Source organism: Hevea brasiliensis, chromosome 4 (genome assembly GCF_030052815.1).
Source record: "Hevea brasiliensis isolate MT/VB/25A 57/8 chromosome 4, ASM3005281v1, whole genome shotgun sequence".
Classification (NCBI taxonomy): Eukaryota; Viridiplantae; Streptophyta; class Magnoliopsida; order Malpighiales; family Euphorbiaceae; genus Hevea; species Hevea brasiliensis.
In genome coordinates, this window is record NC_079496.1 from 31569287 (window position 1) to 31713465 (window position 144179).

Here is a 144179-nt window from a genome sequence, read left to right on the forward strand (position 1 = left end):
GTAATCTTGCAAACGCCAAATTGCGAGATGATAATAAGCACACTTGCGACCATCTGCATCAATTAAAACTATATAATATCTAAATGGTCCACATGGTAGATGTATAGGGCCACATATATTACCCTGAATATGTTCTAAAAATGTAAGAGTTTCACCAACAAGTGTTGGGTGCAGTAGTAAGGCCCATTGTACTGCTATTGAGGGGGGGGGGGGGGCAGTATTATTAGGAGGGGTAGCCATGAACCTTGAATGGATTAATCTTCTATATTCATAAAATGAATATAAAAGATACCCTAATATACCTAAAAAAATGCAGGAGATTTATTTCCAACTTTAGTTGGTGATGGCCTAACAATTAATTTATCTTGAGAACACGTAGCACACGAGAATTCATTAAATTGGAGAACCTTCTGGGTTTTCAATGAATGACCATTCTCAATAATTTTCACATTATAATTGATCTAGGATGGCCTAACCAATCATTGCCAAACAATAAAATCACTTTGAGTAGTAAACTTCAAGTTTACTATAGCGTGCACTTCAATCATAACAATTTTTCTATAATACAATCCAGAAGACGAGAAGAGTAATTTCTCTATTAAAGATTTTTGTGTAGTATAATCTAGAGGACAAGGAGAGTATTTTCTCTAACAAACATTTCTTCTTGAAAGAATGGCAGTAATGTAGATATACTCTACATTTGCTTCATTCATTGTCTAAATATGATATCCATTAAGCCGAATATCTTTAAAAATTAATAAATTTGTTTGAGACTTAGGAGAGAATAAGACATCATTTATTGTAAATTTTATCCCTCTGGGTAATAATATATTAGCTCTTCCAGAGCCTTCAAGCAATTTTGTACTGCTAGGTATTATATTGATATTGTCTACGAGACATATATCTTTATCATTGATCTCATAATCAAATTAGAAAATATTTTCTTCATGAACAAAAGAAAAAAAAAAACTCTTAAAACAAAATATATGGAAACAAATTAATATAAAAATAACATTATATAGAAAATTCCAAAACCATAGTGAAAGCATGTAAGATAAAACAATAAAAGCTAAGAATTATTTATTCTTAAATATTTCCATCATTAACCATATGGTCAATATTTTTTTCAAGGAAAAAATCAACATCTAAATGTGCTGTATTAACTTGGTCATGTTCTAAACCATTATACATAAGTTTTGTTTTTATATTTTTCTATGCCTCTCAATGATGCTTGATAAAGCTTAACAAGATGCTTTAGCGTACTAGAAGTACATGACCATTAGCATAATGTTCATTTTTCATATTTTTCTTTTCTGATCACTATTCTGCCACTTTTGTTGGTAAGATATAATATTATGGTTAGAATGGTGATTATTATGACCACCACGATTATAGAAAATATGTCAATTTCTACTATATCTATATCCACAACCACATCCACAAGATTTGTAAATGTTATCGCATTCACTTCAGTGAATGGAGCATAACCAGCTTGCAGAGCCCTATTTTTTTGACCTTGTAGGCATACGCATTGAGGCCATAAGGAACCTGATGATGAAAAAATTGCATAAATATGAAATATATTTAGAGGTATTAAAAATGAATAATCATATGTATGACATATTTCTTGGACAAAATAATTTAAAAGAGTAAAAAATATTTAATAAATTTAAATTAAATTTATTTTTTGTTTAATTAAAAAATCTAATTAGACCTAATTGGGCTCTCTAAAGCCAATAAGATCCAGTAGGAAATTTTAATTAAGTAAATAAAATTCACAATTCTTTTTTATTTTTAAAGGAAAATAAAAATTCAATAGGAAGTTTTCTCTTTAAGACTCCTTAAATCTACTTATTTAGGGATTACATAAACGTCCTATATAATTTTTTGATCTAAACTCTATCAATACCTCTCAAAAAAAGGAAAAAAAATAGAGGGAGGTGGGGAGAGAAAAAAAAAAAAAAAAAACTCTCACTCTATCTCTCCAATTCAGTAAGCTTTTCTCATCTCCCTCTTACTTTCTGCTTCTTACTTTCTTCCTTTTTATTCAAGATACCTTCAAGATCTCTTTAAAGTATGTGTTTTAAATTATGAATATTCAAAAATATGTCATACATTTATTCTTTCATGTTTAAGTGTCTTTAGATGGTCTCATATGTTCATAACTTTCATGCATATGTGATAAATTTGAGAGTGATAACAACTCTGCATATGTTCTTATTTATGTTACTTCATTTTTAAATAATTTTTGTGTACTTCTATTTCTATAAAAATTGTATAAAAATTATATTTGTAATCTTCATGAAATTCTGATAATTTTAGCATCAAGAATCTTGAAAAAAGGCTGTTAAATTGAGTAAGTTATGACTATCCAAAATTAGGGTGTCTGCAGATCATGATTTGCAGTGTAACCAATTTTCAAGGCTCATATCTCTCTCAATTCTTCATCTTTTCCCATTGGCTTCAAGGAAAAAAATCTTTTTTAATTTGAAAGATATCACAATTTTAAAAAAGTAGTGTAAATCTATTACTGTTAAAAGTTTCAATTTTTGTAAATTATTTGGTAATGATTTTGATGTGGCTATTAATTTTATAATTTAATATGATGTTTGATCTTACTCCTAAAATTCTTTTGTAATTTTTATACCTGTTTAGATATTTTTAGAAATTCAAATATAGAGACACAGTGAATCTACTACATCTGGAAATTTCATTTTATTTATTTTTTTTCATGTTCAAGTTTTAAATTGTATCTTGATTTAATTTTAATGATATATATGATTTGATATGATGTTATGAAGTTTTAGAATTAGGTTAGATGGACCCATGGCCATTGTATAGTTTTGACCCATTAAAAGCCCTTAGACAGCATTTCCTAGACATATGCAATTTACACAATGTTAATAGAATTGAGTCCACTAGTAAGTACTATATTCCCATAATACTACAATGATACTAAGGATTTATGCCATAAAGGCATAGATAGACGGAAGTTACCACCCAGGTAATAACTAAGATATATTCATTTTTTCTTCTGAGGGACATCTGATGGAGGCATCTATTTCCAAAGGGACTTGATTGATGCACACAATTTTCTGATAGGTCGTGGATGGCAACTTACTCCTTGCAAAGGTTTCACAACCATCATCACCATAGCCCAATGTATAGGTTTGGGATAGTGGGTACGTAAGGGGAAGGTGTTAGACACCTCTTACACCTGGTCTAACCTCGTTAATTCGAGTGCTAGTCATCTACTAATGTTTCTCTCAGAAATAAATTTTGAGGCATAATTAAAGGCCTAATGAAGTTTAATTGACATTGGAAATGTCAAAGAAAAATTAATGAATTAGTATAAATAAAAAATAAAAAATTAAGAAACCGATAAATTCGAAATTAAATCGGTGTTACCGAAAAATTTGAAATATAAGCCGAAGAGGGGCATTTTGGTCAATTGACACTTAGAGTTGACTTTTGACCTAAATGTCCATGAAAAATAAGTGGTATTAAATTTCAATAATGCCATAAAAATTTGAAATCATATGTGTGGAGTAATTAAGAGAAATTAAGAGTAAAATGTGGAATAATTAAAAAGTTGCTTATTTAATTACTTAAGCTTAAGTTATTGGAGCACTATGGACTATATAAGCCACATGAGGACCAAAAAATCTGCACTAAAAGTTCATCTTCTTCCCATTTTCACCTTGCCGAATTCATTTCCTTCCCTAAAAACCACCAAGGCCGCACCTTGCATGGAAGCTCCACTCCTAATGATTAAGCCATAATTTCTTCAAGTGTTCTTCATTAAAGTTGCTTTACACATCATGGGCAACACATAGGCAGCAAAAATAAGAAGTTTGGGTGAGGTTTTATAAAGCTCAAACTAAGGTTAGTGCTTATTTTTCCTCCCTTGCTTAATTAAACTTTGAGTTAATGTTATGATGAGTTTAATTGTGGAGAAATTAAAAGAATTGAATGAGTATTTGTGGGGATTCAAATTTGGTAGCCAAGGAAGTCCATGGGAAGTTCGTTAATTCTACTTGTAATTGATGGTCAGACATGTAGATTTCAGTAAATAAATGAATTAGAGCTTATGGGCATGTGTATGTTTGAAATGATAATTGAATTAGGGGTTTGAATAAGTGTTAGAGACTTTCGACAATTGAGCTTAAATATGGCAGCCTTGAAGTACTTAAGGGATTGGTAATTCATGAATTTTATTACTGAATTATGGTATAGATAGATTAGTGGGAGGGTATTGTAAGTTGTTAGTTGAAATTTCAAGTATTAACTAATTGTTTACAAGTATATATTGTTGACCTTGACTTTGTGAATTAGAGTTCTGTATTGATTATTGAGGACTTGAGTAAACTACTAGGAATTGACCAATTTAAGAGTTGATGAATGAAATTAGAAGTGTTATGTATGCAATTGTAGTTTGGGAGAAGGAGGAATGACAATTTGAAGTATAAATTTTCTGTGTAGGTTATGTTGTGTTGAAAATAGTAGGTAAATTAAGCCATAAATGAAAATGAGTGACCCTAATTGGTAGGAGGCCAATTGGAGGTAAAACTAGACATAAAATGTGACAACTTTCATACAGAAACCTTGCTTAAATTCTGTCCAGAAAGTGACTCAAAAAGTAACCTAATCCGGAATTGGTAACTTATAACCCAGAATTTTTGACCATATGACCAGTAGTCAATCAAATGACCATAACTCACTCAAAATAGGCCCAAGTGACCTGAATTTTATACCGATGGAAAGCTTAGACATAGGGCTACAACTTTGGTGAAGATCACAGAATCCAAAAATGTCATTTACTAAGTCAAATTGCTTGCACAAATTGAGGTATCAAAACTGTCCAGAACCATTGCAACCCAGAATTTGACCATATGAGCATTAGTCACTCATTTGGCCACAACTCACTGTAAACAAGTCCAAATGACCTAAAATTTATATCAATGGAAAGATTAGACATAGAGCTATAACTCTTATGAAGACACCAAAGCCCAGAAATGAACAAACCCAAGTCAATTTGCTTGCCCAAGTAGGGTACTAAATCTACTAGAATTGAGTTTGACCTTAAAATGACCTAACTTTGTATTAAAAATGCAATCTATCCAGCTTTAGTAAATTGACCATATTTTGGTCTATACAACTCAGAATGACATGAAATCAATGGCAAAAATTCAATAAGACATAGACCTATAAAATTGTTTATTTGACCAGAATCTAAAAACCAAGGGAAATAGGACATCTAGCTAGATCAATCTAGCATACTAAAACTGAAAATTTTACATTATCATGCAATAAGTCTTAGAAATAAAATTGGCAATAAATGCCAACTTGTGAGAATTATAAAATGTACTATATTAGCAACATATTGAAATGCAAATTGTGACATGTTGATACTAGAATCAACCTATCCATGACACATAAAAAGGTCAACATTTTTGTTGACCAGTGAAAGACATAATGACCTATAAACCCTAAAAATAAAGAATTAAATATTTGAGCTTGTAAATGCCATAGTATTGCCTAGTTAACTAATTTGGATAGGTTGGCATGTCAATAGGGTACTGACAGCTGTACTGTAAATGGCTTCACGCCACACTGTGTTTTATGGCTTATTATGCCACACTGTGATTTTAATAGCCTATGGCTATATGGATTTTAATAGCCTATGGCTATACGGATTATGTTATTATACTCAACTTATTGTTTGATTTATAATATGGCTTCTTAGCCACACTATTTGCACGCCAGGAGGTACTTTGTGACCGATGGTGTGACGGCCTGAGGTACTAGATACCCAGTGCTATTTTAACCATTTATCTAGTCTGGTAAGTTGTATAGGCTACATGGGCAGTCAATTAAAACATTATTTAATTCAGGCAGTTAAGTTAAGTTAAGTATAATGAAATTTCAGTGCAATTAAATAAGTATTGAATGAAAGGAGTAAAAGAGATTAGTAATAGAAACATAACAAAAATACAATTTGCAAAACCATGGAGACTTAAAATACAATATAGTTAGAATAATTTGTATACAGGGTATTATTACTGAAATGTTATAAACTTAGCACTTCCAAAGAGGAACAAACTAATATATAAGATACTTGATACTAAAAATACCATACCAAATTAAATTGATTCTTGAGTATCCGAATTATGATTTATTTCTTTCTTTATTTGTATATATTATTTCATTATTGTATTATTGCACCACTAAGCAGAAATGCTTAGCGTGATGGAATTGTTTCCTCGCGTAGGTACTGAAGGTAAAACTAGTAGACAGTTGACTGAGATTTTTGGAGTCCAGATCTACAGAAGTGTCAGAAGAGTTCAAGGTTATCACCTCCTCAACAATGCATGTAAATAGGGCTCATATTAAGCATATAATGTATTTTGTATATTTTAATTATTTCTTATGTTGTAATTCAAATTAAGAAATTATATTGAATAAGTCTGTGATTTAATTAAACTGTATAACATGTAGACTGTGATTTTATGCAATTAGTTGCAAATTATGTACATTGATGAAATTGAGTATTTTGATATAAGAGCTGAGTGTGATTATGAATGAGACTGTGATTATGATTATTGAGACCATATGGTATTTACCACATTAATCAGACTTTAATAAATAAAGTTAGTGCCTAAACCATTTTTGAACAAATATATCAAAAAGCTGAAATGAAATAAGATAAGATCAGGTGCTCCAGCACTCCGTGTGACACGCCTTGCTCGGCTACACTATAAACGGGTGAGGGGTGTTATAACGCCTGCAAGTAATTCAAATAAGGGTTATTGTTTACAAATAATTTTCATGCGCAAGTATTTCCTATCGATGGGGTTACTAAATTAAATTAAGTGAAATTTATCGAATGATTAAAATTAATTTATTATTAACAATTTAATTTACATACAAGTTCAATTTACAAACAACCTTAAGTTTTTATATAACTAATTAATTATTTATTTACCAAGTTACCCTAAAGATAATTAAACTAAATAAATTATATATATGTATAATTGATTTTAATAAACACATAAAGGTTTAAGCAATTACATCCTAAAAATATTTGTTTCTAACATGCTAATTTATTTTTATTCTTTACTAGATATTTAATTATATTTAATTTACATGCCAAAGTTAGTTTTTTATACAAACAAGATTTAATTTTAATTTACCTAATATTTATTTAATTAAATTTCATGCACAAGTGGGTTAAAGATACAAATAAAATTGATTTTATTATTAACTAAGTAAATCCTACTATTACTACATATTATATACAAAATTGTTATTTTAAGAATTAATCATTGCAGTTGCCATTTAGGCAAGATACCCTTAAAGAAGAGCCTTCTCTTTTAGTATGGTAAGTTAATCCATGTCTCACTCGTTAAGCTCCACTAAAATCCATTCAAATATTGCTCTTTTTGGTACTTACCTTAGGACTACTTACCAATTTATTTTTTTGAAATAAAATAAATATTACAACTAAAAATTTAATCACTTACAATATGGGCTTTTAATGGATCAAAACTACAAAATGACTATAGGTCCATCTAACCTAATTATGGCACAAAAAAAAAAAAAACCATATCACATCATATACATCATTACATTAGATCAAGATACAATTTAAAACTTGAACACAAAAAAAATATAAACATAAGGAAATTTCTAGATTTGGCAGAATCACTGTGTCTTTGTATTTGAGTTTCTAAAAATATCTAAACAAGTATAAAAATTACTGAAATTTACAAGAGCAAGATCAAACATCATATTAAATTATAAAATTAAAATCCAAGTCAAAATCATTACCAAATAATTTACAAAAATCGAAACTTTTGATAGTGATAGATTTATACTACGTTTTTGAAACTACAATATCTCTCAAACTACAAAATATTTTTTCATGAAACTAATGGGAAAAGTTAGACCAGATCTTGAATTTTTTTTTAGATGCAAGAATTACAGAAAAAAAAATGAGGAATTAAGGGAGATATGAGCCTTGAAAGTCAGCTGCATTGCAAATCGTGATCTGAAAATGCCCTAATTTTGGATAGCTATACCTTTCTCAATTTAATAGCTTTTTTTTAGGCTAAAATTATCAAAATTTCATGAAGATTTCAAATATAATTTTTATCAAATTTTTACAGAAACAAAAGTACATGAAGATTAATTAAAAATTAAAGTAATGGAAATAAGAATATGTGCAAAGATGTTAACACCCTCAAATTTATCACATATACATGAATGTTATGAATATATAAGACTATCTAGAGGCACATAAATATGAAAGAATAGATATGTGGCATATTTATTGAATATTCATAATTTAGAATGCATACTTTAAAGAAATTTTAAAGGTTTGTTAAAGAAAAAGAAAGAAAGTAAGAAGAAGAAAGAAAGAGTAAGATGGGGAAAGCTTATCGAACTGGAGAGGTTGAGTGAGTGCTTTTTCTTGTATTGTGTTGTTCTCTCCTCCCCTCCCTCTCTTTCCTTTTCTATTCTTCTTTTCTGTTAGGTATTTATTGAGTTTAGGTCAAAACACTATATCGGAAGTTTATGTAATGCCTAAATAGGAATATTTAAGAAGTCTTAAAAAAGAAACTTATTATTTGATTTTTATTTTCCTTTAAAAATAAATAAATAAAAAAAGGAATTCTGAGCTTTTATTTATTTAATCAAAATATCCTATAGGCTCTTATTGGCCTTAGAGAGCCCAATTAAGTCCAATTAAGTTTTTTTTTAATAAAACAAAATCTCAAAATTAAATTTACAAAAAAAATTAATTTAAATTTAATTAAACATATTTTACTTGTCAAAATTATTTTCTCTAAGAAACATGTCATACAAATGATCATCCATTTTTAATGTCTATAAATATATCTCACAGTTATACAATTTTTCATCATTGAGCTCCTCACAGCCTTAATGCACATGCTCACAAGGTCACAAAAATACAGAACTACAGTTTGCCCCCGACTTTGGCGAGATTTGAAATCAATGTGAAGACATTATTCAAATTTCATCAAAGTGACAACACAATTTTTTGGAAATCATTTAAAAGCAAGTAAAATATTAGCTATGAGAATCAAGTATGTCTTGCTCTGTCGACATACTCCACCTAAGTCGTGTTCAATACCTTGAGTTATGAGACTAGCTACAGTCTCACAATAGTGAAAATCAAGTGTATCTTACTCTATTGATACTTTTTGTGTCATTAGACTAGCTACAATCCCACAACAGTAACAACTGTGTGATTTGAAATTTCGAGTGTATCTTACTGTGTCGACACCCACTGTGTCATAGGACTAGCTACGGTCTTACAATAGTGATAATTGTGTGATCTTAACTTTTGAGTGTATCTTGCTCTATTGATATGCTCTGTGTCATGAAACTAGCTACAGTCCTACAATAGTGGCAAGTGTGTGATTTGAGATTTTATGGATTTGTATTTAGGACAGCAGCCCTAAACTGTCTACATATCCCTCTTGTTATCCTTGAAAAAGAATCAGACCCACATGTAGTTCAACACTTGAAAACTGTGGTGATGCATGATTTTCTATGCCTTACATACCTACAAGTGACATGTTGATGTGTGTACTTCTATGCCTTACACAATTATATCGTGCGCCCTAAACAAAGTCTAAGGACTAGCCAAAAACTAATCTGTGACTTGGAATTTTTTAGATTCTTATTTAGGACTACAGTCCTAAACTGCCTATGTATCCCCCTCGTTATCCTTGAAGAGGAATCAAACCATACATAGTTCAACACTTGAAAACTATGGTGATGCATGATCTCCTATGCCTTACACACCTACAAGTGACATATTGATGCGTGTTCTTCTATGCCTTACACAGCTATGTCATGCGCCCTAAATAAAGTCTAAGGACTTACCAAAAACTAATCTGTGATTTGGAATTTTGTGGATTTGTATTTAGGACCACAATCCTAAACTGGTTGCATATCGTCCTCGTTATCCTTGAAAAAGAATCAAACCCACACATAGTTTGACACCTTAAAACTGTGGTGATGCTTGATCTTCTACGTCTTATACACCTACAGGTGACATGTTGATTTGTGTTTTTCTATGCCTTACACAACTATATCGTGCACCCTAAACAAAGTCTAAAGACTTACTAAAAAAAAAAAAACAACTGATATGTGATTCGAAAATTGAGATGACTAGATCCCAAAACTGCTTATGATCTATATGCTTTCTATCCTTCATGTATGCGTGCTTATTTCCACTAGGGAATATCTTTGAAAACTTTAACAGGAATGAATATCACTAAGGAATTTTCTAAAAATTTCAAAACTTTCATGGTGGTATTGTGGAAAACTCACTAGGGATGTAAGAATCTTTCAAAACATTTCAAAAAATGCACACCAAGAGACCATCTTTAGGTCAAAATACAATTTCTCTCTGATTTTTTTTTTTAGGTCCCTTTTCCTTCTTACTATGACTTATCATTCTAAGACCATGTTTAAATCCATGCCTTGCCTTAATTCATTCTACTTCTTCTCTTCTGTGTGTTTTATTCTTTGTGCCTTAATTTTTACCTAAAATGCCCTTTTGCATTTTCATCTCAGCAGGCTTACTCTAACTTTTGCCTAAGCTACCCTTTCCAATTTAGAGAGCTTTGCTTTTTCCTAAATCGCCTTTTTAGGTTTTCGATTTGGCTCTCTTTTTTTTCTCTTTTTTTTTCTTTTTCTCTTCTTCTTCTTCTTCTTTTTTCTTTTTAACTCAAACTACTTTCAAATAAAACATAATTGATTATTCTATCATGATAAGAAAACTCACAATGACTTGAAACATGCAATCCTATTACTTAGTTATTTGATTTATCCTTCTAGACACTAGCATTTGCGATCATAACTAAATAAAATCCATTTATTGTCATGCAATAAAAACTTTCTTTATTAATTCGGGTACACCATTACCCTTTTTACATTTAGTTTTACTACATTTCTAATCTTTTAAAGCCAGAAAATTTCAAAGCCAGAAATAAAATTATAACCTGCTGAATGGTTGTTTTGGGTTTTCCATCCAAATCTTCTCTCACTCTTTTTGCCTAGACTGCCCTTTCATATTTTCAGCTTAGTTTTTATTTTTCTTTTCTTCTCTTTTTTTTATTTTTTATTTCTTTTTCTTATTTTTTTTGACCTTAACTTCTGCCTAGACTGCCCTTTGTGATTTTTCAGCCTTGCGGGCCTATCTCACTCAAAGTACCTTTTGAGCTTATCAAGGTTTACCTATTCTTGAAACTCATTTCTATCTAGGTTTGATATTCTCACAGCACTTCCTGCAAGATCTTCTTGACAATATATGAGCCATCCCAATTTGGCTTGAATTTTCCTCTTGGATCAACATGAATGGGCCGGGGCCTATTTCAAAACCATATCACTTTCTTTTATCTGTTTTGGCCTAACCTTTTTGTTAAAGGCTTGGGCTATCTCACTTTGATAATGACTGCATGTGATATAAGGCCCTTATTCTTTTCTCATCAATTAAGGCCAATTTCTCATGTCTTTTCTAAGCCCACACATTTTTTGGGACCTTGGCTTCAAGCATCACTATTAAGGATTCAGCTTCTAACTTAATGGGTAGCATTGCTTCAGTTTCATATACTAAAGAGAATGGGGTTGCCCTTGTGGATGTTGTTGTAGTAGTGTAATCACCCTAAAGAGCATAATGGAGTCTTTTGGGCCAATTCTTATATGTTTCAAACATTTTTTCTCAAAATAATCTTCACATTCTTATTGGATACTTCAACTGCTCCATTACTCTAAAGCCTATATGATGAAGACATATGATGCTTGATTTTGAACTCTTTAATTAACTCCTAAAAATCACCCTTAAACTAAGTGCCATTATCTGAGACTATCTCGTGAGGCACTCCAAATTGGCAGATCAAATTCTTCCATACAAACTTGCTTATCTTCTTAGCGCCCATTACATTGAAGGGTTCAGCCTCAATCCATTTAGTGAAGTGGTCGATCGCCACAATTATAAATCTATGGCCATTAGAAGCTATGAGAGAAATCTTCCCAATAATGTCTATGCCTTAAACCGAAAACAGCCATGGCGAGGTCAAACTGTAGAGCTCGCTTATTGGTAAATGGTTAAAGTTTACATGGATCTAACATTCATGGCATTTCTTGATAAAACTAGCATAGTTAATTTCCATGGTAGACTAGTAGTAACCCAACCGTAGAATTTTTCTAGCCAAACCTTTCCATTCATGTAGGAACCACATATTCCCGCATGTACTTCTTTTATTATTTGCTCAGCCTATTTTTCTATCACACACCAAAGTAAGAGTCCTTCAAAGAACCTTTTATAGAATCGACCCCCAGCCAAAGTAAACTAAGTGGCTAATCCATGAATTATTACTCTATCTCTTCTATTGGCTGATTGCGGGTATTCTCTCACTTCCAAATACCTCCTTATTGAAGGAACGGAAGCGTGAAAAACACAAGATTATACCATTGAATTCAAAAATTTTCACCTAGGGTCACAAGCACCATGCAAGATTTATTTTTATCTATTTGATTTCAATGATAAACAACATATTAAAACTCTTTTAATATGTTTTTGGATCTGTATTTGCCATTTAAGATTTTAAAATTAATCAGATTAATTTTAGAACCCTAGATTAAATCAAGAACGATTACACTAACCTCTTGATGTGCTGCAGCGTGTCTGCGCCTTTGAAATTCGTCTTCAGGACACCAGATGTTGTCCCTCTAGCTTGTCCACACCAAGAACACCCATGGCAGCCCTTGAACAGCTTCTAAAGCCTTTTCTATTAATTAGAAATTCAAGTTCTGCCTTTTAAGAGATTAGAGATGCAAACAGGACACTAGAAACAATTTCTAGTGTTCTTAATTCAAGAGATTGATGGCTAATCTCTTTGAATTGATGAGAGATGAAGAGAAATAGCTGGAGAGGCTCAAAGTGGCGTGACATATGAGAGGAGAGGCTGCTGGTTGTGTTTTCTTTTCATAACCCCACTTAAATAGCTAGGTTAACACATTAAACCCTAGCCACATGTCACCTTTTGATTAGCTCTAGGTTTAAGTGACCCAATCATATTGTGCCAAGTGTCAAACCTATATTTAATCTTGATTTTAATCATCTTACATGATTAAAAATATTTGGCAAGCTTATGTGTTATGCCATGTGTCACCATCTCATGGTGCCACGTGTCACACCGCAAAATGACCAAAATGCCCTCGTGTCTTAATTTAGAGTTCTTAACCCAAAATAATTATTTTCTTCTTCTAATTAATTTATATCAAATATAAATTAATTAATTAATCTCTATTAATTAATTTCTCATCAATTAAATTCATATTTAAACACTTTAAATATAAATTTAATTTATACTACACATCCAATAATCTAGATTTGGTTTCAAGTCATGCTAGGGACTTTGCAATTTTATTGCAAACCAAATCTATTTAATTAATCAATTAAACTCTTTAATTAATTAATTAAATCATATTTAAATAGGTGATAACTTGTGTATGTGTGTGACTTACTAGGCTCATCACTAATTGGCAATGAGACATGATATCAACTCTTAATATCATCGAACTCTTTCTTACCATAAATGATTTCTCTAAATCATTTTATGAACCTCATAGACCATGGTTAACACCTAGCATAGCATGCCATGGCCACCCAATTAGTAATAAGATTTACCTTAAATGAACCTATAATCATATGTTACCATGCACTAGAATCTCTCATTACAAAATCCCAACTCAAGCCGAGTCATGGTTTATGTCAAACTCCATTTGCTATGAATATTATGTTCTCTTTTAATTCCAGTTCTTGATTAAAAGATTTTTCTCATCGAAACTCTTTTACGAATAAATCTATCTGTCTGGCCAGAAACTTGAAACATCAAGAACAATTAAATGAACATAGGATTTTATCTCTATTTACTTAGAGGAACAGATTCCATCTTGATCAACACCTACCTCCATATATAACTAGTAGGAGCCAACACATGCCCATATACCCATACACAGTACAAGTTTGAAATCAGTATCTAACTCAAACTACCTATATACAAGATAATCATGCTATCTCAGTCTAAAGATTATATGCATCGATATGATTTATGACAAAACATTGACAAGAGTAAACTCCATGTGCTTGTCATAAGTGTCACTGGTTCGGCCTACTTATCATTTATAAGTGCCTATCATGTTTGTTATATGGCATGAGACTCACCATTCCATCTTATTTATATCTCATATAAATAACTTGGGAACAAACATGAATACAATCTTTCTGGATAAGTCATGTCCTTATTATGAAGTATCCTCGATTGTGAACCTATTTATGATACTTTGTGCTAGAAATATTGTCACTCATATTCTTAACAACTTAAGAATAATATTTCTAACAAAATATCAATGGACCTTTTCTATTACACATAAATATATTATGTAAACGGAAAAGTGGAAATGCCTTTTATTATTAAAAATATGTACAAGATACATACTAAATGATATGCTCTAGGGCATACTACTAACAATCTCCCACTAGCACTAGAGCCATTCATTACAATACCTTAGACCCATCTTCTCAAGATGTCAGTCTAACTGAGCTTGTGACAAAGGCTTAGTGAATGAATCAGCTGGATTTTCAGCTGATGCTATTTTCTGCATGGCTATATTGCCTTGCCCAACTATATCTCTGATAATGTGGTAGTGCCTTTCTATGTGTTTGGATTTTGGGTGAGACCTTAGTTCCTTAGCCTATATGACTGCTCCATTGTTGTCACAGTGTAATGGAACTGCTGACTCAATGGAAGGAACTACTGTAAGTTCTGTCACGAACTTCTTCATCCAAACAGCTTCTTTTGCAGCATCTGATGCAGCAATATACTCAGCCTCAGTAGTGGAATCTGCAGTCGTGCTCTGTTTGGAACTCTTCCAACTGACTGCACCTCCATTACAAATGAACACATATCCAGAGGTAGACTTTCTATCATCGATTTCTGATTGGAAATCAGAATTAGTACAACCATCCAATTGCAAGTCTCCACCTCCATAAATCAAGAATAAATCCTTAGTTCTTCTCAAGTACTTAAGGATATTCTTGACAGCTATCCAGTGTTCCAAACCTGGATTGATACCGCTAGTCAAACTAATAAAGATATGCGATATCCGCCTAGTACACAACATTGCATACATTAAACTTCCAATAGTCAAGCATATGGAATCCTCGCCATCTTATCTCTTTCTTGTGAGTCTTTGGAGACATCTCTTTAGAAAGGTGGATACCATGTCTCACTGGTAACAATCCTCTCTTTGAATCAAGCATGTTAAACCTCTTTAACACCTTTTCCAAGTATAGACTTTGGGATAAACCAATTATTCTTTTCGCTCTATCTCTATAGATGCGAATCCCAAGAATATAGGTTGCCTCCCCTAAGTCTTTCATGGAGAATGTATTTGACAACCATACCTTTATAGTCGTTAACATACCTGTGTCATTACCCATCAACAGTATGTCATCCACGTATAAGACAAGGAAAGTGATAGCACTGTCACTAACCTTCTTATATACACATGGCTCATTCTCATTTTTGATAAAACCAAAGGATTTAATGGCTTCATCAAAACGGATGTTCCAACTCCTCGAAGCTTGTTTCAACCCATAAATGGATCGCTTTAGCTTGCATACTTTGGAACCATCTTGGGATTCAAATCCCCTAGGTTGTTCCATGAAAATGTTTTCTTCAATGTATCCATTGAGAAAAGTCGCTTTGACATCCATCCGCCAAATCTCATAATCATAGTATGCACTATTGCTAATAAAATCCTAATTGATTTAAGCATGGCAACAAAGTAGAAAGTCTCCTCATAGTCTATTCCTTGCCTTTGGCGAAACCCTTTCGCTACTAGCCTTGCCTTATAGGTCTCTACCTTTCCATCAGAACCAATTTTCTTCTTGAAAACCCATTTGTTCCCTATAGGTACAATACCTTCAGGTGGGTCAACAAGATCCCAAACTTGATTCTTATACATGGAATCAATCTCGGATTTCATAGCATCAATCCATTTTGAAGAGTCTATATCTGATATAGCTTCTTCATAGGTAAGTGGATCATCTCCATGATCTACTTCTTCATGAGTAGACAACTCTTGTTCTTCTTCATGAAGAAAACCATATCTCACCGTGGGTGAGATACCCTCGGTTGTTCTACGAGGAACAAATTGTAGATGTTTCATCAATGGGTATAGGTTGACTAGATGGATCTATATCCATCTGATCTGTTGGTTGGTCAGAATTCTCCAATTCTAACTCTATTTGCCTTCCTTTGCCTCCTTCTTGAACAAACTGTTGTTCAAGAAATGTGGCATCTCTACTTATCACAACCTTTTGTGAAGTAGGCAAATAAAAATAATATCCAAAACTATCTTTTGGATATCCAACAAATCGACCTCTTCTCGATCCTGGTCTCCAATTTATCAGTGTTCAGCTTTTTGATATAAGCTGGACAACCCCAAATCTTAACATGCTTAAGACTTGGTTTTCTTCCATGCCATATCTCATAAGGTGTGGAAGAAACTGATTTTGATGGAATCCTATTCAGAATATATAAAGCTGATTCTAATGCAAATCCCCAAAAAGAGATTGGCATATCAGTATAGCTTATCATACTACGTACCATATCCAATAGGGTACGATTTCTCCTTTCAGATACACCATTCAGCTGTGGCGTTCCTGGAGGAGTCAGCTGAGAAACAATGCCATGCTCTCTCAAGTATTCATCAAATTCAGTACTCAAATATTCACCTCCACGATCTGATCAAAGAGCTTTAATACTTTTTCCTGTTTGATTTTCTACTTCAGATTTAAATTCCTTAAACTTTTCAAAGGATTCATGTTTGTATTTCATCAAATACAAATACCCAAACCTTGATTTATCATCAGTAAAGGTAATAAAATAATGAAAGCCCCCTCTAGCCATTTCTTTAAATGGACCACATACATCACTATGTATTAGCTCCAAAATATTTTCAGCTCTTAGCCCTTGTCCAACAAAGGGTGATCTAGTCATTTTGCCCTGAAGGCAAGATTCACAAGTTGGAGTAGGCTCAGAGCCCAATGAGGATAGAATCCCCATTTTCTCCAATTTTGCAATCCTATCTTCTGCAACATGACATAACCTTAAGTGCCAAATATATTTTGAACTTGAGTTGGTTTTCACCATGGCATTGCTTTCATTTAGATTGCTACACTCTGGCCAGTGGAAACACTTTCATCGGCAATGGAAACACTTTCTGGCGGTGGAAACACTTTCCTTTGCCTCCATCGACTTTAGTCTTACTTTTCTGCTTAGCTATTTTCTTGGAAGGACCAGAATCGAGGTTTCTTTTTCTTATTGCCTTTCTTCTTGTTGGACTTTCCACAGAAGAAGATGCAACCAAAGCTACCTCTTTTCTTTATTGCCTGGCATATTCTTTTGGGCAATAACCAGATATTGAGTAATTCAGCTAAGGTGCATTCTGTTTAGTCATATGGAAATTTGTCACAAAATTCCCAAAAGACTCGTGAAGGGATCAAGGATCAAATCCGTTTGTAGTTGGAAATCCATGTTGAAGTCAAGATGTTCCAACCGCTCAATCACCAATCATCTTGTGGACATGATCCCCAACATTCTGTCCCTCGGACATCCTCATACTAATAACTATTTAGATATCTCATACCTAGCATTCTGCTGTACTCACCATACAACTCTTGTAGGTGAAGGAGGATCTCACTAGCACTCTGCATGTTCTCATGTTGCTTCAGAACTCATTACTCATGGAAGCAAGCATGTAACACTTAGCTCTCATATCATGCTCCTTCCACTTGTCCAAAGTATCATGTTCCTCTTGTGTGGCCTCTGGAGGTAAGGGACCAGAACATTTGAATATAGAACATATCCTATATGTTCAAGGTTCAGACAAGTTTCAAATTTCTTAGCCAATCGCATGATTAGGTCCTGTCAACTGTTGTGATCAAGTATGCTTGCAAGGATATTGGATGGTGGTGGTTGTTTTGTGCTCATTTTTATCGTAAAATTAATCGCAGAAAATAACCAGATTAATTAGTAAATGTATCATGTACTTAACCAAAATGATTATGGTCTTTTAATCAAATTGGTCCTCCCACTAACTTAGCGAATCCTACACTTCCAAAGTAGAAAACGGAAATCCTAGTTGGATGGATTTCTAGTGGGTGATTGAATTCTTATAATTCTATTGATCATCCTCGTACATCCATTATTGGAATTACAATAAACTATAAGTGAGCAACTCCTTGCCCATCACATCTCATGTGAGGTTCAATCCTTTACTAGCCCCTAATGCTCAAAATCTCGTGTACATCCAATATTGACTTATCTTGCATTAGTTAAGTTGATCCCATTGAACCGAATTATGCAAATAATTTTAATGTCCTCAGGTACATCCAATATTGGCCACCAAACCATTTACATATTTACAACATCTCATGCTTAACAATTATTCTTAAGAAAATCTCTTAAATTAATTGCATCTCATGCAACTATTTAAAATTTCTTAAAATAATTGCCCCAATGGAGGGCTTATGTTATAATTACTTTAATTATAGCATTTCCAACTTAATCATTTGTTTGGAAGATTTTATAGCCATCCTAATTACTATTAAGGTCTCACTTTGCACATTATCCATTTAGCATGCATATATCATATAATTGCATACATTCCCATACATCTCATGCATTCATGGATAAGCAGTAAATATGGTATGATCATGGACTTTCTAAGGGATTCAATTCTGAGCCACCAAGAATTGAATCAGGGCATTCCTAGGTGCATTTCATTCATTCATTTTACAAGAGTTGCTGAAGGAGTACATAATCAACACTTGATATTGAATTCCTCCCACGGGTCCCACCAATGCTCTTGACCTCCTTGATATTCTTGCAATCCTATATTACAAAGTAATCCTTGGCATACCAAGACGAATTTACAAGAACTTAAATAAATGAAATTACAACCCAAAAATTATTACAAACTTAATAATACATGCCCAAAATAAATTAAAATAAATTAATTAATTTACAATCCCAAAGAAACATAAAAGAAATAAATCCAATCATATTGGTCTTTTATAGTCCATGATCATCCATCATGCATATCACTATTTAACAATTAAATAAAACATACATACTTAAATTAAATTGAATATCTCATATTCAACTTAAAAATCCAGATTTGAATATGATTCAAATAAATTTAAAAATTCATATTTGAATCTCATTCAAACAAATTTAAAAATTCAGATTTGAATCACATTCAAACAACTTCAAAAATTCAGATTTGAATCACATTCAAACATTTTTTAAAAAATCAGATTTGAATCACATTCAAATATTTTTTAAAAAATCAGATCTGAATTTTATTGAATCAATTTTAAAAAATCAGATTTAAATATGATTCAAACAACTTTAAAAATTCAGATTTGAATCACATTCAAACAACTTTTAAAATTCAGATTTGAATCACATTCAAAAAATTTTTAAAATTCTGATTTGAATCATAATTTAATTGTGTGATTAAAACAACTAATTAAACACTTTAATTAGTCAAAGAATAGGCCTTAGATCATACAACAATTGCAGAATTAAAAGCCAATCCTTGAATCACCCATGGAACCATTGTTGCCGCCACCAATGGTGGCTTCACCATGTGTGACGCCACATCTCATGATCCAACCAGCAATGAATCTCTTGATCTCATGATCAAACACACAATTAAATTATATAATCAACAATCTAAATGGCAAATATAGTGGCTCTGATACCAATTGAAGGAACGGAAGCGTGAAAAACACAAGATTATACCATTGAATTCAAAAATTTTCACCTAGGGTCACAAGCACCATGCAAGATTTATTTTTATCTATTTGATTACAATGATAAACAACATATTAAAACTCTTTTAATATGTTTTTGGATCTGTATTTGCCATTTAAGATTTTAAAATTAATCAGATTAATTTTAGAACCCTAGATTAAATCAAGAACGATTACACTAACCTCTTGATGTGCTTTGCAGCGTATGCGCCTTTGAAATCGTCTTGAGGACACGGATGTTGTCCCTCTAGCTTGTCCACACCAAGAACACCCATGGCAGCCCTTGAACAGCTTCTAAAGCCTTTTCTATTAATTAGAAATTCAAGTTCTGCCTTTTAAGAGATTAGAGATGCAAACAGGACACTAGAAACAATTTCTAGTGTTCTTAATTCAAGAGATTGATGGCTAATCTCTTTGAATTGATGAGAGATGAAGAGAAATAGCTGGAGGGGCTCAAAGTGGCGTGACATATGAGAGGAGAGGCTGCTGGTTGTGTTTTCTTTTCATAACCCCACTTAAATAGCTAGGTTAACACATTAAACCCTAGCCACATGTCACCTTTTGATTAGCTCTAGGTTTAAGTGACCCAATCATATTGTGCCAAGTGTCAAACCTATATTTAATCTTGATTTTAATCATCTTACATGATTAAAAATATTTGGCAAGCTTATGTGTTATGCCATGTGTCACCATCTCATGGTGCCACGTGTCACACTGCAAAATGACCAAAATGCCCCTGTGTCTTAATTTTGAGTTCTTAACCCAAAATAATTATTTTCTTCTTCTAATTAATTTATATCAAATATAAATTAATTAATTAATCTCTATTAATTAATTTCTCATCAATTAAATTCATATTTAAACACTTTAAATATAAATTTAATTTATACTACACATCCAATAATCTAGATTTGGTTTCAAGTCATGCTAGGGACTTTGCAATTTTATTGCAAACCAAATCTATTTAATTAATCAATTAAACTCTTTAATTAATTAATTAAATCATATTTAAATAGGTGATAACTTGTGTATGTGTGTGACTTACTAGGCTCATCACTAATTGGCAATGAGACATGATATCAACTCTTAATATCTTCAGAACTCTTTCTTACCATAAATGATTTCTCTAAATCATTTTATGAACCTCATAGACCATGGTTAACACCTAGCATAGCATGCCATGGCCACCCAATTAGTAATAAGATTTACCTTAAATGAACCTATAATCATATGTTACCATGCACTAGAATCTCTCTGTTACAAAATCCCAACTCAAGCCGAGTCATGGTTTATGTCAAACTCCATTTGCTATGAATATTATGTTCTCTTTTAATTCCAGTTCTTGATTAAAAGATTTTTCTCATCGAAACTCTTTTACGAATAAATCTATCTGTCTGGCAGAACTTGAAACATCAAGAACAATTAAATGAACATAGGATTTTATCTCTATTTACTTAGAGGAACAGATTCCATCTTGATCAACACCTACCTCCATATATAACTAGTAGGAGCCAACACATGCCCATATACCCATACATAGTACAAGTATGAAAGCAGTATCAAACTCAAACTAACTATATACAAGTGATCTGTGATATATCTTGTCTATAGATTATCTGAACTGATATGTTTTATGACAATACATTGACAAGAGTAAACTCCATGTGCTTGTCATAAGCGTCACTGGTTCGGCCTACTTATCATTTATAAGTGCCTATCATGTTTGTTATATGGCATGAGACTCACCATTCCATCTTATTTATATCTCATATAAATAACTTGGGAACAAACATGAATACAATCTTTCTGGATAAGTCATGTCCTTATTATGAAGTATCCTCGATTGTGAACCTATTTATGATACTTTGTGCTAGAAATATTGTCACTCATATTCTTAACAACTTAAGAATAATATTTCTAACAAAATATCAATGGACCTTTTCTATTACACATAAATATATTATGTAAACGGAAAAGTGGAAATGCCTTTTATTATTAAAAATATGTACAAGATACATACTAAATGATATGCTCTAGGGCATACTACTAACACTTATGTCTAGATATCATTTTTCTTCATCCTTTAGGTCCACATGTGCTACTACTAACCTTTATAGCATAAAATTCTACTCCTCATTAGGATAACTGACTGAGTTAACTTTTGATCACCTTTTTCCTATAGGGATGCCAATGTGGCTTGGGAATTAGTTATCTGATTCTAAGCTCGAGGCATGTGTTTAGTGGTCACTTTATTAAAAATTAGCTAATAGTTTATTTACATACTCCAAGCATGGCTTCAATTTTTCCTCCTTCAGTTCCCATTTAGCTTTAATATAAGGGACCACTGGCATCGAATCTCCAATTACTTATACTTTCTTAGCCTTAACAATTGTCAATGCTTCTAGGCCACAGATGGTGGCCTCATATTTGGATCTATAGCGATCTTGTGTTGTACTATATTCTAGTCAATCCCAGGCATATCCTTATATGACCAGGTAAACACTTCTTGGTACTTTATTAATAAAGTTACAAATCGATTTCTTTCTTTTTGAGTTAGATCTTTGACTAACTTTATTTCTTTAGAGTTTTCTAGTGTACCCAAATTAATAGAGATTAATTTTAATGCATTAATAGAAATAGCTTTTAAATGGTTATGAATGCTTTGTATATGGCCAGTAGAATAAACATCAAACAAGTAAGCAAAAGAACTAGTGGTGTTATTGATTTTTGCTTTAAAATCAGCATCAAGTACATAAAAAATTTAAACATTAGCATTATTGTCATTATAAAAGACAGACTCAAACTTAGGAATATAGCTCTAGCTGCTTGGCTTCCATGTAGTCTTTAGATTAGTGGTGTCAATTTTCTATTGTAGCTCTTTCACATGTTGTACCTCCTAATCATTTATCTAGGTAATTACAGGCTTTGGCTATTTTTCCTCTTCAGTTAGCTCATAGCCCAAACCATACCTCGTGATCTGCACTTTGATTTTAGGAAAAGTCACTGGGCTATCTACATATTTTCCCAGGCCCATGCTAAGAAAAAACTTCATTTCTTTCTTCATAGTATCTACTTTTGGATTCATCCAATTTTCATAGATCCCAGTAACCTGAAAACTAGACATTGGTGGAGCTGAACCATCTACTTACAATACAACTGCCTCCTTATTAAAATCGGTCCAAACATCCAAAGGACCCTCATCATTGCTAGAATCATCACATATGTCAATAACCATTATAGATTGAGGTTTTTGGGGCTTCTGGATAGGTTGGATAAGGTCAACAATTTGGTGAGGGTTATGTGAGGTGGTGGAAATCATATAAAGTCCTATTAAAGGTGGAAAATTATGGTTAAGCATAGGGCTAGAGCGAGTGTTTGGTCAACTTTTTCGAGTCGATTATCTTTTTGGCATTAATTAAATCTTAAATCTCATACTTAAGTCGAAAGCATCGGTCAGTGTCATGACTGTGGATTTGGTGGAATTAGCAATATTGGTTGATATCATAGCTAGGTGAGAGTGGATTTGGTGGTGCTTTGGGTGCTAGGAGCTACAAGAGGTCTCGAGCTTTGAGATAAGGGTTGGTTAAATTGAGTAAATCTCCTTGGGATGCAAGATGCAGTTTGAACCTCAATAACCTTATTTTCTGCTCCTGCTCAAACATCTTGGCATTCAAGGTTTCAGCAAGCATTTTTTTAAATATGGCCATAGTGTCTTCCATCATAACTAGTGTAGGTGAAATCCTTACTAGTCTCTTCTCTTCTCTAACCTAAGTGACCTGATCGAAAGTCTCTTTGGTATGTTTTGAGGCCATGTTTGCTCAAAAAACAGGTTTTAAGGGTTAAACTAAATATGCCATGTATATGAATGTAATGCATGAATGGACCATTTTTTTTTCCCTTTACCTATTTTTGAAAATACAAAACCAAAAATGAAGTACATAAACCGAACCAAAACCAAAATCAAAACCATAATCTGAACCAAAATAAAAAAAAATTGAAACCTTTACTTTAATTAAATCTTTGCCCCCTTATTCCTCCAACTCTCATGCATAGGGTAGGTAAAAATCTATCCTAGGCTTTGGTACACTAGACACACCAATAAGGGGTGGTCCAGGATGATCCTCCCCTGACAAACAATGGGTTTATATCCTTAATGTTTAACCATAAGTAGATATCCTTTTACCTAACATGGGTTTTGAAATGGACCTAGGCCTACACACGCATTGGGTTTATGCATAGGCCTAGGTTCATTTGAACTACCACTAAGACTTATAGTTTGAACAGTAAGGCTATAAATATAACACAACAAATTTATAGGGTACCTAAGGCTGAAATCTAGGGCCCATGGGCTTTATTGGGTAGGAGAAATATCACCTACGCGAGAGCTTGTCCATTAAGCACAATGGCTAGAGCTGTGGCTTTTCATATACCCTAAAAGTACGGGCATAGGGTGCTAGCATTCACCAATTTGCCATAAATTGAGTGGAACTATGCCTCCTTAGTTAGTACTAGTGGGGCTAAAAGGGTAAGCGTGATTCATGTGATAGTATAGTGCAATATAAAGAAGTTTAATAAAAGAATAATATTATACTAGTAAAAACACATTTGAGTGACTATCTATTATCCCCAGTGGCATTGCCAAACTAAGGGTGTGAGGCAAAATATCATCTACTAAGATCGTATAAAGTGCACCAGGTAATGCCTAGGAAAGATTGTGGAGTCACATCGGTCTTACTTAAATACCATCTCTTTAGACAGTATTTTCTAGGCATGTAATTCATATAATCTTAATAGAATTGAGTCCACTGGTAAGTACCATCTTCCTATAATACTAGAGATGGCAAAATCTCCTGACCCTATGGGGACCACCCTACCCTGTCATGATCATGCCGGGTTTTTCAACATTTGACCAGATTTCACATCGATTTTGGGGTATCTAAAAAAAGATGGTGTAGGGTCGGTATTTAAGCACCCCACCCTGAACCTGATCCGAATATATATATATATAGGGATTCTTATTTTTCAATGGAGCAGGGATGGGTAACGATTTTATTACCTCGGTGGGGTATGGGGCTAGGTTGGGTACACATTTATTAGTAATGGGCTGAGCACGGGGATGGCATAAACTACCCCTGATCTGCCTTATTGCCATTCCTGCATAACACTATCATAGCAGTAAGAGTTTTGCCACAAAGGCATAGATAGATGGGAGTTGCCACCTAGGTAATAAGTACGATATATTCATTATTTCTTCCAAGGGACATCTGATTAAGGTATCAATTTTTGAAGAGACAACCAAATGGACTTGATTGATGCACTCAATTTTCTAATAGGGTCATGGATGGCTACTTACTCCTTGCAAAGGTTCCACAATCATCATCACCATAGCCCAATGTCTAGGTTTAAAACACTACACGTAAGGGAAAGGTGTTAGGCACCCCTTATGCGTGGTCTAACCTCTTCGATTAGAGTGCCAGTCCTCTACTAATGTTTTTAAAAATTTTATTTATTATTCTTTTATTAAACTTCTTACCTAAAAATGTAATTTCTAAACCTACACATGCAAGTAATTCAAACAAGGGTTATTGTTTGTAAATAATTTTCATGCACAAGTATTTCCTATCTATGGGATTGCTAAATTAAATTAAGTGAAATTTATAGAATGATTAAAATAAATTTATTATTAACAATTTAATTTACACGTAAGTTCAATTTACAAATAACCTTAAGTTTTTATGTAACTAATTAATTTATTTATTAACCAAGTTACCCTAAAGATAATTAAACTAAATAAAATAGGTACATGTATAATTTATTTTCATAAACACATAAAGGCTCAAGTAATTACATCGAAAAAATATTTGTTTCTAGCAACTAATTTATTTTTATTCTTTATCAGATATTTAATTACATTTAATTTACATGCTAAAGTTGGTTTTTTATACAAACAAGATTTAATTTTAATTTACCTAATATTTATTTAATTAAATTTCATACACAAGTGGATTAAAGATGCAAATAAAATTAATTTCATTATTTACCTAGTTAATCCTAATATTGCTATATATTACATACAAAATTATTATTTTAAGAAAGTTTAAGGGGTACTTGCCTTTTAATCATTGCATTTGCCATTGGGGAAAACTAATATTAAAGAAGAGCCTTCTCTTTTAGTATGACAAGTTAATTCCTGTCTTACTTCCGTTAAGCACTACGAAGCTTCACATAAATATTGCCTTTTTTGGTACTTACCTTGGGGCTACTTACCAATTTATTTTTTTAAAATAAAATAAGCATTACAATTAAAAAATTGATCACTTACAGTATGGGCTTTTAATGGGTCAAAACGGTAAAATGACCATGGGTCCATCTAACTTAATTCTAACACTTCGAAACACCATATCACATCATATGCATTATTCAAATTAGATCAAGATTCAATTTAAAACTTGAATACAATATATATATATATATATATATATATATATATATATATATATATATAAACAAAGGGAAATTTTCAGATTTGGTAGATTTACTATGTCTTTGTATTTGAATTTCTAAAAAAAATCTAAATAAGTATAGAAATTACAAAAAAATTACAAGATTAAGATCAAACATCATATTAAATTATAAAATTAATAACTAGGTCAAAATCATTACCAGATAATTTACAAAAATTGAAACTTTTGACAGTGATAGCTTTGTACTATGTTTTTAAAACTATAATATCTCTCAAAATACAAAATATTTTTTCATGAAACTAATGGTAAAAGTTAGACAAGATCTTGAATTAAATTTTAGACCCAAGAATCGCAGAAAAAGATGAAGAAATGAGAGAGATATGAGCCTTGAAAATTGACTGCACTGCAAATCAAGATCTGAAAATGCCCTAAATTTAGACAGCCATAGTTTACTTAATTTAATAGCTTTTTTCATGATTCTTAAGATTAAAATTATCAGAATTTTATGAAGATTTTGAATATAATTTTTATACAATATTTACAAATACAGAAGTACATGAAAATTAAATAAAAACAAAGTGAAAGAAACAAGAACATGTACAGATATATTTTTACCCTCAAATTTATCACATATACATAAATGTTATGAATATATAAGACCATGTAGAGGCACATAAATATAAAAGAACAGATATATAGTATATTCCTTGAATATTCATAATTTAGAACGTATACTTTAAAGAAATATATTCATAATTTAGAACGTATACTTTAAAGAAATCTTGAAGGTTTGTTGAAGAAAAAGGAATAAAGTAAGAAAAAGAAAGAAAGAGCAAGATGGGTAAAGCTTATCGAAATGGAGAGATGGAGTGGGAGTTTTTTCTTGTGTTGTGTTGTTCTCTCATTCTTCTTTTTTTCTCCCTTTTTTTTTTTTGTCTTCCTTTATCTCTGTCTCCCTTATTTCTTCTTTTATGTGAGATATTTATAGGGTTTAGGTCAAAACACTATGTAGGAAGTTTATATAATCTCCAAATAGGAAGATTTAAGAAGTTTTAAAAAGGAAACTTCCTATTTGATTTTTATTTTCCTTTAAAAATAAATAAATAAATAAATAAAAAGAATTGTGTGCTTTTATTTATTTAATCAAAATATCCTATGGGGTCTTATTAGCCTTAGAGAGCCCAATTAAGTCAAATTAGGTTTTTTAATAAAACAAATTCCCAAAATTAAATTTAAACAAAAAAAATTCATTTAAATTTAATTAAACATTTTTTTCTCTTCAAAATTATTTTCTCCAAGAAACATGCCTTATATATGATTATCCATTTTTACTATCTCTAAATATATTTTAAATCATACAATTTTTCATCATCGGGTTCCTTATAACCTCAATGCATATGCTCACAAAGTCACAAAAATAAAGGTCTATAAATAAAATCAATTTTGTTTGCATTTTAACCCATGTTTGATATGTAAATTAAATTTAATTAAATAATTGGTAAATTATAAAATAAATTAGTATATTAGAAATAATTTTTTTAGGTTGTAATTATTTAGATCCTTTTAGGTTTTTATTAGAATAAATGAAGCATGTATATAATTTATTTAGTTTAATTATATTTAGGGTAACTTGATAAATAAATAAATAGGTTAATTAGAGACTTAGGGTTGTTTATAAATTAAATTATCAATAATAAATTAATTTTAGTCATTCGATAAATTTCAGTTAATTTAATTTAACAACCCTATAGATAGGGGTACTTGTGTATGAAAATTATTTGTAAACAACAACTCTTGTTTGAATTACTTGCGTGTGTAGGTTTAGAAATTGCATTCTTAGGTAAGAAGTTTGATAAAGGAATAATAAACAAGACTTTTAGAAACATTAGTAGAGGATTAGCACTCGAGTTAACAAGATTAGATTAGGCGTTAGTGGTGCCTAACACCTTCCCCTTATGTATCGACTATCCCGAACCTAAACATTGGGCTATGGTGATGACGGTTGTGGAACTTTTGCAAGGAGTGAGTTGCCATCCATGACCCTATTGGAAAATTGAGTGCATCAATCAAGTCCCTTCGATTGTCCTTTCAGAAATTGATGCCTCAATTAGATGTTCGTCGAAATAAACAATGAATATGTCCTAGTTATAATCCGAGTAGCGACTATTGTCTATCTATGCCTTTGTGGCATAAATCCTTAGTACCGTAGTAGTGTTATGGGAAGATGGTACTTACCAGTGGACTTGATTCTATTAGGATTATATGAATTACATGTCTAGAAAACGATGTCTAAGAATGTGGTACTTAAGTGAGACCGATGTGAGTCCACCATCTTTCTTAGGCATTATATAGTGCATTTTATGCAATCTTAGTACATGATCTTTCGTCTCACACCATGTGACCCCAAACCCACACAATTGAACATGCTTCATGTTTTTCCAATAATATTATGCCGCTTTTGGTGGCGATTTCTTTTTTTAATAATATTATGCCACTTCTGGAGGCAATATCTTTCTTGCAAACTCTTCTAGAGTTTAAATGAATATTTTCTCATAAGATATTTAACTTTTACAAAGATGATAATGCAAAAAATATTATTGCATTTAGATGAATTTTAACATCCAGATGATGATGATAGGTTTGACATAATAAAAACTTACCATAAATAATAAAAGGGAAAACAACAATTATCATGGTTAAATCTTATTCCTAATTATTCTTGAATAATTAATCAAGAGATCTATGTTAAACAAGATAGCATATAAAACAATAATCAATGCTTTATGAAAAAAAAATCTATAGTTTCAGTAAGAAATTAGAGAAACATGATCAATTACAAGAAAAATAAAATTCGAATTTTTCCATAAAACAAGTAAATGTAATACATGCTTGTAGAAGAAACCAAACTCAAATCATAAATGATGACGAAAAACCATGTATGGTTAAGAATAGTAGTATTAGAGACTAGTGCTGATAACATGTTATGAAATAAAGCTAAAGTATTATGAACTAAGGCTAAAAGAATAACATAGAAGAGATAAGAATATTGAGAGAAAAAAGTAAAACTTCTATTCTTTCATTTCATTCAAGTGTGTCAAATATCACATACAGTGCCTATATTTATAAGCATACATAAGATAGGACTAGTAAATTCTTATGGATAGATATATTGAACACATTGGAAGAAGATGAAGAGACTTGAATAATTAAGGATAAAGATACAATGAATGTACTAGGAGTGTGACACCCCTTACCCGCCTACAGTGTAGCTGAGCAAGATATGCCACACAGTGTGCCGAAGCACCAAATCATATTTCAATTCAATTTACCCTTTTTACTTATTTATTTACAATTTTTGAGTAATTTAAATTTTTTCCCAAATTTTATAGAAAATCCGGCAGAGTGCCAGCTGTAAATTGGAAAAACAATTCTTCTAAATCTATTAAAAACACTTCCAATAAAATCATCACATCATTCTCAGTCAACCACCAATATATTCTCAATAATTTCTCAAATGACTTCAGTAGTTCAAAATGAAATTCAATTCATGTCACAGTCAATTCAATGAGAAATGCTCACATTTATTATTGAACATAGTTCATAGATAACTACATCAAAAGCATAATTACATGAATTTATAATATACATTACAGAAGTTTACAAAATACAAAATATCAAAATATTAAAAGTGGCCTAATGTCCTACCAAATGCACTGCAATGTGAGGTGACTTTGAACTCTGTGTGCAGATCTAAAAGCTCACCCAGTATGAGGTCTGCTGGACTCCCCAGCTATGTCTCCAGTACTTGCGCGTGGCAAAAGCAACGCGTTAAGCAATTCTGCTTAGTGGTGACAATATAAAATAAAATAACTAAATTAATATAAATATGCAGAATGTATGTTTACATTTTAGGGAGACTTAATTTCTGGCATTTATTGCAGTATAAATTGATTAAAATTTTGTAAAATTCATTATCGTTGCCGAGTAACCCATACTAGTCGACTAGACTGGATAAACGGGTAAACTGGCACTGGGTACTAAGTACCTCGGACCATCACACCATCGGTCACATTGTGTCTCCCGGTGTGCAACAGAACAGCTAATGAGCTGTAATAATCATCAAGGATATAATTCAAGTATAATAACTCAATTACCATAGTCAAAGGCTATTTTATCAAAGAATGGCATGGGAGGCCATAAAACACAGAATGACATGAAGCCATATGCAGTAGTGCTAACAGAACCCTATTGGCATGCCAATCTATCCAAACCAATCTTGCTAGGTATACTAGGGCATATTACACTTTTAAGTTTCACAATTCTTGAAATTCAAGTTTTGGGTTACTATTCAATTCATAAGTTAAAAAAATGTTGACTTTTACATGGACAATAGGTACATTGGTTTTAATACTCCCAACATACCACATTTTGCATTTTAAAATTGTTGGTATTGGTTGCCAATACCATTTCTAAGCTTAATGTTAATTGTTCAAAATTTTCAGATTTCAAGCTTTGTGTTTACTGTTCCATTAGTCATTTTTGCTGTGGGAATTTGGCAAAATGATCAACATGAAAGTTGTTCCTTATTTTATCTAGTTACATTTCCTTTTTTGAATCACTCCATTTGGAGTTTTGTAGCTCAAGTTATGGCCCCTAAACCACAACTGGCCGGATTATAATTTTTTCCAGAATTTCTAGACTGACCAAATCTACAGTAATTTGAGCAGTGAATGCAAGTCACTTTTTGAATATATTGTGGTCATAATTTGGGTTAGATTTCTTCATGAAAGTTGTAGGTCTATATCTCAGCTTGTTTCTGGTAAAATTTCAGGTCAATTAGACCTTTCTATACTGAGTTATGACCAAATGACTAAACACTATTTATTTTGTCATTTTACCCAGGCAGATTATAGGTCACCCAGATTAGGGCAATCTTTAAGTCAACTTGGTTTGATTTTCTGGGCATAGTTTCCTCACCAAAGTTGGGCCATTATGTGTCTAGTTTCATGTCCAATTGGCCTTGCACCAATTGAACCTCTACAATTCCAGTTATTGCTGCCCAAACCTGCTGGACTCATGCCTAGTCCTGTAGGTCACCAAGGGCAGCCACACCAAACTCAATTCCCACTACACAACCCACTTCATTTTTTATTCACACATAGCCAAATGGTCAATAATTGACCATTAAAACTCTTTTTCACCAAATACATGAACAAGTCTCAATTTCAAGCTCAAACCCTAGCTCAACCATCTCAAAACTTGCATTCACTTACCTTTCACTATCCTAACCAATAAATTAATGTTAAGGGTAGCCACTATACCACTTTAATTCTAAGAATTCATCAAAACACTACCAAGTTCAAGGCTGCTATAATTTAGAGCAAGAAATGCACATAATGTTTACTAAATTTTTTTTGCAAATTTGCATCAATTACCACTCCTTCAACATGAATTTAAAGAGAAAAACAAGTTTAAGTCACTAACCTCTAATGAAGTGAAATTCCAACTTGCTAGGGTTCTTCTTTTTCACTTCTTTTTGCTCCCAAAAGATTTACCAAGATGAAAGAACAAGTTTTTGTGTTGGGAACATAGGGTTTAGTTGGGTACAAACCAAGCAAATCAAGCTTTGTAAAGCTTGAAAATGGTGGACAATGGGAGAGGAGGGAGACGGCAAGGAAGAAAGGGATAAGGCTTTCTAATTTTTTTTCTTTTGTTTTCTATCCATTAAGTCTTTTTAAACATATTAGTGCCATGTGTCAACATTTGATTGGGTAGGAGAATAGTAATGACATCATAATGATGTCAAAATCCTCATTTTTTCTCATTTTCTATCCTTTTCTTGTCTATTTAATTTCAATTAAATTTTTAACAACATTTATTCATATTTTATGTCATATAAATTATTTATTTAACTGGACAAGTTGGCCAAAAATCATCTCTAAAGATGAAATGACCAAAATGCCCTCCGTTTGGCTTAACGAGCCAAAATTGTGTGTATCGATAGAAAAATTTTTATAAGCATTTTCTTGGCATTCTAATGCCATAAGAACCTCAATGACCCTTCTTTGGTGTCCTAAAAATTATTTTATAATTTTTCGCCCGAGTCTAGGGTTGTTAACGGCCTTCACCGTCACTTCCCCTTCGGGTTACTCATCACTGGGGTTTCGGCTCATTTAACCTTAGTGTATTTCGTTTCTAAAAATTTTCCTTGATTTTTATGAGCATTATTTAGTTTCTTTATAACTCCCCACTTTAGTCTAATTATAAATTTCAAACATTCAGCTGCCCGAACCGACATTGGTCACCGGAATTGTAGACTGTACGGACTAGATAAAGTGAGGATGTTACAGGGAGAATATGAAGAGGCTTAGGTGTAATGCCCGCACTCTAGGTAGTCCGTACATTCTACTGTTCTAATGACTAACGTCTATTTGGACAGCCAGAATGTCTGAAACTATACTTCAACTATAGTGAGGAAACATAAAATGATGGAATAAAGACCAAGTAAAAGCTAAGAAAAATAAAAGAAATGAAATGCCAATAAGTTAAATGAGCCGAGGTTTCGACAATGGGTGATAGTACCGAGAAGCGACTGTGAAGACAGTTGCCAACCCAAACCAGTGAGGAACCCTATGAAATAAATATTTTGGACTAAATTTAAGGTTTTATGAGAATTAAATGACATTAAAAATGTCAAAGAAAATTTAAGAAAATTAGCCAATCGGTAAAGGGAAATTATAACCGATAAGTTAAACGAAGGGCATTTTGGTCATTTCACCCTTAGAGTTGAATTTTGATCTAAATATCAATTAAAATAAGAGAGATTAAAACACATAAAATAAATTAAAATCATGAAAAATGCAATGGAAATGGGAAAAGAAAATAAAAGAAATAACATTTATTACCTAAGCATGAAGTCATAATGACATCATTAAAAATTCTAATCAATTGGAATTTAACAACTACATAAAAGGGATAAGAAAGAATTAAAAAGAGAAAAATTACATAGAAAAAAGAAGTCATCTTCTTCCTTAGTCTTCCATGGCTGAACCACATGAAGAAAACCCTCTCCTCCATTTTTCTCTTTTCTAGCTCATTTTCTCCCCCTTTCTCACCATAATTTCAATAAGTTTCTTCATTAAAAATTATCCCCATACCATAAGGAAGATAGTGGATGCTGAGATATTAAGAAATTCTAAATATTTTGGACTAAATTTAAGGTTTTATGAGAATTAAATGACATTAAAAATGTCAAAGAAAATTTAAGAAAATTAGCCAATCGGTAAAGGGAAATTATAACCGATAAGTTAAACGAAGGGCATTTTGGTCATTTCACCCTTAGAGTTGAATTTTGATCTAAATATCAATTAAAATAAGAGAGATTAAAACACATAAAATAAATTAAAATCATGAAAAATGCAATGGAAATGGGAAAAGAAAATAAAAGAAATAACATTTATTACCTAAGCATGAAGTCATAATGACATCATTAAAAATTCTAATCAATTGGAATTTAACAACTACATAAAAGGGATAAGAAAGAATTAAAAAGAGACAAATTACATAGAAAAAATAAGTCATCTTCTTCCTTAGTCTTCCATGGCTGAACCACATGAAGAAAACCCTCTCCTCCATTTTTCTCTTTTCTAGCTCATTTTCTCCCCCTTTCTCACCATAATTTCAATAAGTTTCTTCATTAAAAATTATCCCCATACCATAAGGAAGATAGTGGATGCTGAGATATTAAGAAATTCTAAAGTTTTCACAAGTCCAAGAAGTGTCCATAAAGGTTAGTGCATTATACATACTTCTTTCTTTCTCTAAGTATGATTAATATGCTAAATTGAAGTAAATTCGATGAAATTAAAATGAATATCATGAGTAGGGGAAACCCTAATTTTTTGCAGCCATAAGAAGTGTGTGAAATTGATGATTTTGATTATTTTGAAATGGTTAGTGAGAACATGTGATGAATTTGTATATGGTAGAAATGAAATTGAATGGAAAATACATGAGATGGTGATGTTGAGTTAGGGTTTTGACCTAACTTTGGGACTTTTATGTTATGGCTTGAAATTGGTATTGTTGAGATTGATTGTTGCCTATTAGAAGTGCCATGTATATTAATTGAAGTTTGGGAGTTGGAGGAAATGAAATTGGGAGTGTACATTTTCATGCAGGTTTGGGACTTATAAGTCCAGTGTGTATATTGAGCCATAACTTGAATTTTGTTGCTCCAATTGGTATGAGGCCAATTGGAGATGAAATCAGGCTCAAAATTCCCCATTTTTCATGGAGAAACCATGCCCAAAAACTGTCCCCAACTTAACCTAGATTCTGCTTGAATTAGGGTAACCCTAACTTAAACCTAGAAAAATGATTAAATGAACAGTACATGTTCAAATGGTCATAACTCAATCTAGAAAGGTCAGACTGACTTGATTTTTACACCATTGGAAAGGTTAGACATAGGAGCACATTTTTCATGGAGAACACAAAACCCAGATCTGCCTCTAACTAAATCAATTTGCTAGCATAATTTAGGTCAGCAAAATTGTCTAGAACCAAACTGCCCAGAAATTCTGGACTTAGGCCTACCCGACCAGTTTTGGTAAAAAGGCCATAACTTGTTTTAAAAAATTGAAAATGCAATGAAACTAGTGCCAAAATTTTTATAAGACATAGATCTACAATATTGGTGTTTTGACCAGAACCCATAACCCAAGGGAACTAAGTCAAATTTTTAGAACAAGTAAGTATACCAAATCTTGGAATTTGCCTCAACCACCACTTGACCCTAGAACAGTCTTTAAGTCATATCTCCCACTAGGAAACTCCAATTGGGATGAGCTAAACTATTCTGGAAACCTAAGAAATAGGGCTCAAACTTTGGTTTAGAAAGCTTCCTCAAATTATGAGTGTAAGGACCCTAAAATAAGAGTCAAAGCCACTGACCTGAACCTGGAATCCTAATGGCACAGGGTACATGAGTCCAGGCTAGTTAATTAGCTATAACTAATCCTAAAAAACTTGAAAACTTGTAACTAAAAATTTTGAGTGATTATAAGACATAGGATAATAACTCCTATGAAGAACATTAGGCCTAAAAGTGATTGTAACATATCCAATTAATTAGGTAAATTTTGACTCTAGAATCTGCCTAGTCCTGGAACCAAAATGAGGAAATGAACTAGTTCTGGTTGTTTGTGTTAGTAGTATGCCCTAGAACATATCATTTAGTATGTATCTTGTACATATTTTTATTAATAAAAGGCATTTCCACTTTTCCGTTTACATAATATATTTATGTGTAATAGAAAAGGTCCATTGATATTTTGTTAGAAATATTATTCTTAAGTTGTTAAGAATATGAGTGATAATATTTCTAGCACAAAGTATCATAAATAGGTTCACAGTCGAGGATACTTCATAATAAGGATATGACTTATCCAGAAAGATTGTATTCATATTTGTTCCCAAGTTATTTATATGAGATATAAATAAGATGGAATGGTGAGTCTCATGCCATATAACAAACATGACAGGCACTTATAATTGATAAGTAGGCCGAACCAGTGACACTTATGACAAAACATTGACAAGAGTAAACTCCATGTGCTTATCATAAGTGTCACTGGTTCGGCCTACTTATCATTTATAAGTGCCTATCATGTTTGTTATATGGCATGAGACTCAACATTCCATCTTATTTATATCTCATATAAATAACTTGGGAACAAATATGAATACAATCTTTCTGGATAAGTCATGTCCTTATTATGAAGTATCCTCGATTGTGAACCTATTTATGATACTTTTTGCTAGAAATATTGTCACTCATATTCTTAACAACTTAAGAATAATATTTCTAACAAAATATCAATGGACCTTTTCTATTACACATAAATATATTATGTAAACGAAAAAGTGGAAATGCGTTTTATTAATAAAAATATGTACAAGATACATACTAAATGATATGCTCTAGGGCATACTACTAACAATCTCCCACTAGCACTAGAGCCATTCATTACAATATCTTAGACCTATCTTCTCAAGATGTCGGTCTAACTGAGTCTGTGAAATAGGCTTAGTGAGTGGATCAGCTGGATTTTCAGCTGATGTTATTTTCTGCATGGCTACATCGCCTTGCCCAACTATATCTCTGATAATGTGGTAACACCTTTCTATGTGTTTGGATTTCTGGTGAGACCTTAGTTCCTTAGTCTGTATGACTGCTCCATTGTTGTCACAGTGTAGTGGAACTGCTGACTCAATGGAAGGAACTACTGTAAGTTATGTCACGAACTTTTTTATCCAAACAGCTTTCTTTGCAGCATCTGATGCAGCAATATACTCAGCCTCTGTAGTGGAATCTACAGTCATGCTCTATTTGGAACTCTTCCAACTGACTGCACCTCCATTACAAATAAACACATATCTAGAGGTAGACTTTCTATCATCGATATCTGATTGGAAATCAGAATCAGTATAACCATCCAATTGCAAGTCTTCACCTCCATAAATCAAGAAAAAATCCTTAGTTCTTCTCAAGTACTTAAGGATATTCTTGACAGCTATCCAGTGTTCCAAACCTGGATTGGATTGATACCTGCTAATCAAACTAACAACATATGCGATATCCGGCCTAGTACACAACATTGCATACATTAAACTTTCAACAGCCGAAGCATATGGAATCCTAGCCATCTTATCTCTTTCTTCAGGTGTCTTTGGAGACATCTCTTTAGAAAGGTGGATACCATGTCTCACTAGTAACAATCCTCTCTTGGAATCAAGCATGTTAAACCTCTTTAACACCTTTTCCAAGTATAGACTTTGGGATAAACCAATTATTCTTTTCGCTCTATCTCTATATATGGAAATCTCAAGAATATAGGTTGCCTCCCCTAAGTCTTTCATGGAGAATGTATTTGACAACCATACCTTTATAGTTGTCAACATACATGTGTCATTACCCATCAACAGTATGTCATCTACATATAAGACAAGGAAAGTGATAGCACTGTCACTAACCTTCTTATATACACATGGCTCATCCTCATTTTTGATAAAACCAAAGGATTTAATGGCTTCATCAAAACGGATGTTCTAACTCCTCGAAGCTTGTTTCAACCCATAAATGGATCGCTTTAGCTTGCATACCTTGGAACCATCTTGGGATTCAAAATCCCTAGGTTGTTCCATGAAAATGTTTTCTTCAATGTATCCATTGAGAAAAGCTGTTTTGACATCTATCTACCAAATCTCATAATCATAGTATGCAACTATTACTAATAAAATCCTAATTGATTTAAGCATGGCAACAGGCAAGAAAATATCCTCATAGTTGACTCCTTGCCTTTGGCGAAACCCTTTCGCTACTAGCCTTGCCTTATAGGTCTCTACCTTTCCATCAGAACCAATTTTCTTCTTGAAAACCCATTTGTTCCCTATAGGTACAATACCTTCAGGTGGGTCAACAAGATCCCAAACTTGATTCTTATACATGGAATCAATCTCGGATTTCATAGCATCAATCCATTTTGAAGAGTCTATATCTGATATAGCTTCTTTATAAGTGAGTGGATCATCTCCATGATCTACTTCTTTATGAGTAGACAACTCTTGTTCTTCTTCATGAAGGAAACCATATCTCACTGGTGGGTGAGATACCCTGGTTGTTCTATGAGGAACAGCTGTACATGTTTCATCAATGGGTATAGGTTGACTAGATGGATCTATATCCATTTGATCTGTTGATTGGTCAGAATTCTCTAATTCCAACTCTATTTGCCTTCCTTTGCCTCCTTCTTGCACAAACTGTTGTTCAAGAAATGTGGCATCTCTACTCACCACAACCTTTTGTGATGTAGGCAAATAAAAATAATATCCAAAACTATCTTTTGGATATCCAACAAATCGACCTTTTCTGATCTGGTCTCCAATTTATCAGTGTTCAGCTTTTTGATATAAGCTGGACAACCCCAAATCTTAACATGCTTAAGACTTGGTTTTCTTCTATGCCATATCTCATAATGTGTGGAAGAAACTGATTTTGATGGAATCCTATCCAGAATATACAAAGCTGATTCTAATGCAAATCCCCAAAAGAAGATTGGCATATCAGTATAGCTCATCATACAACGTACCGTATCCAATAGGGTACGATTTCTCCTTTCAGATACACCATTTAGCTGTGGCGTTCCTGGAGGAGTCAACTGAGAAACAATGCAATGCTCTCTCAAGTATTCATCAAATTCAGTACTCAAATATTCACCTCCACGATGTGATCGAAGAGCTTTAATACTCTTTCCTGTTTGATTTTCTACTTCAGATTTAAAATTTTTAAACTTTTCAAAGGATTCATGTTTGTATTTCATCAAATACAAATACCCAAATCTTGATTTATCATCAGTAAAGGTAATAAAATAATGAAAGCCCCCTCTAGCCATTTCTTTAAATGGACCACATACATCACTATGTATTAGCTCCAAAATATTTTCAGCTCTTAGCTCTTGTCCAACAAAGGGTGATCTAGTCATTTTTCCCTGAAGGCAAGATTCACAAGTTGGAGTAAGCTCAGAGCCCAATGAGGATAGAATCCCCATTTTCTCCAGTTTTGCAATCCTATCTTCTACAACATGACATAACCTTAAGTGCCAAATATATTTTGAACTTGAGTTGGTTTTCACCATGGCATTGCATTCTTTTAGATCACTTGTATTCAATTTGTATTTATCATTATTATCCAAATAATAAAGACCATCATTCATATAACCCGAACCAATATATTTATTTCCAAAATAAATATTGCAAACATCATTTGTGAATTGAAATTCATAGCCATTTCTAGTCAAACTAGATATAGAAATGATGTTCTTAAAAGCATCAGGTACATATAAAATATTATCCAAATACAAAACATGTCCAAACATGTAAAAAGATTTAGATCCTATGGCTAAAGCTTCAACAATTGAGCCATTGCCAATCCGAACTCTAACATCTTGAGAACGCAAGCTGCTACTATTTGCTAGTTCCTGCATATCATTAGAAATGTGAGAACTGGCACTAGTATCTAAAACCCAAGCTGTAGATGAACTATAAGTATCATCAGAATCTAAATAACAAGATATGGACATACCTTCCGAAGGTGTATCCTTCTTGTCCTTCAGAGAAGCAAGATACTCTGGGCAGTTCCTTTTCGAGTGCCCATCCTTTTGGCAGTGGAAACACTTTCCTTTACCTACATCAGCTTTAGTCCTCCTTTTCTGTTTAGCTATTTTCTTGGAAGGACTAGGAATCTGAGGTTTCTTTTTCTTATTGCCCTTTTTCTTGTTGGACTTTTCAGCAAAAGAAGATGCAATCAAAGCTACCTCTTTTCCTTTATTGCCCAGCATATTCTTTTGGGCAATAACCAGCATGTTGAGTAAACTAGCTAAGGTGCATTCCTATTGAGTCATATGGAAATTTGTCACAAAATTCCCAAAAGACTCAGGAAGGGACTGAAGGATCAAATCTGTCTGTAGTTGAAAATCCATGTTGAAGTCAAGATGTTCCAACTGCTCAATCAGCCGAATCATCTTGTGGACATGATCCCCAACATTCTGTCCCTCAGACATCCTCATACGGAATAGCTATCTAGATATCTCATACCTAGCATTCCTGCTGTGCTCACCATACAATTCTTGTAGGTGAAGGAGGATCTCACTCGCACTCAACATGTTCTCATGCTGCTTTTGTAACTCATTACTCATGGAAGCAAGCATGTAACACTTAGCTCTCATATCATGCTCCTTCCACTTATGCAAAGTTTCATATTCCTCTTGTGTGGTCTCTAGAGGTAAGGGACCAGGAACATTTGAATCTAGAACATATCCTATATGTTCAAGGTTCAAGACAAGTTTTAAATTTCTTAGCCAATCAGACAGATTAGGTCCTGTCAACTTATTGCCATCAAGTATGCTTGCAAGGATATTGGATGGTAGTGGTTGTTCTGTGCTCATTTTTATCAGAAAATTAACTGTAGAAAATAACCAGATTAATTAGTAAATGTATCATGTAATTAACCAAAATGATTATGGTCTTTTAATCAAATTGGTCCTCCCACTAACTTAGCGAATCCTACACTTCCAAAGTAGAAAACGGAAATCCTAGTTGGATAGATTTCTAGTGGGTGATTGAATTCTTATAATTCTATTGATCATCCTCAGGTACATCCATTATTGGAATTACAATAAACTATAAGTGAGCAACTCCTTGCCCATTACATCTCATGTGAGGTTCAATCCTTTACCTAGCCCCTAATGCTCAAAATCTCAGGTACATCCATTATTGACTTATCTTGCATTAGTTAAGTTGTTCCCATTGAGCCAGTAATTATGCAAATAATTTTAATGTCCTCAGGTACATCCAATATTGGCCACCAAATTATTTAAATATTTACAACATCTCATGCTTAACAATTATTCTTAAGAAAATCTCTTAAATTAATTGCATCTTATGCAACTATTTAAAATTTCTTAAAATAATTGCCCCAATGGAGGGCCTATGTTATAATTACTTTAATTATAGCATTTTCAGCTTAATCATTTGTTTGGAAGATTTTATTATCATTCTAATTACTATTAAGGTCTCACTTTGCACATTATCCAATTAGCATACATATATCATATAATAGCATACATTCCCATACATCTCATGCATTCATGGATAAGCAATAAATATGGTATGATCATGGACTTTCTAAGGGATTCAATTCTGAGCCACCAAGAATTGAATCAGGGCATTCCTAGGTGCATTTCATTCATTCATTTTACAAGAGTTGCTGAAGGAGTACATAATCAACAATTGATCTTGAATTCCTCCCATTGGTCCCACTAATGCTCTTGACCTCCTTGAACTTCTTGCAATCCAATATTACATAGTAATCCTTGGCATGCCAAGGCGAATTTACAAGAACTTAAATAAATAAAATTATAACCCAAAAATTATTACAAACTTAATAATACATGCCCAAAATAAATTAATTAATTTACAATCCCAAAGAAACATAAAAGAAATAAATCCAATCACATTGGTCTTTTATAGTCCATGATCATCCATCATGCATATCACTATTTAACAATTAAATAAAACATACATACTTAAATTAAATTGAATATCTCATATTCAACTTAAAAATCCAGATTTGAATATGATTCAAATAAATTTAAAAATTCAGATTTGAATCTCATTCAAACAAATTTAAAAATTCAGATTTGAATCACATTCAAACAACTTTAAAAATTCAGATTTGAATCACATTCAAACATTTTTTAAAAAAATCAGATTTGAATCACATTCAAACATTTTTTAAAAAATCAGATCTGAATTTTATTCAATCAATTTTAAAAAATCAGATTTAAATATGATTCAAACAACTTTAAAAATTTAGATTTGAATCACATTCAAATAACTTTTTAAAGTCATATTTGAATCACATTCAAACAATTTTTAAAATTCTGATTTAAATCATAATTTAATTGTGTGATAAAAATTCTAATTAAACAATTTAATTAGACATAAAATGGATCTTAGATCATACAACAATTGCACATTCACCATCCATTTACCTTTGCACACCATTGTGGTGCATCAACCATGCGCACCATGGTGTTCATCATTTGTGCCGCCACCTTGGCTTTGCAACCAGCAATGAACTTTTGATCTCATGATCAAACACACAATTAATTCATATAAACATCAATCTAAATGGCAAATATAGTGGCTCTGATACCAATTGAAGGAACGGAAGAAACATATTAAAAGAGTTTTAATATGTTGTTTATCATTGAAATCAAATAGATAAAAATAAATCTTGCATGATGCATGTGACCCTAGATGAAAATTTTTGAATTCAATGGTATAAACTTATGTTTTTCACACTTTCGTTCCTTCAGTTTGACCATAACTTGAGTTCTAAAACTCTAAATGACATGATTCAAAAGGGAAAACAAAGACAAGGCATAGAGGAACAACTTCCATGAAGGAAGTGTGGCCAAACAGTGGCCACATCTTGACCAATTTATTAGGCAAAGATAAGACACTGAAACTGAACCTAAAGAAAGGTTCATGAAACAACTTATTATATGGTAGCGACTTAACCCTAATAAGTTGTTAAACATTAAGATGACATGAAAATGAATGTGGGATCCACTTTCCCTCTACATAATGACATGAAATTCGCTACAAAGCAATAATGGTACATGACATGAAATAATAAGTTCATAATTAAGTAATAATACTTAGTTGCCCAAAGTATACCTAGGCTTATGTATATAGCTTGGATCGATTGGTATACCAATTAGGGACTATAGATAGCAGTACTGCCCATATGAATAATTATTGATAGACAAAATATGTCTGATGTGGTTGTTCTACAGGCTTTATGCCTGCCTGATGACTATTGTGTCTGATCTTATTTCTACACTCCCATGTATCCAGCCTTTATAGTCTGTTATAGGTTACTTGGGCATAGATATGAATTTAATAAGACTGAATATGAAAAAAATGAACAAAAAAGATCCTGATAAATCAATTGCTTGCAAAGTTCAATAAAAATGTAAAAGACCTAGAATTTATGAAATTATAGATAGAATTACCATTTTAATTATTTAGTTATCTTTATTTTTAATTTATGTAACACTAAGCAATTCGCTTAGCGTATTGATTTTCCATTGTGACCAACAGCCGCAGCAGCAGCAGCTGCAATAGTAGTGCTCTGATAGAGTTTTGACCAGATCTGCCATTATCTGAGAGTCACCTCTGTATTTTGTTTTGGTAGGGCCGATGTAATTAGATTTTGTATTTTATTTACTGTACATAAGTGAATGATGTATATCATTTTGGATTGTAAATAAATTGTAAATTATTGTGTAAATGAAGTTTTATATGAATAAAATATATATATGATTCCCTTGAGATTTTATAAGTAAAGATGACATGAGATGACACATGAAAATGTGAAATAGATATAAATGATTTTAATAGGTGAATAGTGAAACCCACCATATGCAAATAAAACAGAGGAAACTCTATTCGAGTCTCCAATAAAATAAATTGTGAGAAAAAAAAATTCCACACATGGATAATATGAATAGAAGAAGTTTAAAATTAACATTAAACATGACAAGATAAGATAGGGTGCTCCAGCGTTGAATGTGGCACACATTGCTCGGCTACACTGTAGACGAGCAATGAGCGTCACATTAGGAGTATGAATGCAAATGGACATCTACAATTAATGTATTCATAACATTTTATGTCTTTTTACGTTAATTGCAAGCTCCAATTCTAAATAGAGTTCTATATAGATTCAATATAATAGTATAATAATTGTTTATAATATTAAAAAAAAATTATATGCTCTCACATTAATGTTAGTAGTATGTCTTAGAGCATATCATTTAGTATGTATCTTGTACATATTTTTATTAATAAAAGGCAATTCCACTTTTCCGTTTATATAAGATATTTATGTGTAATAGAAAAAGGTCCATTGATATTTTGTTAGAAATTTTATTCTTAATGTAACACCTCACCCCTCCGTAAGGCATAACATGATCCCGTAGAATACTTAATGAACTACCGAACTTCACTTACCGATAACTCATTAAGTACCCTACAAGGGATTTTAAAACTATTTTCTTACATTTTGGAAGTGGTGAGCATTTTAGTGAGAATTAAAACCATTTATTCAAAGCTTAAAGACTAGTAAAAATTTTTGTCCATTTAAATTTTCCTGCAAATTTTATAAAAATTTTGACAGAGTTCTGTTTGTTTTTGGAGAAAACCGTTCTTCAAATACCTGAGAAAAACACTCCCAAATATGTTTCACAATTTCCAATCTCCAATAAATCACAATTCAACTCCAATCAATTCATTTCAAAACAGTTCCACAATCCAAATCAAATATATCAACTCAGAATAGTTAATAATTCCATTCACAAAGCATAAAGTAGGAATTTCATATGTACAAATATTAAATTTACAGAAGAAAGTCCAAAATAATATCATTACAATTTATTTACAACTGCTCAACTTACATTAATACAAATAACATTTCTATATTTACATCAAGATTATCTACAAGGGTATAAAATAATACCCGTACAAAATGATCAGAGTAGTCCTCGATTTAACAGCAGCTCACTCTGCTGTTTTCTCCTTGCTCTTATCTGCGCCAGCAAAATAAGCTATCGCTGAGTATAAAAATACTCAGTGGTGCACAATAAAAATTTAAAATGCAATAAATAAATCATTCATTGCCAAACACAATTTAAATGTTTCTCAATCACATTTCACAAATATTAAAGTTCATAATAACATCATTTTGTCAAATAATCTATTAAACACAGTTTAGTCAAACAATTTCATAAACACAGTGTTACCAAAGTCATACACAACTTAAGCAATGACACAAAATTTCCGATCAATGCCGTGTTGTACACCACGATAAAGCAATCTCAACCCCATTAAGCGAAATCAATGAGGGAGGTGGCTAGCTAGCTAATGAGTACTCATTCGATCTACAACCTCAACTGGCAAGCCAGAGAGGGAGGAAAATAAACGATCTCAACCCCATAAATGGAGGAGGAATAATAAGTAACTGTCATGCTAAGTGTGAATCAAAAATTCATTTCAAACATTTCATTCAAATATTGCATACAAAAATCAAATCAATTTCCAAAGTTACAATTCGATCACAAGGTGGCAACACAAAAGTTCATAAATTCATAATGCGTACTAAATCAATTTTTCAAGGATAAAATGCTTAAATAGGGTTTATTGTGCACAAACCTCAAGCGAGTCGTCCCTTAGCCTCGACTCGTTTCTTCGGGTTCCTTCCCGATATTCTTTTCAACTGAAACACACAATTTTACAATGTTTCAGTACTAGAACTTAACATAAATCCAAAATAAATTTAGCTTCACAATTACCTAACTCTAACGTGCTAAATTTGACGTTCTTTAAATTTTGTGTTTCGGGTTACTATTCACTGCACTATTCACGTCAAATAGTTGACTTTCTAAGGCTTAATAGGTATGGGAACTCCAACTTCACCCACATACCACATTTTGGTCATTAAACTTGTTGGTTTTGGTCATTTTCTCAAAGCTTAGGTCATTTTGGCAAAATTGCCAATTTTCGGTTTTGGTGCTCCGAAGTTGCACTGTTCCATTGGTCAATCTACTGTTGGAATTTGGCAAAACTTCCTTCATAGAAAATGTTCCTTATTGTCTTAAGTGTATTCTCATTTTTGGATCACCCCAATCGGAGTTTTGTAGCTCAAGTTATAGCCAAAATACGATTATCGCTCACGTAATCGCTCATACTGCAACTATGGTTCTGGCAGATTTTTGGTCCAACTTCATTCAGTAATTTGATCGAGTTAAGTTCATAATTTGGTCTAATTTTCTTCATACGAAATGTTCTACTATGTCTTAGGTTTCCATCGGTTTAAGAATCTCCTAAATCGGAGTTTTCTAGAGAGAGTTATAGCCATTGGAACTTTACTGCTCAATGGCAATTCTGCAGAGTTGCAGGTTCAATAACTCAACTTTGCTCAATAATTTGACTAGGTTAATGGCATAATTTGGGGTGGTGTTCTTCATGAAAGTTTTAGGTCTATATGTGATCTAACCACTGGTAAAAGTTCAGGTCAATTTGACTTGCCTAGCTCGAGTTATGACCAAATGAACAATTACTGTTTATTTGGTCAGTTTGTGCAGTGGCAGCCTGCTCTCATTTCACTTTGGTCAATTGGTTCACTAAGTTTTGGTCAGTTTTTGGCCATGGTTCCTTAATGAAAATTGTGTCATTTTATGTCTATTTTCATCCCCAATTGGTGTCATATCAATTGGACTTGTAAAATTTCCGTTTTGGTCCTTCAAAGTTGGCTTGGTCATGCTGCTAGCAGCATGACCATGCAACCTCCGAATTTGGCTTCACTTCCAACAATTCAAACACATCTCCTTTGGTCATTATTGACCATTTTTCACCTCACACTAGGTCAAACATGCCATTTACTCATTTCTCCAAATTTTGGTTCACAAACCCTAATTTCTAATTTATTAAAATTCATCAAATCAAAGTGTGCCAATCACATCTACTTGCTCAATTAGGCTTGTACACAAATTTACTTGAACTAAAACACATCAACACTTCACAATCCCATGGCTGGCTGAAATTTACATCTTTGTTCTCATACATAATTTTCTCAATTTTTCATGTTATTCTATCCATTTCTACTCTAATTCAAACATTTTTACTTAAAGAAAAGGTTGGATCAACTTACTTCAATTGAAGTTTTTCCAAAAGCTCCAATTCTTCTAATTTTTTCTTTCTTTTTGTTCTCAATAAGCTTGTCAAGATCCAAAAATAAGATTTACATAAGAAATTTGTGGGATTTATGGGGTTGATTCAAGCTTTAAAAGCATGATTTTTCATGGCTATGGAGGAACAAAGGAGAAAAGAGAGAGAGAAAGAGTGTGGACGGGAAAGTGGGAAGATGACCTTTTTTTTTTTTCTTTTCTTTTATTTTATAAACTTGGCTTATGGAAGACCACAAATCAATTTAATAAATAATTTAATTAATTTGTTTATGACATCATGCATGATGTCATCACCTTTTTACTTTTTGATTTTCCTTTCTTTTTTTTTTTTTTTATTTTTTTCTATTTGTTTTTTAATTTAATTCTCGATTCTGAAATTTTCTTTTCTCTGATTTTATTTGACAGTTAGGTCAGGAGTCAGCTCTTGGGGTCAATTGACCAAATTGCCCCTCGCCGGTTCATCCCGGTTTGCAAATAGTTCCATATTTCTTCCGGCTCCCTGACCTAATTATTTGACTGACTTAACAGTTCTTTTTCGTGATTTTCTTTTTCCCACTGTATTTATAAGGGTCCTAAGGACCGCAGCGTCACTTTTTACGGTTCGAAATTTGAGTTTAAAACGACTTCGCAGTCGTTCCCGAAGAGGTCAGCCATCGCTGTGACTCTCGGCTCATTTAACTTCTTATGTTCTGTTTTTCTTATTTATACTTAACTAATTGAACATTACTAATTATTTGTGTTTATGGTTTCTCTAGTTGTCTTAAGTGTGGTTCTAATCCCCTTAATTGTCCAGACCGACACCGGTCACCGGAACAGTGAAATCTACCAGGCTATGCAAATGGGGGTGTTACAATTCTCCCCCCCTTAAAATAAATTTCGTCTCGAAATTTTACCTGGCATCAATCTCTGAACAGCTGTGGGTGTTGTCTCCTCATGTCCTCCTCTCGTTCCCAAGTAGCTTCTTGGCCCGAATGATGGTTCCACAGCACTTTTACCAATGGTATCTGCTTGTTCCGTAGCTGCTTCACCTCATAAGCCAGAATCTTCATGGGTTCTTCTTCATATGTGAGGTCTGGATTTACTTCAATTTCTTCTACTGGTAGTACATGAGATGGGTCTAATCGATACCTCCTCAACATGGACACATGGAAGACGTTATATATCTTCTCCAACTCTGGAGGTAGTGCCAAACGATAAGCCAAAGGACCCACTCTTTCCAATACCTCATATGGCCCGATAAAACGAGGACTTAGTTTCCCCTTCCTACCGAATCTCATAATCCTCTTCCAAGGGGAAACCTTGAGGAAAACTTTCTCACCCACTGCATACTCAATATCCCTTCTTTTCAAATCAATATAGGACTTTTGACGGTCTAATGCAGCTTTAAGTCGACCTTTGATCACCCTGATTTTTTCTTCAGTCTGTTGAACAATTTCGGGTCCAATCATTTTTCTTTCACCCACGTCATCCCAACACAATGGGGTTCTACATTTTCTGCCATACAAAGCTTCATATGGAGGCATCCTAATGCTTGATTGGTAGCTATTATTGTAAGCAAACTCAATCAAAGGCAAGTGTGTATCCCAACTACCCTCAAACTCAATCACACAAGCCCGTAGCATGTCCTCCAAAATCTGAATTACCCTCTCAGACTGGCCATCTGTCTGTGGGTGGAATGTAGTACTGAAGTTCAATCTAGTTCCTAGGGCTCTCTGAAGACTACCCTAGAATCTAGAAGTGAACCTAGGATCTCTGTCTGATACAATGGATACTGGCACTCCATGAAGTCTCACAATCTCATCAATGTACAACCTGGCCAATCTGTCCAAACTATAGTCCATTCGGACTGGCAGAAAATGAGCAGACTTAGTCAGTCTATCAACAATGACCCGTACTGCATCATGACTCTTCTATGTCCTCGGAAGTCCCATTACAAAGTCCATCGTTATTCTTTCCCATTTCCATTCTGGCACTGGTAGTGGATGTAATAACCCAGTTGGTACTTGATGCTCTGCCTTTACTTGTTGACAAGTTAGGCATTTGGATACAAACTCTGCCACGTCTCTTTTTAAACCCATCCACCAGTAATGCTCCTTTAGCCCTCTATACATTTTTGTACCCCCAGGGTGCATAGCAAAAGGAGACTCATGTGCTTCCTTCAAAATGATCTGCCTCAAATTAACATCATTAGGAACACACATTCTGCCTTGGTGTAGCAGTAAACCATCATCTCTGATTGAGAACTCTAGTTTCTTACCCTGCTGGACTTCTTCCATCAGCTTCTGATACTTCTTATCATTCTGAGCAGTCATTCTAATCCACTGGCTGTACATGCCATGCAACTGTTGTCTGCTCCTCATCATTAATCTCTAAACTGGCATGTAATGATCTCAACTCATGCACCAAAGACAAGGAAGTAACTTGTAGACTTGCCATAGTCTTGCGACTTAGGGTGTCAGCCACAACATTAGCTTTCCCTGGCTAATAGTCTATCAGACAATCATAGTCTTTTATCAACTCTATCCATCTCCTCTGTTTCAAATTCAACTCTTTCTGGGTGCCCAAATATTTCAAACTCTTATGATCTGTGTAAATGTAACATTTCTCCCCATGCAAATAATGTCTCCAGATCTTAAGAGCAAACACAATAGCTGCAAGCTCCAAATCATGTGTTGGATAATTCCTCTCATGTGGTTTCAGCTGGTGTGATGCATAAGCAATGACATTTCGATCCTTGCATCAACACACAACCTAACCCGTTGTGAGAAGCATCGCTGTAAACTGTATATTCTTTACCCAGTGTAGGTAAAGACAGGACTGGAGCCTCAGTCAAACATCTCTTCAATTCATCAAAACTTTGCTGGCATTTGTCCGTCCACTGAAATTTCACATCCTTTCTAAGTAGCTTGGTCAATGGAGATGCCAACATGGAGAATCCCTTCACAAATCTACGGTAGTATCCAGCTAACCCCAGAAAACTGCAAATCTCTGTGACATTTCTGGGTGGCTTCCAATTAAGGACAGCTTCAATCTTGCTAGTATCTACCTTAATACCCTCTGCTGATACTATGTGCCCTAAAAAGGATATCTCCTTCAGCCAAAATTCACATTTCGACAATTTGGCATATAGCTGTTTCTCCCTCAAAGTCTGCAGTACAATCCGCAGATGTCTATCATGCTCTTCTGCATTCCTCGAATAGACCAATATATCATCAATAAATACCACAACAAACTGGTCGAGGTATGGTCTGAAGATAGTGTTCATCAGATCCATAAAAGCAATGAGCATTAGTTAACCCAATGGCATGACCAAGAACTCATAATGGCCATAGCGGGTTCTAAAGGCAGTTTTAGAAATACTCTGCTCTTGTACTTTCAACTGATAATAACCTGATCTCAGGTCAATTTTGGAGAATACAGCTGCACCCCTCAACTGATCAAACAAGTCATTAATACGAGGCAATGGATATCTGTTCTTTATTGTCACCTTATTCAACTGCCGATAGTCAATGCATAACCGGAGAGTGCCATCCTTCTTCTTAACAAACAATACTGGCGCTCCCCAAGGTGACACACTAGGGCAGATGAAGCCCTTATCAAGCAACTCTTGCAATTGTACTTTCAATTCTTTGAGTTCTGTAGGTGCCATTCTGTATGGTGTTATGGAGATTGGATCCACACCAGGCATAACATCAATTTCAAACCGCACTTCTCTTTCTGGAGGTAATCCTGGCAATTCATCAGGAAATACATCCGAAAAGTCACATACAGTAGGAATGTCCCTCAGTGCTAGACTCCCCACTTGGGTGTCTATCACATGTGCCAAGTACGCCTCACACCCTTTTCTAATCATTTTCCTGGCCAGTGTAACTGAAATGATGTTTGAAGATAATAACTGTCTCTCCCCATGTATTACTACATCACCATACTGAGGAAGACCAAAAGTGACTGTCTTCAGTCTACAGTCAATCATGGCGTGATGCTTGGCTAACCAATCCATGCCCAAGATAATGTCATAATCTCTGAAGGGCATTTCAATCAAATCAGACAGAAAAGTGTGTCCTTGGATCACCAAATGACAGTCCCTATATAACCTATTTACCCTAACCTCCTGGCCTAATGGATTAGTTACTAGCACATCATAGTCCAGTGGTACACACTGAATAGCAGTTGAACACATCACACTAGCACTAACATACGAATGTGTGGAGCCAGGATCAAATAACACATACACATCTTGGTCAAGGATGGAGAAATTACCAGCTACAACATCTGATGTTTCAGCCTCCTCCCTCTGACGCATGGTATACACTCTGACTGGTGCGCCACTGGGTGATGGCTGGTTAACAGTGCTCTGACTTCCAGAAGTGCTACCAGGACCCCTACCTCTACCTCTGCCTCTAGCAGCAGACTGTGACCCTTTGGGTGCAAAGACTTAGGCTGAACCTTCAGATGTAGTGAAAGATCTAGACCGGCGTGGACTAGTACAATCCTTAGCAAAATGTCCGCTCCCTCCACAGTTAAAACATGCACCAGTAGCTCTGAAACAAACCCCACCATGAATTCTACCACAAGTTTCACACTGCCGGACTGATAAAGATCCTCGAGAAGCTTGTTGGGTCAGCTGACCAGACCGAGGTGGTCTTTGGCCAGAAAATCTGCCTCTGCCTCTATGGGAGCTAGATCCCCCAAACTGTTTCCTCTTGCCAGAACCACTTTCAGATGCTTATCCAGTAGTCTTTTCAGCCTTCTCTTTCTCTTGTGAACCCTTCTTCACAGCCCCTTCGGATTCTATCCTTTCTAATTCCAAGGTTTGTGAGATCAATTCAGCAAAATTCTGATGTATGAAACCCACAACTTGCATTCTCAGACTCTGCCTTAGCCCGGACTCAAACCTCTTGCATCTGTCTCTAGGGGTGGAGACTAAGCTTCCAGCAGAGTGGCTTAGCCTTGAGAAATCTCTCTCATATTCTGCTACAGTTCGGTTCCCTTGTTTCAAACTCAAGAATTCTTGCAACTTCATATCCATATATGCATTGGGAACCCATTTCTGTCGAAACTCCCTCAAAAAGTCTGTCCATGTCAGCACAGGTGGCTCAACCAGGCTGTGGGGGATGGTCTTCCACCATTCATATGCATCCCCTTGTAACAAGGAAACAGAATACTCAAACTTCATCTCTTCCATGCACTGCAGTTTTCTATAAACTCGTTCCATTCTTTCCAACCACTGTTCTGCTTCCAATGGATCCACAGTGCCTTTAAACTCAGTGGCCCCAAATTTCATCAGTTTTTCATATTGCCGACCTTAGGGCTGTGGTTCTGCTACAGGTACTGGCATTTGAGCTTGGGGTGGCACATTACCCGCCATTTGCTGGAAGAACGCAGCCATCTACTGTATAAATTGAGTAGGAAACTGCGGTGCTGGAGCAGGAGCTGGAGTGGCTGACCCACTCACATTCTGGAGTGCTGGGGCTTCCCCTTGAACCTCAGCCTCAACAGATTGTTCTTCGGAATGATCTCCTTCTTCCATTCCGTTTTCTCAAAATTTCTACTTCCTAAGATCAAACACAAGGAGGTTGACCTCCGTTAGTGCATATTCATGATGTAAATATGTCATATGTATCAATTTAAAGACACTTGAGCAGTTGTACTTATCAATAAAATGTTCATACACATAGTCAAAATTTATTGAAAAACCATGCTCTGATACCACTAAAACATGTAACACCTTACCCCTCCGTAAGGCATAACATGATCTCGTAGAATACTTAATGAACTACCGAACTTCACCTACCGATAACTCATTAAGTACCCTACAAGGGATTTTAAAACGATTTTCTTACATTTTGGAAGTGGTGAGCATTTTAGTGAGAATTAAAACCATTTATTCAAAGCTTAAAGACTAGTAAAAATTTTTGTCCATTTAAATTTTGCTGCAAATTTTATAAAAATTTTGACAGAGTTCTGTTTGTTTTTGGAGAAAACCGTTCTTCAAATACCTGAGAAAAACACTCCCAAATATGTTTCACAATTTCCAATCTCTAATAAATCACAATACAACTCCAATCAATTCATTTCAAAACAGTTCCACAATCCAAATCAAATTTATCAACTCAGAATAGTTAATAATTCCATTCACAAAGCATAAAGTAGGAATTTCATATGTACAAATATTAAATTTACAGAAGAAAGTCCAAAATAATATCATTACAATTTATTTACAACTGCTCAACTTACATTGATACAAATAACATTTCTATATTTACATCAAGATTATCTACAAGGGTATAAAATAATACCCGTACAAAATGATCAGAGTAGTCCTCGATTTAACAGCAGCTCACTCTGCTACTTTCTCCTTGCTCTTATCTGCGACAGCAAAATAAGCTATCGCTGAGTATAAAAATACTCAGTGGTGCACAATAAAAATTTAAAATGCAATAAATAAATCATTCATTGCCAAACACAATTTAAATGTTTTTCAATCACATTTCACAAATATTAAAGTTCATAATAACATCATTTTGTCAAATAATCTATTAAACACAGTTTAGTCAAACAATTTCATAAACAAAGTGTTGCCAAAGTCATACACAACTTAAGTAATGACACAATTTCTGATCAATGCCATGTTGTACACCACGACAAAGTAATCTCAACCCCATTAAGCGAAATCAATGAGGGAGGTGGCTAGCTAGCTAATGAGTACTCATCCGATCTACAACCTCAACTGGTAAGCCAGAGAGGGAGGAAAATAAACGATCTCAACCCCATAAATGGAGGAGGAATAATAAGTAACTGTCATGCTAAGTGTGAATCAAAAATCCATTTCAAACATTTCATTCAAATATTGCATACAAAAATCAAATCAACTTCCAAAGTTACAATTTGATCACAAGGTGGCAACACAAAAGTTCATAAATTCATAATGCGTACTAAATCAATTTTTCAAGGATAAAATGCTTAAATAGGGTTTATTGTGCACAAACCTCAAGCGAGTCGTCCCTTAGCCTCGACTCGATTCCTCGGGTTCCTTCCCGATATTCTTTTCAACTGAAACAGACAATTTTACAATATTTCAGTACTAGAACTTAACATAAATCCAAAATAAATTTAGCCTCACAATTACCTAGCTCTAACGTGCTAAATTTGACGTTCTTTAAATTTTGTGTTTCGGGTTACTATTCACTGCACTATTCACGTCAAATAGTTGACTTTCTAAGGCTTAATAGGTATGGGAACTCCAACTTCACCCACATACCACATTTTGGTCATTAAACTTGTTGGCTTTGGTCATTTTCTCAAAGCTTAGGTCATTTTAGCAAAATTGCCAATTTTCGGTTTTGGTGCTCCGAAGTTGCACTGTTCCATTGGTCAATCTACTATTGGAATTTGGCAAAACTTCCTTCATAGAAAATGTTCCTTATTGTCTTAAGTGTATTCTCATTTTTGGATCACCCCAATCGGAGTTTTGTAGCTCAAGTTGTAGCCAAAATACAGTTACTGTTCACATGCACTGTTCATACTGCAACTATGGTTATGGCAGATTTTTTGTCCAACTTCATTCAGTAATTTGATCGAGTTAAGTTCATAATTTGGTCTAAATTCCTTCATATGAAATGTTCTACTATGTTTTAGGTTTCCATCAGTTCAAGAATCGCCTAAATCGGATTTTTCTAGAAAGAGTTATAGCCATTGGAACTTTACTGCTCAATGGCAATTCTGCAGAGTTGCAAGTTCAATAACTCAACTTTGCTCAATAATTTGACTAGGTTAATGGCATAATTTGGGGTGGTGTTCTTCATGAAAGTTTTAGGTCTATATGTGATCTAACCACTGGTAAAATTTCAGGTCAATTTGACCTGCCTACCTCGAGTTATGACTAAATGAACAATTACTGTTCGTTTTGTCAGTTTGTGCAGTGGCAGCTAGCATGACCATGCAACCTCCGAATTTGGCTTCACTTCCAACAATTCAAACACATCTCCTTTGATCATTATTGACCATTTTTCACCTCACACTAGGTCAAACATGCCATTTACTCATTTCTCCAAATTTTGGTTCACAAACCCTAATTTCTAATTTATTAAAATTCATCAAATCAAAGTGTGCCAATCACATCTACTTGCTCAATTAGGCTTGTACACACATTTACTTGAACTAAAACACATCAACACTTCACAATCCCATGGCTGGCTGAAATTTACATCTTTGTTCTCATACATAATTTTCTCAATTTTTCATGTTATTCTATCCATTTCTACTCTAATTCAAACATTTTTACTTAAAGAAAAGGTTGGATCAACTTACTTCAATTGAAGTTTTTCCACAAGCTCCAATTCTTCTAATTTCTTCTTTCTTTTTGTTCTCAATAAGCTTGTCAATTTCCAACAATAAGATTTACATAAGAAATTTGTGGGATTTATGGGGTTGATTCAAGTTTTAAAAGCTTGATTTTTCATGGCTATGGAGGAACAAAGGAGAAAAAAGAGAGAGAAAGAGTGTGGACGGGAAAGTGGGAAGATGACCTTTTTTTTTTTTCTTTTCTTTTATTTTATAAACTTGGCTTATGGAAGACCACAAATCAATTTAATAAATAATTTAATTAATTTGTTTATGACATCATGCATGATGTCATCACCTTTTTACTTTTTGATTTTCCTTTCTTTTTTTTTTATTTTTTTTATTAGTTCTTTAATTTAATTCTCGATTCCGAAATTTTCTTTTCTCCGATTTTATTTGACAGTTAGGTCAAGAGTCAGGTCTCGGGGTCAATTGACCAATTGCCCATTGCCGGTTCATCCCGGTTTGCAAATAGTTCCATATTTCTTCCGGCTCCCTGACCTAATTATTTGACTGACTTAACAGTTCTTTTTCGTGATTTTCTTTTTCCCACTGTATTTATAAGGGTCCTAAGGACCGCAGCGTCACTTTTTATGGTTCGAAATTTGAGTTTAAAATGACTTCGTAGTCGTTCCCGAGGAGGTCACCCATCGCTGTGACTCTCGGCTCATTTAACTTCTTATGTTCTATTTTTCTTATTTATACTTAACTAATTGAACATTACTAATTATTTGTGTTTATGATTTCTCTAGTTGTCTTAAGTGTGGTTCTAATCCCCTTAATTGTTCGGACCGACACTGGTCACCGGAACAGTAAAATCTACCAGGCTATGCAAACAGGGGTGTTACACTTAAGTTGTTAAGAATATGAGTGACAGTATTTCTAGTACAAAGTATCATAAATAGGTTCACAATCGAGGATACTTCATAATAAGGACTTGACTTATGCAGAAAGATTGTATTCATGTTTATTCCTAAGTTATTTATATGAGATATAAATAAGATGGAATGGTGAGTCTCATGCCATATGACAAATATGATAGGCACTTATAAATGATAAGTAGGCCGAACCAGTGACACTTATGACAAGCACATGGAGTTTACTCTTGTCAATGTATTATTAAAAATCATATCAGTGCATATAATCTTTAGACCTAAGATAGCACAGTTATCTTGTATATAGGTGGTTTGAGTTTGATATTGCTTTCATACTTGTACAGTGTACAGTGTATGTACAGTATAAGTTAAATTTATATTTAAAGTATTTAAATATGAATTTAATTAATGAGAAATTAATTAATAAAGATTAATTAATTAATTAATTTATATTTGATATAAATTGATTAAAAGAAGAGAAATAATTATTTTGGGTTGAGAACTCAAAATTAAGACACAGGGACATTTTGGTCATATCACAGGGTGACATGTGACATCCCTTATTCGTCTACAGTGTAACTGAGCAAGATATGCCACGCAGTGTACCGGAACACCCTATTTAATTCAATCATTTTTATTCTTCCTAATTTATTTTTTCATAGTTATGAAGTACAATTTGTGAAATATAATTCATTTAAGTCATTTATTGAAATTATAATTTATTTGAGGTTCCGCAAATTTTATAGAAAATCTGGCAGAGTACCGGCTAAAAATGGAGAAAACAGTTCTTCGGAACCTGTGAAAAACACTTCCAATAATCATTTCCAATCATTCTCCAACTCCAATAACCATCAACATGGTCTCAACATTAGCAATCATTTCAGGTTCTCAACATTAATCCACAATTTCATTCAAATTCAAAATCAACTAAAATTTCATGAAGATATTCTCAAATTATATTAATTAACAAAATTCTTCAAATATGTACATCAACATATGATTACATAAATTTACTAATTTACATGAGTTCATAATTTACAAATCACACACTACTACCTATTACAAAATGCAAAAATATAATTTCAAAAGGGACCTAAAGGTCCTACCACTGATGCACTGTAGATGAGAGGTAACTCTGGCGCTAGGCAGATCTATGACCTCACCTAGTCTGTGGTCTACTGGGCTCTCTATCTGTCTCTCCAGAACCTACGCGTGGCAAAAAGCAATGCGCTAAGCAATAATGTCTTTGGTGCCAATAATAAAATAAAAAGAACTAAAAGGAAATAAATATGCAGTGAGTGTATTGATGTCTCATGCAGACAAATTTTTGATAATTATTAGTAGTCTTATTTATTTGGTACTTGTTATATTCATTATTTCATTAAATTTATCAACTTTCATTTTTGGTTGCCCAAGTAACCTATATTGAATGACTGGACTGGATAAACGGGGTAAACTAGCACTGGGTATCAAGTACCTTGGGCCATCACACCATCGGTCACATATGTGTCTCCTGGTGTGCAACAGAACAGCTAATAAGCTGTAATAACATTAGGCATAAGGCCAAGTCTCAACACAATGTCAGAATGGCTAAAAGCCATGAAATCACAGAATGGCATAATGCCATGTGCAGTACTGCTAACTGAACCCTATTGGCATGCCAACCTATCCAAACCAATCTTGTTAGGTGTACTAGGGCATGTTACTCTTTTAAACTTTACAATTCTTGAAATTTAAGTTTAGGTGTTACTATTCATTTCATTAGTCAACTAAAATATTGACTTTTGCATAGACAATAGGTACATTGGTTCTAATACTCTCAACATACCACATTTTGCATTCTAAAGTTGTTGGTATTGGTTGCCAATACCATTTCTAAGCTTATTGTTAATTATTCACAATTTTCAGATTTCAAGCCTTATGTTTACTATTCTATTAGTCATTTGTACAGTAGGAATTTGGTAAAATTGTTTTCATGAAAGTTGTTCCTTATTTTGTCTAGTTACATTTCCTTTTTTGAATCATTCCATTTGGAGTTTTGTAGCTCAAGTTATGGCCTAAAAACCATAACTGGCCGGATTGGATAGAATCCAAAATTCTGGGCAAAACTGGTTCTGCCAGATTTGGTAACCTAAGTTTGGTTGGCAATTTGACTAGGTTATGGTCAGAATTTGGATTTGTATTCTTCATAAAAGTTGTAGGTCTATGTCTCATCTTTCTTTTGGTAAAATTTCAGGTCAATTGGACCTTTCTACACTGAGTTATGACCAAATGAATAAATACTGTTCATTTGGTCATTTTGCCCAGGCAGAATGCAGATCACCCGGATTAGGGCAATTTTTAAGCCAACTTGGTTTGGTTTTCTGGGAAGGGTTTCTATACCAAATTTGTGCCATTATATGTCTAGTTTTATGTCCAATTAGCCTTGCACCAATTGAACCTCTACAAATCCATTTATAGCTGCCCAAACCTGCTGGACTCACATCCAGACTTGCAGGGTAGCCAAGGCAGCTCACCTAAATTCAAATACCAAGCCATAACTCACTTCATTTCTTCATCATACACATCCAAATGGTCACTAATTGACCATTCAAACTTTCATTCACCAACACATGAGCAAACCCTAGGTTTCTTCCAAACCCTAACTCCACAATTTCAATTTGTTCTATTTTCATATTTTCTACTTTAGATTAATGTTGTAACAAAGAATATAAGAGAAAAATTAAACAAAAGTGGCACTAACCTTCACTTAGTCACTTTCCAAGACTTAAAAACTTCACTTTCTTCCTTTCAAATTGCTGCCCAAAGCTTGCTCTAGTGGTAGGGATAATTTTTAATGAAGGCAAGTTAGGGTTTTGAGGGGGTTTAAGGTGGGAAAGGAAGCTTGGTTTAAGGGACAACAATGGTGGAGGCGAGAGTGTGGCTCATCCAGCTGAAGGAGGAGAAGAAATCTGATTGCTTTTGGTTATTTTAGTCTCAATTATCCCTTTTTAATAGGTTAGCTTAATGGTGATTGTTGGGAAAAGTGTTGATGACATCATGTGATATCAAAATTGTCATTTAACCTCATTTTCTTTCTTTTTTTTTTCTACTCATTTTCAATTTAATTTTTAGCAATATTTATTCACATTTTATGTCATAATAATTATTTACTTAATTGGACAAGTCGACCAAAAATCACCTCTGTCGCAAGGGGTTTTGCGGTCGCCTGAACGAACCCTCACCGAAGTGGGAAAAAGTGAGAAGTCGCCAGTTTAATTTTGAGGGAAATTAAAGAAAACCATTTACGAAAATAAATTAAAACGAAACTACTTCAAAAACAGAGATTCTAGGTTCGGGGTCCGTAAACGGGTGGGGAAGGTGTTAGGCACCCCACCTCGTCCCTCAACGAGGGTAAGCAGATTTAACTTCACGTTCTTTATAAATTAGAATTGATAGTTAAGAGGGTTTGAATGGAAATGTTAATCCTTTTGACAAAAAGGAATATTTGATTTTTCACTAATTCGGATTACCCAGATACATAAGTAAATGAGTCGACCCTTAGTGAGTTACTGTTGCATATTAGTTTTGTTTAAGGGGCCATTTTGTATATTTGTTAGAATTCAATTTGAGAATCGGATAAGAACTCTCCTCCGATCTCTTTTAGATTAAAATTAGAATTTTGGATTGAGAATCGAATAAGAACTCTCCTCCGATCTCTTTTAAGTATTTATTAGAGTTTTAAATTGAGAATCGGATAAGAACTCTCCTCCGATCTCTTTTAAATATTTATTAGAGTTTTGGATTGAGAATCGGATAAGAACTCTCCTCCGATCTCTTTTTAGATATTTGTTAAAATTTTTAGGTGAGAATCGGATAAGAACTCTCCTCCGATCTCTTTTTAGTATTTATTAGAGTTTTGGATTGAGAATTGGATAAGAACTCTCCTCTGATCTCTTTTAAATATTTGTTAAAATTTTTAGGTGAGAATCGGATAAGAACTCTCCTCCGATCTCTTTTAGTATTTATTAGAGTTTTGGATTGAGAATCGGATAAGAACTCTCCTCCGATCTCTTTTAAGTATTTATTAGAGTTTTGGATTGAGAATCGGATAAGAACTCTCCTCCGATCTTTTTTAAATATTTGTTAAAATTTTTAGGTGAGAATCGGATAAGAACTCTCCTCCGATCGCTTTTTAGTATTTATTAGAGTTTTGGATTGAGAATCGGATAAGAACTCTCCTCCGATCTCTTTTAAATATTTGTTAAAATTTTTAGGTGAGAATCGGATAAGAACTCTCCTCTGATCTCTTTTATTTTTAATGGAGTCGGATAAGGACTTTTCCGACCTATTGAAATTTGATTACAACTACAGATCATAAGAACGTAAGACTAAGGGATCTGGCATTCAAAGATGCCGGGGATCGGAATAAGACTTCTTTTAACTCTTTGGTACCTCGTGACTAGACAGGGGATACCGAACTGAATTTTACCGACCTCCTAAGTGGTCGCCTGGCCAGTACCTTTTGATACCCGATCTGTTCTATTTATCTATCTGAGATTTGGTTTTTATTCCGCCTTATGGCGTCTTACTCGATCGTCTTCTGTGTTAGCCTAATGATTCAATTTTACTATTTTCCTGACTCATTATTCAGACCTTTCGTTTTTAAATAAACGCTTTAGATACAGTTACCTATATTTTATCCAACTAGAACTCTTGCATTTAGAAGTAACGAAGATTGATAAAAAGAAGTAAACTCGGGAATAACCTTCTACGCATTTTTTAACGCAATATAAACTTGGTGAAAATTACGAACACAGAAATAAAGAAAATACGTAAAATTAAAACAAGCACTTGATAAAGCAGCGATATAAGCACTCACCTGTAGGAAGTCGAATATATTGAACTAACAATGGGATCGCAAAACGTAATGGGACTGCGGGCTGATAATCTGAAGACTAAGGTTCGCCTTGAAATGAAGAATACCTTGCTAAAATGCAGTCCGATCAAAATTATAACCAAGTTTGAATGAAGTTGAGCTAGGACAACGGGAATGGAAATAAAGATAACAAAGACAAAAAGTGAGAGTGTCACGGGATAATGAACGAACTGAAAATGGAGAGTTTCAGTATTCAGAAATCCCTTTGCAAGAAAATGCTTCAGAAAACTGGTTTCAAAAGTTTTTCTTATGAAAGCCTAAAAATAGCAGAGTAACGAGCTGAATTAAGTTTCAGAGTCCTTCCGCTATATTCACTATTCGTCCTTCCTCCTCTGAACAGTTTTCATGCAGGTATTTATAGGAATCGGGTGCTCCCCATGAAGGGTCAGGATTTGTTTTGAGGGAGATGGAGGGTTAAGATTTTAAAGGACACAATCTGAGGCTCGAGAATTAAAGAGAATCAGAACGGACGGCTGAGATCCCTTCCGAAATATTTGTCCTTTCTCTCTTCTAATCTAACGGACCAAAATTTTCTTATCAAGAGCGATCCAAGGGCTAGGAGTGAAAGGCACTAGTCTTATCGTCTTCTTCTTTGATCCAAGGGCTCCGAGTTCGTCCTTACAAGTAAGATCAACAGTGGAGATTAGGATGTACAGCACTGTCATGACATACTCTGGCGCATGTCAGTAATGCGGGCGATTCTGGGGCGTGCGGTGGAGATTTCGTCTGCAACGCTTTAACTACCTCGGCTCTGATTATGACGACAGCGGTAGGCGTTTTATTCTCTTTGTTTTCCGATCTCTCCTCCTTTCCGGTCTTTCCAACATGATGCTTTTCCGATCTTTCATGCCAACCTCCCTTCTTCCGATCTCTGTCACTCCGGTCTTCTCCCTTATCTGGTCTGGTCCAGTCAAAGCATTTATTCCTTTGATTTCCGAGGCGTTCGCTTCGTTTTCTGCTAGCAATAAATGCTTAGACTCACCCTATATATATACATTCAACGGGAAACTCCTCCGCATTTGATTTTCTCCTCTTTCCTTCTCACATTTCCTGTTCTAGCTGCCCCGGTCACAATTCCGGCCATGGTGGCCACTTTTGATCTTTTCCCGATTGTCCTCTTTGTCCCTCGTCTGAAAGTTTATGATCCCGGTGATCGAGGAATCATGATGACCCTATCTGATGACAGTGAGAGAACCGGACTAATTAACCAATCTAGATCGAGGACCTCGATCGTGTCGATCTCGAGTCGTTCGACCGATATAATCGGCGAATCGATTTCGGGCGAGAAGACTGCTAATATTTTCCTTAACATCGGTGATTGCCCCTTGAAGTTCATTTGGCTCCTCACCACATTGGGCGTCCCGATTACAGCTCAGTTCTGGTCGATGACAGTGGATATGACTCTCCATCTTCATGAGACTCATAATCACCCCATCTAAGCTGTACATCTATCCGATGTCAATGGTCGGTCTCCCGATCAAACACATCTTTTGATTCAACCACGAGACTAGGCTTTGACATAGGTCTTTATTAGAGATCCCCCCCTATGATGTAATCAGACCTTCAATGTAATCTGATCTCTAGAGATCACCTAAATGATGTAATTCAACTTTTATGTAATCCGATCTCTAGAGATCACCCAAATGATGTAATTCAACTTTTATGTAGTCCGATCTCTAGAGATCGCCCAAATGATGTAATCCGACCTTTTCGGAAATAAAATTTTATTTTGACCACTATCATTTTATTATCGCATTGATTATTTTCTGATCTCTGATGTGTTTATCCGATCTGGTTCCTAACTAAATAACCCTTAACTGATCCGCACTTCCAAACATTCGCCTTAATTAGCCTATCTCTAACTAGCCGATCTCTCCTTATGGAATTTCTGGAATATTTGCGAGACGTGTCAGAAAAGCTGGCAAGTCCCGCTAACCGATACACCGCCTGGAACACTGTGAGCATTAAATGCTCAGACGGTTATAAATAGGGGATGGGTCAGCCAGTTGCTCTCTTATGTCATTTTCAGCATCCTGCGAGCAATTCCAAAATTCTCTCTATTTCTCAAGTTTTTTCCGACACGGATCAAGCTCTGGTAAGGGTTTTGATCCTTCTTTTAGTTTAAATTCTTTATTTTCTTTGAAAATGAGCAGTGCCGAGGGTCAGAGAGCGGCAAGCCCCCCTTCCATTCAGATCTCGTGGTCGTCTGATGAAGTGGAGGTAGTCGGACCAAGCGTGCGACCTAAATCTCCTAGGGTCTCTGTTCCAGCTCGGGGGCAAGCAGCACCATCAAGGCATGTACCTTCTTCAGGGAGGGAAAATCTTCCCATGGAAGAGCTGCCATCCATCTTGCAAGAAACCGACCTGCAGTCGTTCAGCCAGGAGTACAACATTGAGCCTGATTCATACGAACTTATCCTGTGTCATGGCGATCTCTGAGCCGATCACTTCTTCGAAGAGAACGACATGATTATAGTATATGAAGAGCAACTAAAAGCCGGGCTACGGTTCCCTCTTGACGACTTCTTCAAGGAAGTCTTAAAATTTCACCAAGTGTGCATAGCCCAAGTCCACCCGAACTCGTGGCGAATCCTAGTAGCCTTCAGAGGCCTCTGCCGAGCTAAGGGATTCCGCCCTATAGCTAAGGTATTTGTCGAACTACATAGATTAACTCGTCGAAAGGATGAAGAGTATTGGTTCTTCTAGGAGAAGCCGCATTGCGGGCTTTTCATCGATCTGCCTTCCTCCCTGAAGAATTGGAAGAACCGCTTCTTTATCCTCAGGAGCAAAATTCCGAATGGCTTTGAAGGTTTCCCTCGCAGCTTGCTGCACTAGGGCCCCGTACTTTCGAAGCGCCTCACCCTAAATAGGGAAGAAGGCCTAATAGTGATGGAGCTGAAAGATCAGGCGGGCAAGAAGAAGTTCTCTTGTTTAGATGCGGTGACTGCCGAACTGCATCACTAGACAATGGAGTTGATCACTGGTGAAAATCGGGGGCTTCAGCTCTCTGACCTCGGCATCGGTATTTTTCTATATCTCAGATATTTGAACCTTAGCGATCTCACTGACCTCTTCTTTGTGCAGGTATGGCAAGTGGCGAAGCTTCCAAGGAGAGCTGAAAGCGGAAGAGAGAAATCTCCCGGAAGGTACGAGAGATGAAGCGAGCTGAAGCCCTGCAGACACCCAGCCATGAGCCCGGGGAAATGCAAGGGGGCTCATCTCAACCTTCGGGGCAGCCGATCCCCGAGGTAGAAGTGATCCAATCTCCTCCTCGCCAAGAAGAGCCGCCTCCACCTCCTCCAGTCTCTTCGAGTGCGGAAGGGGGTCCTTCCCAACCTACCCCAAGGACCCTCTCCCGCGGTGCTCAGGTGTTGATCCATTCCTTAGAGAAGAACAAAACTGTTCGGGAGAATCCGGGTTTGGCTAAGGTTCTGGGGGCTTCTATCTGCCTTCGAGAGGATCGGGATAGGCTGTCCCCGGATAATCTTGATGACATCTTGACCCGATCCATGAGCCTGAACGTGGAGTGCTTGGTGAATTAGCACATCGTCCGGGAGAAGGCTCACCGCCTGGGTAAGGAGGTCGAGAAGATGGGTCATGAAGTGACGTCCCTCCGATCCCAACTCTTATCCGCTCAGAACTACATATCTGAAATTGAGGGGCGGATGAAGTTCTACGAGGACAAGCTGGCCGAGCAAGCTTATGTTCTGGCCGAGCGAACCCATGTTCTTGAAGAAGTTCAGGTGCTCCGGGCCAGTGAAGTTGCTCACCTCACTGAGGAGCTCAAAGCAAAAGAGGAAGAGGCGGTAACAAGGGAGGCCAGCGCTTATGTAAATGCTCACAGGGATCTCTTGGCCAAACTCAAGAAGCGTTATCCCGAGGAGGACTTCTGCTGGATGGTCAACCTGGCTCCCCAAGACGAAGAGGAAAGCGAGGAGGAGGCTGAGGGTGAGAGAGGAAGTGAGCAAAATGTAGATTAGGCTGGGGGTGATCCTCCAGCCATATGACTTGTACAAATTTTAATATGAAATGAAATTCCCTTTTTGTTCAGTGAATGGATGTGATCGGAAAAATCTCTAAATTACTTAAGCACTTGATTGTCTGAGCATATTAAAACAACTAAAAGTGATTATTAATCTAAGTGTAAGAGATCGGAAAACACAATAAGCATGAGATCGGCAGGGAACCAACGCTAAACGGGACTTGATTAAAATTGGAAATTTGGCTTGAACACTTAAGATCGGGATCATCATTAAACCAGATTGGAACTTTAACTTGATTATTCCTAAACTTTTAAAAGAGAGATTTGCAATAAAACTGGTGACATAAAGATCTAGTGTTGGTTCAATTTCGTTTGTCAAGAGAGCTCGGGAATGTAATTGACTAGTCAGGAGATTTGACAATTGGTCTGAGAGGTCGGTGAGGCTTTAAATGACATGGGGACTTAGTATTGATTCGATTCCTTTTTGAGGAGAGATCGGAAATATGGTTTTCTGGCAAAGAGAGATCAGAAATGTAATTGGCTGGCAAAGGAAGACTTAATGCTGAGGATCAGTTTCGAAATTTATTGATTCTGGGGATCGACCAAAATATGGTGTCGACAGCTGCCCCTCTTTACATAATTTCTATTAAAGGGAAAAAATTTCCCGTGTAGGAATTATGCAAAGATTCAGACCCATATTTTGGGCGATTAAGTGTTCAAGGTTAGGAAACTAAAACCTACTTAAGTTAGTGACCTAGAGATTGGTAACAAGAGTTAAAATGTTAAAAGATTAAAATCAACTTAGATCAAGGAACCAGAGATTGATAACAGGGAATTTAAAATGCTGAAAATTAAAATCAACTTAGATCAAGGAACCAGAGGTTGATTAACAGGAAATTTAAAATGCTGAATATTAAAATCAACATAGATCAAGGAACCAGAGGTTGATTAACAGGAAATTTAAAATGCTGAAAATTAAAATCAACTTAGATCAAGGAACCAGAGGTTGATTAACAGGAAATTAAAATGCTGAAAATTAAAATCAACTTAGATCAAAGAACCAGAGTTTGATTAACAGGAATTTTAAAATGCTAAAAATTAAAATCAACTTAGATCGAGGAACCAGAGGTTGATTAACAGGAAATTTAAAATGCTGAAAATTAAAATCAACTTAGATCGAGGAACCAGAGGTTGATTAACAGGAAATTTAAAATGCTGAAAATTAAAATCAACTTAGATCGAGGAACCAGAGGTTGATTAACATGAAATTTAAAATGTTGAAAATTAAAATCAACTTAGATCGAGGAACCAGAGGTTGATTAACAGGAAATTTAAAATGATGAAAATTAAAATCAACTTAGATCGAGGAACCAGAGGTTGATTAACAGGAAATTTAAAATGCTGAAAATTAAAATCAACTTAGATCGAGGAACCAGAGGTTGATTAACACGAAATTTAAAATGCTGAAAATTAAAATTAACTTAGATCGAGGAACCAGAGGTTAATTAATAAGAAATTTAAAATGCTGAAAATTAAAATCAACTTAGATCAAGGAACCAGAGGTTGATTAACAGGAAATTTAAAATGCTGAAAATTAAAATCAACTTACAAAGTAAGTTTATCCTCGACGCGAGAAGTTCCTCCCTGATGAAGTGTACTTAACAGGATCCCGAAAGCCGATGATTAATGGAGGACGAGTTGCAAGACTTGACCTACGACCCCATTTCTTCGGATGCCCCTTTTCTGTTCCCGACTTTCTTCTTATTTTACGAAAAGCGCCCTTGCGGGTTTTCACTTTCCTTTTGCCCATTTGACTAGAAGCACCCTTCCAAGTTTTTTTTTTTTTTTGGGCCATTTCCTGCAAATCTCATAGCAAAGTACGTGAGGTTATCAATTTTAAAATCCTAATCTTATGGCAAAATTTTAAATGATTATAGTGCATTAGATAAAGAGATTGAAGAATGACAATATTAAAAGGTGAGTGTACGGGAAGATAAAAGCAAAGTGAATAAAGTATAACTTTATTATGGTTTTAAAAAAACAAAGGTACAGTTTCAAAGAAAACGAGTACAAGGATAGATCTCACATATTCCTTGTGGCTAGCTTTGAAATCCCTTAACTGCCATTATTTCCAGTACTCTGAAGTCTCATGCCATGACGGTTTACTTCCCTTCTCAGTTTCATGCTCCTTTCCTTATTTCTCCCTTTTGGTTCTTGAGATGCCCTTTCGAGTTTTCACCCCTAGATTTTTTTTTTTTTGCTCGCTCTTTCAGGACGCCTTTCGAGTTTTCATCCTTCACTCATTTTGCAGAAAGCGCCCTTCGAGGGTTTTCGCCTTCTTTCACACATTTTGCTAGAAGCGCCTTTTCGGGTTTTTACCCTAACTTTTTTTTTTTTTTAGGCATATTATCTTTTGATGGTGTCGGCATTCACAGGTCTTAGAAATTCTTCACCATCCATGTGGGTCAAGATCAAGGCCCCACCAGAGAATGCTTTTTTAACCACATAGGGTCCCTCGTAGGTTGGTGACCATTTACCCCGAGGATCGTTTTGATTCGGAAGCACTTTCTTCAGGACTAGGTCCTCTGGTTGGAATTCACATGGGCGAACCCCTTTGTTAAATGTCCTGGCCATTCTCCTCTGGTATAACTGCCCATGACATGCTGCTGCTAGCCTCTTCTCGTCCAGCAAGTTTAATTGATCCAACCTCAACTGGATCCACTCTGACTCATCAATCCCTGATTCCTTCAGAATCCTCAGGGAAGGAATTTCAACTTCAAAAGGTAATATAGCCTCCATCCCATAAATCAGCGAGTAAGGAGTTGCACCAGTTGAGGTCCTTACGGAAGTTCGGTATGCGTGAAGGGTGTAGGGGAGCATATCATGCCAATCCCTATAAGTGATAGTCATTTTCCAGATTATTCTTTTGAGATTTTTTTTTGCAGCTTCCACCGCTTCATTCATCTGGGGATGGTATGGGGAGGAATTGAGATGTCGGATCTTGTATTGATCACATAATTTCTGAATCTTTGAACCATTCAAATTCTTGGCATTGTCAGTGATGATTTCATTGGGGAGGCCATGCTTACAGATGATATTATTTCTGAGGAATTTGAGAAATGTGTTCTGTGTAATGTGAGCATATGATGTTGCTTCGACCCATTTAGAAAAGTAATCGATAGCCACCAGGAAAAATCGATGCCCATTGGATGCCTTAGGGTTGATGGGACCAATCACATCGATGCCCCCTATTGCGAAAGGCCATGGTGAGATGAGGTTGAACAATTGGTGAGGTGGAACATTTATCGGATCCACGTAGATTTGACACTTATGGAACTTTCGGAAATACTCGATGCAATCCTTTTCCATGGTAGTCCAAAAATATCCCCGTCTCATGATTTGCTTAGCCATCATATACCCATTGGCCTGGGTTGCACAGTTTCCCTCATGAGTCTCGAAAAGAATTCTCTTCGCCTCTTTTGCATCCACACATCTCAACAATTCGCTGTTAAAGCTCCTTTTGTATAGAGTTTCTCCACTGGGGAAGTATCCCAATGCTAATATCTGAATCATCATTTTTTCATTTTTGCTCGCCCCTGAGGGGAATTCTCTGGTTCTAATGTAAAGCAAGATGTCATGGTACCAAGGTTTACCATCAGGTTCTTCTTCGATCATGAAGCAGTAAGCTGGCTCATTCCTTGCTTTAATCTTTAGTAACTGAGTTGTCTGCCCTTCTTCCATTTGAGCCATAACAGCCAAGGTGGCCAAGACGTCTGCAAATTGATTCTTGTCTTGACTAAGGTGAGTGAAAGAGATTTCTTCGAACTTTTTAATCATCTCCAGTAAGTACTTCTGATATGGGATTAGCTTAGGATCCTTGGTTTGCCATTCTCCTTTGACTTGATAAATGATCAGGGCTGAGTCTCCATATACCTCCAACTTCCTGACCTTCATTTCGATAGCAGCCTGTAGACCCATTACACAAGCTTCATATTCTGTGACATTATTGGTGCAGTCAAATCTCAACTTGATAGCTATCGAAAAGTGTTTCCCATCCGGAGATACCAATACAGCTCCGATTCCATTACCGGACAAATTGATAGCTCCGTCGAAATACATTTCCCATACATCAGCTGGCTCTTCTTCTCCGCAGTCTACTTTATTAATATGCTCATCAGGGAACTCAAAATCCAGAGCTTCATAATCCTGGATAGGGTTTTCTGCTAGGAGATCGGCGATCACGCTACCTTTTACTGCTTTCCGGGTCATATAGACAATGTCATATTGGGAGAGAATGACCTGCCATTTGGCTATCCTTCCTGGCACGAATGGGCTTTCGAACACATATTTTATAGGGTCCATCCTGGAAATGAGCCATGTTTTGTGATTCAACATGTAGTGTTTGAGGCGATTTGCTGTCCAGGCTAGTGCACAGTAAGTTTTCTCTAAGGAAGAATACCTTGACTCACACTCATTGAACTTTTTCCTCAGGTAATAAATAGCCCTCTCCCTTCGGCTGGTATCATCATGTTGCCCCAAAACACATCCCATTGAGCTTTGTTGGACTGCCATATACAGAATTAGAGGCCTTCCTACCACCGGCAGAACCAATACTGGTGGGTTGGACAGATACTGCTTGATTTTCTCAAAAGCCTCTTGACAAACTGAATCCCATTGAGTGGTGTTGTTCTTTCGGAGTAGTCTAAAAATAGGCTCAGCCTTAGCGGTGAGATTTGAAATAAACCTTGATATGTAGTTCAATTTCCCCAAGAAACTGCGCACCTCCCTTTCTGTTTTTGGGGATGGCATCTCTTGAATGGCATCTCTTGAATGGCTCGGACTTTGTCTGGATCAACTTCTATTCCTTTCTCGCTTACTATGAATCCCAACAATTTCCCAGATCTAGCTCCGAATATGCATTTGGCAGGGTTTAGTTTCAGCTGATATTTCCTGAGTCTCTCAAATACTTTCCTCATCACCTACACATGGCTCTCTTCTCCCCTAGATTTGATGATCATATCATCAATGTACACCTCCACTTCTTTATGCATCATATCGTGGAATAATGTGACCATAGCGCGTTGGTAGGTGGCGCCAGCATTCTTCAACTCGAAAGGCATGACCCGATAGCAAAATACCCCCCATTGGGTGATAAAGGCAGTTTTTTCCTTGTTTCCCTCATCCATTGGGATTTGATTGTATCCCGATGCCCCGTCGATACACGAACACCTGCCCAATCCCGCAGCATTGTCTACTAACACATCAATGTGAGGGAGAGGGAAATCATCTTTCAAGCTTGCTTTATTAAGATCCCTGTAGTCAACGCATACCCTAACTCTCCCATCCTTCTTCATTACCGGGACAACGTTAGCTATCCATTGGGAATATTTGACTACTTCCAGAAACCCAGCATCATACTGTTTCTTGACCTCATCCCTAACTTTGAGCAGTGTGTCAGGGTTCATTCTTCTTAATTTCTGCTTTACCGGGATTGTCCCTGGAATTAGGGGAATTTTGTGCGTCACTATATGAGGGTCCAAACCAACCATATCATCATAGCTCCAGGAAAACATGTCTAGGAATTCTTTGAGCAAACTGATCATATCTCCCAATTCTTCACTCTCCACAACCTTAAGTTCCCTTTTTACTTCTTCGGTGCCTAAGTTTATGATGCGTGTTTCGTTTCCACAAGGCACTAGGGAAGGTTCATCCCTTTCATCCTTTTCTTCTGTGAGCTCCACCTCAGAATCACTTGAAGTAATTGCAATTATGGGGATTTCAAAATTAACCAGAGGAATTTCTGAGTCTATTGGATTATTAGGTGTTAATTGATGAATGGTCCTGAATGAACGAAAATAGAATATATTATAAGGATGGAATTCAAAAGGAAAGGAAAAAGAAAAGAATTGGATATAAAATGCACTATTAATTCATTAACATTTATGACATAAGAAAAAGGGTCCATTTACAATGTTACACTTGCCACCATGGACAAAGTGGTCAAGTGTGGATAACCAAAGGTACTTTACTCGAAATTAAGTACAGGATGTCCTCTGCTGTCCAGTTGTCTAGTTCTTGCCCTTCAGCCATTGGCGAGACCAGAGCCTCATACAAGGAATCTAAGTGGATGACATCGATGGATGGTTCATCGGGTGATTCTTCCACCTCTGCTGGATTTTCAATGACCGGTTTAGTGAAGACTTCCGTGATTCTCGGGATTAGCTTTATTCTCCTGATTTTCTGATCGAATCTCTGATCCCGAAGTCTGTTCCTCATCCAGAATGGCCCATCCATGAGGGCATCTTCCTCATAACCCAAACCGCAGTGGCCTACCTTCTGGATAGCCGGTATAGGTTCGACAATCCCTTGTAATGCGGCGCCTAGGCCTTTGCCCTCTTCATACCCATTCCTTGACATCACTTTAGCTACCATAGCCATAGCACCTTCATTTCTTGAAATGTTTTCTTGTAATTCGAGGGCCCGGAAGGAGCTTTCCAACGACTCCTCAGTCGCTTCCACATAAGGAAGTGATTGTGGTTTGGTGACCAATATGGCTTCTTCCCCTCTCACAGTGATGATTTTGCCGTCCATAATGTACTTTATCTTCTGGTGCAAAGTTGAAGGAACGGCATTCGCTAAATGGATCCACGGCCTCCCCAGCAACATAGTGTAGGCAGGTTCTATGTTCATCACTTGGAATGTGACGTTGAAGATGCATGCGCCAATTTGGAGGGGTAAGTCAATGTCTCCTAGCACTTCTCTTCTTGTACCGTCAAAGGCTCTTACCACCATAGCACTCTGACATATATTTGATTGGTCAACAGGCAGTCTGGCCAAGGTGGCACTAGGCAGTACGTTGAGCGCTGACCCATTATCAATAAGGACCTTGGCCACTATACAACCTTTACATTTTACTGTCACATGCAGAGCTTTAGTGTGCGTTAAGCCTGCAGGGTCTATCTCTTCTTCAGAAAAGGTGACAAAACTGGATGCCTGGATTTGTCCCACTATCTTTTCAAACTGCCCCGGTGTGATGTCGGGGTTCACAAAGGCCTGATCCAGAATTTTCTGCGGGGCTTGACGGTGCACCTCAGAGCTCAGAATCAATGACAATAGTGAAATTCTGGCTGGTGTCTTCCTTAACTGCTCAACCACGTCATATTCACTCTACTTCATTATTTGAAGCAGCAGCTCCTCTTCCTCTCTTGGTCCGGTGGGTTCTACTTCCTCCGTTTTCTCAACCTCCTCTTCCGTACTCTCCTGTGACTCTCCCGTTTTTACTTTCCCTTTCTTCTTTTCTTTCTCTTCGTTCCCGTAACATCTCCCACTTCGAGTTATAAACTCGACTTCTTGCTCAGGTGGGGAGGATTTTGTGGCAGCGACGGGCTGAGGATTAGCTTGGGGAGTAGTACTGCTGGTAGGTCCGACATAAGTCATTTTGAAATGCTCATGAGGAGTGAAGCATAGTTTTGGAGGTGCCGAAGGTGAAGCAAGATTAGGAGTTAATGTACTGCTTGACGCTCCTTGAGTGAAAACTTGGAAGTTATAATTCCAAGGTATGGCATGGGTGTTTGTGACAGGGAGCTGAGGTGGGGTTCAGATGATTGTCACTGGAGGTGAGGATACTGGGGGTGAGAAAGTAATTATGTGATTATGGGTGGAGGCATTTTGGCCGAGTCGGGCTGTATTTACCCCCCCCCCCCCCTCCATCTTCGACCTTGTCTGGCATCTCAAGACCTTGAGGGACAGTAAGTTCTGAACCTCTTGTTTAAACTCTTCACAATTTTGCAGCTAATGGTTAGCTGCCCTTCCATGATAGGAGCAACCTACCCCATCTTCAGGTTCTGGTGCTTGAGGGTAAAGGTAACCTTCCCTTACTGCCATCCTAAAAAATGCCCCAAAGTGAGGAATCAGCTCATCTATCTCTGGGGTTGACCCTTCTCCATCTGAGTCTATCATATTTACACCATTGCCCGCATTATGATTGGGCAACGGGTTTGAGGTAACATTAGGGAGGGAACCATTTCCCTCAATCTTCAACCACCCGTTCCTGATTAAAGCGTGCACTCTCCCTCTGAGTGCCCCGTAGTTATCGGTTGAATGCCCTTGTGCCCCTCCATGATACTCACAACAGGCAATGGCATCATGCCACCTGGGGTATGGTGGCTGAATTGGGTCAAGGGGAACAGGTACTATCTGGTTTATACCGACGAGGTATCCGTATATTTCGCTGAGTGGGAGGGGAAGGGGCGGATTAGGATTTCTTGGTGGTCTCGGGTTATTTTGAGGTGGTCTAGGTTGGGTGGGTGGAGGAGGCGGTCTGGGTTGGTAATTTGTAGGTGGTGGATGCTGCAGACGTGGGTGTGGATAATTTGGGAAAGGAGGTGGAATGTTTGCAATGGTTTGGCCATGAGGGGGAGGATATGGCCGGTAGTTATTTTGGGTAAGTGGGGAATAATTGTTCTATCGGGTGATGTAATGCACATCACCCTCCTTCTTCTTGCCAAAACTGGCAGTCTTCTTTGCAGGGTTCTCAGCCAACTCCTGCAGTCGCCCCATCCTTAAGTTGGCCTCTATTCTCTCACCAGCTTGGATAATATCCGAGAAGCTGTTGTAAGTGTTTCCAATCATCAAATTGAAGTAAGGAGACTTCAATGTCTCGATGAACAGGGAGCATAGTTCATTGTCGGTCACTGGAAGATATACTTCTGCAGCCTTCTCCATCCATCTTTGGGCATATTCCTTGAAGCTTTCCCTGTCCCTTTGCACCAGGTTTTGGAGGTCCCTCCTTGTGGGGGCCACATCACAGTTAAATTTATATTGCTTCAAGAAGGCATCAGCTAAATCTTTCCAGGAGCGCAGTTTGCTCCTGTCCAACTATATGCACCATCTTAGGGCTGCTCCGGAGAGGCTCTCGTGAAAGAAGTGGACAAGAAGTCTATCATCTTCTGTCAAGGCAGACATTTTGGCAATGTAGGTTGCCAGGTGAATGCGGGGGTCTGAGTTCCCGGTGTACTTGCGAAGTCCGGGACTTTGAATTTGGGTGGCACCACCACATCTGGCACCAATCTCAGTGACGCGACGTCGACTGAACCATACATGTTCAGCCCCTCTATTGCTCTCAATCTCTCCTCTAGAGCAGACAGCTTCTCATTTTCCCTGGTCAAATTTTCTCCTACTGCATGAAATGCTCCCCCAGTTGGGATATGAGGGGTGGAGTGAACTAGAGGAATTAGTATTGAAGGGTATGGGTCGGCATTTGAGATGGCTGGGTAATGGGAGAAAGGTAGGTCATTATTTATGGTAGCCGGATTGACAGTGATTGTCGGATCCGGGATAGGTGACTGAAAGGTGAAGGAGGTTGAAGCCTGATGAGGATCCATTGTTGTAGGTGGCGGGGGAGGTAGTGGTAAGTTAGGTTCTGAAGCGGGTTTATTTTAGGACATCTCCCTCATTAATCTCATGAGTTCTGAGACCTGGTCTTTCAGCTCGGACACTTGCCCTTGTAGGTTCTGAACTTGTTCCTGGTCTTCCATTAGCCTTCTTGTTTGTGATCTTTTTAAGTACACTCTTTTGGGTTGAACCGTGTGCCTGGTCAGACTTGCTTTGTTTAAAGCAATGTTGATTTTCTGTAGGAAAGTAAAAAAAAGCTTTTAATGAATTTTGAATTTCGTAAGAAAAACTAAAGGTCCTGGTTCGGACAAAGGATACAGTGACATTTGGGAGCCAAAATGAAGTCTGCAGAAGGATAATTGTATCAATTTTATCATGGCATCGTTCGATAGTCTGGCTGTGAATGACTGGATTGAATGCGTATCTATGATACCTGTCCATATGGCACATCCAATTTTTTGCATAACCCTGGCGAGGGGGTTCCTACGGGAGTCATACTATTCATTCATAATTTTGCCAAACAATGGACCAAAAATCATTCTATTAACTGGATAATTCATACACAACATTCTTTACATCGGCCTAGGCTCAGGGAGGTTCTTTATAATGAGATTACATTTTCTGAGATACTCATATAACCTTTCTTCCTGTCTTGCAGGGTTGAACACTTTCAGAGCATGTTCGGATTCAGGTAGGAGTTCTTGTTTTCCTTGTGCTATCATTCTCTCCAGCTGGTCAACATTCTGTTTCAGCTCCTGATAGAGAGCAGCTTGTCTTTCTTTTTCCTTTCTTTCCTTAGCACATTCTTTCAGAATATCATTGATGAGTAGTGCTATTCCTTCAATTCGAGCTTCTTCTTTTTGTTTTCTAGTTTATACTCTTCTACGAGTATCTCTTGGTATTTCATTTTTTCCTGAAGCTTACTATTCTGTACTTCTACTTCTTTTACCAGAGCTTGGAGAGAGCTTTTTTCCTTTTCCCACCATGCCTCTTGCTCTTCGAAGCCCATCTTTTCGGCCCTTGCCTCTTCCCTGAGCCTTCTCACTTTTCTTTTAAGGTTCTGCTGTTGATCCTCCAACTGTTTTATTTGTTCTTGCAGTTGCGAGTTCTCGGTGTTTGCCTTTTGTAGGGAATCAGCCAGATGATTATTAGCTTCTTCTGATAGGACGTTTCGGCGAGGGTCGCTGTCTTCGAATTTTGTTGAATCTGCAGTTAAGTGTTCTTGATCCCTATCAGCCCTCCATTTAAGATAATCGCCCGTGGCACTCGGACCTTTAGGTGACCTTTCCATCAGAGTGATGTTTTCCCAAGATTTGCGAGCTATTTTCAACCCTTCCTCTTCCTTGAGCTCATGGTAGAAATGACCTTGGTGGTATTCTTCAATATTGATTCTGAACTGTGTAGAGCCAAACTGTCTCATTACTAATGCCGGAGTGTAACTTGTGTATCCAGTCACTCCGATTAGGGATACCGATTGATTACCCCGTCTTTGATCAAATGGATTGACCTCATCCTTGTCAATCCCTTTGTCTCCACAGGACACATATGGCTGATAATCCAGAGATGCAACAATTGAGAACAACACTTAATGGACCCCTTGCCTTGTTGTCTGCAGTAAGTAAGGGTTAAGAAAGTCTCGGCAAGAATTGCCGGTATTAGATTGACCTTCTGTTTCTCTACTACCTAGAACATTTCCACAATGCCGCAGTTTATGATTTCGGAAGGTCCAAGGAACAAGATCAACCCGTAGACTACTAGAGCGAGCATCAATGAAGCTTGATCCCACTGCTCATCTTGGATGCATTGATCTAACCCCTTCTTGAGATAAGTCCAATACCATCCATGCGTGTTCCCTTTGATAGTTTCCCTCGCCTTTGCTTCTTCTGGTGGAATCCCCAGCATATGTGTAACACCCCTCGCCCGACTACAATGTAGCAGAGCAAAGCGTGCTACATTCGATGCCGGAGCACCCTAACTTATCTTACTTTATTTCTTTAAAAATTTTGTTCTCGTTATATTTAATATCGATTATTTTTCAACGGAGAAACTAACGGAGTTTCCCCTATTTTACTTTCATTTGACGTGTTTTACTATTCACCTATTTGAAAATTCACCAATATTTTCTAAGTATAATCTCATCCACTCATATCATCATTTAAAAAATCATTATGTAATTCAAATCTATACTCATTTATACAAATTCATTCATGCTCCATTCTTATAGCAAAATTCTCAAATTTGCATTAATTTACATCATTTGCAATAATTAAATAAATCCTTAATTTACATGATATACAAATTAATTACAATTTGCTAATTTATATTACAATATAAGAAATAAATAAGATACACAAAATACATGATATATTTAATGTGAGCCCTATCTACATGCATTGCTGAGGAGGTGACAACCTTGAACGCTCTGCAGATCAGAACTCCAAAATCTCTGTTTAGTATTCGCTGGGCTTTAACTTCAGTACCTGTACGAGGAAACAATTCCATCGCGCTAAGCATTGCTGCTTAGTGGTGCAATAATATAACAAGGAAATAATATACAAATAAAGATAGAAATAAAACATAATTTAAATAATTAAGATTTATTTATACTTCACATGCGATTCTAAAATTTAATATGTTTTATCGTAATTTAGTCTTCTTTGGAAGTGTTTATTTCGCCAATGTACAGTAATAATGTACAAAGAAAAATGATCTAAAAATAATAAATTTATGCTTATATTATTATATAAGTCACATTTGCAATATTTATTTATGTTATAATTTTCTTTGCCAATCTTTTAGCATTTTCTCTATACTTGCTAGGTTGTCTCAGATTATCTCATAATAAGTAAATTTTAATATCGGTTCAGTTCATTTCAATTCTTTCTAATAAATAACTATTCTAATTTATTTTAGGTCATCTTACTCATTTATTTTATTTAATTTCTAATATTTTTAATTGCTAGTATTCTTAACTTATTTCCATAAATTTCACTGCCCAAGTAACCTATGACAGGCTGACTAAACTGGATAACGGGTCGTTGGCACTGGACAACGCGGTGTCTCGGGCCGTCATACCATGGGACGCAGAACGTCAACCACGTATGCAGTCAGTATGGCTAAAAAGCCATGATAACACATAATCGGGCATAAAAGCCATGCATGTTGGCATAAAGCCATGGATGCGGGCATAAAGCCATGAATACGGGCATAAAGCCATAAATATCGGCATAAAGCCTTTCGCAGTACTGCTAAAACAATACCCTATTGGCATGCCAAACTATCCAATCTGACATACATGTCTAGGCAATACAAGGGCACATAATATCATTAAATATTAATATATTGTGTTTTATGACTTCATTATTTCATGATAAATTTCAATTATAATTCATAATTCATTTGATCATTTATATGATCACAATTCACATCAATTATCCTTTTATACAAATGTACTCAAAATACTTCTCCTCTCTACAATAATGAGAACTAATGTCTCATTCATACATTAATATGGTTCATTTATTCATTCATTATGTTATTCATATTGATCACATTTCTAAACAATAGTTCACATGTACCATTGTATTCAAAACATTTTTCCTTTCTCATTTATACATTCAAGAATCTACTTATGTAATTACAAATTTTATATTTCAAGTTGAGTTACTAATATTTTATGAATTCCATTTGTGATGGGCATATAAGCCCTAACTATCTATTCACATCAATTAGGTGACTTATTTTTCATGTTTCAAGTAATCAATGAACATTTCATGGATTTCAAATTTATGGTCTTAATTTCCTTTTTACAATTTTGACTAAGATGCATAGTCCACATTTGTCATACAATTCTAAGCATTTAAGCTTAGAATTGGTTCTAAGTCTTTATCTTAGTTTGCTAATCATTTTGATTACTATTCACCTTACTAGTCAACTAAAATGTTGACTTTTTAATACATAATAATTTTATTGAACCTAAGTTCTCCAAGATACCACATTTTGCATTTAAAATTTGTTGGTATTGGTTGCCAATACCATTTCCAAGCTTAATATTAATTGGGCAGAATTTTCAGTTTTCATGCCTTATCTTTACTGTTCCATTAGTCATTTTTGCAGTGGTAATTTGGAAAAATGTTCAACATGAAAGTTGTTCCTTATTTTGTCTAGTTGAATTTATTTTTTTGAATCACTCCATTTGGAGTTTTTTAGCTCAAGTTATGGCCTAAAAACCATGACTGGCCGGATTGGGCAGAACCCAAAATTCTGGGTAAAATTGTTTCTGGCAGATTTAGTAACTCGAGTTTGGTTGGCAATTTGATTAGGTTATGGTCATGATTTGGGTCAGGTTTCTTCATGAAAGTTGTTGGTCTATATCTCAACTTGTTGCTGGTAAAATTTCAGGTCAATTGGACCTTGCTACATTGAGTTATGGCCAAATGACCAAATACTGTTCATTTGGTCATTTTGCCCAGGCAGATTGCAGGTCACCCGGATTAGGGCAAACTTTTGGTCCACTTGGTTTGGTTTTCTGGGCATGGTTTCTTCACAAAAGTTGTGCCATTATGTGTCTAGTTTCACCTCCAATTGGCATCATACCAATTGGAGTCACACAACTTCAGTTATAGGTCAAACAATACCCTGGACTCATAGGTCCGAATTTCCTGCATAAGAGAAGCACTCCCAATTTTCAATTTCACCCAACATCCAAACTTCAATTCACATTTATAACACTTCTAATAGTCAATAATCAACCTCAACATCATCAAATTCAAGTCACAAAACAAAATTCCATATTTGAGCAAACCCTAAATCAACTTGCAATAATTTTAAATTCCAAGAGAATTTCTAGCACTAACCTTTGTGTGCTAGCTTCAATCAACTCCATGCTACTCCAATTAATCTTCAATTCATTCAAAACACTTTGATCTTCTTCCTTGGGCTGCCCACTGAATTTCTTTCTTCTTTTTCTTGGTTTTTCTTGCTTATTCTTGGAGTTCAAGCCTTGATGAAGGTTTTTCTTTAAATTTCTAAGAATTTTGTTCAAGAAATTTGCATGGTTTGGAAGCTTAAGCAAGCTTCAATGGAGGAAATTTTGTTTTGAGAGAGAAATGGGAATGTGGGACGGCAAAGTAGTAGAGAAGAAGAGAAAAATCTGTTTTCTTTCATTATTATAAGATATTTATATAAATTTAAATATTAAATAATGTATTTGTCTTATTAGGCAAATTTGCTAATTAATTTTTATTTAAAATATGTAACTAATTTTTCCATTTTCCATCCACTTTCTTTTTATTTATTTTTAATTAATCTTTTATCAATATTTATTCATATTTTATCCATTTTTATTAGTTTGTCAAATGGTGATTCGGTGGAGGCATTGTTAATGATATCATGTGATGTCATAATTCCCAATTTCTTTCATTTCCTTTTTCTTTTCTTCTCGACTCATTTTAAATTTAATTTTTAGCAATATTTATTTACATTTTAGATCATAATAATTATTTACTTAACTAGACAAGTTGGCCAAAAATCACTTCTGAAGGCGAAATGACCAAAATGCCCTCCGTTTGGCTTAATAGACCAAAATTGTCTGTACCGATCGAAAAATTTTTCTAAACTTTTTTTTTGCATTCTAATGTCATAGAATCGGATAAGAACTCTCCTCCGATCTCTTTTTAGTATTTATTAGAGTTTTGGATTGAGAATTGGATAAGAACTCTCCTTCGATATCTTTTAAATATTTGTTAAAATTTTTAGGTGAGAATCGGATAAGAACTCTCCTCCGATCTCTTTTAGTATTTATTAGAGTTTTGGATTGAGAATCGGATAAGAACTCTCCTCCGATCTCTTTTAAGTATTTATTAGAGTTTTGGATTGAGAATCGGATAAGAACTCTCCTCCGATCTCTTTTAAATATTTGTTAAAATTTTTAGGTGAGAATCGGATAAGAACTCTCCTCCGATCTCTTTTATTTTTAATGGGAGTCGGATAAGGACTTTTCCGACCTATTGAAATTTGATTACAGCTACAGATCATAAGAACGTAAGACTAAGGGTTCTGGCATTCAAAGATGCCGGGGATCGGAATAAGACTTCTTTTAACTCTTTGGTACCTCGTGATGGATAGGGGATACCGAACTGAATTTTACCGACCTCCTAAGTAGTTGCCTGGCCAGTACCTTTTGATACCCGATCTGTTCTATTTATCTATCTGAGATTTGGTTTTTATTCTGCCTTATGGCGTCTTACTCGATCGTCTTCTGTGTTAGCCTAATGATTCAATTTTACTATTTTCCTGACTTATTATTCAGACCTTTCGTTTTTAAAGAAACGCTTTAGATACAGTTACCTACATTTTATCCAACTAGAACTCTTGCATTTAGAAGTAACGAAGATTGATAAAAAGAAGTAAACTCGGGAATAACCTTCTACGCATTTTTTAACGCAATATAAACTTGGTGAAAATTATGAACACAGAAATAAAGGAAATACATAAAATTAAAACAAGCACTTGATAAAGCAGCGATATAAGCACTCACCTGTATGAAGTCGAATCTATTGAACTAACTACGGGATCGTAAAACGTAATGGGGCTGCGGGCTGATAATCTGAAGACTAAGGTTCTCCTTGAAATGAAGAATACCTTGCTAAAATGCAGTCAGATCAAAATTATAACCGAGTTTGAATGAAGTTGAGCTTGGACAATGGGATTGGAAATAAAGATAACAAAGACAGAAAGTGAGAGTGTCACAGGATAATGAACAAACTTAAAATAGAGAGTTTCAGTATTCAGAAATCCCTTTGCAAGAAAATACTTCAGAAAACTGGTTTCAAAAGTTTTTCTTATGAAAGCTTAAAAATAGCAGAGTAACGAGCTAAATTAAGTTTCAGAGTCCTTCCGCTATATTCACTATTCGTCCTTCCTCCTCTGAACAGTTTTCAGGCAGGTATTTATAGGAATCGGGTGCTCCCCATGAAGGGTCAGGATTTGTTTTGAGAGAGATGGAGGGTTAAGATTTTAAAGGACACGATCTGAGGCTCGGGAATTAAAGAGAATCAGAATGGACGGCTGAGATCCCTTCCAAAATATTTGTCCTTTCTCTCTTCTAATCTGACGGACCAAAATTTTCTTGTCAAGAGCGATCCAAGGGCTAGGAGTGAAAGGCGCTGGTCTTGTCGTCTTCTTCTTTGATCCAAGGGCTCCGAGTTTGTCCTTACAAGTAAGATCAACGGTGCAGATTAGGATGTATAGCACTGTCATGACATACTCTGGCGCATGTCAGTAATGCAGGCGATTCTGGGGCGTGCGGTGGAGATTTCGTCTGCAACGCTTTAACTACCTCGGCTTTGATTATGACGACAGCGGTAGGCATTTTATTCTCTTTGTTTTCCGATCTCTCCTCCTTTCTGGTCTTTCCGACATGATGCTTTTCCGATCTTTCGTCCCAGCCTCCCTTCTTCCGATCTCTGTCACTTCGGTCTTCTCCCTTATCTGGTCCGGTCTGATCAAAGCATTTATTCCTTCGATTTTCGAGGTGTTCGCTTCGTTTTCTGCCAGCAATAAATGCTCAGACTCACCCTATATATATACCTTCAATGGGAAACTCCTCCGCATTTGATTTTCTCCTCTTTCCTTCTCACATTTCCTGTTCTAGCTGCCCTGACCACAATTCCAGCCATGGTGGCCACTTTTGATCTTTTCCCGATTGTCCTCTTTGTCCCTCGTCTGAAAGTTTACGATCCCGGTGATCGAAGAATCATGATGACCCTATCTGATGACAGTGAGAGAACCAGACTAATTAACCGATCTGGATCGAGGACCTCGATCGTGTCGATCTCGAGTCGTTCGACCGATATAATCGGCGAACCGATTTCGGGCGAGAAGACTGCTAATATTTCCCTTAACATCGGTGATTGCCCCTTGATGTTCATTTGGCTCCTCACCACATTGGGCGTCCCGATTACAGCTCGGTTCTGGTCGATGACAGTGGATATGACTCTCCATCTTCATGAGACTCATAATCACCCTATCTAAGCTGTACATCTATCCAATGTCAATGGTCGGTCTCCCGATCAAACACATCTTTTGATTCAGCCACGAGACTAGGCTTTGACATAGGTCTTTATTAGAGATCCCCCCTACGATGTAATCAGACCTTCAATGTAATCTGATCTCTAGAGATCGCCTAAATGATGTAATTCAACTTTTATGTAATCCGATCTCTAGAGATCACCCAAATGATGTAATTCAACTTTTATGTATCCGATCTCTAGAGATCGCCCAAATGATGTAATCCGACCTTTTCGGAAATAAAATTTTATTTTGATCACTATCATTTTATTATCGCATTGATTATTTTCCAATCTCTGATGTGTTTATCCGATCTGGTTCCTAACTGAATAACCCTTAACTGATCCGCACTTCCAAACATTCGCCTTAATTAGCCTATCTCTAACTAGCCGATCTCTCCTTATGGAATTTCTGGAATATTCGTGAGACGTGTCAGAAAAGCTGGCGAGTCCCGCTAACCGATGCACCGCCTGGAACACTGTGAGCATTAAATGCTCAGACGGGTATAAATAGGGGATGGGTCAGCCAGTTGCTCTCTTATGTCATTTTCAGCATCCCGCGAGTAATTCCAAAATTCTCTTGATTTCTCAAGTTTTTTCCGACACCAATCAAGCTCCGGTAAGGGTTTTGATCCTTCTTTTAGTTTAAATTCTTTATTTCCTTTGAAAATGAGCAGTGCCGAGGGTCAGAGAGCGACAAGCCCCCCTTCCATTCAGATCTCATGGTCTTCTGATGAAGTGGAGGTAGTCGGACCAAGCGTGCGACCTGAATCTCCTAGGGTCTCTGTTCCAGCTCGGGGGCAAGCAGCACCATCAAGGCATGTACCTTCTTCAGGGAGGGAAAATCTTCCCATGGATGAGCTGCCATCCATCTTGCAAGAAACCGACCTGCAGTCGTTCAGCTAGGAGTACAACATTGAGCCTGATTCATATGAACTTATCCGGTGTCATAGCGATCTCCGAGCCGATCACTTCTTCGAAGAGAATGACATGATTATAGTATACGAAGAGCAACTAAAAGCCGGGCTGCGGTTCCCTCTTGACGGCTTCTTCAAGGAAGTCTTAAAATTTCACCAAGTGTGCATAGCCCAAGTCCACTCGAACTCGTGGCGAATCGTAGTAGCCTTCAGAGGCCTCTGCTGATCTAAGGGATTTCGTCCTACAGCTAAGGTATTCACCGAACTACATAGATTAACTCGTCAAAAGGACGACGAGTATTGGTTCTTCCAGGCGAAGCCGCATTGCGGACTTTTCACCGATCTACCTTCCTCTTTGAAGAATTGGAAGAACCGCTTCTTTATCCTCAGGAGCAAAATTCCGAATGGCTTTGAAGGTTTCCCTCGCAGCTGACTGCACCAAGGCCCCGTTCTTCCGAAGTGCGTCACCCTAAATAGGGAAGAAGGCCTGATGGTGATGGAGCTAAAAGATCAGGCGGGCAGGAAGAAGTTCTCTTGTTTAGATGTGGTGACTGCCGAACTGCATCACTGGACAATGGAGTTGATCACTAGCGAAAATCGGGGGCTTCAGCTCTCTGACCTTGACATCGGTATTTTTCTATATCTCAGATGTTTGAACCTTAGCGATCTCACTGACCTCTTCTTTGTGCAGGTATGGCAAGCGGCGAAGCTTCCAAGGAGAGTCGAAAGCGGAAGAGAGAAATCTCCCGGAAGGTACGAGAGATGAAGCGTGAGCGGAAATGCAAGGGCTCATCTCAACCTTTCCCCGAGGTAGAAGTGATCCGATCTCTTCCTAGAGCCGCCTCCACCTCCTCCAATCGCGGTCCTTCCCAACCTACCCCAAGGACCCTCTGATCCATTCCCTAGAGAAGAACCGAGAATTCGGGTTTGGCTAAGGTTCCGGGGGCTATCCGCGCCCGAGAGAGATCGACAGTCTTTGTTAGACAATCTTGATGACATCCTGACCCGATCCATGAGCCTGAACGTGGAGTGCTTGGTGAATCAGCACATCACCCGGGAGAAGGCTCATCGCCTGGGTAAGGAGGTCGAGAAGATGGGTCATAAAGTGACTTCCCTCTGATCCCAACTCTCATCCGCTCAGAACTACATATCTAAAATTGAGGGGTGGATGAAGTTCTACGAGGACAAGCTGGCCGAGCAAGCTCATGTTCTGGCCGAGTGACATGTTCTTCAAGAAGTTCAGGCGCTCCGGGCCGGTGAAGTTGCTCACCTCACTGAGAAGCTCAAAGCAAAAGAGGAAGAAGCGGTAACAAGGGAGGCCGGCACTTATGTAAATGCTCGCAGGGATCTCTTGGCCGAGCTCAAGAAGCATTATCCCGAGGAGGACTTCTCCTGGATGGTCAACCTGGCTCCCCAAGACGAAGAGGAAAGCGAGGAGGAGGCTGAGGGTGAGAGAGGAAGTGAGCAAAATGTAGATCAGGCTGGGGGTGATCCTCCAGCCGAATGACTTGTACAAATTTTAATATGAAATGAAATTCCCTTTTTGTTCAGTGAATGGATGTGATCGAAAAAATCTCTAAATTACTTAAGCACTTGATTGTCTGAGCATATTAAAACAACTAAAAGTGATTATTAATCTAAGTGTAAGAGATCGGAAAACACAATAAGCATGAAATCAGCAGGGAACCAACGCTAAATGGGACTTGATTAAAATTGAAAATTTGGCTTGAACACTTAAGATCGGGATCATCATTAAACCGGATTGGAACTTTAACTTGATTATTCCTAAACTTTTAAAAGGGAGATCGGCAATAAAACTGGTGATATAAAGATTTAGTGTTGGTTCAATTTCATTTGTCAAGAGAGCTTGGGAATGTAATTGACTAATCAAGAGATTTGACAATTGGTCTGAGAGGTCGGTGAGGCTTTAAATGACATGGGGACTTAGTATTGATTCGATTCCTTTTTGAGGAGAGATCGGAAATATGGTTATCTGGCAAAGAGAGATCGGAAATGTAATTGGCTGGCAAAGGGAGACTTAGTGCTGAGGATTAGTTTCGAAATTTATTGATTCTAGGGATCGGCCAAAATATGGTGTCGACAACCTCTGAAGGCGAAATGACCAAAATGCCCTCCGTTTGGCTTAACAGACTAAAATTGTCTGTACTGATTGAAAAATTTTTCTAAGTATTTTCTTAGCATTCTAATGCCATAGAAACCTCAATGACCCTTCTCTGGAGTCCCAAAAATTATTTTATGAAATTCCCTTAGGTTTAGGGCTACTAGTTACGAGAACCGCAACTTCCTACTAGGTTACCCATCGCTTGGGCACCGGCTCATTTAACTTGGTTGTATTTTATTTCTAAAATTTTTTCTAAATTTTTCTTATTAATATTTTAGTTAATTATGGTTCCTCACTTTAGTTTAAATATTTTTTTGGATGTTCTAACTGTCCGGACCGAAACTAGTCACCGGGACAGTAGAATGTACGGAGTTGCTACGGGGAGGGTGTTACATGACATGTTGCACCATGAGATGGTGACACATGGCATTACATATAAGCTTGCCAAATGTCTTTTAATCATGTAAGATGATTAAAATTAAGATTAAATATAGGTTTGACACTTGGCACAATGTGATTGGGTCAATTAAACCTAGAACCAATCAGAGGGTGACATGTGGCAAGGGTTTAATGTGTTATCCTATCTATATAAGTGTTGTTATGAAAAAAAAAAAAATACAACCAGCTGCTGTTCTCATTTGTGCCACCACCTTGAGGCTCTCCCTTCTCTTCTTCTTCATCTCTCACCAATTCCAAGAGATTAGCAAACAATCTCTTGATTAAAAATACTAGAAATCATTTTTAGTGTCCTGTTTACATCTTTAATCTTTTAAAAGGAAAATTTTGATTTTCTAATTAATAGAAAAGCTTTAAAAGCTGTTCAAGGGTTGCCATAGGTGTTCTTGGTGTGGACAAGCTAGAGGGACAACATTTGGTGTCCTGAAGATGCATCTGAAAGGCATAAATACATTGCAGTGCATCAAGAGGTTAGTGTATTTGTTCTTGATTTAATCTAGGGTTCTAAAATTGATCTGATTAATTTTAAAATCTTAAATGGAAAATACAGATCCAAAAACATATTAAAAGTTTTTTAAAATGTTGTTTATCATTGAAATAAAATAGATAAAAATAAATCTTGCATGATGCATGTGACCCTAGGTGAAAATTTTTGAATTCAATGGTATAAACTTGTGTTTTTCGCGCTTCCGTTCCTTCAATTGGTATCAGAGCCATTATATTTGCCATTTAGATTGTTGTATATGATTTAAATTGTGTGTTTTGATCATGAGATAATTTATCCATTGCTGGTTGCAATGGATGTGTGGCGGCATGCTTGAAGAACACCATCTTTGGTGCGCCAATTTTGGCTTCCATGGGTGGCTCAAGGTTTGGCCTTTTAATTTGCATTTGTTGTATGATCTAAAAGCTCATCCTATGTCTAATTAAATTGTTTAATTAGAATTTTAATCACACAATTAAATTTTGATTCAAATCAGAATTTTAAAAATTGTTTGAATGTGATTCAAATATGAATTTTAAAAGTTGTTTGAATGTGATTCAAATCTGAATTTTTAAAGTTATTTGAATCATATTTAAATCTGATTTTTTAAAGTTGTTTGAATAATATTCAGATCTGAATTTTTAAAAATTGTTTGAATGTGATTCAAATCTGATTTTTTAAAAATTGTTTGAATGTGATTCAAATATGAATTTTTAAGGTTGTTTGAATGTGATTCAAATCTGAATTTTTAAATTTATTTGAATCGTATTCAAATCTGGATTTTTATGTTGAATATGAGATATTCAATTTAATTTAAGTATGTATGTTTTATTTAATTGTTAAATAGTGATATGCATGATGGATGATCATGGACTATAAAAGACCAATGTGATTGGATTTATTTCTTTTATATTTCTTTGGAATTGCAAATTAATTAATTTATTTTAATTTATTTTGGGCATGTATTATTAAGTTTGTAATAATTTTTGGGTTGTAATTTCATTTATTTAAGTTCTTGTAAATTCGCCTTGGTATGCCAAGGTTTACTATGTAATATTGGATTACAAGAAGTTCAAGGAGGTCAAGAGCATTGGTGGGACCAGTGGGAGGAATTCAAGATCAAGTGTTGATTATGTACTCCTTCAGCAACTCTTGTAAAATGAATGAATGAAATGCACCTAGGAATGCCCTAATTCAATTCTTGGTGGCTCAAAATTAAATCCCTTAGAAAGTTCATGATCATACTATATTTACTGCTTATCCATGAATGCATGAGATGTATGGGAATGTATGCAATTATATAATATATGCATGCTAAATGGATAATGTGCAAAGTGAGACCTTAATAGTAATTAGGATGACCATAAAATCTTCCAAACAAATGATTAAGTTGGAAATGCTATAATTAAAGTAATTATAACATAGGCCCTCCATTGAGGCAATTATTTTAAGAAATTTTAAATAGTTACATAAGATGTAATTAATTTAAGAGATTTTCTTAAGAATAATTGTTAAGAATGAGATGTTGTAAATATGTAAATGGTTTGGTGGCCAATATTGGATGTACCTGAGGACATTAAAATTATTTGCATAATTGGATCAACTTAACTAATGCAAGATAAGTCAATAATGGATGTACCTGAGATTTTGAGCATTAGGGACTAGGTAAAGGATTGAACCTCACATGAGATGTGATGGGCAAGGAGTTGCTCACTTATAGTTTATTATAATTTCAATAATGGATGTACCTGAGGATGATCAATAGAATTATAAGAATTCAATCACCCACTAGAAATCCATCCAACTAAGATTTCCGTTTTCTACTTTGGAAGTGTAGGATTCGCTAAGTTAGTGGGAGGACCGATTTGATTAAAAGACCATAATCATTTTGGTTAATTATATGATACATTTACTAATTAATCTGGTTATTTTCTACAGTTAATTTTCTGATAATAATGAGCACAGAACAACCACCACCATCCAATATCCTTGCAAGCATACTTGATCATAATAGGTTAACAAGACCTAATCTGTCTGATTGGCTAAGAAATTTGAAACTTGTCCTGAACCTTGAACATTTAGGATATGTTCTAGATTCAAATGTTCCTGGTCCCTTACCTCTAGAGGCCACTCAAGAGGAACATGAAACTTTGGACAAGTGGAAGGAGCATGATATGAGAGCTAAGTGTTACATGCTTGCTTCCATAAGTAATGAGTTACAAAAGCAGCATGAGAACATGCAGAGTGCGAGTGAGATCCTCCTTCACCTACAAGAGTTGTATGGTGAGCACAGCAGAAATGCTAGGTATGAGATATCTAGGCAGCTATTCCGCATGAGGATGTCTGAGGGACAAAATGTTGGGGATCATGTCCACAAGATGATTCGGCTGATTGAGCAGTTGGAACATGTTGACTTCAACATGGATTTCCAACTACAGACGGATTTGATCCTTTAGTCCCTTCCTGAGTCTTTTGGGAATTTTATGACAAATTTTCATATGACTAAACAGGAATGCACCTTAGCTGGTTTACTCAACATGTTGGTTATTGCCCAAAAGAATATGCCGGGTAATAAAGGAAATGAGGTTGCTTTGATTGCATCTTCTTCTGCTAGAAATTCCAACAAGAAGAAGGGCAATAAGAAAAAAAACCTCAGATTCCTGGTCCTTCTATGAAAATAGCTAAACAGAAAGGGAAGACTAAAGCTAATGGAGGCAAAGGAAAGTGTTTCCACTGCCAGAAGGATGGGCATTGGAAAAGGAATTGGCCAGAGTATCTTGCTTCTCTGAAGGACAAGAAGGATGCACCTTCGGAAGGTATGTCCATATCTGATTATTTAGATTCTGATGATACTCATAGTTTATCTACAGCTTGGGTTTTAGATACTGGTGTGAGTTCTCACATTTCTAATGATATGCAGGAACTAACAAATAGTAGCAGCTTGCGTTCTCGAGATGTTAGACTCCGGATTATCAATGGCTCAACTGTTGAAGCTTTAGTCATAGGATCTAAATCTTTTTACATGTCTGGATATGTTTTGTGTTTAGATAATATTTTATATATACCTAATGCTTTTAAGAACATCATTTCTATATCTAGTTTGATTAGAAATGGCTATGAATTTCAATTCATAAATGATGTTTGCAATATTTATTTTGGAAATAAATATGTTGGTTCGGGTTATATGAATGAAGGTCTTTATTATTTAGATAATAATGACGAACACAAAATGAATGCAAGTGATCTAAATGAATGCAATGCCATGGTGAAAACCAACTCAAGTTCAAAATATATTTGGCACTTAAGGTTATGTCATGTTGTAGAAGATAGGATTGCAAAATGGGAGAAAATGGGGATTCTATCCTCATTGGGCTCTGAGCCTACTCCAACTTGTGAATCTTGCCTTTAGGGCAAAATGACTAGATCACCCTTTGTTGGACAAGGACTAAGGGCTGAAAATATTTTGGAGCTAATACATAGTGATGTATGTGGTCCATTTAAGGAAATGGCTAGAGGCGGTTTTCATTACTTTATTACCTTTACTGATAATAAATCAAGGTATGGGTATTTGTAATTGATGAAATACAAACATGAATCCTTTGAAAAGTTCAAAGAATTTAAATCTGAAGTAGAAAATCAAATAGGAAAGAGTATTAAAGCTCTTCGATCAAATCGTGGAAGTGAATATTTAAGTACTGAATTTGATGAATACTTGAGAGAGCATGGCATTGTTTCCCAGCTGACTCCTCCAGGAATGCCACAGTTGAATGGTGTATCTGAAAGGAGAAATCGTACCCTATTGGATATGGTACGTAGTATGATGAGCTATACTGATATGCCAATCTCCTTTTGGGGATTTGCATTAGAATCAGCTTTGTATATTCTGAATAGGATTCTATCTTCCACACCTTATGAGATATGGCATGGAAAAAAAATAAGTCTTAAGCATGTTAAGATTTGGGGTTGTCCAGCTTATATCAAAAAGCTGAACACTGATAAATTGGAAACCAGATTAGAAAAAGGTCAATTTGTTGGATATCCAAAAGATAGTTTTGGATATTATTTTTATTTGCCTACATCACAAAAGGTTGTGGTGAGTAGAGATGCCACATTTCTTGAACAATAGTTTGTTCAAGAAGGAGGCAAAAGAAGGCAAATAGAGTTGGAATTGGAGAATTCTGACCAACCAACAGATCATATGGATATAGATCCATCTAGTCAACCTACACCCATTGATGAAACATCTACAGCTATTCCTCGTAGAACAACCAGGGTATCTCACCCACCAGTGAGATATGGTTTCCTTCATGAAGAAGAACAAGAGTTGTCTACTCATGAAGAAGTAGATCATGGAGATGATCCACTTACCTATGAAGAAGCTATATCAGATATAGACTCTTCAAAATGGATTGATGCTATGAAATCTCAAATTGATTCCATGCATAAGAATCAAGTTTGGGATCTTATTAACCCACCTGAAGGTATTGTACCTATAGGGAACAAATGGGTTTTCAAGAAGAAAATTGGTTCTGATGGAAAGGTAGAGACCTATAAGGCAAGGCTAGTAGGGAAAGGGTTTCGCCAAAGGCAAGAAATTGACTATGAGGAGACTTTCTCGCCTGTTGTTATGCTTAAATCAATTAGGATTCTATTAGCAATAGCTGCATACTATGATTATGAGATTTGGCAGATGGATGTCAAAACAGCTTTTCTCAATGGATACATTAAAGAAAACATTTTCATGGAACAACCTAGGGGTTTTGAATCCCAAGATGGTTCCAAGGTATGCAAGCTAAAGCGATCCATTTATGGGTTGAAGCAAGCTTCGAGGAGTTGGAACATCCGTTTTGATGAAGCCATTAAATCATTTGGTTTTATCAAAAATGAGGATGAGCCATGTGTATATAAGAAGGTTAGTGACAGTGCTATCACTTTCCTTGTCTTATATGTGGATGATATATTGTTGATGGGTAATGACACAGGTATGTTGACAACTGTAAAGGTATGGTTGTCAAATACATTCTCCATGAAAGACTTAGAGGAGGCAATCTATATTCTTAGGATTCGCATATATAGAGATAGAGCGAAAAGAATAATTGGTTTGTCCCAAAGTCTATACTTAGAAAAGGTGTTAAAGAGGTTTAACATGCTTGATTCCAAGAGAGGATTGTTACCAGTGAGACATGGTATCCATCTTTCTAAAGAGATGTCTCCAAAGACACCTGAAGAAAGAGATAAGATGGCCAGGATTCCATATGCTTCGGCTATTGGAAGTTTAATGTATGCAATGTTGTGTACTAGGCCAGATATCGCATATGCTGTTAGTTTGACTAGCAGGTATCAATCTAATCCAGGTTTGGAACACTGGATAGTTGTCAAGAATATCCTTAAGTACTTGAGAAGAACTAAGGATTTATTCTTGATCTATGGAGGTGGAGACTTGCAATTGGATGGTTATACTGATTCTGATCTCCAATCAGATATCGATGATAGAAAGTCTACCTCTGGATATGTGTTCATTTGTAATGGAGGTGTAGTCAGTTGGAAGAGTTCCAAACAGAGCACGACTGCAGATTCCACTATAGAGGTTGAGTATATTGCTGCATCAGATGCTGCAAAAGAAGCTATTTGGATAAAGAAGTTCGTGACAGAACTTACAGTAGTTCCTTCCATTGAGTCTCCACTTGACAACGTTAAGGAACCCAGGTCTCACCAGAAATCCAAACACATAGAAATGCGCTATCATATTATCAGAGAAATAGTTGGGCGAGGCGATGTAGCCATGCAGAAAATAGCATCTGCTGAAAATCTAGCTGATCCATTCACTAAGCCTATATCACAGACTCAGCTAGATCGACATCTTGAGAAGATGGGTTTAAGATATTGTAATAAATGGCTCTAGTGCTAATGAGAGATTGTTAGTAGTATGCCCTAGAGCATATCATTTAGTATGTATCTTGTGCATGTTTTTATTAATAAAAGGCATTTCCACTTTTCCGTTTACATAAGTTATTCATGTTTGCTCCCAAGTTATTTATATGAGATATAAATAAGATGAAATGGTAAGTCTCATGCCATATGACAAATATGATAGGCACTTATAAATAATAAGTAGGCCGAACTAGTGACACTTATGACAAGCACATAGAGTTTACTCTTGTCAATACATTGTCATAAATCATATCAGTGCATATAATCTTTAGACCTGAGATAGCACAGTTATCTTGTATATAGGTGGTTTGAGTTTGATATTGCTTTCATACTTGTACAGTGTATGGGTATATGGGCATGTGTTGGCTCCTACTAGTTATATATGGAGGTAGGTGTTGATCAAGATGGAATCTGTTCCTCTAAGTAAATAGGGATAAAATCCTATGTTCATTTAATTGTTATTGATGTTTCAAGTTCCTGGCCAGGACAGATAGATTTAATCAGAAAAGAGTTTCTGATGAGAAAATATTTTAATCAAGAAATAGAATTAAAAGAGAACATAATATTCATAGCAAATGGAGTTTGACATAAACCATGACTCCAGCTTGAGTTGGGATTTTGTAACAGAGAGATTCTAGTGCACGGTAACATATGATTATAGGTTCATTTAAGGTAAACCTTATTACTAATTGGGTGACCATAGCATGCTATGCTAGGTGTTAACTATGGTCCATGAAGTGCATAAAATGATTTAGAGAAATCATTTATGGTCAGAAAGAGTTCTGATGATATTAAGAGTTGATATCATATCTCATTGCCAATTAGTGATAAGCCTAGTAAATCACACACACACACACAAGTTATCACCTAATTAAATATGATTTAATTAATTAATTAAAGAGTTTAATTGATTAATTAAATAGATTTGGTTTGCAATTAGATTGCAAAGTCCCTAGCATGACTTGGAACCAAATCTAGATTATTGGATGTACAGTATAAGTTAAATTTATATTTAAAGTGTTTAAATATGAATTTAATTAGTGAGAAATTAATTAATAAAAATTAATTAATTAATTTATATTTGGTATAAATTGATTAGAAGAAGAGAAATAATTATTTTGGGTTGAGAACTCAAAATTAAGACACAGGGGCATTTTGGTCATTTCACAGGGTGACATGTGGCACCATGAGATGGTGACACTTGGCATTACACATAAGCTTGCCAAATGTCTTTTAATCATGCAAGATGATTAAAATTAAGATTAAATATAAGTTTGACACTTGGCACAATGTGATTGGGTCAATTAAACCTAGAACTAATCAGAGGGTGACATGTGGCAAGGGTTTAATGCGTTAACCTAGCTATATAAGTGTTGTTATGAAGAAAAAAAATACAACCAGCTGCTGTTCTCATTTTTGCCGCCACCTTGAGGCTCTCCCTTCTCTTCTTCTTCATCTCTCACTAATTCCAAGAGATTAGCAAACAATCTCTTGAATTAAAAATACTAGAAATCATTTCTAATGTCCTGTTTACATCTTTAATCTTTTAAAAGGCAGAATTTGATTTTCTAATTAATAGAAAGGCTTTAGAAGCTGTTCAAGGGCTGCCATAGGTGTTCTTGTTGTGGACAAGCTAGAGAGACAACATCCGTGTAAGGCACAAATACACTGCAGTGCATCAAGAGGTTAGTGTATTTGTTCTTGATTTAATCTAGGGTTCTAAAATTAATCTGATTAATTTTAAAATCTTAAATGGCAAATACAGATCTAAAAATATATTAAAAGTGTTTTAATATGTTATTTATCATTGAAATCAAATAGATAAAAATAAATCTTGCATGATGCATGTGACCCTAGGTGAAAATTTTTGAATTCAATGGTATAAACTTGTGTTTTTCACGCTTCCGTTCCTTCAATTAATTGGCAAGCTTCCTTCATATTTTAGATATTTAGGTTCTGAAATTATGTTTCATGACCAACGCCATTGGATAGCAGTATTTAAATAGGATTTTTATATTCAAATTTAATTAGAACTAAACTAATGAACTGACAATTAGTTTAAGAATGGCAACGGGGTGGCTCAGGGGCTAGGATCGCATCCTCCGTCCCCATCCCACTAGAGTTCCGAGTTGGGGTAGAGACTTCCTTGTTAGAGAGTGATGTGAGGCAGGTTTCCCGTGGAGACTTACAATAGATAGTAATGTTGACTTAATGTTGATTTTATTGAGATAAGGGTTGGAAATGGATTTACAATAGATAGTAATGTTGACTTAATGTTGATTTTTGAATTATATAAGGAAAATCTGGAAATACTATTACATGACCACAAAGACAGTAACCAATGTTATGCAAGAGGAAGGTGATAGTGATGATGTGAATAGTGCTAATAATGATGTATTAATTACAAATGATAGGTAATATACTCGAAGCGCAAGGGTTATATTTATTAATTTTTCTTATAATAATAAAATTTCAAATTTTCAATAATAAAATATTTATTTTTATATTTAAAATTTAAAAATTATTTATTATTTTTAATCAAAATAAAAATAAAATCATAATTTTATATTTACAAAAATTAAAATTATTTACAATTTGTAATTCAACCAAATTATTCTTTTTATTTTAAAAGAATGATAATTTTATCTTGTTTTTAACGCAAATTTAACATCTTTGTGTTTGGATCTTTTTATTCTCATATTTCAAAGCTTACAAAGACGATTCAGCCACACTCATCTTCGCATAAGTGAAGTACCCATTCATCGTCCTCAAGCTCTACAATCTTATTTTGTTATCACTACTCAACACTGAGCTACCTCTTCTCCCTCTATTCTTGCTCAAGCAGGTTCTAAAGGAAGTTCATACACACAAATGGGATGATATGAACATCTATTATGTTAGGTATGGGTGTTAGTGACAAGAACATCTGTAAGTAACAACTAATTCATCATAATCTTATTTTAGTTTCTTGATGCCATTACTCACTCCTCCGCAAGTCATTCCACCCGTGCCTTAATACACTTGTATTATGTAGATATTTTAAGATACATTTTACTGCATTTCATGAACATTTTGCTAGTTAATTGCATGATTTCTCTTAGTTTTATTATTTTTTAGGATTTTTTGTTGCCCTGGATTAATTCCTTGATTTTTGTGTTTTATCGGATAATTTTGTACAATTCCAAGGCCTAGAGCACATTTGAACAACATAGGAAGTCAAAAGAAACAAAATCTGGACTAAGGAAGATTGTAATTGCCAAGAGAATCAAGAGAAGTAAGCATACAAGCTGTATAAAGGGACCCATATAAAGGTCAATGCCCATGTAACCTTCTGCCACCCTAAGAATTTGCAACCCTCAAGAGCTCTAGAAGATTACATGGCCTACCCCATGTAATGAAGCAAGGGCTGTGTAAAATGCCCCAGCTCAGACTTTAATTCTATTTTGCTCAACTAGGACAGACTTCTAAGGCCTCTAGGACTCTGAATTAAGGGTTTTTATGCTAAATATAAATACAAGAAGTCATGAATAGGCCATTGTTTGCACTCTTTACATTCTACCTTAGTTTTTTTACAATTTGGAGAGACTTGCACCAAGATTTTTGGGAGAGATTTCTAGCCGAACTTCCACAAGTCCAAAGCTACAGAATCTTCTATCTGGGTTTCTTTATTCTATTTCTTCAAATGTTTTGTTATTGTTTCTTTAATTTTTTATTGATTGTTAAAGTCACCATGAGTGAGTAGTTTTTTTACTTCTAGGATTAAGGATGTAGCACTTTTAATTCTATTATGGATTCACATTGATTTTATTTAATAAATTTGAAGATTTATTCTTTGATTCAATTTCTTGTGATCTTATTGCATGCTATGTGTAGAGTTCTACTTAGTTATGATTCCATACATTAATTGAAGGACTGAAAGGTGAAGATTAATATTGAAAAATCAAGATATTGAACTTAGGATTTTTGACTTAAAGATAGGCTAAGATTTTATGTGAAATACATAATTAATCAAAGAGCTTAAAGATCTTAATTAAGATTGATCGCCACGAAAGTAAGGTTAATATTAATTAAGATACACCTTGAGTGTCTTGAGAAAAGACTTAAGATAGTTTAGAATTAATTTTCTTCAAAGTAATAACTTTTCAATTTATTGAATAAATGAGATTAGATGTGTAAAAGGTTAAAGTGTGAACCCCTAATTCTGAAATTCCTTTTAATTATTGGTTTTTTTAATTAAATTATTTAGCTCTCTTTTATTTCATTAGTTTAGAATAATTTAGTTTAGATCCTCATCACTATAATTGATAGTCTAGATGGTCAAAATTGCTGTTTAGTTTAATACTCACCAAGTTTCTTGTAGGAACAATACTCACTTATTACTATATTGCTTATTAACGATCTGTGCACTTGCAAAATTTTGCACAACGTGCCTCTCGTTGCTAATTGAGCCACCATGCCATGATGCCACCACACGAACATTAGGTCTCTCTCACGTCACTACCAAGATTTTGAGTCTCTCTCATGTCACTATGTAAATTTTGGGTCTCTTTTGTTGCCGTATGTCGCTATGGAAATTTTGGGTCTCTTTTGTTGCCACCACACATTTGTTATTTGTTTGTGATTATGATTTGGGTTTGGGTTTGTGATGGTTCTAGGTTGTTCTCATATATATATATATATAGTTTTGGATTTGAGTTTGTGATGGTTATTAAATTTGTTCTCATGGAAAAGCTTCTGGGTTGTGTTCTTGTTGATAGAATTCTCATGTTTTTAACTTTTAATTTTTTCAATTTTTTATTTATATTAAAATAGTATATTAATCTTTAGTACTTAAAAGTAAATTTTAATATTTAAAAATAAAATAATATTTTATTATTAAAAATTAATTTTTTTTTTTGGAAAATTGGATTGTTTTAGCTCAAATTAAAATGTTTTAATTGTTTCGAGCAAACACTTAAAAATGAAATTATTTGGAGATGAACAAAAATGTTTGGGAGCAAATTTTTGAGTTTATTGGCATTTTCATAATAGTTCTCCCTGATGATTATGATTGTACTTAACAAAGAATACTCTTATTAAAATAATGTTTTCTTTAGCAAATTTTCACACCCAAATTCTTAATTTGCGAAGAGAACTCTACTAAGGTCGGCTTTTTTTGAGTAGAACATTATTTTGGTTAATTATTTTAGATTTACTATCTTCGTAAATAAATTTTTATTTTATATTATTCTAATAACTAATCCTTTTTAATTGTTGTGCTTTTAAAAATAGTTTCAAAATAAGTAGTTTTTATTTTCACATTATTTGAATAATTAAGCCTGTCAGACGAGTATGATCCGAATTGGAGCCAAATTAACTCCACCCATCACCTCCACATCCACCCAAAAAAAAAATAATAATAAAATAAAATAATCATTTACAACAGACATGGGCATCGTGGAACTTAGAACTCAATCAAAAGGTAATGGTTTTCTGAACTGAAAGTGAATAAAACCTAACTGTTGGTAAAATGTCCAAACAGTGAAAAAAAAATCTGTTAATTGTGAAAATGTTAAAACCATTGCATAGTTTTTTCAACGTGCTCTAAAAAAAAAAAAAGAATAAAAAAAAAAAAAAAAAAAAAAGAAGAAGAAGAAGAGAAGAAATAATATAGCAAAACACATACATTATTCTTTAGGATATCACGTGCTCATAGACTCTAAGAAGCGGTTGAGATAATTAAAAGGGGAAAAAAAAGAAAAAGAAAAGGACTTCCTATAATATGATACGGCAAATAAACTACATTCCACGTTACATATTCATCTGTTGGCACTCGTTTCTCAGCACAGAATACAACAATTTCTACAAGCCTGGAATGGAAAATTTTGTTGGGAACAGCATTCCATGAGGCCTTCAATCTATATTTTTTATATCCCTCAGCTTGCAATTTCGTAGAATCTCATCTAATCAAAGCCTCAAAAATACACAGAAAATGAATCCTAATGATCAGTAAACTGACCTCGTTTGCTGCCGCGTGTCGTACTAGGTTGCTTATTCTCTGAATGCCCAGAAGCTTCTCCATCTTGACGGGTCACAATTCTGAGGGGATGGGCTTCTGTGTTGAAAACCCACTCATCTAATGAGATGACCGAAGATGGTGAGAACAGAAGATAGAGATACTTCAGTGTCTCTGCAAGGAAAAAGCTTTGCATCATATTGTCTTTGACACCGGTACTTACCTGAGTAACACAAGCGAGGATTTAATTAGCGTAATCCACCTTTGCCAATTACAACATTAGTTGCTCTTCCACAAGTCCGACACCCGTTAAGCCAAAATAGAAATGAAAGGAGATGTATGTAAGATGAAGACAACAAAGATTTGCTATTACTATGGTGTGAGTTCATGGTTTGTCTCATTCAACTATTTAGATTTCTAGTTCAAAACCCTCAAAATAAAATAGGAGAAAACAGAAATTTAGGGTGCATATTGTTTACTACACAAATTTACTAGTACTGCTGCTCTCAACTTCTCCCTTAAAGTCCACTACTACCACAAATTCCAATTGTCGTGCCCTTCATTAACCATCAGTCCAACCCACCACAAGTATACTCCTACTACTACTAAATCAAGAATCCCATTGAGGTATCATATCAAATCCTCCAAATACAAACCAAATTAAGTGTCTCATGTGCATAAGCCACAACAAATCTCCACATGGTCACATCTCAAAGTGTGTATAAAACCTTACAAATCTCAATCAAATGAACAAGGAAAAAAGCATTTTGTAACAAGGAAAATAAACATTTTGTATTCCTATAAATAATATTTTCACACCATTTTGCATCCAAAGGTTAGCAGAGGACCACCTAAATTTTGGTCCTCTCATCTTCTCCCCATTTGGTATATTTGGTATTTTTGTTATTTTGTCAGTGCTCAGACTATTCCTTGTATTGCTTGCAATTGTTTCCTACTTTTGTTTGCAAACTCTTCCTCAAGCCAAGTGTTAGTATCACTTTTGCAGTTTTAACTAGGAGTGTGCACAATTTTTGAGAGTCCCAAACCAAATTGAAGAACCGTACCGAACTGAAATTACACCGAGAATCGAATTTATACATATATTTTTCTATGATTTTTTTACATACATTATATACTTTTAATATAATTATATATATATATATATATATATATATATATATATATATATATATATATATATATATATGGTATAATAGTATATTTATAATTAATAATCATAAGATAATTTATTAAGAAAATATAGATAAATAAAATATAATATTAGGCTATAGTTAGTTCATAATTATATTTATCTATATTTTCTTAATAAATTATCTTATGATTATTAATTATAAATATACTATTATACCACATATATATATATATATTATAGGTAGGCAAAGTTAAGACTGGAGTTTCAGTTAAACACCTCTTTAACTCATTAAAACTTTCCTGGCACCAATCGGCCCACTGAAATTTAACATCCTTCCTAAATAGCTTAGTGTAACACCCCGAAACTCCGAGTTATGAATAGTACCATTTTTGGTCTGTGACTAGTACTATTCAAAGATATCTTGAGAACCAAAAATTGATAGAAAATTAATTGAGATAGACACAATAAAAATTCAAGTGACATAAAAATATAAGGATTCACCAGGTATATTATAAAAGAGGGATTATGACCCGATAAGGGGCATTTTGGTGAATCTACTTTAAGAGTTGATTTTTTGTACCAAAATGTCAATTTAATTAAATAAAAAATAAATTATTGAATTAGGAAGAAATATTGAGGAAAATTTAGTGTAAATATAAAAGGAAAAGAAAGGAAATAAAATTGTAAGTTTTATGACATTTTTGACACAATTAAAATTTTTAATTGAAATAAACTAATTTTGGAAATAAATATATTTAAAAGATAAGATAAATTAAAAAGCAATTTCTTCCCTTTTTTTTCCATTTAGTTACCACCCACTCTCTCTCCTTCTCTCTTTCTTTCTTTCTTCTTCTTCCTTCTTTCTCCATTGACACCCATTCTCAAAACTCAATTCCTTGCTTTTCCTCCATGGGTTTTCCATCTAATTGGTAGAGAACATCAAATTAATCTTTGATTTAGAGATTAAAAGCAAGGGGAAATAAGAGATTAGAAGAGGAACAAGATTTGAAAGAGATTGGAAGTAGGAAAAATCATCAAGTGAGGTAACCTCTCTCTTTCATGCTTGATTTAACAAGTATGCGTTAAATCAAGTTTGGGTATGATGAAATAACATGAGAAATTGAAAGGAAACATGTATGGAAATCTAAACTAGGGTTTTGACCAACTTAAGGAAAATTAGGGTTTTTATGTATTTTAGTTAAATTGATGATAAATCTAAGTTAAATTTCATACACTATGCATGATTGGGAGTAGTAAGATTTCATGGGATTGCATAAATTGAATTATGGAAGATTAGGGTTCATGGGGAATTGGGTTTTGGTGCTAGAGAGTGAAATTGGTGTGTGTAGTGTTAAATTATGATCATTTGAGATTTATTTAGTTTGAATTGACATTGGGTTGATGAATGGAAGTAATGAAATGGTAGGATTAGGGAAAATTGCAAACTTTGCTGTTTAAAAATTGTGGGATTTGTGCTAGAAAGTGCCATTAATGTGTCAATGCTAAATTATAGTCATTTTGGGTGAATTAAATGTGAATTGAGGTTGGTTAATGGAAGTAATTGAAGAAATGAAAAGTTGAACTTAGGGCAGAATTTTGCACACTGAATTCAGTGTGTTTGGAAGCCCATAACATAAGCTACACAACTCCAATTGGTGTGAAACCAATTGGAAACAAAACTTAAGACATAGGGCTAGAATTTTCATGAAGATACCCTGCCCCGAAAATGACCTTAAGCTATCCAAAATGAGCCTTAAACTTAGAGACAAAATTCTAGAACCTGTAGAATTTGACCATATGAACAGTAAATTTTGCATGGCCATAACTCTCTCTAGAAAACTCCGATTTAGGCGATTCTTAAACTAATGGAAACCTAAGACATAGTATAACATTTCATATGAAGAACATGAGGCCAAATTATGGACTGAACCCAATCAAACTGCTAAGTAAAATTGAATCACTGAATCTATAGAAATCTGGAAATCTGCAGATTTACCATATGAACAGTAAATTTTGCATGGCCATAACTCTCTCTAGAAAACTCTGATTCTTGAACCAATGGAAACCTAAGACATAGTAGAACATTTCATATGGAGAACAATAGACCAAATTATGGACTTAACTAGATCAAATTACTGAACGAAGTTGGATCAATAAATCTGCTAGAACTGAATCTGCAGGATGAACATTGACGTAAGCAGTAACCATGTCTTGGTCATAACTTGAGCTACACAACTCCGAATTAGGCAATTCAAAAAGGAAAATAAAGTTAAGACCTAGATGAACAATTTTCATGAAGAAAACCTCACCAAATTATGATCGAAACAAGGTAAAAATTGGGTTCAAAGATTGGGGCACTAAGTTGTCCAAAACCAAAACTCTCTAAAATTTACAAAGCTAATTTGGGATGACTTAGACATTCATGTAATGAGTTCTTGGCAGCAATTGAGATGTGTATTGAGACATTCTATTTGTGTATTTTTAGTAGAAAAAGAGGTTGGGACGAACAAGGAATAGTGAGTAAAGAGAAAGGAGAGAATTAAAGGTTTGTGCACAACTAACCTTTTCTTCGTTTTTAAACTTGTAAATTGCTTGGAATGTGTTAAATTGAATGATTTTGCTTTGAGCAAGTTTACTTTGACTGAAATATGATTTTTCTCTTACATTTAAGAAATTTGGGTGTTGCCACCTTTATATAGATATTATAATAAATTTAAATGTGTTTATTGGTTTATAAATGTGATTGTTGAGTGGAAAATTTTTGGAAACTGTTTTGAAATCACAATTAGCATGATAATCCCTTTCGGAACTCCCAGTAGTAACGGCTACTTGGGGTTGATAATTGATATTGATTATGTCTCCCATTAATAACGGTTAGTGGGGTATGACTACATGAGTACTCATTAGCTAGCTTGCCCTTCCCTCATTAATAATGGTTAGAGAGGTTGAGATTGCTTTGTCGTGGTGTACAACACGGCACTGATCATGAAATTTTGTGTCATGGCCTGAACGGTGTGTTGATGTTGGCAACACTAATGTTTTGTGAATTGTGATTTATAAGTGTGATTTCTCTTTTGAAATGTTATTCCAATAAATGGCTCTTATGGACTTAGAACTATTGTGAAGTTTTCATGCTTAAGAAAAATGTGATTTATTATGCTTTGATAAATTGTATTTTACCTTAAGTTTTAAAGTTATTAGTTGTGCACCACTGAGTGATATACTCAGTGATAGCTTCTTTATGCTGTTGCAGGTAAGGGAAAGGAGAAGGCTGCCGAGTGAGAGACTTGGAAGTAGTATTTTGATATTAATTGTGGGTATTTATGTTAGGTATACCCTTGTGATTCCTTTGGATGTATTTTGTACCTATATGTATAGATGTATGGACATTGAGCAGTTTGTATTAAAAAGTACTGTATTATTAAAGTATTTTGAGTTTGTAACTATTTGTATTTTATTTTGAGACTTATGAAAATGTAACTTTTGCAATATTTAGTTTATCATTATTTCCAATAAATGTTTATATGGAATTTTAACTATTCTCATGCAGTTTTCCACAAAAGAATTGATAAGATAAAAAGCTATGATTTGTTTTAAAATCCTTTGTAACATAACTAATAGGTTATCGGTAGGTGGAGTTCGGTAATTCATTAGGTATGCTACGGGAACATGTCATGCCTTACCAGGGATAAGGTGTGACACTTAGTCAGTAGAGATGCTAGCATGGAGAATCCCTTCACAAACCTTCGATAATACCTGGCTAAATCAAGGAAACTCTGAATTTTAGTGACATTTCTGGGTGGTTTCCCATTAAGAATGGCTTCTACTTTGCTAGGATCCACCTGGATACACTCTGAAGAAACAATATGTCCCAAAAATAAAATCTCCTTTAGCCAAAACTCACATTTCGACAGTTTGGCATATAATTGTTTCTCCTTCAAAGTCTACAACACTATCCTCAAGTGCTTGTCATGTTCCTCTGCATTCTTTGAGTACACTAAAATATCATCAATGAACACCACTACAAACTGATCCAAATATGGCCTGAAGATAGTGTTCATCATGCCCATAAAAGAATCTGGAGCATTAGTCAACCCGAATGGCATCACCAAGAACTCATAATGGCGATACTGAGTCCTAAAAGTAGTTTTAGGAATACTCTGCTCCTGCACCCTCAACTGATAGTAGCCCGATCTCAAGTCAATCTAGGAGAATACAGTTGCATCCTTCAATTGATTAAATAGATCATCAATCCGTGGCAGAGGTGTTAGTAGTATGCCCTAGAGCATATCATTTAGTATGTATCTTGTACATGTTTTTATTAATAAAAGGCATTTCCACTCTTCCATTTACATAATATATTTATGTGTAATAGAAAAGTGCCATTGATATTTTGTTAGAAATTCTATTCTTAAGTTGTTAAGAATATGAGTGATAGTATTTCTATTACAAAGTATCATAAATAGGTTCATAATCGAGGATACTTAACAATAAGGACATGACTTATCCAGTAAGATTATATTCATGTTTGTTCCCAAGTTATTTATATGAGATATAAATAAGATGGAATGGTGAGTCTCATGCCATATAACAAACATGATAGGCACTTATAGATGATAAGTAGGTCGAACCAGTGACACTTATGATAAGCACAGGGAGTTTACTCTTGTCAATGTATGGTTATAAATCATATGAATGTATATAATCTTTAGACCTGAGATAGCACAATTATCTTGTATATAGGTGGTTTGAGTTTGATATTGCTTTCATACTTGTACTGTGTGTGGGTATATGGGCATGTGTTGGCTCCTACTAGTTATATATGGAGGTAGGTGTTGATCAAGATGGAATCTGTTCCTCTAAGTAAATAGGGATAAAATCATATGTTCATTTAATTGTTATTGATGTTTCAAGTTCCTGGTCAGGACAGATAGATTTAATTAGAAAATAGTTTTTGATGAGAAAATCTTTTAATCAAGAACTGGAATTAAAAGAGAACATAAAATTCATAGCAAATGGGGTTTGACATAAACCATGACTCTAGCTTGAGTTGGGATTTTGTAACAGAGAGATTTTAGTGCATGGTAACATATGATTAGAGGTTCATTTAAGGTAAACCTTATTACTGATTGGGTGGCCATGGCATGCTATGCTAGGTGTAAACCATGGTCTATGAGATGCATAAAATGGTTTAGAGAAATCATTTATGATAAGAAAGAGTTCTGATAATATTAAGAGTTGATATCATATCTCATTGCCAATTAGTGATGAGCCTAGTAAGTCACACACATACACAAGTAATCACCAAATTAAATATGATTTAATTAATTAATTAAAGGTTTAATTGATTAATTAAATAGGTTTGGTTTGCAATTAGATTGCAAAGTCCCTAGCATGATTTGAAACCAAATCTAGATTATTGGATGTACAGTATAAGTTAAATTTATATTTAAAGTGTTGAAATATAAATTTAATTAATGAGAAATTAATTAATAAAGATTAATTAATTGATTTATATTTGATATAAATTGATTAGAAGAAGAGAAATAATTATTTTGGGTTGAGAACTCAAAATTAAGACACAGGGGCATTGTGATCATTTCACAGGGTGACATGTGGCACCATGAGATGGTGACACATGGCACTACACATAAGCTTGTCAAATGTCTTTTAATCATGTAAGATGATTAAAATTAAGATTAAATATAGGTTTGACACTTGGCACAATGTGATTGGGTCAATTAAACCTAAAGCCAGTCAGAAGGTGACATGTGACAAGGGTTTTAAGTGGTGACCTAGCTATATAAGTATTGTTATAAAAAGAAAAATAATAACCAACTACTGCCTCCCTTTGTGCTGCCACCCTTGAGGCTCCCATTCTCTCTTCTTCTTCATCTCTCATCAATTCCAAGAGATTAGCAAACAATATCTTGAATTAAAAATACTAGAAATTGTTTCTAGTGTCCTGTTTACATCTTTAATCTCTTAAAAGGAAAAACTTGATTTTCTAATTAATAGAAAAAGCTTTAGAAGCTGTTCAAGGGCTGTCATAGGTGATCTTGGTGTGGATAAGCTAGAGGGACAACATTTGGTGTCCTAAAGATGCATCCCAAACGTGCCAAACACACTGCAGTGCATCAAGAGGTTAGTGCACTTGTTCTTGATCTAATCTAGGGTTCTCAAATTAATCTGATTAATTCTAAAATCTTAAATGGAAAATATAGATCCAAAGACATATTAAGAGAGTTTTAATATATTGTTTATCATTGAAATCAAATAGATAAAAATGAATCTTGCATGATGCATGTGACCCTAGGTGAAAAATTTTGAATTCAATGATATAAACTTGTGTTTTTCATGCTTCTGCTCCTTCAAGAGGATATCTGTTCTTTATGGTCACCTTATTCAACTATCTATAGTCTATGCATAGATGGAGAGTATAATTCTTTTTCTTCACAAAGAATACTGGTGCTCCCCAAGGTGACACGCTAGGACGGATGAAACCCTTATCTAGCAATTCCTGCAATTGCAATTTTAACTCTTTCAACTCAGCAGGTGCCATCCTATAAGGAGTGATGGAGATTGGCTCCACGCTAAGCATAGTTTCTATTTCAAACTGCACCTCTCTTTTTAGAGGCAATCTCAGCAATTCTTTCAGAAAGACATTCAAAAAATTCCATACTATTGGAATATCTTTAAGATTTGGACTCCCCACTTGGGTGTCTATCACATGCTAGATAAGCTTCACATCCCTTTCTAATCATCTTTCTAGCAAGTGCAACTGAAATGATGTTAGATGGTAATAATTGCCTCTCCCTGTGTATCACTACGTCTGCATACTCGGAAAGATCAAAAGTGACTGTCTTCAGTCTACAGTTGATCATGGCGTGATGCTTGGATAGCCTATCCATGCCCAAGATGATATCATAATCTTGGAAGGGCATTTCAATTAAATCTGACAGGAATGTATGTCCTTGGATTACCAAAGGACAATCTTCACACAATTTGTTCACCCTAATCTCTTGTCCTAAAGGACTAGTCACTAGCACATCATAATCCAATTTCACATAAGGAATAGCAACAGAGCATGCAATACTGACACTAGCATAAGAATGTGTAGAACTAGGGTCAAACAACACATATACATCTCTACCAAAGATGGAGAAAGTACTAGCCGCAACATCTGATGTCTCAGCTTCCTCTCTCTGGCGCATGGTGTACACCCTGGCTAGTGCACCACTCTGCTCTAGTTGGCTCACTGTACCCTGGCTACCAGAAGTATTACCTCTACCCCTGCCTCAGCCTTTAATAACTGTCTGTTGTCCTCTGGAAGCAGAACCTTGAACAGACCCCTTAGTGGTGGTAGGTGGCCCAAATCTGCGGGCACTAGTGCAATCTCTAATAAAATACCCACTTCTACCATAGTTGTAACAGGCTCTTATGGCCTTATAACATACTCCTCCATGAGCCCTGCCACAAGTCTCACAGATACGGGCAGGAAAGGAATTCCTAAATGTCTACTGTCCGGATATAGGCAACCTCTGCCCTGAGAATCTTCCCTTATTAGATCCTCTGTTACTTAGTCCTCCAAAACTTTTCCTCTTACCCAAACTGCTGCTAGAAGCTTAAACAGAAGTCTTCCCACTCTTGTCTTTTTCTTCTGTTCCCTTTCTAACAGCCCCTTCTAACTCAATCCTTTCTAATTCCAGGGCTTGGGATATCAACTCTAAGAAGTTCTCATGTCGAAATCCAACCACTTGCATTCGTAAGCTAGGCCTCAATTTGGCTTCAAAGCACTTGTGTCTATCTCTGCTAGTGGTGAGTAAACTCCTAGCATAGTGACTCAGGCGAGAGAACTCTCTCTCATACTCTGCCACAGTCCTATCACCTTGCTTCAGACTCAGAAACTCTTATAGCTTCATATCCACATAGGTATCAGGGACATACTTCTATCTAAACTCCCTTAGAAAATCTTTCCAAGTCAGAACTGGAGGCTCTACCAGGCTGTGGGGAATGGTCTTCCATCATTCATATACATCTCCATGTAGTAGAGAGACTGAGTATTCGAATTTCAAATCATCGGTGCAGTACAGTTTCTTGAATACCCTCTCCATCTATTCTAACCATTGCTTAGCTTCCAATGGGTCCACTGTACCCTTGAACTCTGTTGCCCCATACTTCATTAACTTGTCATATTGTCTGGTTGGGGATAGTGGTTGCACTGGAGGTGCTTGCATAGGAGCTTGGACTGATATATTACCAGCCATTTGCTGAAATAGTGTAGCCATCTGCTAAGCGAACTGAGCAGAAAACTGCATGGGTGGGATTGGTGCAGCTGATCCACTAGCATTCTGAGGAGTTGGGGCCTCCCCCTGTACCTCAACTACTACTGATTGCTCTACTGTGTGATCCCCCTCTTCCATACTGAATCACAAAGAATTCTACTCCCTAGATAACCAACACAAGGAGATTTCCCTCCATCAGTCCATATTTATGATGTAACGCACTATATGTATCAATTAATGACAGTTGAGCAATTGTACTTATCAAAATTTTTCAACCATGAAATTTCAAAACTTGTATAAAAATCATAGCTTTGATACCACTAAAATATATCACACCTATTCCCTTGTAAGGCATGACATGTTCCCGTAGCATACCTAATGAATTACCGAACTACACCTACCGATAAACCATTAATTATGCTATAAGGGATTTTAAACAAATCATAGCTTTTGATCTTATCAATTCTTGTGTGAAAAACTGCATGGGAATAGTTAAAATTCCATTTAACATTCATTGGAAATAATGATAGACTAAATATTGCAAAAGTTACATTTCCATAAGTCTTAAAATAAAATACAAATACTTACAAACTCAAAATGTGATAGCAATGTAATGCTTTTAAATACAAACTGCTCAATATTCGTACATCCATACATATAGGTACAAACTACATCAAAAGGAAATTACAAGGGTATACCTGCGATATATACCCATAATCAAAACTAAAATGCTACTTCCAAGTCTCTCACTCCGCAGTCTTCTCCTTTCCCTTACCTGCGACAGCATAAATAAGCTATCACTGAGTATATCACTCAGTGGTGCACAACTAAGAACTTTAAAACTTAAAGTTAAGTAAAACTTATCAAAGCATAATAAATCACATTTTTCTTAAGCATGAAAACTTCACAATAGTTCTAAGTCCATAAGAGCCATTTATTGGAATAACATTTCAAATGAGAAATCACACTTTATAAATCACAATTCACAAAGTATTAGTGTTGCCAATATCAACACATAGTTTAGGCCATGACACAAAATTTCACGATTAGTGCCATGTTGTACACCATAATAAAGCAATCTCAACCTCACTAACCGTTATTAATGAGGGAAGGGCTAGCTAGCTAATGAGTACTCATGTAGTCTTATCCCACTAACCATTATTAATGGGAGACATAATCAATATCCATTATCAACCCTAAGTAGCCGTTACTACTAGGGAGTTCCAAAAGGGACTGTCATGCTAACTGTGGTTTCAAAACAGTTTTCAAAAGTTTTGCACTCAATAATCGTATTTATAAACCAATAAACACATTCAAATCATCATAATATCCATATAGAGGTGGCAATACCCAAATTTCTCAAATGCAAGAGAAAAACCAAATTTCAGTCAAAGTAAACTTGTGCAAAGCAAACTCATTCAAATAAACACATTCCAAACAATTTACAAGTTTAAAAACGAAGAAAAGGTTAGTTGTGCACAAACCTTCAATATTTCTTCTTTCTCATTACTTACTTCTCCTTACCCATTCTAACTTCTTTTTCTACTGAAAACACACAAATAGAATGCCTTAATACTCATCTCAATTGCTGCTAAATACTCATTACATGAGTGTCTAATGCATCCCAAGTTAGCTTTGTAAATTTTAAGGAGTTTTGATTTTGGACAGCTTGGTGCCCCAATCTTTGAACCCAATTTTTACCTAGTTTCAATCATAATTTAGTGAGGTGTTCTTCATGAAAATTGTCCTTCTAGGTCTCATCTTTATTTTCCTTTTTGAATCACCTCATTTGGAGTTGTGTAGCCAAAGTTATAGTCCAATGTATTTTACTATTCACGTGGGGCTACTTCTGGCAGCTTTGGTGACTCAACTTTGGCCAACAATTTGATCAGGTTACGTTCATAATTTGGCTCCGAGTTCCTCATATGAAATGTTATATTATGTTTTAAGTTTCCATCGATTCAAGAATCACCCAAATCGAAGCTTTCTAAAGAGAGTTATGGCTATTTAAAGTTTACTATTTACGTTACCATTTATTGCTCTAGCAGATTTATCAACTCAAATTTGCTCAGCAATTTGGTTGGGTTAAGTTTATAATTAGGCTTCAAGTCCCGCATAAAAAATGTTCTACTATGTTTTAATTTTCTATCAGTTTAAGAATCACCTAAATTGGAGTTTTATAGAGAGAGTTATAGCCTTGTAAAATTTACTGTTCATATGATCAATTTGCAGATTTCCAGATTTTTGGCAGATTTGGTGACTCAACTTTGCTTAGCAATTTGATTGGATTAAGTCCATAATTTGGCCTTCAGTTCTTCATATGAAATGTTCTACTATGTTTTAATTTTCCATTGGTTCAAGAATTTCCTAAATCGGAGTTTTCTGGAGAGAGTTATGGCCATGTAAAATTTACTGTTCACATGCTTAATTCTGCAGGTTCTAGAATTTTTTCTCCAATTTCAAGGCTCATTTCTGGTAGCTTAAGGTCATTTTCAGGGCAGGGTATCTTCACAAAAATTCTAGCCCTGTGTCTTAAGTTTCATTTCCAATTAGTTTCACACCAATTGGAGTTGTGTAGCTCAAGTTATGGGCTGCCAAACACACTAAATTCAGTATAAAAAATTCTATCCTAAGGTTAAATTTTCATTTCTTCAATTACTTCCACTAACCAACCTCAATTCACATTTAATTCACCCCAAATGACCATAATTTAGCATTAATACATCCATAACACTTCCTAACACAAAAACCCAAATTTTTTCAACACCCAAGTTTGCAATTTTCCCTAATCTATGCCATTCCATTAATTCCTTCCACCAACTAACATCAACCCACATTCAATTCATGCTAATTAGTCATAATTTAGCATTGCCCACATCAATTTCACTCCTTAGCACAAAAGCCCTAATTTCCCCATGAACCCTAATCTTCCATAATTCAATTTATGAATTTCTCATGCAATTACACTACCTCAATCATGCATATTACTTCAACTAAGCTTGATTTCATCATCAATTACATTAAAATATATCAAACCTTAATTTTTTCCAAATTGACCAAAACCCTAGTTTAGGTTCCATGTGTGGTTCTTTTCAAATTTTCATGAAATTTTATCACAATCTAACTTGATTTAAAGTTTGTGTAACTAATCAAGCAAGAAAAGAAACTTACCTCTTATTGATTTCTTTCGAACTTCTATTTTCTTCCAATTTCTCTTGTTCTACTTGCTCTAATATGTCAATCAAAGTTTTTTTTTTTTTTTTTTAATGAGTTATGGGATTTATGAAGGGAATTCAAGGGAATCAAGAACTTGGAAGGTAAAGCAATGATGGAAGAAGATAGGAGAAGAAGAGAAAAAGAAAGAGAGGGAGTGGGAAGGGGTGGCGGCAACAAAAAGGGGAAAGAAGGAGACTTTATCTTCTTTTATACTTATTTATTCCTTTTTAATTAAATAATTAAGTTTAATTATCAAAAGTCCATAAGTTATTAATTTTTATTTTATCATAATGAAAATGAAAATTTAAGTTTTCATTTCTTAAATTTCCCCTTACATATTTTTACTTGAATTTTTCTTTAAATTTTACCCCATAATTTAATTCATTAGTATCATTTAATTTAATTAACATTTTAGTCAAAAGTCAACTCTTGAGATGAATTGATCAAAATGCCACTCATCGGGTCATAGTTCCTCTTTTTTAATATACCCAGTGAGTCCTTATATTTTTGGCTCACTTGAATTTTTATTTTGTCTATCTCAATAATTTTTCATTTTATTTTTAGTCCTCAAGTTGTCTTTGAATAATACAAGTCGCAGACCAAAAATGGTACTATTCAGAGCTCAGAGGTTCGGGGTAGTACAACTTTTAGGTACCTAATATAAATACTAGAAGACCAAAATAGGCAGGGGCAGTTTGGAAGAGAGTTCACTTTACTTTCAAACCCTAGGTTTTCTAAACAATTTGAAGAGAATCTGCATCAAGCTCAAGGAGAAGGACTCTCAGCTGAAGTTCCAAAAGTTCAAGGCTACAAATCTTTGTTCTAGGTTTTTTTATTTTATTTCTTTAGATTGTTTTATGTTCTTTTATTCTAATTTCATTATGCTTATTAAACTCACCATGAGTGAATAGTTTGTTTAATCTAGGATTAGGAGAGTAGCACTATTAATTTCTATTATGGATATATACTAAATTTATTTAATGGATTAGAGTTTTATTCTTTGATTCAATATTTTGTGTTTTTAATGCATGCTATGTGTTAGTACTCGCTTAGTCATGATATAAGATATCAATTGAAGAACTGAAAGGTGAAGATTAGTATTGAAAATCAGGATTTTGAGCCTAGCAATTCTAACCTAGAGATAGGCTAAAATCCTTTGTGAAGTTCCACAATTAATCAAAGAGCTTAAAGGGTTTTAATTAAGATTAATCACCATGAAAGTAGGATTCAGATTAATTAAAATACATCTTAGGTGCCTTGAGAGAGGACTTAAGATATTTTAGGATTAATTTCCATCAAAATAACAATTCTCAATTTATTAAATAGGTAAGGTTAAGTCTATAATAAGATTGAAGCGTGAACCCTTAACTTTGGAATATTATCATCCATTAGTATTTTAGTTTAGTTAGTTTTTTTAGATTTTATTTCTTTTAATTACTATCTCTCCACAATTCGATCATCTAGATAATTAAAATCATTATAGTTTGTTACTCAACACTGTCCTCGTGAAAATGATACTCTACTCACTACTGTATTACTTATTCACAATCCGTGCACTTGTGGGGTTATAAATCAGAAAACAAGTGTGCAACTCCAGAAACTGCAAAAAATTCAAGGTCCAGAGAGTTACATGGGATACCCCATGTAACATTACATAGCCCCATATAACCTTACACAGCCCCGTGTGATGGCTCCTGATAGAATTCTAATTTGACTTTTTTTCCTTCTCACTCTTCTCACCTGTTCCAAAGGACTTCTAAGCCTATTTAGACTTTGAAACAAGGGTTTTTCATCAGATATAAATACAAGAAGTCAATTTTCATCAAAAGAGAGAACCAATTTATATTCAAGAGTGCATTAACTTTAGGAAAGGCAACAGAGAAACAAGATCTATAAGATTGCTAGAAGGGATTTTTAGCTGAAGTTCCAAAAATTCAGGGCTATAATTCTCCATTTGGATTCTTTTATTCTATTTATTCTCATGCCTTTTCTTTATTTTAGAAACTTGATTATAAAACTCACTATGTGTGAGTAGTTTCTATATTCTAGGGTTAGAAATGTAGCACTCTCAATTTAATTATGGATCTAGTTTGATTTTATTTAGTATATTGTGTATTTTGTTCTTTGATTCAATTTCTTGCGATCTTAATACATGCTATATGTTAGTACCCATTTAGTATTGATTCTAGATATTAATTAAATGAATAAAAGGTGAAAATTAATATTAGAAAATCAAGATTTTGAACTTAGGATTCTTGATTTAGAGATAGGCTAAAATTTTATGTGGATCTAATAATTAATCAAAGAACAGAATGAGTTTTAATTAATTTAATCGCCACGAAAATAGGGTTTAGGTTAACTAATATACACCTTGAGTGCCTTGAGAGAGGACTTACGATAACTTAGGATTAATTTTCTTCAAAGTAATAATCTTCCATTTATGGAATGAATTAGATTTATTCCAAAATTAATTGAAATGTGAACCCCTAGCTCTAGAATATTTTTATCAATTGATATTCAAATTTAGTTAGCTGTTTTAGATTTTATTTCTTTTAATTTAGATTTAATTACTATTTCTCTATAACTCGATCATCTAGATAATTAAAGTTACTATAGTTTGGTACTCAACATGGTCCTCATGGGAATAATACTATACTCATTACTTTATTACTTATTAATAATCCGTGCACTTGCAGGGTTGTAAACTAGCAAACACTTGTAAGCATGTTGTACTATATACACTAATAGGGAGAAGCTTGAAATGTACATACACATGCATTATCATAAGCAAACATACTTGGCGGTTTACAATCATGTGCTTCATCCATTACTAAGAAAGCATCAATGGCAAAAAAAAAAAAAGACATGCTTGACATACAACCTGCCATAATAAGAAAGCTAGCAAGCAAACCTAAGAAATGTAAAATTAGGGTTGCTAAAGAACCAAAAAATCCATTCAAATTGTCTAGAGTTGGAGGCAAAGTATATTATGGCAACTGCAATAAAAAAAAAGGCCACAAATTTTAAAGCTGCCTTAACAGGGGAAATCCTTTGGCAAAAGAGACAAAGGTTAAGGAGACTTAAAAAAGCTGCAAAATTAGTTAGTAAATATATTTGAAATATATTTTTTTTAATTTCTTTTTTCATATTTTTTAAATTTCATATAATTGTTATATGCGTTGTATAAAGGTGAGTCAAGCCATATGGAAAGAAAACGTATGTAGTGGATTACTTCTGCACTCCTGCAAGTGAGAAAAGGCATGAAGTGGATTTCTATGACACCACAAATGTTATGGATTTGACATTGCAGACATATACTTATAAAATGTGGGAATTGTTAGGGATACCTTGGAAGCATGTTGTGTTTGATATATACACTAATAGAGAGAAGCTTGAAATGCATGTACACAAATATTATCATAAGCAAACCTACTTGGCGGTTTACAATCATGTGCTTCATCCATTATAAAGAAAGCATCAATAGCAAAAAAAAAAAAAAGAAAAAAGACATGCTTGACATACAACTTGTCACACCTTACCGCTCCGTAAGGCATAACATGATCCCATAGTATACCTAATTAATTATCGAACTTCGCCTACCGATAATCCATTAAATATACTACAAGGGATTTTAAACAATTTCAATTCATTTTAAATGATAGAATAATATTAAAGCATTATTTAAAAGCCTTTAATTGGAGTTTAAATTATAAGTGAGAATTTTAGTCAATTTCATTTTTTGCAATTTTATAAAAATTTTGGCAGAGTGCTGGCTGTAATTTGAGAAAACAGTTCTTCAAAACCTGAAAAGAAAGCACTTCCAATACAAATTTCTCAATCTCAACTTCAATAATCCTCAATTATACACAATCTCAATTCATTTTCAATATCCATCAATACTTAATTCAACACATTTAAAAATAAACATCAATTTTATTTAATATATTCAATATAAACACAAAAGTCTTAATTTTACAGAAAAGAATAAAAAATAATATCATTACAAATTATATTGTATAACTACTCAACTAGTACAAAAGATACATATGAACAAAAATATTTACATCAAACTAAATTTTAAGGGTATAAATAATATACTCATACGAAAATCCTCAAACGGTGCTCTCCTATCACTGTAGCAACTCACTTTGCTGCTTTGTCCTTTCCCCTATCTGCGATAGCATATAAAGCCATCGCTGAGTAACTTTTACTCAGTGGTACATAATAAAAATTTAAAGATATTAAACATCAAACCATACATCAATAAACACATATTTAAACCCTTTCACAACCACATTTCATGAAATTGATGTTAACTTCTATAATACCATTTTATCAAAATAATTTATAAATCATAGTGTTGCCAATCAATACACAACTTAGCTCATGACACAAAATTTCCAATCAATGCCGTGTTGTACACCATGACAAAGTAATCTCAACCTCACTAATCGAAATCAATGAGGGAGGTGGCTAGCTAGCTATATGAGTACTCATCCAATCTCAACCTCAAACTGGCAAGTCAGAGAGGGAGGAACATAGTCTATCTCAATCCCATAAATGAAGGAGGAATACAATGATACTATCATGCTAAGTGTGAATCAAAAACCAATTTTAAAATCATATTATTCAAACATGTCATGCAAACACTAAGCAATTTTCATTTCAAATTTCTATTTACAAAGTAGGCAACACAACATTTCTTAAAGCTATAATAAGTATAAATTGTTCCAAAATATATTCAAATAAATTTTCTAATAGCAAACAAAAAGTGAAAAATTATTGTGCACAAACCTCTTAAATTAGCTTTTCCTTATGTCAATCCCATTGATTTTGTAATACCCCTATTTGCATAGCCTGGTATATTTCACTATTCTGGTGACCGGTGTCAGTCCGGATAATTAAGGGGATTAGAACCACATCTAAGACAACTAGATAAGCCCTAAATACAAATAATTAGTAATTGTCAATTAGTTAAGTATAAATAAGAAAAACAGAACATAATAAGTTAAATGAGCTGAGAGTCACAGCGAGGGGTGACCTTCTCAGGAAGGACTGAGAAGTCGATTTAAACTCAAATTTTGAACCGTAAAATGTGACGCTACGATCCTTACGACTATTGCAAACACAGTGAAAAATAGAAAATCATGAAAAAGAATTATTAAACCGGTCAAATAATTAGGCCAGGGATCCGAAAGAAATATTGAATTATTTGCAAACCGGATCGAATCGGCGAGGGGTAATTTGGTCAATTGACTCCTAGACCTGACTCCTGACCTGACTATCAAATAAAATTGGAGAAAAAAAAATTTCAGAGTCAGAAATTAAATTAAAGAACTAATGAAAAAATAAATAAATAAAAAGGAAAAATGAAGAGTGATGACATCATGCATGACATCATGCATGATGCAATAAACATTATAATAAAAATATTAAATTTAGATTAATTGTGGTCTTCCATATGATTAAAAATTCATAAAAGAAAAAAAGAAAAAAAACAAAAAGGTCTTCATCTTCATCAACAAGCCGTCCTCCATCCCTCACCCATAATCCTCCATTGAAGCTCCTTTTGTGAGCTTGAAAACAACAATCCCACCATAGAAAAATTACTCACCATGATTAGAGTTTCTTTTGGCAACTAGAAGAGGAGATTGAAGAAGAAAGAAAGAAGAAAGGAAGAGGTTTGAAGGGAAAGAATATTCTGCATTCAAGGTTAGTAATTCAAACTTCAAACTTTTAGTTTAATTATTGTATTTATAGCTTAATAAACTTAGAAATATGCTTAAAATGAAATGAAAATAAGTGTTGGAGGACTAGGTATGGATTTTGGCCAGCTAGGGTTTGGGGAATGTATGAATTTGGTTGAATTAAATATGTTAGTAAGCTTGTATGAGTGGTGAAGTGATGTTGGTATGCTTGGAATCAATTAAATGTAACAAATTGGTGAATTAGGGTTTGAACCTAGGGTTTTGGAAGACAAAAATTGGAGAATTGGTGAAATGGTGTGTTTGACCTTGTTTGAGCTGAAAAATGGTCATTTGTGACCAATTGTGGTATGTTGGAAGTGTTGGAATTGAATGGAAATTCGGATTGGATGTGGTCAGTTTTCTGGCAGCATGACCAAGGTCTCTTTCAGGGACCAAAACTAAAATTTACCAACCCAGTTGGTGTGAGGCTGATTGGGATTGAAACTAGACACAAAATGGCACATTTTTCATTTAGGAATCATGCCCAAAAAGTGACCATAGCATAGTGAACAAATTGGCTAAATCCGGAATTTAGTGTTCTGCCCTGTACAAAAATGACCAAATGAACTTGTTCATTTGGCCATAACTTGGGCTAGGCAGGTCTAAATGACCTGAAATTTTATCAGTAGAAATCTAAGATATAGACCTAAAACTTTTATGGAGAATACAAACACAAATTATGCCCTTAACCAAGTCATTTAGCCACCCAAAGTTGGTGACCTAAAATTGCTAGAACCAATTTGGTGCCCAGAAAATCTGGGTAAGTCCAATTTGGCATCCATGTTCAAATGGCTATAACTTGAGCTACAAAACTCTAAATGGAGTGATTCAAAAAGGAAAATAAAGTTAAGACAATAAGGAATAGTTTCTATGAAGAAAACTTAGCCAAATTATAATAGTAACATGACCAATGGAATAGTGCAACATAAGACATCAAAACTGAAAATTTGCAAATTTACCTAAAAGACTTAAAATTTGAGTAAACAACCAAACCCAACAAATTTAGTAACCAGAATGTGTTATGTGAGTGAAATTGGAATTCCCATACCTATTAAGCATTAGAAAGTCAATAAATTAACTTAAATAGTGTAGTGAATAGTAACCCCGAAATACAAATTTTAAAGAATGCCAATTTTAGCATATTAAAGCTAGATATAAGTAGATTTGAATTTATTTTTGGAATTATGATAAGTTGTGATACTGAAACACTGTGAAACTGTATGTTTCAGTGAAAAAGAATACCGAGAAAGAACCCGAGGTGTCGGGTCAAGGCCAAGAGGCGACTCATATAAGGTTTGTGCACAACATAGAATTTCTGTAAATTTTCTTCTGCACATCGTTTTGAATGAATTGAAATATTGAATTGTGATATCATTATCTTAAAATGTTTATTATTCTTTTAATTTAAATTTTTGAAAGTTTAATTGTATCTTTTTGAAATGGCATCAAATGTTTAGTAAATTGTTAAGATAGTTTTGAAACCACAGTGTCATGACCATATATTTGAATACCTCACTAGCATGACTAGTGGGGAAAATTAGTTTCAAATTTTGATTCCTTCTTTGGCTAAAGTGTTGAGGTGTATGCCAGTAGAAGAAGAAAAAGAATGGGTTCCCATATATTTGAGCTAGCTAGCCTTGTGATGTGACTTCTCATAAGCCTCTGGCTATTGAGATGATTATTGTTTTGAATGGCATGATATAACTGTGTGTTTTTATGAAATTTGTTTTGAAACTTTTGAAATGAAATGGTTTGGATTAAAATCTTATAAATCATGTTTTGAATTTATATCGCATGTTCAGTTTAATTTTTGAATAAATATGTTTTAAATTCCGCATAAAGATTACTTTAGTATGTTGTGCACCACTGAGTCCTAGTACTCAGCAGTGGCAGTTATTGCTGTTGCAGGTATTGAAACTAGAGGAGCAGCAGAGTGAGCTGTTGAGGATTGAGGAACTACCTACTCTAAAGTCTATTGGGTATATTTTATACGCTGATTGTAAAAATTATTTTGATGTATGTAAATGTATGTAACTGTATGGACATGTAAAATTGGTTATGAGCAGTTATATAAAGTTTTATAAAGTTGTATAAAGCTTGTAATAAATTTTGGTTTGGATATTTCCTAATGTAAATTTTTGGAATGATATATATAAATTGTTTTATCTTTAATGAAATATGAATGGAAGTATTTTGTTTTAATTTGAATAAAATTGATTAATAGCATTTTGATGATTGTTGAATTTTGGAAATGGAGAAATAATGTTGAAATTGGTTGGGATGGTTATGGAATTGATGAAGTTATTGAGATAAATCTTTGGAAGTGCTTTTTACAGGTATTTGAAGAACTATTTTCTCAAAATACAGATGGCACTCTGCCGAAATTTTTATAAAATTTGCGAAAAAATAAAATGAGACAAATATCTTAACTAGTTTTTAAACTCTAATTAAATGTCTTAATAACTATTAGAAAATGTTCACCACTTATAAAAGTAAGAAAATTGTTTTAAAATTCCTTGCAAGGTACTTAATGAGTTATCGATAAGTGAAGTTTAGTAGTTTATTAGGTATTCTACGGGATCATGTTATGCCTTACAGAAGGGTAAGGTGTGACAGATTTCCTTCCTCGGAAGGCCCTTTCTCCACTGAAACACAAAATTAAGGTGTTTCAATATTTATCCAAATTATGTCTAATCATAATTCTAGTAATTGCATTTTGCATTTTAAAGTCACTTATAAGGTCTTATAAGTAGAGCTCTTTATATTCTTGGTTATGGAGGTTACTATTCATTCAACCAATTGGGTAAAATATTGACTTTCTTATACTTAATAGGTATACTAGTTTTAATTGCACCCACATACCAAATTTTGGGTTATAATTATATTTACATTGACTGCCAATTGAAATTCCAAACTCTCTATGTAAAATTCCAAAATTTTAGTTTTGGGTCACTTGAATCTACTGTTCCATTGGACCTTCTACAGTGGAAATTTGGCCAACTTTCCTTTATAAAAAATGTTCCTTACTGTCCTAGATTTAATTTCCTTTTTGAATCACTCCATTTGGAGTTATGTAGCTCAAGTCTAGCCTCTTTTTCTAAGGCTGGTTGGATTGATCAAAAATCCAGAAATCCTGGACAATTAGTGTTCTGGCAGATTTAGAGACCTAAGTTTGGTTGGCAATTTTGACTTGGTTATGGTCATAATTGGGTTTGTATTCTTCATAAAAGTTGTTGTGCTATGTCTAAGCTTTCCATTGGTATAAAAATCAGGTCATTTGGACCTTTCTACACCAAGTTAGGACCAATTGAACAAGTACTGTTCATATGATCAATTATGTACAATGGCAGGGCACCTAATCTGGATTCAACCCAATTTTTCACCAACTTGTGGTCAGTTTTAGGGCATGATTCCTCCATAAAAATTGTTGCTTTGGGTCTTAGTTTTCATCTCCAATTAGTCTCACACCAACTGGAGCATTAGAATTTCAATTATAGCCATTTAAGTGGACCATGGTCAGGCTGTCTAGAATTGGACATTACCATTCACAACTCAATTCTAATTTTAATCATTCCATCACACTCTAAATCACACCAATTGACCAATTGAAGCCTTAATTAGGTCAATTGGCATCATTTCACTAAACCTTCAAATTTCTAATTGTCAAGAATCCTAATTCACCAATTAGCACAATCCATGAAATCAAAGTATGTAAAACACATTTACATACTCAATTAAGCTTAAATACACCTTTGATTCCAACAAATTCTAGCAAACTCTATGCATACTTAAGTTGGCCGAAACTCCAAAGGTTTCATAACTTGGCATTTTTGTTTCATTTTCAGTAATTTCTAACTTAATTAAAGTACCTAATCATAATTATAAAGAGAGAAATGGAAAGTTACTACTAACTTCTTTGGTAGGATTCCCAAAGCATCACTTCTTCAAATGTCTTCTTTCTTTTTGCTCAAATCTTCTTGCCAAAGCTCAAACACAAGTTTTAATTAAGGGATTTACGGAATTCATCGCAAGAATTAGGGTTTAAAAAAGCTTACAAGTGAGTTTTAATGGAGGTAATGAAAGAGATAAGAGAGAGAAGTGAGAGAGAGGGGCGGCCACAAGGTGGAAGAACGTAAAAATAATTTATTTTTTTAAATTGTCTTTTTATGTTACATTTATCCCCAAAATTTTAAATTTTAAAAATTAAAATTTATTGTATCATGCATGTGTCATCTATAATGTCATATTTTTTTTTCTTTTTGAATTTTCATTTCTTTTTCTTTCACCTCTTCAATTTTAATCTGGTTTTCAATATTTTAATTTCCTACATTTTATTGGACATTTAGGCCAAAAGTCACCTCTAAGGGTGAATTAACCATTTTGCCCCTTACCGGTCTGATCCGTTTCTCCAATAGCATTTTATTGCTTCTAGAACCCTGGTTCAATTATTTGAATTAGTTCTCAATTCTTGTAACACCCCTATGTTCGGTAGTGCGTTCTACTGTTCCGGTGACCAGTGTCTGTCCGGACAGCTAGGATGCTTAGAACTATATTTAAATGTTAGTGACGAGACATAAAATAATGAAATACAAGAAAGGAAAATACAAGAAAAACAAAGGAAAAATAATAGCAATGAAATGAAATGACCACTAGGGGAGTATTTAAACAACTAAATGGACATGTGTAATCCCATAACATCTTATTCTTCCTTATAATTCACTTTGGCCGAATCCCATTTCCTCCCAAAACCACCATTAACGTCCCAAGCAAAAGCTTCATATCCACCATGAATAAGCCATAGTTTTCTCAAGCTCCTTCACTAAAGTTGGTCCACACCTCTTGGGCAGATTATAGGGAATAAAAAGGAAGAGATTTGGTAAAGTTTTAATAAGCTCCAAAAGTGGTAAGTGTCCAATTCTCTTCCTTCCTTTAGTAAAAGTGATGCTTGAGTTAAGGGATGTTGTTTGGTGAAGAAAATTTGATGAATTATTGAGTATTGGAATTGAGCCATTTTTGGCAGCCATGAAGGTTTGTAGTGTGTGAGTTTTTCTTACCTCTAATGGATAGAAATTAAGGTTGATTAACTCAAATGGAAGATGTAGTAAGTTAATATTCAAGGATGTGCATGTTAGTGCTTGAATTAAGGGTTTGAAATAGGACCTTGATGCTTTGGCAAACTATCATGTTTGGCAGCCTATAATATCATGAATTTGTGTGTGTGAATATGAAGTTTATTAATGAAATATGATAGTGTTAAATTATAGGCAGCATGTGTAATTGATATTGAGGTATGAGTATATGGAAGTATATGTGTAATATTAATATTGAGATATGTTGAATTTTGGTGGAAGTGAATGTTGAACTTGAATGGTGAATTGTGTGCATTGAGCACTTGAGTGTTTCGCCCAATATGCTTGTTGGAATTGTGTTTAGTTTTTGTAGAAGTACTATGAATGAATAATGAAGTCACTAGGAGGAGAAGGAATGTCAAATTGGAAGTGTAATTGTCTTGTGCAGGTTGTGTGTTGTTGGCAGTACCTAAATTAGGTTATAAGTGCAAAATTGTGAACCCAATTGGTATGAGGCCAATGGGGGGTGAAACTAGACACCAAATAGGCCAACTTTCATGTAGAAATGTTGCCAAAATTCTGCCTAGAAACTAACCTTAAAAATTATGGATTAGTGACTTGAAAGCCTAAAAATTGACAATTTGGGCAGCAGTTAGTGTTTTGGCCATAACTCACTCAAAACAGGTCCAAATGACCTGAAATTTTTTACCATGAATAGAGTAGAAATAGAGCTACAACTCTTATGAAGACACTAAAATCCAGAAATGACCATAAGCAAGTCAAATAGCTTGCACAAGTTTGGGTACTAAAACTGCCAGAACTAAAAGTGACCTAAAACTGACCAAATTTTTGCACTAAAGGTGCAACTTGTCCAGTTTTAGTAAATTGGCCATATCTTGATCTATACAACTCAGAATGACCTGAAATTTTGCCCCGAGTGCAATAAGACATAGAGCTAAAATTTTGCTTCTTTGACTAGAAGCTAAAAACCAAGAGAAATAGGACTTTAAGCTAGACCAATTTAGCACACAAAACTTGAGAACTTGATATTTACATACAATGATGCTTGAAATAATTTGGCAATGAATGCCAACTTGTAAAAATGGTAAATTGCACTATATTGGTAGCATATTGAAATGCAAAATGTGACATATTGGTAACGTTAAACCTAATTCACCTAGAGTGCATCAAGGGTCAATATTATAGGTTGACTAAGGAAAACAATAGAATTAAATAAATTAATTATTGAACCTTATTATTAAAGACAGTTTAAATGAGTACTGAAACACTTCAAATTATGTGTTTCAGTTAGCAAAGACGCAGGAAAGGGGAAGGAAATACTGAGCCAGGGCCAAGAGGTTACTCTTCAGAGGTTTGTACACAACAGTTATTTCTTTTGAATTTTCAATTGAAATAAATTATGACAATTTGTATGTTATTGTTTTAAATTGTGAAAAATTGTTTGAATGGAAATTTGATGGATTCTTATTACTTGAAAAATATTGCAAATGATTTGAAACCATAGCTATTATGTATATTTGATTGAATTCCTCACTTGCTTGTCTAGTGGGACGAATTGACTTTGAATTCCCTCTCTGGCTGAAGTGTTAAGGTGTGTGCCAGTTGAGGACAAATAGGATGAGTCCTCATATAATTGCTAGCTAGCTATGTTATTTCTCATTAGCCATCGGCTTTTGGGACGAATTGGACTATGGAATTATGATTAAGATGTGTGTGTGATTTATTGAAATTTATTGTGTTGAACTGTTATTGGAGTTTGGGGATTGAACAAATTTATTGGAAGTGTTTTTTTTTTACATATTTTTGAAGAACTGTTTTATTCAAAATACATATAGCACTATGCCAAAATTTTTACAAAAATTATTGCTACTCAGATTTGTTATTTGGCTTCACTCCAGTAAAAATTTTTTTAACACCTGTCAAAAGTGCTCACCACTGTAAAAAGAAATAAGAAAATATTTAAAATCCCTTGTAGTGTATTTAATGAGTTATCAGTAGGCGAAGTTTGATAATTTATTAGGTATACTATGGGATCATGCCATGCCTTACAGAGGGGCAGGGTGTGACATGTTTTAGTGGTATCAGAACTAGTTTTTAAATTCTGTTTTCACCTGTAATTTGAATATTCTTTCTTCATAGTACAACTGCTCAATGTCACTGTTTGATACATACAGTACATTACATTATAAATATGTACTAACGGGAGGAAATCTCCTTATGTTATTTGTTCAGGAGGTATAATATCCTCTAATTGACTATGGAAGAAGGGGACCATTCAGTCGATCAATCAATAGAGGCTGAGGTACAAGGGGAAGCCCCAGCCCTTTATAATGTGAGTGGATCAGCCGCTTTTGATCCTCTCGAGACTATAGTTTCCTACCCGGTTGCTCGTGAGATGGTGTAATGTTCCAACAGATGGCTGGTAACATGCCTACTCAAGCCCCACTACAGACACTAGTGGTACAACCACAGTCTTCAGCTAGGCAGTATGACAAGCTAATTAAATATGGGGCTACTGAGTTCAAAGGGATAGTAGATCCACTAGAGGCAGAACAATGGTTGGTGAGAATGGATAGGGTGTTCAAGAAACTGCACTGCACAGAAGAGCTGAGATTTGAGTATTCAGTGTCACTACTACAGGGGGATACATATGACTAGTGAAAAACCATTCCCCATAGTTTGGTGGAACCTCTAGTACTAACCTGGGATAACTTTCTGTGGGAGTTCAGACAAAAATATGTCCCAGATGCCTATGTGGACCAGAAGTTATAGGAATTCTTAGGTCTGAAACAGGGAAGTAAGTCAGTGGCAGAATATAAAAGAGAATTTTCCTGCCTGAGCCACTATGCAGGGAGTCTCCTTTCTACCAGCAAGGAAAGATGTAAAAGGTTTAAAACCGGCTTGAAGCCTTGTATCAAATTACAAGTGGTCGGATTCAAAAAACTAACTTCTCTGAGCTTATTTCTCAAGCACTTGAATTAGAGAGAATTGAGTCAGAAGCAGCCCCAAAGAAAAAGAAATCAGAGAAGACAGAAAAAGAGAAAGAGGAGAAGACAGTAGATCAGAGTTCCAATGGTCCTACTGGGAATAGGAAGAACATTGGAGGACACAGCAGAGGTGGTAAGAAGTCCAGTAGGGGAAGATATTCAGGACAGAAACCTCCTTCATCTGGTCAGCAGACTACCAAAAGTTCTGACCCTCCCCGCCAATGTGAAACTTGTGATAGAAACCATGGTGGGGTATGCTATAAGGCCACAGGAGCCTATTATAACTATGGAGGCACAGGACACTTTGCCAAGGACTGCACTAGTGCCCATAGAGTTGGGCCACCTCCTACTACTGCAGAAGGGTCATTTCAGAATCCTGCCACCAGAGGTTCACAACCACCAACCAGAGGTAGAGGCAGGGGTAGAGGTAGTCCAGTAGGCAACCGAGGTAGTCCAGTAGGCAGCCAAGGCTGTACCACCCCTATTTGCGTAGCCTGGTATATGTTACTGTTCCGGTGACCGGAGTCAGTTCGGATAATTAAGGGGATTAAAATCACACTTAAGATAACTAGATAAGCCATAAACACAAATAATTAGTAATTGTCAATTAGTTAAGTATAAATAAGAAAAACAGAACATAAGAAGTTAAACGAGCCGAGAGTCACAGCGATGGGTGACCTTCTTGGGAACGACTGCGAAGTCAATTTAAACTCAAATTTCGAACTGTAAAATGTGACGGAGCGGTCCTTAGAACTGTTACGAACACAGTGGAAAAGAGAAAATTGTGAAAAAGAATTGTTAAGTCAGTCAAATAATTAGGTCAGGGAGCCAGAAGAAATATTGAATTATTTGCAAATCGGGTTGAACCGACGAGGGGCAATTTGGCAATTGACCCCGAGAGCTGACTTCTGACCTAACTGTCAAATAAAATCGGAGAAAAGAAAATTTCGGAATCAAGAATTAAATTAAAGAACTAATAGAAAAATTTTTTAAAAGAAAGGAAAATGAAAAAGTGAAGGGAGATGACATCATGCATAATATCATGTATGATGCCATAAATAGTATAATTAATAATTCAATTAATTAGATATTTCAGTCTTCCTAAGACATAAAAAAAGAAAGGAAAAGAAAAGAAAAAAAAAATAAAGAAAAGTCTTCTTCTTCCTTATCCCTTACCGCCCTCACTCTCTCCCTCATATCTCCATTTTTAAACTTCCATTAAAGCTTACACTCAAGCTTAAATCCCCTCACTTAACCTTAAGATTTTCCATAAACACCTCATTAGAGCTTGTTATCTCAACCTAAGAAGAAGATTGAAAGAGGAAAGAAGAACAAAAGATAAAGATTTGAAGGATTTGAAGTTCTAAGAAAGGTTAGTAAGCAAACTTGATAATCTTAGTTTGATTTCTACATTTTTAACTTAATTAACTTAGAAATAAACTTAAAATGAAATGAAATTAATTGTTGGAGGACCAAACCTAAATTTCGGTCAACTAGGGTTTGATGTGTGTATGTATGAGTTTGATAGATTTAAAAGTATATGTGATCTTGTTTGAGATGAAGAAACATGTATATAGGCATTGAATCAATCAAATGTAAAGAATTGGTAAACTAGGGTTTGGACACTTAGGGTTTAGAGACAAAAGTGTGAGAATTTGGTAAATGATGTCTTTGACCTAGTTTGAAGTGAGAAATGGTCAATTGTGACCAATTTAAATGTGTTGGAAGTATTAGAGTTAAGACTAAATTTGGATTCAATGTGGTCATGCTGCTGGCAGCAAGACCAAGGTCCCTTTGAGGGACCAAAACTGAAAATTTACAAGTCCAATTGGTATGAGACCAATTGGGAATGAAAATAGACACCAAATGACACAATTTTCATTTAGGAATCATGCCTAAAAAGTGACCAAAACCTAGAAAACAAATTGACCAAATCCGAAAATTCTCAGTCTGCCCTATACAAACTGACCAAATGAATAGTGTTTGTTCATTTGGCCATAACTTGAGCTAGGCAGGTCTAAATGATCTGAAATTTTACCAGTGGACAGATGAGATATAGACCTAAAACTTTCATGAAGAACACAAACCCAAATTATACCATCAACTAAGTCATTTGGCCACCCAAATTTGGTGACCTAAAACTGCCAGAACCAAAATTTGCCCAGAAAATCTGGGTTAAGTCCAATCCAGTTGCCATGGCTCAAATGGCTATAACTTGAGCTAAAAAACTCCAATTGGAGTGATTCAAAAAGGAGAATAAGCTTAAGACAATAAGGAACATTTTCTATGAAGGAAGTTCTGCCAAATTCTAACAGAAAAGTAACCAATGGAACAGTGCAACTTAGGACACCAAAACTGAAAATTTGCCATTTTGCCTAAAAGACTTAGAATTTGAGTAAACAACCAAAACCAACAAATTTAGTGACGAAAATGTGGTATGTGGGTGAAGTTGGAATTCCCATACCTATTAAGCCTTAGAAAGTCAACAAATTGACTTAAATAGTGTAGTGAATAGTAACCCTGAAACACAAAATTTAAAGAACGTTAAGTTAGTATATTAAAGCTAGGTATAAATGAATTTGAATTTATTTTTAGATTGATGATGAGTTATGATACTGAAACAATGTGAAACTGTGTGTTTCAGTGAAAAGAATATCGGGAAGGAACCTGAGGAATCGAGTCAAGGCCAAGAGGTGACTCGTTTAAGGTTTGTACACAACTAACTCTTTTGTTATTTTTCAATTCAAAATTGATTTGAAATAAATTTATTGTATGATTTATGATTTTTTTTGTGTTGAGAATTTTAACTTAGTGAATGAAATTCATTAATAGTATTTTGATAATTGTTGGATATTGGAAATGGTGAATTTGAATTTTGGAAGTTGATAAATGTAGTGAAATTGATTGAGATGATTGTAACTTTTGAAGAAGTTGTTGAGAAAAATTATTGGAAGTGCTTTTTATAGGAATTTGAAGAACTGTTTTCTCAAAATACAAACTGCACTCTGCCGAAATTTTTATAAAATTTGCAGAAAAATAAATTGGGCCAAAAATTTTAACTAGTTTCAACTTTGAATAAATGATTTTAATACCTATTAGAAAATGCTCACCACTTATCAATAGTAAGAAAATTGTTTTAAAATCCCTTGTAGTATATTTAATGGGTTACCGGTAGGCAAAGTACGGTAATTCATTAGGTGTACTATGGGAGCATGTTACATCTTACGAGGTGTAGGGTGTGACATGTTTTAGTAAGTCCCTTAGGCAAATCCCACATTGGCAAAGCACGGAGATGGTCTTGGGTACAAAAAGTAATGATATATAAAATGGGGGAAATAATCACTAGAGGCTCCTTTTGGTGGAATGGCCTGGAGAGTTGGAAGAACTCTAGGGTTAAGCGTGCTAGCTTGAGAGAAATCCTAGGATGGGTGACCTCCTGAGAAGTTCTCCATTCCACCTATGGGACAAAACCGTGAGGTTTATGGCTAAAGCGGACAATTTCTCTAGTGGTTAGAGCCCGATCGTTACAATTGGTATCAGAGCCGCTCACATGTCCTCTTGGGCAATGGTGGGGCAAACCTCAGCGAGGATACTGAGTCCCGAAAGGGGGGAAGAAAGGTCCCTTAAGCAAATCCCACATCGGCAAAGCATGGAGATGGTCTTGGGTACAAAAAGTAATGATATATAAAATGGGGGAAATAATCACTAGAGGCGCCTTTTGGTGGAATAGCCTAGAGAGTTGGAAGAACTCTAGGGTTAAGCGTGCTCGCTTGAGAGAAATCCTAGGATGGGTGACCTCCTGGGAAGTTCTCCATTCCACCTATGGGACAAAACCGTGAGGCTTACGGCCAAAGCAGACAATTCCTCTAGTGGTTGGAGCCTGATCATTCCAAAGGCACAGTGAATTAATCAGAGCAAGGCAGTGCTCCAGTCAGAGTCTACGCAATGAGACAGAGAGAAGAGGCAGAGACATCTGATATTGTGGCTGGTACCTTCTTAACTTTTAATCAAGATGTGTTTGTATTATTTGATCTGGGTTCTACCCATTCCTATATGAGTACTAGCATCATTGATTGCATTGTTGTTTCGTGTGTGAAAATGGATTTTGAGGTACTAGTAACAAATCCACTAGGACAAGAGGTCAGGGTTAATAGAATGTATAGGGATTGTCCTTTGGTGATCCAAGGACATACTTTTCTATCTGATCTCATTGAAATGCCCTTCAGAGAATATGATATCATCTTGGGCATGGATTGGTTAGCCAGGCATCACGCCATGATTGGCTGTAGACTAAAGACAATCACTTTTGGTCTCCTCAGTACAGTTATGTGGTAATACATGGGAAGAGGCAGCTATTACCATCAAACATCATTTCGGCTGCACTAGCCAGAAAAATAATAAAAAAGGGGTGTGAAGCATACTTAGCACATGTAGTAGACACCCAAGTGGGGAGTCCAACATTGAGGGACATCTCTACAGTATATGACTTTCCATATGTGTTTCCTGATGAATTGCCAGGATTACCTCTAGAAAGAGAGGTGCAGTTTGAGATTAATGTTATGCCTAGTGTGGATCCAATCTCCATAACACCATACAGAATGGCACCAGCAAAGTTAAAGGAGTTGAAGGTATAGTTGCAAGAACTACTTGAAAAGGGCTTCATCTACCCTAGTGTGTCATCTTAGGGAGCACCAGTATTGTTTGTTAAGAAGAAAGATGGCACTCTTCGCTTATGTATTGACTACCGGTAGTTGAATAAGGTGATAATAAAAAACAGATACCCATTGCCTCGCATTGATGATCTGTTTGATCAGTTGAAGGGTGCAGCTGTATTCTCCAAAATTGATTTGCGATCTGGTTATTATCAGTTGAAAGTGCAAGAGCAGAGTATTCCAAAAACTACTTTTAGAACTCGATATGGCCACTATGAGTTTCTGGTAATGCCATTTGGATTAACTAATGCTACAGCTGCTTTTATGGATCTGATAAACACTATCTTCAGATAATATCTCAACTAGTTTATGGTGGTGTTTATTGATGATATTTTGATATATTCGAGGAATGCAGAGGAGCATGACAGACATCTGCGGATTGTACTGCAGACTTTAAGGGAGAAACAGCTGTGCGTCAAATTGTAGAAATGTGAATTTTGGCTAAAAGAAATCTCTTTCTTGGGACATGTAGTGTCAGCTGAAGGGATCAAGGTAGATTTTAGTAAGGTAGAAGCTATCCTTAATTGGAAGCCACCCAAGAATATCACAGAAATTCACAGTTTTCTTGGTTTAGCTAGATATTACTGCCGGTTTGTGAAAGGGTTTTCTATGTTAGCTTCTCCACTGACCAAGCTGCTTTGGAAAGATGTAAAATTTCAGTGGACAGATAAATGTCAGTAGAGTTTTGATGAGTTGAAGAGGTGTTTGACTGAAGCTCCAGTCCTTACTTTACCTACCCCGGGTAAAGAATACACAGTTTATAGTGATGCTTCTCACAATGGGTTAGGCTGTGTACTGATGCAAGATTGGAATGTCATTGCTTATGCATCACGCTAGCTGAAACCACATGAGAGAAACTATCCAACACATGACTTAGAGCTAGCAGCTATTGTATTTGCTCTGAAGATCTGGAGACATTACTTATATGGGGAGAAGTGTTATATCTACACAGATCACAAGAGCTTGAAGTACTTGGGCACTCAGAAGGAATTGAACTTAAGGCAGAGGAGATGGTTAGAACTGATTAAAGACTATGATTGCTTAATAGACTATCAGCCAGGGAAAGAAAATGTGGTGGCTAACGCCTTAAGTCGTAAGACTATGGCAAGTCTCAAAGTTTCTCCTTTATCCATGGTACATGAATTGAAAGCATAGAATGCCAGTTTGGAGATTGATGATGAGGGACAGACCGTAGTTGCATGGCATGTACAGCCAGTGTTGATTAATCAGATCAGAATGGCTGCTCAGAGTGATGAAAAATATCAGAAGCTACTGAAAGAAGTCTAGCAGGGCAAAAATCCTAAATTCTCTGTGAGAGATGATGGTTTACTACTACATCAAGGCAGAATCTGCATTCCTAATAATGTGGAATTAAGACAGATCATTCTAAAGGTAGCACATGAGTCTCCTTTTACTATGCACCCTGGTGGAACTTGTAACATCCTCACTTTAGCTAATCCGTACAGTCTACTGTTCCGGTGACCAATGTCGGTCCGGGCAGCTAGAATGTTTGAAATTATAATTAGACTAAAGTGAGGAGTTATAAAGAAACTAAATAATGCTCATAAAAATCAAGGAAAAATTTTTTAGAAACAAAATACACTAAGGTTAAACGAGCCGAAACCCCAGTGATGACTAACCGAAGGGGAAGTGACGGTGAAGGCCGTTAACAACCCTAGACCCGAGGGAAAATATTATAAAATAATTTTTGAGACTCCAGAGAAGGGTCATTGAGATTCTTATGGCATTAGAATGTCAAGAAAATGCTTAGAAAATTTTTTCTATCGGTACACATAATTTTGGCTCGTTAAGCCCAACAGAGGGCATTTTGGTCATTTCGTCTTCAGAGATGATTTTTGGCCAACTTGTCCAGTTAAATAAATAATTTATATAACATAAAATGTGAATAAATATTGTTTAAAATTTAATTAAAATTAAATAGACAAGAAAAGGACAGAAAATGAGAAAAAAAGAGGATTATGACATCATTATGATGTCATTACTATTCTCCCACCCAATCAAATGTTGACACATGGCACTAATTTGTTTAAAAAGACTTAATGGGCAGAAAACAAAAGAAAAAAAATATATCAAAAAGGCCTTATCCTTCTTCCTTACCATTTCACTTCTCTCCCATGGCCACCATTGTCATGCTTTTCAAAGCTTGATTTCTATAGTTTTTCACCCACTAAACCCTAACTTGTCAATACAAAAACTTATTCTTTCATCTTTTTAAATCTTTTGGGAGAAAAAAGAAAAGAAAAAGAAGAACCCTAGCAAGTTGGAATTTCACTCCATTAGAGGTTAGTGACCTAAACTTGATTTTCTCTTTAAATTCATGTTAAAGGAGTATGATTGAGTGCAAAAAATACAAAGAATTTAATAAATACCATGTGTATTCTCATCCCATATTTTTGGCAACCTTGATTGGGGTAAGATTTTGATGGTTTTCATGGAACTAAAATGGTAGTATGGCTGCCCTTGGTATTAATCTCTTAAGTGGAGTAATGAAATACAAGTTATAATGCATGGTTTGAGATAGTTGAGTTAGGGTTTGGGATGAAGATGAGACTTTGATCATGTGATGAGGAAAGTAGGTTTTAATGGTCAATTAGTGACCATTTGGTTCTATTTGAATAAAAAATGAAATGGGTTGTGTAGTGGGAATTGAGTTTGGTGTGGCTACCCTTGGTGACCTGTAGGACTGGGCATGAGTTCAGTAGGTTTGGGCAGCAATAACTAGAGTTGTAGAGGTTCAATTGGTGCAAGGCCAGTTGGAAATGAAACTAGACACATAATGGCACAACTTTGGTGAAGAAACCATGCTCATAAAACCAAAACAAGTTGACCTAAAGATTGCCCTAATCCGGGTGACCTGCAATCTACCTGGGTAAAATGACCAAATGAACAGTGTTTAGTCATTTGGTCATAACTTAATGTAGAAAGGTCCAATTGACCTGAAATTTTACTAGCAACAAGCTGAGATATAGAACTACAACTTTCATGAAGAAATCTAACCCAAATTATGACCACAACATATTCAAAAAGTGACTTGCAGTCACTGCTCAAATTACTATAGATTTGGTCAGTCAAGAAATTCTGGAAAAATTATAATCCGGCCAGTTGTGGTTTATGGGCCATAACTTGAGCTAAAAAAACTCCAAATGGAGTGATTAAAAAAAAAGAAATGTAACTAGACAAAATAAGGAACAACTTTCATGTTGATCAATTTGCCAAATTCCCACTGCAAAAATGACTAATGTAACAGTAAACACAAAGTTTCAAAACTAAAAATTTTGAACAATAAATATTAAGCATAGAAATGGTATTGGCAACCAATACCAACAATTTTAGAATGCAAAATGTGGTATGTTAGGAGTATTAAAACCAATGTACCTATTGTTCATGTAAAAGTCAACATTTTTTTGACTAATGAATTAAATAGTAACACCAAAACTTGAATTTCAAGAATTGTGAAACTTAAAAGTGTAATATGCCCTAGCATATCTAGCAAGATTGGTTTGGATAGGTCGGCATGCCAATAGGGTTCTATTAGCAGTACTGCATATGGCTTCATGCCATTCTGTGTTTCATGGCCTCCTATGCCATTCTGTGATTAAATAGCCTTTGGCTATGGTAATTGAGTTATTATACTTGAATTATATCCTTAATGATTATTACAGCTTATTAGCTATTCTCTTGCACACCGGGAGACATAATGTGACCGATGGTGTGATGGTCCGAGATACTTAGTACCCAGTGCCAGTTTACCCATTTATCCAGTCTAATCGACTAGTATGGGTTACTCAGGCAACAATAATGAATTTTATAAAATTTTAATCAATTTATACTGCAATAAATGCCATAAATTAAGTCTACCTAAAATGTAAATATACATTCTGCATATTTATATTATTTTAGTTATTTTATTTTATATTGTCACCATTAAGCAGAATTGCTTAGCGTGTCGCTTTTGCTGCAGTCTTTGAGACATAGCGGGAGTCCAAAGAAACCTCATACTGGGTGAGCTTTCAGATCTGCACACAGAGTTCAGAGTCACCTCACATTGCAGTGCATTTAGTAGGGCATTAGGCCACTTTTGATATTTTGATATTTTGTATTTTGTAAACTTTTGTAATATATATTATAAATTTATGTAATTATACTTTTGATATAATTATCTATGAACTATGTTCAGTAATAAATGTAAGCATTTTTCATTGAGTTGACTATGATATGAATTTAATTTAATTTTGAGATACTAAAGTCATTTGAGAAATTGTTGAGAATATATTGGTGGTTGATTGAGAATGATGTGATGATTTTATTGGAAGTATTTTTAACAAATTCAGAGGAACTGTTTTTCCAATTTACAGCTGGCACTTTGCCGAATTTTCTATAAAATTTGCGGAAAATTCAGATTAATCAAAAATTGTAAATAAATAAGTAAAAAGGGTAAATTGAATTGAAATATGATTTGGTGCTCTGGCACACTGTGTAGCATATCTTGCTCGGCTACACTGTAGACGGGTAAGGGGTAGAGTATGAGCGTGAGTTTGTTATACTGAGCCGATATGGGAGGGAGATAGTCCCTACAAAGGCAGAAAGGTGCAGAAGGTTCGAAGAAGGGCTCAATGACAATATCAAAATCATGATCACAGTATTGGAGATTATGGATTTTGCTAAGCTAGTTGATGTTGCAACAAAAGTAGAAAGAGTCCGAATAAATGAACAAAATAGAAGGGAAAGACAACAGAAGAGGGGTCCAGGTCAGACCAGTACATTTTCTACTCCCAGTAAGAAGAGTAAAGGTCCTCCTGCTCAGGGTTCAGGACAACTACAAGGTCGAAGTCGGTCGAGGCGGACCACGATTTACACCTAGGAGAGGCCAGTCCACACCATCAGTGGGCAGCTCTCCAGGGTCGATATTTAGGGGACCAGCCCGGCATCTTACACTGTCAGTCTTGCGAAGTGGCATAAGGGGGACTGTTAGCGAGTGACTGGTGCATGCTTACGGTGTGGATCTATAGAACATCAGATCAAGAATTGTCCGAAGAGGACTACTACAGTTGCTCCAACACAAACTGACAGACCTGCTCCTGCACCACAAAGGGGTAAGAAACCTGGTAAATCTGAGGCAGCTGGTCCATCTCTGAGGCCTGCATCCGAGTTAGCTGAGGGGGCTAGAGACTCGAGTACCTGCCAGGGCCTATGCCATCAGAGCTCAGGAGGAGCAAGATGCCTCGGATGTCTTCAGGGGTATGTTCTCCCTCTACAACACTTTTGTACATGCATTGGTGGATCCAGGATCCACTCATTCATACATCTGCATCAAACTACCCGTAGAGAGGGGAGTTCTAGTAAAGGAGAGTGATCAAGACATTCTGATCACAAATCCACTAGGCCACAGTGTGGTAGTCAATAAGGTGTATAAAGGTTGCCCGTTGAGGATTCAGGAGTATGAATTCTCGGCAGACCTAATTGAATTGCCCTTCCACGAGTTTGAAATGATTTTGCGTATGGAATGGTTATCATGTCATCAGGCAATAGTTGATTGCAAATTGAAGAGGATTTCTTTGAAAACTTCTGAGGGTAATGAGATTACTGTTGTGGGTGAAAGGACAGGTTTCCTGTCCAATGTTATTTCAGCCACAGTTGTAAGAAGATTGAAGATAAAAGGCTGTGAAGCTTACCTAGCACACGTGGTTGATACTACGCAGACTAAGCCGAACCTGTGTGATATACCCACAGTAAGAGACTTCCTAGATGTATTTCCTGAAGAGTTGCCTGGTTTACCACCAGAAAGGGAAGTCGAGTTTGTTATTGAGGTAATACCGGGTACAGTACCAATTTCCATTGCCCCTTATAGGATGGCACCCACTGAATTGAGGGAGTTGAAAATTCAGTTACAGGAGTTACTCGATAAGGGATTCATATGCCCCAGTGTGTCACCATGGGGAGCTCCGGTGCTGTTTGCAAAGAAGAAGGATGGAACCTTGAGATTGTGTATTGATTACCAGCAGTTGAACAAAGTAACTGTGAAGAATAAATATTCGTTGCCCAGAATTGATGATTTGTTTGATCAGTTGAAGGGAGCCGGTGTATTTTCAAAAATTGATCTCAGATCAGGGTATCATCAGTTGAGGGTAAAGGATACAGATATGTCAAAAACTGTATTCAGAACCCGATATGGGCATTATGAATTTCTAGTGATGCCGTTTGGGTTAACAAATGCACCAGCAGCATTTATAGACCTTATGAACCGTATCTTTCATCCATTTTTAGATCGATTTGTAGTGGTCTTTATTGATGATATTCTGGTGTATTCCAAGACCAGGGAAGAACATGATGAACATTTGAGGATTATTCTGCAAACCCTACGAGAAAAGAAGTTGTATGCTAAGTTGTCCAAGTGTGACTTCTGGATGAGTGAAATCTCCTTTCTTGGACACATAGTATCAGCTGAAGGGATTAGAGTGGATCCCAAAAAGATAGAAGCAGTGATGGAATGGAAGCCTCCCAGAAATACAGCTGAGGTTAGAAGTTTCTCGGGGCTGGCTGGGTATTATAGAAGATTTGTGAAGGGGTTCTCTCTTATAATTGCTCCAATGACCAAGTTGTTGCACAAGAATGTGAAATTTGGCTGGAACGACAAGTGCCAAGCCAGTTTTGAGAGGCTGAAGGCTATGTTGACAGAAGCACCAGTGTTAACACAGCCAGTGTTGAGAAAAGACTTTATGGTATACAGTGATGCCTCACATAATGGGCTAGGGTGTGTATTGATGCAAGAGAGGAAAGTGGTTGCCTATGCTTCCAGGCAGTTAAGGCCACATGAACAAAACTACCCTACTCATGACTTGGAGTTAGCAACAATTATCTTCGCACTGAAGATATGGAGGCATTATTTATATGGTGAAAAATGCTAAATCTATACAGACCACAAGAGTCTAAAATATTTGCCAACTCAGAAGAAGCTCAATCTTAGACAGAGGTGATGGATTGAGTTCCTAAAGAACTATGATTGTGTGATAGATTATCATCCTGGGAAAGCAAATGTAGTTGCTAATGCCTTGAGCGGAAAATCCATCACAGCTTTAATATCACTAAATGCCTGTCTGTCCTTAGCTCAAGATGGAGTTATTTTGGCTGACTTACAAGTGAGGCCATTCCTACTACAGCAGATACAAGATGGGTAGAAGGCCAATGACAAATTGATGGCTATTGTGGGTAAAATTCCAGAGGGAAAGAAAACTGATTATGAGATGAAAATAGATGGGTGTCTGTACTACAGAGGAAGAGTGTGTGTACCAGATAATGGGAAACTGAAGATTAGTATTCTGAAAGAAGCACACACTAGTGTTTACGCTATGCACCCGGGAAGCACAAAAATGTATAATGATTTGAAGCCTCATTATTGGTGGCCTGGTATAAAGAAGGATATAGCTGACTATGTGACTAAGTGTTTGACATGTCAGCAAGTTAAAGCAGAACATCAAGTTCCATCAGGATTGCTACAACCTATAAACATACCTGAATGGAAATGGGACCGGGTCACTATGGATTTTGTTAGTGGTCTACCTCTCACCCAGAAGAAGCATGATACAGTATGGGTGATAATGGATAGATTGACGAAGTCAGCACATTTTTTGCCAGTTAGGACTGACTACTCACTAGCGAAGTTAGCAGAATTGTATATAAGTGAGATAGTTAGACTGCATGGAATCCCACTTTCCATTATATCTGACCGAGAACCAAGGTTTACATTGAGATTTTGGAAAAAGTTGCAAGAAGCATTGGGCACATAACTCCATTTTAGCACGGCTTTTCATCCTCAGACGGATGGACAATCAGAACGAGTAATCCAGGTAAACCTAAGAACTAATTGAATTTTCATGGTTAATAAATTGAAATGATAGTAACAATGTGAATTATGTGATAGAACCTGGAGGATATGCTAAGGAGTTGTGTCATTGAGTTTGAAGGGAGTTGGGATAGATACCTCCCACTGGCAGAATCGCATATAACAATAGCTACCAAGCTAGCATTCAAATGGCTCCGAATAAAGCACTGTATGGGAGGAAATGTAGAACCCCAGCGTGTTGGACTGAATTGGGCAAAGATAAGCTGGTAGGACTAGACCTGGTGAAACAGAATGAGGAGAAAGTGAAGATAATCAAAGCTAACTTAAAGGTTGCCATAGATAGACAGAAATCTTATGCCGACTTGAAGAGAAAAGAGATAGAGTATACAGTTGGTGATAAAGTGTTTCTCAAAGTCTCACTGTAGAAGAAAATACTGAGGTTTGGAAGAAAGGGTAAGTTAAGCCCTAGGTTCATTGGCCCATATGAAGTCATTGAATATGTGGGACCAGTGGCCTATCGGCTAGCTTTACCACCAGAACTAGATAAAATCCATAATGTATTCCATGTTTCTATATTAAGAAGATATCGCTCAGACCCTTCACATGTCATTTCCCTGGAAGAGATTGAAATCCAACCGAACTTGATATGTACAGAAAAACCTATACAGATCCTAGCTCGGGAAGTGAAGGAACTGAGAAATAAACAAATTCCACTGGTGAAAGTGCTTTGGAGGCACCACAACACTGAAGAGGCAACTTGGAAAAGTGAAGAGATGATGAGGCAACGTTCCACTGAACTATTTGCATCGAGTAAATTCGAGGACGAAATTTTTATGAGAGGAAGAGTTGTAACATCCTCACTTTAGCTAGTCAAATGCAGTCTCTTATTAGGTGACCAATGTCGGTCCAGGCAGCTAGAATGTTTGAAATTATAATTAGACTAAAGTGGGGAGTTATAAAGAAACTAAATAATGCTCATAAAAATCAAGGAAAAATTTTTTAGAAACAAAATACACTAAGGTTAAGCAGTGAAACCCAGTGATGAGTAACTTGAAGAAGTGACTAAAGGCGTTAATAACCCTAGACCCAGGGAAAAAATTATAAAATAATTTTTGAGACTCCAGAGAAGGGCCATTGAGATTCTTATGGCATTAGAATGCTAAGAAAATGCTTAGAAAAATTTTTCTATTGGTACACACAATTTTGGCTCGTTAAGCCCAACGGAGGGCATTTTGGTCATTTCGTCTTCAGAGATGATTTTTGGCCAACTTGTCCAATTAAATAAATAATTTATATAACATAAAATGTGAATAAATATTCTTAAAAATTTAATTGAAATTAAATAGACAAAAAAAAAGATAGAAAATGAGAAAAAAAGAGGATTATGACATCATTATGATGTCATTTCTATTCTCCCACCCAATTAAATGTTGACACATGGCACTAATTTGTTTAAAAAGACTTAATGGGCAGAAAACAAAAGAAAAAAAAAATCAGAAAAGCCTTATCCTTCTTCCTTGCCGTTTCACTCCTCTTCCATGGCCACCATTGTCAAGCTTTTCAAAGCTTAATTTCCATAGTTTTTCACCCACTAAACCCTAAGTTGTCAATACAAAAACTTGTTTTTTCATCTTAATTAATCTTTTGGCAGCAAAAAGAAAAGAAAAAGAAGAACCTTAGCAAGTTGGAATTTCACTCCATTAGAGGTTAGTGACCTAAACTTGATTTTCTCTTTAAATTCATGTTAAAGGAGTATGATTGAGTGCAAAAATTACAAATAATTTAATAAATACCATGTGTATGCTCATCTCATATTTTCAGTAGCCTTGGTTGGGGTAAGATTTTGATGGTTTTCATGGAACTAAAATGGTAGTATGGCTGCCCTTGGTATTAATCTCTTAAGTGGAGTAATGAAATGCAAGTTATAATGCATGGTTTGAGATAGTTGAGTTAGCGTTTGGGATGAAAATGAGACTTTGATCATGTGATGATGAAAGTAGGTTTTAATGGTCAATTAGTGACCATTTGGTTTTATTTGAATAAAAAATGAAGTGGGTTGTGTAGTGGGAATTGAGTTTGGTGTGGCTGCCCTTGGTGACCTGTAGGACTGGGCATGAGTCCAGCAGGTTTGGGCAGCAATAACTGGAGTTGTAGAGGTTCAATTGGTGCAAGGCAGTTGGACATGAAACTAGACACATAATGGCACAACTTTGGTGAAGAAACCATGCCCATAAAACCAAAACAAGTTGACCTAAAGATTGCCCTAATCCGGGTGACTTGCAATCTGCCTGGGTAAAATGACTAAATTCACAGTATTTAGTCATTTGGTCATAACACAGTGTAGAAAGGTCCAATTCACCTGAAATTTTTCTAGCAATAAGCTGAGATATAGACTTTCATGAAGAAACCTAACCCAAATTATGACAACAACATACTCAAAAAGTTACTTTTAGTCACTGCTCAAATTACTATAGATTTGGTCAGTCCAGAAATTCTGGAAAAATTATAATCTGGCCAGTTGTGGTTTGTGGGCCATAACATGAGCTAAAAAACTCCAAATGGAGTGATTCAAAAAAAGAGATATAACTAGATAAAATAAGGAACAACTTTCATGTTCATCATTTTGCCAAATTCCCATTGCAAGACTGACTAATGGAACAGTAAACACAAAGCTTGAAAACTGAAAATTTTGAACAATAAACATTATGCTTAGAAATGGTATTGGCAACCAATACCAATAATTTTAGAATGCAAAATGTGGTATGTTGGGACTATTAAAACCAATATACCTATTGTCCATCTAAAAGTCAACATTTTGTTGACTAATGAATTGAATAGTAACACCAAAACTTGAATTTCAAGAATTGTGAAACTTAAAAGTGTAATATGCCCTAGTATACCTAGCAAGATTGGTTTGGATAAGTTGGCATGCCAATAGGGTTCTGTTAGCAATACTGCATATGGCTTCATTCCATTCTGTGTTTTATGGCCTCCCATGCCATTCTGTGATAAAATAGCCTTTAGCTATGGTAATTGAGTTATTATACTTGAATTATATCCTTAATGATTATTACGGCTTATTAGCTATTCTGTTGCACACCAGGAGACACAATGTGACCGATGGTGTGATGGTCTGAGGTACTTAGTACCCAGTGCTAGTTTACCCGTTTATCCAGTCCAGTTGACTAGTATGGGTTACTCGGGCAAAGATAATGAATTTTACAAAATTTTAATCAATTTATACTGCAATAAATACCAGAAATTAAGTCTACCTAAAATGTAAACATACATTCTGCATATTTATATTATTTTAGTTATTTTATTTTATATTGTCACCACTAAGCAGAATTGCTTAGCACGTCGCTTTTGCCATGTGCAGGTATTGGAGACATAGCTAGGGAGTTTAGCAGACCACATACTAGGTGAGCTTTCAGATCTGCACACAAAGTTCAGAGTCACCTCACATTACAGTGCATTTGGTAGGACATTAGGCCACTTTTGATATTTTCCTATTTTGCATTTTGTAAACTTCTGTAATGTATATTATAAATTCATGTAATTATGCTTTTAATGTAATTATCTATGAACTATGTTCAGTAACAAATGTGAGCATTTTTCACTGAGTTGACTGTGATATGAATTGAATTTAATTTCAAGTTACTAAAGTCATTTGAGAAATTATTGAGAATATATTGGTGGTGGAGTGAGAATGATGTGATGATTTTATTGGAAGTGTTTTTAACAGATTCAGAAGAACTGTTTTTCCAATTTACAGCCGGCACTCTGCCGAATTTTCTATAAAATTTGCAAAAAATTCAGATTAATCAAAAATTGTAAATAAATAAGTAAAAAGAGTAAATTGAATTGAAATATGATTTGGTGCTTTGGCACACTGTGTGGCATATCTTGTTTGGCTACACTATAGATGGGTAAGTGGTGTCACAGAACTAAAATGTATAGAGGGATGAAAGAGCATTACTGGTGGATGGGTATGAAAAGGAATGTAGCTGATTTTGTCTCCAAATGCCTAACTTGTCAACAAGTGAAGGTAGAACATCAAGTACCAGTAGGTTTGTTACATCCATTGCTAGTACCAGAGTGGAAATGAAAATGGATAACTATGGATTTTATTATGGGACTTCCGAGGACACAGAATAGTCATGATGCAGTATGGGTTATAGTTGACAGACTAACCAAGTCATCTCACTTTTTGCCAGTCCGAATGGACTATAGTTTGGAGAGATTGGTCTGATTATACATAAATGAGATTGTAAAACTGCATGGAGTGCCAGTATCGATTGTATTAGACAAAGAACCTAGGTTCACTTCTAGATTCTGGGGTAGTCTTCAGAGAGCCTTAGATATTGGAGGATATGCTATGGGCTTGTATGATTGAGTTTAAAGGTAATTGGGATACACACTTGCCTTTGATTGAGTTTGCTTATAACAACAGCTACCAATCAAGCATTGGGATGCCTCCATATGAAGCATTGTATGGCAGAAAGTGCAGAACTATCCTATGTTGGGATGAAGTAGATGAAAGAAAGATGATTGGCCCATAAATTGTTCAACAGATAGAGGAAAAGATCAGATTGATCAGAGATCGACTCAAGGCTGCATCAGACCTTCAAAAGTCCTATGTTGATCAGAAAAGAAGAGATATTGAATATGCAGTGGATGATAAGGTATTCCTCAAAGTTTCTCCTTGGAAGAGGATTATGAGATTTGGTAAAAAGGCGAAACTGAGTCCTCGCTTTATCGGACCATATGAGGTTCTGGAAAGAGTGGGTCCTTTAGCATATCGGTTGACATTACCTCCAGAGCTAGAAAGGATACACAGTGTCTTCCATGTGTCCATGTTAAGGAGGTACAGATCTGACCCATCTCATGTTCTATCAGTTCAAGAGATTGAGGTAAATCCAGACCTCTCATATGAGGAAGAACCCATAGAAATTTTGGCATATGAGGTGAAGCAGCTGAGGAATAAACAGATACACGCGGTTAAAGTGCTGTGGAACCATCATTCAGGCCAGGAAGCCACTTGGGAATGTGAAAAGGACATGAGGAGACAGCACCCACAGCTGTTCAGAAACTGATACCAGGTAAAATTTTGAGACAAAATTTATTTTAAGGGGGGGAGAATTGTAACACCCCTATGTTCGGTAGTGCGTTCTACTATTTCGGTGACCAGTGTCTGTCCGGATAGCTAGGATGCCTAGAAATACATTTAAATGTTAGTGAGGAGACATAAAATAATGAAATATAAGAAATGAAAATACAAGAAAAACAAAGGAAAATAAGTTAAACGAGCCAGCACCGCAGCGATGGGTGACCGCACGGGAAAGTTACGGCGCAGGCAATAGCCGACCCCAGGACTGTAGGGAACCCTCAGAATTTAGGTTTGAGACATAATTAAAGACTTATTGAAGTATAAATATCATTATAAATATCAAATAAAAATTAATAAATTAGTACAAAGAAAAATAAAAAATCGAGAAACATATAAAAATCGGTGTTACCGAAAAATCGAAAATACAACCCGAAGAGGGGCATTTTGGTCATTTAACACCTAGAGATGCCTTTTAACCTCAATGTCCATTAAAAATAAATGATATTACACTTAGAAAATGTCATGAAAAATTAAATTGTGATATATTATAAGAATAGTGAGAGAAATGGGGGGTAAACTTAGGACAATTAAAAGTTTAATTATATTAATATATATTATAAGTTAGTGGACCACTAGGGGAGTATTTAAACATCTAAATGGACATGTGTAATCCCATAACATCTTCTTTTTCCTTATAATTCACTTTGGCCGACTTCCATTTCCTCCCAAAACCACCATTAACGTCCCAAGCAAAAACTTCATATCCACCATGAATAAGCCATAGTTTTCTCAAGCTCCTTCACTAAAGTTGGTCCACACCTCTTGGGCAGATTATAGGGAACAAAAAGGAAGAGATTTGGTGAAGTTTTAACAAGCTCCAAAAGTGATAAGTGTCCAATTCTCTTCCTTCCTTTAGTAAAAGTGATGCTTAAGTTAAAGGATGATGTTTGGTGAAGAAAATTTGATGAATTGTTGAGTACTGGAATTAAGCCATTTTTGGCAGCCATGAAGGTTTGTAGTGTGTGAGTTTTTCTTACCTCTAATGGATAGAAATTAAGGTTGATTAACTCAAATGGAAGATGTAGTAAGTTAATATTCAAGGATGTGCATGTTAGTGCTTGAATTAAGGGTTTGAAATGGGACCTTGATGCTTTGGCAAACTACCATGTTTGGTAGCCTATAATATCATGAATTTGTGTGTGTGAATATGAAGTTTATTAATGAAATATGATAGTGTTAAATTGTGGGCAGCATGTGTAATTGATATTGAGGTATGAGTATATGGAAGTGTATGTGTAATATTGATATTGAGATATGTTGAATTTTTGTGGAAGTGAATGTTGAACTTGAATGGTGAATTGTGTGCATTGAGCACTTGAGTGTTCTGCCCAATATGCTTACTGGAATTGTGTTTAGTATTTGTAAAAGTGCTATGAATGAATAATGAAGTCATGAGGAGGAGAAGGAATGTCAAATTGAAAGTGTAATTGTCTTGTGCAGGTTGTGTGTTGTTGGCAGTACCTAAATTAGATTATAAGTGCAAAATTGTGAACCCAATTGATATGAGGCCAATGGAGGGTGAAACTAGACACCAAATAGGCCAAATTTCATGCAAAAATGTTGCCAAAATTCTGCCTAGAAACTGACCTTAAAAATGACCAAATCCGGATTAGTGACTTGAAAGCCTGAAAATTGACCATTTGGGCAGCAGTTAGTGTTTTGGTCATAACTCACTCAAAACAGGTCCAAATGACCTGAAATTTT